Raw genomic sequence first — 120,000 nt, 5'->3', positions numbered from 1 at the left:
CAACAGTAACAACAGTGTAATGAGTAAAAACATGTGAAGTGAAAAAAGAAAAAAAGTCAGGCAGCTCACCTCTTCTCCTTCATCCTGCGTTCCCCAGTTATCCCTCTGGCTGAGGCGTAGGGCCGAGTACACGCGGGCCCCACAGGTGGAGTTGTAGAGGGAAGCAAAGCGGCGCCCACCGGGCAGGACGTGGCAGCGCTGGACCAGCCCGTGATGATGGCCCCCCTCCGCAGCAGCAGCAGACGCTCCGTCCTCCTCGCCCAGTAGTCCCTGGGGAGGCGTCTCCTGGTAGAAGCAGCCACCGCAGAGGGAAAAGTCGGTGTCTGTGTCCTGCGTCCCTGTCACCGCCTGGCTCCGCGCTACTGGGGGTGACAGCAGGCCTGACAGCAGCAGCACCAGCCCTGCCAGCAGTGACGCAGCAACACCGACCCTAGCAGCAGGCATGGCTCTGTCGTCTCCCTCTCTCTCTCTCTCTCCCACACTTCTCTCACACGATCCCTCTCTCCTTTTCTCTCACTCACTCACTCTCTCAGTGCAGCCACTGCAAGCCTCCGTGGGGGGGGGGCTGCTTAAACTACTGCAGAGCGTGGTGTGTGTTTTTTCCCTATCCTCTCCTCTCCCCTCCCAGCACACTGGCAAGAGACAGCTCAGCAAGTCAGAGTGAGTGAATGTTTTCTCTCTCGTTTGCTCCCTTCACCTCTCGACTCTCCCCCTCTCTCTCAGGCGCTCCCCCTTCTGTCAGCGTGCTCTGTGCGCGTTCATTCTCTCTCTCTCTCTCCCTATTGCTTCCTCTCTACCTCTCTCTCTATCGCTTTCTGCTTCTGGCGTATGCAGAATGTGTCTGCACTCTTCCCCTGCTGGTTTTCCCTCTCCTCTTCTTTGACAACCCCCACCTTCCCTTCCCTTGCCTTTGCTTTCTCCACCCACCCATCGTGCTCAGCCGCACAGAGCGCACACACACACACACTCAGATCAGCCCTTCCCTTGCTGTTGTGCGCACAAATGACCAGCTCACACCCTCCCTCTCTCTTCATCCTCATCTCTCTCTAAGAACACACAATCACTCACACACACACTCTCTCTCTCTCACACACACACACACACACCCTTTGCCAATTACCTGTAAGGCCACATTCCCCACAAATACACCGCCAGGGATGGATGACAGACAAGCACAATTACTCTCGTCGGCACACCCTCGCACTGACTACGCCAGCTAATATTTCACAGCTTATCATTATATGCCTTATACTGCGCCACTCTATTATTTGAACTGCTGTGTGCTATTGCAGTTATGTTATGTGGCGTGCTGTTTCCTAGTTACTATATGCCCACATTCTGTAGCGAGGTTGTGGGCAGTTCTCTGCAGTATTGGTGCAAAAAGAACACAGCAGGGCTATGGGACAAAAGGGAAACATATGGGAGGTCTGATAAGAGCAAGAGCAAGAGCATGAGCCATGAGCATTTTTAGTTTGGTGGGAAAAAAAGACACAGGCAGATGTATAATAGCAAAACAATTATTTATTTCCTAATATAAAAAAATGAGCAACAAAAAAAATGAACGATACAAACAATGCACACAAAAAAATGACAAATATCCTCTTAGCCACTCCTTTGTCCCCACCTGAAAGCAAAAGAAAAACAAAACACACAGACACATACACAAAGAATTGAATGAATGAGAGGCTTGAGAGGGTGGAGCACAGTAAACTAAATGCTGCGGGTGTCAGGCTAGTCTTCATAGCTACAGTACACATTGCCTGCTGCTGCCCTTCATGTAACCTCTCTGAACAACCCGTCACAAACAGCTGACACATAGAGTAGAGTAGGCGTCAATGCAGAAACGGGTCCGATTTTACATTAGTGCCCACAACCTTTAGCATGTGCTTATGAGGCAGCCTCTACTGAAATGGTACAAATGCAAAAAATACAGTACAGACACACACATAAGCACACATGACATGCCCACACATACACACACACACACACACACAACTCAAGTGGGGTGTGTCGGTGCTTGTGATTCAACTGACTCTCCCTTCTACTTCATCAAGTTCAGGCAGTTCCAAAAATGCACTGGTGTAGGATTAGGGCAAAGCTCCTGGGCAAAACTGACTCTGTTTTCTGATTTCCAATCTTGCATAACCAGAGACTGCTGGGAAGTCAGGATCTGCTGAAAAGATCCACGTCGTGGCATAATTACGGCGAAATCGGCACAATCTTCAGGGACATAAAAGGCAACATTTTGCGAGGTTGAAGAGGACTTGCTGGTATTTGACCTTAAAGTCCAAAAACACAAACAAATAAATTACGGCCCTTAAGTGGTCCTGTAGCGGCACATTCCACCACACCCACCGCCCAAGCCCCGAGCCATAGCCACAGCCACCCGCAGCCATTAACCCATTTTAGCCTAAGCCCTTTTTGGAAAAAGATGCCCTCTCCCTTTTAAAACCTTAATATCTCAGTCTCCAAAGCACATAAAAAACATCAAATAAGTTGCATTTAAAAGCCAGAACCATCATGTTGCACTAGAATGTGTTAATACAGCTCTAACAAAACCACATTTTTAATAAAACAGCTCAAATCTCAAGAACCTTAATGCAGCGTACATGTCACTCCAGGACACAATGGGTTTAGTGTTTACAGTGCCAGGGTTGTGTACGAACACAGTATTACACCGCGTTCCACATTATTACGCAAATGACATTTTTTGCCGTTTTCCCAAATAATCAATAGAAATGACAGTCGTCATATTTTTCAAGTCATCAGCCATTAGAGTACAATTTTAAACGTTTTTGAATGAACCTTCCAATGACATCGGTATTTTTTAAAATAATAAAAAACTTAAAATGCCCAAAATGCTCTGTTCCAATTAATTACGCAAAACAGTTTTGTAGTGTTGTAATCCAAATTTCTTTCTTTTTTTCCCATTTACATCAAAACAGTTGGCATTTGGTACCTTCAATACATTTCAATGTTCAAAACTTTGCTATAAGCTGTAACTGGAATGCTGCATTTAATATTGAAGTGATGGAATTGCATGGTAGTTATGGAAGCCCAGATATCCTTGCTGCTTTGATCTCAGCTGTTTTTGTTTGTTTGGTCGGGTGACCCACACTTCACTCTTCAATATACCCGTAGATTTCCATGCCACGTTTAGGTGCTTTGGAGATGATGACATTCTAACTCACCAGACATAACATCCCATTCATTTTCAATGGGGTTTTATGTCTGGTGAGTTAAAATGTCGATACCACCAAAGCACCTAAACGTGGCATGGAAATCTATGGGTATATTGAAGAGTGAAGTGTGGGTCACCAGACCAAACAAACAAAAACAGTTGAGAGCAAAGCATCAAGGATATCTGGGCTTCCATAACTCCCATGCAATGCCCTGCCATTGACTTCAATGTTAAAGGCAGCATTCCAGTTACTAAGACAAAGAGGTTATCATCAAGTATTGAACATTGAAATGTAATTTAGAAGGTACAAAAATCCAACTGTGTTGATGTAAATGGGAAACAAAGAAAGAAATTTGGATTACAACACTACAAAACTACTTTGCGTAATAATGTGGAACAGAGCATTTTAAGTTTTTTATTACTTAAAAAATACCGTTATCATTGGAAGGTTCATTCAAAAACATTTTAATTGTACTCTAATGGCGGATGACTTGAAAATTATGACGACTGTCATTTGCATTGATTATTTGGGGAAACAGCGAAAAATGTCAGTTGCATAATAATGTGGAACGTGGTGTATTCACCATTCCACACATCAAACACTGCGAGTGCTTTCCAATATGCAGACTCCCGTCCTCTGCCTGTGCTTGTGGCCTCGCGTTTTGCTGATGCCCCGCCTCCGTGGAGAAAACAATTAACTTTCCCCGCTGTCAGCCTAGCCACAACAACTTTTGGAGGACTATTACTCATTCATTATACCGACTGCAAATGAGAAAATTATATTAGAATTGCTAGATAATGACATACGCTTCTGTCGTCAATGACGTCATCATGAGTCCTCAAGCATGCAAGGGAGCAAGGGAGGACGGGAGTCCATATTAGAAAGCACCCTGTGAACTACCGTATGAAGAGACATTTAATGTTGTGCATTGTGCTTTCTCACAATACTTTTACGGCCACATTACTCCATTTCTGGAAATGTGCTAATTTCCCACCTCCTCTCGAGTTCAATAATTGAGTTGTACCAAACATCTTCTGTTAGAGTAAGATAACCCAAACTCTGCCCACCCAATGCAAAGTAGCGTGCTCAACTTCAGTCTCCTAAGGGGGCGTTGTCCCCTTCTTCTTTTTGTCTTTCTGTGGCATTTGGTGACGGCTTGCATGAGATGTGCGCTACCACCATCTACACTGCCAAGGGAACTCCATTCATTCTCAACTGTAAGTCTCCAAAGGTCTCCTAACCGAAGGTCTCCTAAAGGGGCGTTCACCTGACATCACATGGATCTAGGAAATGCACAGGCTTGAAGTATCTTACTCTAATAGAAGATGTTTGGTTGTACCCTTCTCTTGTTCTTCCAGTCATTCTCTGAGTCCAGTGATATTACTCAAAGCTTGTTCAAAGCTAGCATGTGGCACTGAACCGAATGGGTCCAGCTAGCAGCTAACTGGACCCATTCGGTTCAGTGCTACATGCTAGCCTGTAGGTCGCCTAGCCCTAAATTATGCATTGCCAGAGTCTGACTGGAACACGAGAAAAGTAAAACTCAATTATTCAACTCGAGGGGTGATGCAATATGAGCACATTTCCACAAATGGTGCAATGTCACTTTAAGAGCTGATGGCGTAGGAACTCAAGCACGGAATGAATGAAAACAAGGAGAACTCCACTTTTTTGAACATTAAGGCCATTTTCTGAGTGGTCTGCAATGTTTTATAGTCCCCCTTACCGTTTATTTCATGTTTGCTGCAGTCTCTGTTATTTGGCTAATTTGGATTTTATCTCAACCAGCTTTAGAATGGCCGTCTATAGGCACCTGCAACTCTGTTCTTAAAATCACCTTAAACATTTGTTTTCAAAAGTCTACAGCTCACAAAGTGGTTAGGGGTGTTCACTAGCAGCCCCTAACAAGTTTCAAGGCGAAATATGGTTTCTGTCATTTTTGATTTGCCATTTTGTGAAAGAAAGTGAAAGTGAAAATGAAACTTAAAGGGACACTGTGTGAGATTTTTAGTTCTTTATTTCCAGAATTCATGCTGCCCATTCACTAATGTTACCTTTTTCATGAATATTTACCACCACCATCAAATTCTAAGTATTCATTATGACTGGAAAAATTGCACTTTTCATACATGAAAAGGGGATCTTCTCCATGGTCCGCCACTTTGAATTTCCAAAAATAGCCATTTTTAGCTGCAAAAATGACTCTACTTGGACCATACTAGAAAATATTTGTTTATTACTAAGTAAACTTTCATGTAAATATCAAATTTGGCAATAGGTAGCCCAGTTTCAATGAGCAGCATAGTTGCAGTACCTTTTTTGACCGGATGCCATATTTCGCTACAAAAAATGTTAAGGAACACCAGTGAATACTGCTGAACACTTGGTGAGTTGCATATTCTTGTAAACAAATGTTAAAGGTGATTTTAAGAACAGAGTTGCAGGTGCCCATAGACGGCCATTCTAAAGCTGGTTGAGATCAAATTCAAATAAGCCAAATAACAGAGACTGCAGCAAACATTAAATAAACGGTGAGGGGATTCTAAAACATTGCAGACCACTCAGAAAATGGCCTTAATGTTATAAAAAAGTGGAGTTCTCCTTTAAGTCAAATGGATGTTGGTGCTGCACCACCACTACACACTGAGCCCGTTTATATGCACATCAATAAACCGTTTATGATCCGATTTTTGGAGTAACTGGTTTACAAGTGCTCATATAAACGGAATAAACAATTAATAATAATTAGTTTATTGCAGTTATCAGTATATGAGAAATCAGATTCACACAGGTAGGTTTTTGGCTAATAAACTGATTTCTCAAGACAGCTATCCAGCATAATCTGGTTATTATCAGGTTATTGACATTCTGGAATGATAAGTAGCCAATCACTAGCCTTGAATTTCAGTTTCGTGTCATACACTTGTGTGGAACACATGCAACCGACAGACTGCATGTAAACGACAATAAACAGTTTACTCCAATAACCTGTTTATTCCGATAACCCAATTATTGTGGTAATGTAAACAGCCTCAATGACAAAGTGACAGGTTGTGCATAAAGACTGGGCATGAAGCAAGAAGTTCTTGTTTTAATTGTTGATGGTTTTTCCAAATCTTCTTTCTGTGTGAGCTGCCTCTGTAACAGCCTGTGGTTTGCTCTCAATTGTGTGTGTGTGTGTGTGTGTGTGTGTGTGTGTGTGTGTGTGTGTGTGTGTGTGTGTGTGTGTGTGTGTGTGTGTGTGTGTGTGTGTGTGTGTGTGTGTGTGTGTGTTGTATGAATTGCATTTTCTGTTTATACTGTATGTCAGCTGGAACATTGCCATTTCCCTCTAGTCTTGAATGATTCAATTACGGAACAAAAAAACAAAAACAAAACAAAAGCCCATTATGAAGGATTCACATCATTCAAGTGTAAAGAAATCCCACCCACTGTCCATTCCACCATCAAACTTTATTACAACATTGTATTAAAGTTTAAAGGAAAAAGGAGAAAGAGTCTGGTGCCACACGGATGTCTATTTTTGCTATTTATTTTATCAGTGCACTGCAATCAGTGGCACCACATTCTTTTTCCTTTCTACTTATGATTTAGTCCTGCTCTGGTTGCACCGGATTGTTAAGCTAGAAGCACCGAGTGCGTATTTCCTTTGTTTTACAAGTTGTATTAAAATTTGTTGGTGGAATGGACAGTGGGGTCAGATGACCGAAAGGTATTTAAGTTTGTTGGTGGAATGGACAGTGGGAGGGATTTCTTAACACTTGAATGACAACACCACTGGGATAATAAGCTACACACCTGTCCAACTACAGAAGTGTGCAAAAGTGTCATTATTTTGAAGGACTGAATGGAAAATAAAGGTCCGCAACACTGTTTGATGCTCCCAAAAAAATGTAATAGCACAAAGTTTGCACTATTAACATTTTTTGGGAGCATCAAACAGAATTGCGGACCTTTATTTTCCTTTCAGTTGCCTTATTTTTGGTCCAGCACCTGTGCCACTGATGTGCGCGCATTCTCTGACTTTTTTGATTTTGAAGGACTCACATCACTCGTTGGGTATGTCAATGACCAGCTCCGCCTCGTCTCCCTCCCCTCTCTCCTCCTCCCCGCGGTCGCTCTCCGCGTCCGAGTCCCCCTCCTCCTCCGCCGTGTCTCCACTCAGCATCTGCCGCGGGACCCAACTGAACGGGGCGCCGGTCGACGGGGCCGCCGCCGTGCCTGATGGGTAATTAGAGCCCAGTGACGGAACCACCTGGAAGCCGTAAATGCAGCCGTGAGGGTAGTAGGTGTAAAGAAACAAACAGAAAAAGAACATTAATATAACGCGCTCTCTATAACTCAGGGTTCGTACACCTTTTTCATGAACAAATTCAAGCACCTTCAAGCACCAAATTTTCAGTTTTCCAGCACCCTTAAATAGGTCGCGGGAAGGGCGTGTGGGGGTCCTCCCCCAGAATTTTGTGTTTTTAAGTTGCAATCTCCTGCATTCTAATCAATTTTAGGTTGTCGAATGGCAAATCCCATCGGACATCTCACTCCCTCAGATTTTTGATGTACCTGAACAATTTATTTCTATTATTTGGCTTACTGAATTTGACTTTTGACACAAATTTCAAGCATTTTCAAGCACTTCACCAAACATTCAAGCATTTTCACAACCTTGACAACACTTAATTGAAATTCAAGCATTTTCAAGGAATTCTAGCACCAGTGGGAACCCTGATAACTGCTAAGTTATGATAATGCATATTTCATAGAGCCACTCTCGAATGCAGCTTGGCGCTTTATGAAATATGAAACACAGGACACCATTCATTTATGGAGGCTGTTACACAGCTCTGACCGGAAGCTATGTATTATAAATCATCTCCATTTTTTTCAACACCCCCCTCTCATCCTCCTCCCATCTCTTCTCTCATTCTCTCGCTCTCATTCGCTCTCTCTCTCTCACCTTCCCTGATGGGTCTTTCTTGTGTTTGGGCGTCTTTGTTTTTCTCTCTTTCTTGATGCGCTCAGCAGAGGGAGACAGATACTCCGGTGGGAAGGGGAGCTACCCACCACGCGTGCACACACAAACACACACACACACACACACACACGCACGCACACACACACACACACGCACACGCACACGCACACGCACACGCACACGCACACGCACACACACACACACACACACACGCACACACACACACACACGCACACACACACACACACACACACACACACACACACACACACACACACACACGCGCGCGCGCGCACAAATTCATACACACAACATACCTACCACACACAGGCACACATACACACACACACACCCAACATATGGACATAAACACATCACCATGCAAAAAAAACGACAATGCAAACAAAAACATACATGAGTTCCACAAACACAAAAATAAAGACAACACAATTCAGCAATCACACATCAAGTAACACCACACATGTAAAACACACACAAAATAGGATTACATAATTTAAAACCTCAAGAGGTTATAAATATGTCATAGACACAAACACAAAACAAAGACAGACAACAGAAAAGAAGAAAAAAGAAGTATGGTTAAAATGTGAAACCATAGAAACAAAAATAAACGCGTATGCATGAGGGTGTGTGGGTGGAGTATACAGCCAGGAGAATGCAAGGTCAAATGGCTAAACTGATATACCGTTATGATAGCGGTGGCTGGCTGCAGTAAGAGCCATTACAGCTAGAGGGCAGTAGTAAGCTATGTAGACTCACGCTGCTGAGGTACTGGCTGGAGGTGGAGGACGGGAGGCTGCTGGAGCCTGAACGAGAGAGCAGGGAGAGGTGGGAGGACGTGGAGGACGCAACACCGCCGGCAACAACAGGACTACTCCTCCTCCTGGGATGAGACAGCGAGCGAGGGAGGGAGACAGAGAGGAAGAGGAGGAGAAAGAAGAAGAGGAGGGGGTGAAACACAGAGGGGTGGAGGGGTATAGAGACAAAAAATAGAAAGAGAGGGAGGGAGGAGGAGAGAGAGTGCAGTGGAGATATAAAACAGAGGAAAGAAAGACAGAGAGGGGGGGGCAGAGAGGAATAGGAGGAGAGAGCGAGAGAGGAAGAGGAGGGAGAGGAAGAGGAGAGGATGAAACATGGGGGGGATTTAGGGACAAAAAAAGAAAGAGTGAGGGAGGAGGAGAGAGCGTGCAGAGGGGTGATAATACAGAGGAAAGAAAGACAGAGAGAGGAAAAGAAAGAGAGGGGGGGGGGCATTAAGCGACGGGAGCAATAAAACAGGATTCATAAAGTACTCACTCAACTGGAAGGTGAATATGCATTACTGTGCCATTCGAGGGACTTAGTTGCAGTTTTAAGCGTCTTACTTAAAGGTGATGTGCCCCACCACTTCCTCTGCATTGATAATGGGTGGTTGACGTCAGTCATGTATACAAAAGGATTAAAATGGCCATAATGCATTGAATTTCCTGTGGTGTGACTTCATGTTCCTGCGGTGTGACATGCATATGCAATGTGTTGATGCAGGACACATTTTCCCAAAAATTGCAAAAATAAGGCGAAATTCCACGGAATTTCCAAAAAATTTTCTGGAATTAGAAAAACTTTTTTTTTTTTTTAAAGTGTTACGCCCTTAAACGTCAACCACCCTAATACACCAGCAGAGAAGCAGAGAGGCGGAGGAGCAGTGACTCATACTCACTTCTTCACCCCCTCCCTTTCCCGCTCCCTCTCCCGAAGACCCTCTCCCTCGCTGTTCTCTGAGGATGCCGTAGCGTCAGAGTCTGAGAAAAAAAAGAGGCAAAAAAGCACTGGTTTTTATTGTCGTCATTAAATTATATCCAGACGCGTTGTGTTGACAGTGATCCAGTAGATGTTTATATTAGTATTACAGACAAAATATAATATCAAGTCAACAAATTTCACTTTGGTGGTGAATAAATGCTATGTCTACTATGTGGGCTATAATCGAGTCAGGCCAATAAATTCAACTCGTCCCAGAGGTGTATTGTGGCTTTCATAACAAAGTCTTGTCGGAATATTCATCACATACCATAAACATTTCAAAGCCTCAGTCACAAACGCTTACTCCCACAAAACCAGATGCAACTTTTTACCTAGAAATCTGATTTCAAAAGAAATCAAGGTCCCATAGCACATAAATATTGCCAGAGGAATTAAGCATGTGGCTCGTTCCAAGTCAATTAACACACCCTCCACAGGTGACCTTCTTTGATTTTCCTGATTTCTCACGGCATCCGACCTTCAACGGTTTTGGTGAAGAGGCCATTTGAAGGCCTGTATCTGTCTTCAAATTAAAGCTGGGGGTCAAATGTGCTTGTAAATTATGTTTACAATTCCTGGGCTCGATAAATGTCCCGTGGGCATGGTACCCAAACTTTGGAGACCATTAGGATGCTAAAACTTGGTATTCTTTCAGTTGGCATCAAAAGATACCTGTCCGTGCAATATTAGGCAAATTGACAAGGGTCACCTGGGGAGATTCCTATGAGCAAGCCTATGCTATAGGGTTATCAATCTTGATGTCAAGGACATGAAACCAGATAGTTTTTTTATATATAAAAAAAAAGATTGGCAAAATACATCTGGACAGAATTAATGAAATTGAATTGAAATTTAATACACACGGTGTCAAGACTGGCTTTGTCAGCCATATAGCCCTCTTTTTTTCACCAGCATCAAACATTACCTGCCCCTGGCCTAATTCCCATCCAGGTCACTGAACCAACGTACATAACCTGCACTGAGTAGACACCACAGTCCCGTACTCCAGACTTGTGCACCCTCCCTGCCTCGGGCACAGCACAGGAGTCTGGTGAGCTAGAAGGAGGTTAATAGCCATGGCTGCTGTCTGGCTGCAAGTCTCCAAGTGTTTAAAGGTGCACTGTGTAGTCTGTAGAATGTGGCCAGAATGGGTAATTATGTTGCTCATTGAAACTGTGCTGCCTATTACCAAATTTGATCTTTTCATGAATATTTACTAAATAATAAACCAATATTTAGTAGTATAAGCAAAGTACAGTACGTTTTGCAGCTAAAAATGTCTACGGTATTTCTGGAAATTCAAAATGGCGGACCATGGAGAAGATCCCCCTTTTCATGTATGAAAAGTGTAATTTTCCCTGTCATAATGAATACTTGGAATTTGATGGTGGTGATAAATATTCATGAAAAAGGTAACATTAGTGAATGGGGAACATGAATTCTGGAAATAAACTACATGGCGGCTATTGTCTGGCTACAAGTCTCCAAAGGTGTAGGGCAGTTAGGCTTAGCTTACTTGCTGCGCAACACTGAAGTCTTTAGTCAGCATTTAAAAAGAGAATTTTGAACTGGCATATCTTCGACACATAGACAATATGCAGATATTCTGCAAAATTTTAAGACCAGCGGGAAAACCAATGCAAAATAATCAGGGTAGACTGTTGAAAGTAGATGTTTTGTGCAAAATGGTGCCCTAAATTGAAGTTTATTTAAGTCAGTGGCCATTTTTTCAGTGAAACCATTCAGCACACGGGTGTGACATATCCATACCCATGCCATAAAAGAAAGAGCTTAGACACTTCTACACTGGGAACAATTAAAGGTCCCTCCAAAATGTCCAAATTTGTCCAAATCAGCAATGCCAGATGACTCAGGAATGGACACGGGAATGTGCATCAAAATGCTCTCTGTGCAGTTGAAGAAGCAAATTCACTACCAGACGATAGGAATGGGATATCGGTATCAGTGTATCGGTATCGGGTTCAGATATCAACATAATTCAGAGATCGGATCAGATCGGAATTTTCCCAAAGTATCGGAATTTTCCCAAAGTATCGGAATTTTCCCAGTACTGACAATGAGCCATATCTAATGTTAATTTGAAGTAATAACACTTGCAAATTAGTTTTCAGGATGGGTTACTTTTTTACTTGTTACTTTTTTCTTATTAATTGGTTTCCTGTCCTTTTCCGACCAAATAGTCATCACGGGCCTACCTCAAGTTGAAATCCATGCATATATGTGGTTTTGGTATTGGATCGGAGTAGTATCGGTATCGGAAGATATCCAAATTTAGATATTGGGATCGAATCGGAAGTGAAAAAATCGGTGCATCCCTACCAGACGATAGGCTGTTTTCACAGTTAATTTTCGGCAGACGTGAAGTGATACAAAATTGACCTCATCCACATCTGCAATGATGTCAGTCATGGGTGAGCGGTTAGGGCGTCAGACTTGCATCCCAGAGGTTGCCGGTTCGACTCCCGACCCGCCAGGTTGGTGGGGGGAGTAATCAACCAGTGCTCTCCCCCATCCTCCTCCATGACTGAGGTACCCTGAGCATGGTACCATCCCACCGCACTGCTCCCCATGGGGCACCACTGAGGGCTGCCCCCTTGCACGGGTGAAGCATAAATGCAATTTCGTTGTGTGCAGTGTGCAGTGTTCACTTGTGTGCTGTGGAGTGCTGTGTCACAATGACAATGGGAGTTGGAGTTTCCCAATGGGCTTTCACTTTTCACTTTCACAATGTGTGTCCAGTAGGCTACCGGATCAGCACTTCAGCACGTAAGGCTCGTCCACTTGTGGGATCGTGTCGGCCTAGAAATTGCCAGGCAATGAATTTGTTGGCAATTCTCGCAGCGGTTGAAGTTCTGTTTGTGTGCTGGCATTATGGACACACTAGATATTGATCAGACTTTCTTCACGCAGACAGACTACACCATATCTGAACCATCACTTGCTCAGATGTCAATGTCTATTACATGACAAAGAAAGAATAAAACCACGAGGCACCACTGAATACATTTACATCTAAATTAATTCAAAGCTAAATTTTAAGTTACTTACCTGAAGAGTCATCATCCACTCGTTCATACTGCAATAGTCTGTCCAGAAGAAAACTAAAGGGCAGAATATAATATTCAAATAACCAACTAATTGCTGAAAAAAATGTTTTACAAGGTACTTGTTTATAATTGATCTGATGGCTATTTAAATCAAGTGTCTTAAGTCACCTTTTATCACGGGATACTTTTAGTAGCTTCCTCTGTGCTTTTCTCAATTCTTCCTGAAAGCATTCTTGTTCCTGCATAACAAACATCTACGTGGTTAGTGTTTGTGCATCAAAGTTCAGAGAGAAGCTGCTCCAACAGAACAGAAGGCAGGGGTACATGAAGATGCTTTCATAGGCCTACTTACATAAACCAAGAATTTCAATTTTCGCTTCAGGTTTTTGTATTTCCTCTTGTAGTCCACATCACTATCAGACTGGCCGTTCATATCTGAAAATATGACAGCAAAATAATCAATGCTGTTGATCTCTGCTCTCACAGATAATGACCGGTAAGTAGACTACAGCAACATTGTTTATCAACTGGAACCTTGCAGCAGAACATGGTACCCGAGTATAACTTTCAGCACACTTCCTCACTTCTTTATACTTTGCATTTCATACTTTGACATCAGACCCGAAATATTTTGTTTGAAAGGAATAATCAGCCTAACGCGAAGTTACATAGTAGGTCTAATTCTAATTGCAAAACAAAGCAATGATGTAAAGCGTCATCTCCCCTACACCATGCTAGGATAACCATTAGCCACAATGACTTAAATCATTCTTACCTGGCTGAGTTAGCCAGTTCAGACAGAAATGAAGTGTGTGGTTGGACCTAAGTTAAGCAGAAGCCTAAATGCACGCACAAAAAAACCCTTAGACGAGTTTATTATCTTAATGACAACAACTTATTTCACCGTTGATAGTTCATTCATAGACGATTTCTGTTTACTTCCGTTTTAATACCCGGAAGTTGTACAACAGGCAAGTTGTCAAAATAAAAGACTCTCAACCTACTCAGCAAAAGCCGTACACTTTAGCCTGATTTCCATGGGACGTTGTGAAAACCACGCAAACTCTTCATAGGAAATGCTGCATAAAGACTAGTATAATTTTCAATGGCATAGAAGACATATAATTGTAAAATCCTGTATTGTATAATTATTATTGAGTACATGTTATAGCATGATATTGTAGTCTTTCATGTGATCTATGTGGAACTGTCTATTTATTTTATTTCGAATGACTAAATTGCCATTACATTTTGGTATTTGTACCTAATGATATTGCCTAGCTGATGAAAGATTATCGGTTGGGTTTCAGGTTTGTCAAGAGTACAGTCTCAGCAGCACCATCAGAGAGGAGCGTCATCATGAGAGCACCATGAATTATACAAAGGGAACATTCACACATGAGCAATACATGTGAGTCGGCCTTTTTACACATTCTCTCTCTCTCTCTCTCTCTCTCTCTCTCTCTCTCTCTCTCTCTCTCTCTCTCTCTCTCTCTCTCTGACACAACAAATATTCAAAGTATACTGCCCTTCATGCAGACAGACAGAGCACTCTGTGTGAAAAATAAGACTCCCTCTGTTCTTCTAGACCTCTATTTGGGGAATGCTATCAATGCATACGCACACGGTTATGCACAATAGGTGTGAGCAAGCGCCAGAATTTTTGTGCAGGGAGATCATTTTCTGTGAAATATAACCTCCCCTTTGTTTCTCCCCCCCTGCCATGCACCTTCTTTCTTTCCACTGACGGACCAAAATAGAAAGCTCTCATCTCCCCCCCATAAATTGCCCATGCTCTTCTTTCAGACAGGCACGAGCCCTGCAGTCCCTCCTCCTATTATGTCAGTCAGTCACCCTCAAACCACTATGCCATTCTCTTGTTTTAACGTCCGCATGTTTGGCCCAAGGTTTTGTAGGCACTAACAATGACAAGCTGTATCGGCGGCGTTTACATCTCATCTTGCCTTATGACACAACCCCACCTGCTTGACGGTTGAGCAATCGTCTGTCTTCACTCTTGCCTGTCATTTTTATTGTCACATCCAGCCATAAGTCTTTTTTGAAGACCCCACGTGCTCTTCTTCTCCTCTCAGGAGCTCACAGCTGGTCTTTATTTTCTGACTTTGTTTGCTAAATACAAACTGGAATGAATCGCTTCAGGAATCACTTCAAACTCACCCCCAACAACAACAACAACCACAAGTTTGAAAACAACTTTGATAAATCTGTTCTCAATGAACACAAGGTAAGTAAAGACTGGCTGATAAAAGAGAAGGGCATAGAGACAGGTGGTGTGTTACTATTAAGAACTTTATTAGTAGACACATGGGCAATGCACAGAGACTCTGGCCAGAGAGCCAGCGAGTTGATTCAGAGGCTAACCATGGAACTGTAAAGTTTCTTTCCAATTATAATTCTGTATTGTAGAGGGCACATACAGGCGTGTGAATATTCTTGTGTTCTTGTGACTTTTAGGATAAGCTTATTGAAGCCATTAGGAAGATAAAGCGTGGAGCAAACCAATGTCATGACGAGGAAAGGGAGACTTATGGTGAATCCATCGATGTGGAGGTACAGTATTAGAGGTTATGCAATGATTTCAAGTGCAACGATTATATTGTTGGATGTTTTAATTGTATGTTTTTCTATCAACATGAAGTAAACAAATGTGAAAGGTGCAAACCAATAACACCACAGCACTGCTCACTGCATTTGCTCTGTGTGTGTGTGTGCTTTGATGTGTTTTCCCCTTATCTTTCTATTAATCCCTTGACTAGTATAAGTTTGACGAGATGGAGAGGGAGATCCGAGCAGAGTTCCGGAACCTCCATCGCTTCCTGGACGAGGAGGAAGAGAATGACCTCGAGCGACTCCGGAAAGAGAAAGAAAAACGAATCAATTTGTTAAAAGAAAGGGAGAGGAAAATCGCCATGCAAGGGAGGAATCTGGAGAAAGTGGTTGAATCTCTGAACTATAAACTGACGGAAGAGGACAGTCCTAGACTGCTGAGGGTGAGTTGGTAGGTGGGGAGTGGAGGAGAGGGTAGCAACAGAGGGGGCGTCTCCCACCGTGATTGGAGAACCATCAGGAATATACTAGATGCAACTTGTCAACAAATCGGCAGTTGATTGATATATTATATTGCCTGCACCACCATGCACCAGTGATAAACCTTTAAGCAGGTGTTTATAAGTGTCAAAGGTGAGGTGATCTGTTTGTTTATATTAATTTGATAAATCCACATTATGAGTTGCACAGAAACAAATTCATGAATGTGTGAGTGATGTTTCATGCCATTATTGGCTATATTTGAACAACATACATTGACCATATTACTTATTTGCATATCTTACTTTTTTTCACTGTTTATCTTTTTAGGACATCAGAGAACTCCTAAAGAGGCAAGTAACTGATTGCCAATGTTTTAATTTTCATTATTTTCTCATTCTCCCCTCTATCATGTTCAACTCCTTCAATTGTTCTTTTTCTCACTGACTGCCGATCAGTATGTCTCAGCTTTCCTTAAGTTTGTTTTTAAATGACCTGACCTGCTAGCATTAAATGCGTAGTAGAAATACTTTATTGATACACGAAGGAGGTTAAGCACAATCCAACAAATCTAAATGATTCGTTATTCTTCCAACATGCATTATTACCCATATATGTGCACATGCTGTACATACATATGTACATATACCCAGTGCCTATAAAAGTACATTCAAATACCATGTTTTTTAATGAAAAAAATACAGATACATAACTTCACATTTTTTTACATATTAAATGTACCCTGTACACAGTTGTATGAATCAGAAGTACTCTGCACATATAATAATCATATGATATTACATGGTTTCAACTTAGTAATATCACATGCTACTTTTGTTGTAATTACATCTGTAAGAGTACTTGCACTTCTACTTTATACAACTCTGCCTGTACAATTCATAAATGAACTCAAAGCTTTAAAGGGGGAAAAAAGTTAAATTAACATGATTGCATAAGTATGCATACATTGTTGCAGCACCTTTTTCCTTTTATTACAGCACTCAGACTTTTTGGGTAGGAGTTTATCAGCGTACAGTACATCTTGATGTGGCAGCATTAGGCCACTCTTCTTTGCAAAACCACTCCATATCTGACAGATTGCAAGGGCATATATTGTGCACAGTCTTCTTCAGATCACCCCAGTTTGATGGGATTCAGAACTGGACTCTGTCTGGGCCATTCCAAAACCTCAGTCTTATTCTCGTGAAATCATTCTTTTGTTGATTTAGGCATGTGAGATGTTGGTAATTGTCATTGTGAAAGGTCTTATGGCAAATATTGCCACATCAACATGTGAAACGCTGATAGACTCTTACTCAAAAAGACTGAGTGCTGTAATAATAGCCAAAGGGGCTGCAGCAAAGTATTAGTTAAATGAGTATTAGTTTAAGGGTGTGCATATTTATGCAACCACGTTACCAACCAAGTTTTTCAGATTCTATTTTTTCCCTGTAGCCCCTTAATGCAAGCCGTACCTCCAGTGGCCCGCTGTAATAGTCATTGAAATGTAACTACCATAGCACTACAATACTATGACACAACACAGGCTTTTTAGTAATGCACCACAACTTGGTCATTACCATACTGGTAACAACAAATGTATAAAGCCGTGTCTTAAGGGGTTAAAGCTTTGCGTATGTTTTTCAATTGCATTGTACAGGTTACAGTTTATAGTAACGGTGGAAAATGTGAAGTGATTTGTCTATTTGTCATTTTTTACGTCACAAAAGCCTGCCATTTGAACAGGGGTGTGCAGACTTTTTGCCACTGTACATAGGCTACATATACGTACAAAGTACATATATAGCCTACGAACATACATGCATGTTATGGTTAAATAAATATATCACATATCTGCATCACCAACAGAGATTCCTCACCAATCCTGATCCAGCTCCACTGCTGTTTACCTGCAGGTGTGATGTCAATTACATTTCCCCTCCCCCAGTGGACAGTGAGGTGTACTCGGGACAGTTCGTGGGGCCTATTCAGTACAGGATCTGGAAACACATGAAGGCCTGTCTATACCCAAGTAAGTCTCTCCATGCACCTAGAGTCAGAGCTCTCAGTCTGTGTCAGGGCTGGACTGGTCTGGGACTGAAAAATGGATGACCCATGCATTTTTGGCACAGACCGGCCCCTAACAAACAGGGGCCACTTTCATACTATATCTTGACTGGCTGAATCCACTGTCTGTGTTGACGATGGACTAATGGGCCTCCCCCTCTAAACTGTGGGCCATTCCCCAGGAAAACAACAGCAACAGCAGTAGCATGGGCTGCTGAGGACTGTCGGCCCACTGGGAAAATATCCTCTGTATGCCAGATTACTAGTCCAGCCCTGGTCTCTGTTACTGTCGGCCCACTGGGAAAATATCCTCTGTATGCCAGATTACTAGTCCAGCCCTGGTCTGTGTTTCATAATGCAAAAGCCCTGCCATGTATTTGAGCCAAGCATTTTCTGAACCAGATGACCATTAATCAAGCACACAAATCATCAGTTTGATGTAATGATAATCTGTGGTAAGTGCAAATGCAGGCAGAAACATGGCAGGGTTGTTATTTCCTAAAACTGGGAGTGACAGCGCTTACGTTTACATGAGACATTTACCGGTAATTCGGAATTAATTCCATCCGCTTTGAAAATGTCATGTAAACACCTCTTAATTCAGAATGAAAGGAAAGTAAACTCGAAAGTAAACTCGACGGAAGTATTTAATTCTGAATTATTAATTCGGAATTAAAAACATTGTGTAAACGTAATGAATGACACCTAAGTAAACATTATTCAAACATGTGCTATATTTTCAGCACTGTCAGACTCTGCAGTATCTGCACATTTGTGTAGTGAGTCCTGTATTTTCACGTGCTCATGTCCTCCTCCACAATAACAGACATCTCAGTGCTGACATTTGACCCGGAGACTGCCCACCCGCTCCTGGACCTCTCGTCCAGCTGCAGCTCGGTGGTGTTCGACGAGGACAAACCCATGCCATCCAAGGAGGAGCTGGAGAGGAACCCTCGCTGCTTTAACTACTACTACTGCATCTTCGGCCGGGAGGGCTTCACCACGGGCCGCCACTACTGGGAGGTGGGCGTGGCCACAAAAACAGCCTGGCGGGTGGGCGTGGCGCGCGAGGACATCCCTCGCGGCGAAATGAAGTCCAGCACCTGTGCCGAAGGCTTCTGGACGCTGGCGCTCAAGAACGGCTCCGTCGTGGCCTCCACCTACCCGAAGCCCACCGCCTTACGGATCTCTTTCCCTCCTGTGCGCATCGGCGTCTTCCTGGACTGTGAGAGGGAGGAGGTGACCTTCTACAATGCCGTTACCATGGCGCCGCTCTTCTCCTTCATCATGGATGATGTGGAGTGGCCCCTCCTGCCCTTCTACAACCCCTGTGACACGGACGAGGGGAGGAACGTCGCACCAATCACCATGTTCTCGCCTTCCTTGTGACGCAGTTGAACAACAGTACTTTTGAAATCTTGGTAACACTTTACAATAACGTCCCATTCACAGCTTTATAAACATTTAACAAAGCATTTACAAATGTTTGTAAATGAGTAATAACCAAACTATGACAGCACAGTGGAGTGGGACTAAACTTCTGCTGTGTGAGTTTGATGTGGTTTCATGCCTTCTGGTCTTTGGAGGAGAAATTTCCAGGACCGCTGCGACTGCGCTGTGTCTGCTGTGTTAGCATAGTATTTCTTGCCCATTTATAAACATTTGTAAACATTTTGTTGATAATTAGTTAAGTGTTTATAAAGCTGTGAATAGGACGTTATTGTAAAGTGTTACTGAAATCTTAGATTTAGAGGTATATAGACAGATCTTTTTGTTGTTTGTTTGTTCCTTATCTGTTGTTTGTAGCCTACTGATGTGGACTATGTACCAACTTCCAAATGCATCGTTTTGTGAGTACAGACCATATTTGTACTACTGTAGAAGTTTGGTGTCATGGCATGTGATTTTAGTGTGGTAAGTTTGAAGATGCTGCCAAGTTACATTTGCGCTTGTACTAAGCTATTCGGAATAACTCTGTAACTCGGCTAATGTTCACCCAAGGTAGAAAACACTTCAGGTGGACTACTGGATGGATGTCACAGTTCAAATGGCATTACGGTGAATCTACTCCGAACCATCACTTTAATGTTAAAGGAAGAGGAATCATTGTGCTTTTATACATTAGGCCTTCCATTACTATGTATATATCCACTGGTACAGTATCCTCTGCATGTGGGAATGATAGAGACTCTTTATGTTTTTATTTTAATGTTTTCCATATATTTAGTATTGTGAAATATGTATTATTAATATACATTTATTTCAAATGTCCGATCTACATGCTGAGTGTTGTGACATGTCAGTTTCCTCAGAGGGGATAAAATAAAGTCTTATCTTATTATATCTAAAGTCCTATTTCCATTTCTGTTCTAAAATAGGATAAAAAAGAACAAGGACAAAGGAGAAAGGCAATGTTGCACAACATTACTCATTTGTTTTGTCTGACATATAGACTAAAATTATCCCAAATTATTTTCCATCACCTGTGCACTACACTAAAGGGCCCACAAATGAATTCATGTACTCCAAAAGAAGCATAAAAAAAAATCTTATATCACTATATCCTAAAGCACACCATACTCTATGGAACCACGGTTACTGGACACAATAACAAAAAGAACAGAGAAAATGAAAATCAATAACGGTGCAGGAGGGCTGGTGATTGAGAGGGGTGCTCGCTCTGGCAACACTATGAGGTTACCTCCAGCTATAAATACTACCTGACTGCATAGCTACACACACTGGAATGGCAATGAGAACTATGCAGAGGAAGAGACGAGAAGGGGGGGGGGGTGGATCGGTGGGTGGTTATAAAGCACGAATACAATCCAGCTTAGACAAAAGGAAAACATGTACGTACTACAGGAAAAGATAGCAAATTTAAGATTAGATGGTGAAAAAAGACCTGCATGGATGGAGGAGGGTGTGAGAAAAGAGTGGAACACAGAGAACCCTTCAAGAGGCAGTCGGAGTGACAAAGTGTGTGTGACACAAAGAGAGCAAATAAAGTAGAGTGACATTGACTGACACTGATGGGGGGAGACAGACAGGGCAAGACAGAGTTAGAGAGTGATCGCCAGAAATGGGGGAGAGAGCCATAGAGAGATAAACAAAATGGGTCCTGTACCTCAGCCAAGAAAAAGCCCAGTCTAATTCCTTGAGGGTTGGAGATGGAGTGTGTTTTGTTGTGTGCACCTGAAAGGGTTTCATTCTCGCTCTCTCTCTCTCTCTCTCTCTCTGAAGGATTTCAGTGTGTGTGTATGTATGAGGATGTATGTGTGTGTGTCTCTGTATGAGGATGTGTGTGTGTGTGTGTGTGTGTGTGTGTGTGTGTGTGTGTGTGTGTGTGTGTGTGTGTGTGCGTGTGCGTGTGTGTCCCTGTGTGTGTCCTTGTGTGTGTACATGCAATATGCCACTTCTATGGATACTACAAACAAACAGTGATCGGAATGTTCAGATTTATGTTCTGTGGGGTCGGGGCCACGAGGGAAAAGCGTTGCTGTGTCACAGACTCGTGTAATGGCTCCGCAGAGAATGGCGTCTTTAGCTACTCAAGTTCATTAATCAATAGGTTAAATCGCTGAGGGGGGCGATGGTATCAGCTCTGACTGACATGTCTGCTGATAAAGCGCTCTTTCCCTCTCGTCCCAACACGTCACTCAGACATCAAGAACCTCATTACAAATTAATGACACAGAGACACAAACAAGAGTCTGGGAGTTTGTTTGTTTTCAAAATTACGTTGCGTACTTTTTATTATTATTTATTGTTATTATTTTTAGACATGACATAAAGAAAGCCGTCTTTTCTTTATAAAACGTCTAAGTGTTTGTTGCATTGTGCAAAAAGGAGAGTACAGAGATCAGCAAAACTGTAAAACGTCACAGAAGTTGAGAATGCGAAGGAGGGTTGGGGGTGGGGGGGTGGGGGGCAATGATGCACAGAAGGAATGGGAGCTTTGGGAGTGGGGGGGTGGGGGGTGGCGGTTAGTGGGAGGCTTTTGGGAATGTTCATAGGGAGTACAAAACAAATGTCAGGATACAACCTTATATGCAGAATCAAACTAAGCCCAGCCTGATGTAAAAACAAGAAGGGCCCAAAGCTTCCGACAAGTCTGCCATTCCAGCCACTGTCTGTGGCCCTGTAATGTACTGCCTCTTTTCCACTGCTGGTTTTCTGGTAGGCCTATAGCTCGATACAGCGCGACTTGGCCACCAACAAGTCCGACAGGCGGACAAAGATGCGTGGACTGCCGCCTTGTGGACACAGGAGGGCATAACGATTTCAAGAATGCGTTTCAGGCGGACAGACCGACGGACGGACGGACATACCCTCTTAAAGAAATGCTAGGACGCATCTCAAAAGTGGCGGCCGAGTCGCGCTGTGTCGAGCTGTAGGCCTACCAGAAAACCGGCAGTGGAAAAGAGGCATAGGTGGCCATTTAGCATCTGGAATGGCCTGTTTTCAAATAAATGAAATTTCATAAATTCATCCTGCAAATGCAATGAATCTGGACGAATAGGAGTGTCTTTCTAATCACTTGGTAACCATCTCATTATTAGGCTTTGTATTACAGACAGAGAGCACCCATTGCAGGAGGAGCAGTATGGGCAGGCAGACAGCCTTGTCTTCAACCCTCAAAGACCTACAGTACAGTAGAGTGATTATGACAGTCAGACGCATCCTGTTTGGCACATCCTCAAGCATTCAAACATGTTGTCTCCTCCCAGACACACACCAACTGTTTGTAATTACACTCCTGAATGATGTCCTTTACTGAGCCGATCTCCAGAGTTGTATAAAGTAGTAGAAGTACCCTTACAGATGTAATTACTACTCTATGGTATGATACAACATGGTTTCAACACTGTAATCTCATACTACCAGTGTTGTAATCACATTTGCCAAAGTAGTTTTACTTCTACTTCATACTACTCTGCCGCTCTCGACGTGGACATCTCTCTGAGCTGGCCTGAACGTTTGTGACGTGTCAAAAAGCGATCTCTCTTAACGCTGCCACACAGAAGCAAGCAACAATTTCAGCCTAACAGCTCCCAAACATGTCAGTGACAGCTATGCTCTATACAGTATATCTATGCATAAAACATCCATATGCATTTACAGAAGAAGGCTGCTGTAATGTATTAATCTTATAGGCAAAGTAGAGACAGCGTACATCCTCCGAGCACCTAGTATAATTAAACGGCAGCAATTGCTTTAACTTTTTTGGGTCATTCATGATGTAAACCATATTCTTTAACAGTTAACCGCCAACGCACAGTATGTTTATCTTCATGGGAAAAAAGTCCCTAGTCTCATGTTATAGGGTGAAAAAACGGGGGATGTCATGATTTTGCTGTGGGTTATTTTGATGGTACACTGGACTCCCTACCTCCTAGATCATGATAGGAGATGAAAAGTTGATAGAAGAAGATAACACACATTTGCCTACATCTGACAGCAGAGTTTCACTGTAAACACACACTGGTACATACAAGCACATACACACACAGTGTCCAAACACAAACAAATACAAGCATACAGTGAATGCACACAGTCAAACCAACAGGCACATACAGTACACTGACATACGGTACACATAAGCCATACAGTGAAGACTTTTTTAGTCCCCAGTACTACACAAACCAATCAGACTGCACACGGCTCTACTGTACGTACGTGAAGGGCACAAATATTGAGACTGTGACGGCAGAACTGTAAGTTGTCGGGGCAGCAATGTTGTGCTCGTGCGGTGCGGTGTACTAGACTGTCTTTTTTGGAGGCGTTTCTGCGGTGTGACCAAAGAATGACTAGTAGGAACCAAAAGGACTTTCAATAGGTACAGTATACAATCTGCTATTGTGGACACGCTTACACAAATAAATACAAGCATCATCTACAAGCTCATGAATAGCTGTTTGTGAGGGGAGGAATATGTTACATTACTGTCACTTCCACCAGGTTTCTACACCATTACGAATCATTACAGAAATAATAATAATAATAATAATAATAACAGGGTCGTGTCAACATTTTGGGGAACTTTTCCGTCCATAAAAAAAAAACGTCGAAGACTACGACCATTTCATACAGCAAACACAACCATCGTTTGAGTGATGGAACCACATTAGCTTTACACATGCAATATATACAATAGAGAGGCATACCTCTGTGGTGTGTGTGTGTGTGTGTGTGTGTGTGTGTGTGTGTGTGTGTGTGTGTGTGTGTGTGTGTGTGTGTGTGTGTGTGTGTGTGTTTAAAGGAGAGAAAGAGAGGGATTGTGCACTGTGGATTGTGTGTGTGTGTGTGTGCACGTGCAAGTGGGGTATGCAAAATGTGTGTTTCGTATGTGAGCCTTTACAATCGATGCATTTATACTGCTTACATCAGAACCAATAACAATAAGAGTTTTTCTATTGGCCTCTCTCTTCCTTATGTTGCACTACATTATGTGTTGGGGATTGATCTATGCCTACATTAGTTTATTTCCATAGATGCAAAGTTTACTATTCCCTTATATAATCTGTCTACATAACATGTCATGTACACACCAGCGGATAATGAAAAACCTGCAATAGGCACTATAAACAATGTGAGATTTGCACTTTTTTGAATTTACATAATATCTGCTTTTTTCAGGTGCTATATGGCTTTGGGTTTGTATAGCATTTAATTTTGGACTTTCATATTAAAACTGTCAACTTGGAAAACAAGTATAAAGTAGGCAGTAGACAAATTCACAGAATATATATATCCGTAGAATTACTTTTTGGGCTCTCTGGGTGATTTTATTTGATTGAGTTTTTTTTTTAATTCTGTGCTTTTCTGGAAAAAAAACCTAAATAACATTCTTTATACTTCTCACACAGACCACTGATTATACTCATTTTTCATCTGTGTGAAACGTGACTTATGCCTCTTTTCCACTGCCGGTTTTCTGGTAGGCCTACAGCTCGACACAGAGCGACTAGGCCGCCACTTTTTGCTTCACTGAGCTGTGTCTTGCCTATTCAAAAAGGAAAAAGTGACGGCCAAGTTGTGCTGTGTCGAGCTGTAGGCCTACCAGAAAACCAGCAGTGGAAAAGAGCCTTTAGAGACTTAAGTCTTCTAGTAAACAACGGCATGTAAACCCCCTCCAATTCCATAGCTGTTGTATGAGATAGGAATCAAATATTCATTGTCTGCCCTCCAAGCCGAATTCATCAGCATCAGAGCCAGGTCATCTAGCAGTGCACTTACTCACAGGACTTTACACGTAGAAGATTTGATAAACAAATAATTACATTAATACTATGCTTACAGTTACATTTTCACCATTTGTAAACTCTTTAGAATAGAATTTCCTTTCAGGCTATAGGCAACAATATACAATAGGCTAGGGCAGCAAGGACTCCAAATGACTATGTGGTTGCAGCAGGCATCAATTTCAGTCATCCAGCAAAACATTCTAGAACATTCTTTTGTGATCTCAATCTGATCAAAGTGACTGTGGCTATGAAAGACTATTTATTCCCTATTTGTGTCGTACTTGGAGCTACAGGAGGCCACATACAAAGTCCTATAATTAGAGCATGAGGCTTTTAAAAGTTGAACACCTGGACCGTTTCATCTGCAAACTGACTCTCTCCACACACAGCATTTTCAGAACTGACAAGAGAAGGAAAAAAGACTTTCACTTAAGGTTCTAGTATGACACTGCTGGTCTGCACTCTTGAGAACACTGTTGGCCTCCATGCATGCTAGGCTATATACTGTATGGACGGCGGCCAGAGGTTTGGCTACAAAAATCTGATCTGGATGGTTGCTGGTGGGAAATACAGAACACAGTTAAGGGAATGCGGAGCAGGAAACCAAAAGGCCATGTGGAGAGTAAATGTCAAAGTTGAAAGGAAGGTTGACGCCCTCTCATCTTTGGGTGCTTCATTTCAGATGCATCTGAGAGGGTTTTGCTTTCCGCGTGGAAACGGCCGGCCACCGGGGTCTCAGATTGACGAGGAATGTTCCAGTTGTAAGTTCAGTCTGTTGGCAGTCCAGCCAGAGAAGATGATAAGACACAGAGTGGTCCTGACACGGGGGGTTTTGCGGTCATGCAGGTGCTATAAACTCGAACAGCCATGCTCGCCCCTGTTTCTGAAGTCCACTTGTGGTTTTTGGGTATATGGTTGTTGTTGCAGGTGTCCCGGACTTAACTGAGATGATATGGCATTTCTGTTCACACAGGCAGTGAGTAACTACCTCGGATGGTGATGAGTGGAAAGCCAAAAAACATGTTTTTTCTCGTCCCACAGATTAACAATAAGCTCTGCACTAAATTACTCTGCATCAGTGATGTCCTGTGCCCCACCTCCAATAAGCAGTGCTGCATCTTTTATTATGTTCATGCATAAAAGCGGTTCCCCAGTGAATGGTTTTTCTTTTTCTTTTCTTTTTCTTTTTTTTTTTTTTACATTTGCTTGATTTGGCAGGAAACAGTTCAAGATCTGCCAGCAACGAAAAGAAGGATGATCACAACGGTGTCAGTCTTTGAGTAACTTGATGCATACGGTACAGTGAGTACTGGGAGATGAAGTAATACGTTCCCTCTTAGTGAGTAATAGGTGAGGTATGAGCTACATTGGTTATGCACAAAAGTGTTTTGCGTGTGTTGAAAATTCCCTTCCCCAGGAGCTGTGATGGCATTATAGTCGAGTACAGTAGAGTGTTTGGATTGTCTAAAGTCAAAAAATGGAGGAAAAAAATTCAGAACAGGATAGCCTTCCTTAGGGGGTATGGGTACTGCAGAGACCCGATTTTTGCTCAGGTGGTGGTCTCCTCTGCTGCTGAGGGCGCGGTGTCATTGGTCACTGGTGGTTCGGCACCTCCGTCTGAGCTCGTGTCTGCAGGAGGAGGGGGTGCTTTCACCAGACTTATCCCTGGGCTCCCAGGGCTCTTTGGTGGGGCGATTTTGGGAGATTCCAGTCCTGGAGCTGGGGACTCGCTGTCTGGCTCGGTTGTGCCATTGGTGGTGGGTTTGGAGTCGGCAGCAGCTGGTGACACCGCCGGCTTTGGATCAGGAGTGGGGCTTGAGGCTGGCTTAGGCTCCGGTGTAGGAGCTTTGGTCTCCAGGGTCGGGCTCACGGCAGGCTTGGGAGACCCGGGAGTTGGTGTAAGTAGAACCTTTGGTTCGGGGCTTGCAGGTGGTTTCGGCTCAGGTGTCACCGGCTTCTGATCAGGAGAGGGTGATGGAGGAGCCTTCAATTCAGGTACGGGAGATGGTGGAGCTGGCTTCTCGTCAACAGCCTTCGGCGTAGTTGGACTTGGACTTGACTTGGCCTCAGGGACTGGGGATTTAGGGAGAGTTGGAGAAACAGCAGGTTTAGGCTCTGGGGGTGGTGTCAAGGTGACCTTGGGTTCGGGAGGAGGAGTGGACACTGGCTTGGCCTCGGGAACCGGAGACTTAGGAGCTGGTGATTTCGGTTCTGGTGTTGGAGCCAATTTAGGAGATTCAGGAGTTGGGCTTGCAGCTGGTTTGGAAATGGGAGTTGGGCTTGTAGGTGGTTTTAGCTCAGGAGTTGGGCTTGAAGGCGGTTTTAGTTCCGGAGTTGGGCTTGCAGGCGGTTTTAGTTCCGGAGTTGGGCTTGCAGCTGGTTTTTGTTCAGGAGTTGGGCTTGCAGCTGGTTTTTGTTCAGGAGTTGGGCTTGCAGGCGGTTTGGAAATAGGAGTTGGGCTCGCAGGTGGTTTGGACACAGGAGTTGGGCTTGCGGCCGGTTTAGGCTCAGGGGGTGGGGAGGCTTTGGGCTCCGGAGTTGGGGGAGCAGCTGGTTTGGATTTGGGGGGAGGAGGAGAAGCTTTAGGTTCAGGCGTCGGTGGGGGAGCTGGTTTGGGCTCGGGCGTCAGGGTTGGGGCAGCCTTCGGTTCGGGTGCAGCTGATGTGCTCAGGAAATCACTGTCATGCTGCAGCGCCACAGAGGGGGCTTCCGTGTCACTGTCCAGAGGCAGGGCAGTGGTGTTGAAGCCAACGCCCGAGTCGCTGGTCTCCAGGTTCTTGTCAAAGCCAGTGACCTCCTTTGAGGACACCTCCAGGCCCTTTTAGCGAGAATGAATAACAAGAACATTGGTGATTGTTAATTGGGCACGAATGGCAATGCAGTTGTACAGTGTAAGATTAAACCCTACAGTGAATCCTAATGTGAGTGAGGGATTATAGTAGAGTAGTAGAGTAGAGTATCATTTATTAATCCGGAGGGAAATTAAGGTTAGCATAGTTAGGATAATTAAGGTTAGGGTAATTCTGTGATAAAGTTTTTGCAGGTTAGAATAGGAATGATCTTTTGTTTCCTTTCTTTATTACTTCTAGTTTCCACGGTTCACAAATAGACTAAATAGGAACTATAGCAACTAGGACATCCCTCTAAACCCTCCCCTGTGCTCTGTGATAGATAAACCCACCTTAATGCTAACCTCTGTGCTCTGGGACTTCTCCGTGTTGTCCTCCTTCAGAGACGTAACATTCGTATCCTCAGCTTGTTTGCAGGCCTCTTTCACTACCTAGCAGACCAAAACATTCACAAATCAAGTAAGATTCAAATAACACCAAAGTGATTACTCTGTGGGACCAGGAACAACCTTACGTAAGTCATGTGAGTGAGCCATTTTTTCCTGTTTAAAGGTGCCAAAAATGAGCTGCATGTGACCGAGGAGTACAATGCCCTACAAAGGCAAAGTGTAACTACGCCAACATTGAAACATAGAAAAAATACCTTCAAAGCCTTAGGTTGGATATTGTAGTTACTGAAAATTTGACACAGCACATTTGGACCATAAGGCTTTGTCAGAAGATAAAGGAGGTGTAATGAATATCATTTTCAGTTTAAACTGGGGACAAAGGACAGGAATCATTCTAGTACGGTAATTTGTCTTGAGCACATGCAAACACTGTAAACAGTTACAACAACAAATGTGCATACCTGTCGAAAGACATCCCCCTCCTCTTGCCCTGCATTCTTTGCAATCTTCTCAATGGCCCGGGCCTTCTCCGCCCTTTTGCGGATCTTCAGTAGACAGGCAAGCAGACACACAAGGAGCAAAAGTACCACCAAGGCTATCAGGCCAATTATGGCGATGTAGAGTGTTGGCAGTTTAAAGTCTGAAAGAAAGAGAGAAAGAAAGAGGGCAATAAATATTTTTTTCCAAACTTTTTTCATTAAGCTAAATAATATCAAATAATGTTTTACATAGATGTACATTTTTCTTTTTTTGGAAGAACTATCAACCCCCACACATACAAACAAAAACAAACAAACTAAATAGACATAGCTAAAGACAAATATAGCATATAAACCATGCTCAGTATGTCCCCTTTAAGCGTTGGGGTAAGTATCAGACATGTTGAAATACTTAAGAAATGGTCCCCAAAAATTCATAAACATTCCACTTCTAAATCTGATTTTTTCTAGTTTGAGAAAAAGTGGTAGAAGGCACTTAATCAACGGGTTGTTTACAAATGGAGTTTAGATTCCCAGAATAAATTTGATGTTCATCAGCTTGTCAGTGTAGTCGCAACATGGTCCTTATAATCACATGACTTCGATTGAAATAAACATGACAAATTCCCTCCACATTTTGTAATGACACACAAAAATTACACACACTGGTGCTTCGTAACTTTTGCAATATATACTCACTAAACACCATTTTACCTTCCACTTTTAGGTGGGTGTTAGCGATGGGGGAGCCATCAAGGTCTGTAACCAGGAACACGCCAGCATCAGTGGCCTTCACGTTCTCCAAGACGCAGAGGTTGCCATCCACAGAGAGACGGTCCTGCATGTCCAGCTCCTCCGGGATCGTCAGATCGCCCTTTGACATGATCACGAAGGACTTCTTGCTGTCGCTGGCAGGCGTGTACTTGATGCGCACCAAGGAGCTGTTCAGGACGAGGTTGAACTTCAAAGTCCCTCCAGCAGGCACTTCTGGAAAGTTCTGATGCACTGAAGGGGGTGACAAAGGGGAAGCAGTGCAGTTTTGATTTCCAATGTTCTAGACTGAATTCTGTTTTTCAAAAAGGCACAAAATGTAATATATGTTCTACGTATTTCTTCTCTTCTATGTCTGCATGGGAAAGTAAAAAACGTAATTTCAATTCTTTGTATGACCAACACATGTAAAGAAATTGACAATAAAGCCTACTTGACTTGACTTGACACTGAAACGCATTTGTGCAATAAAAAAATCACAATTTATGCAAGGTATCGCCTCCTTTTTGAAAAACTGAGTTGAACATTTGGGCCAGCACCCTCATAGTCTAAGTATTTACGAGTGACGCCTTCTCCAAGCTGGACACAAGACTGAATTTTAAAATCAAAGAGTTCATCTAATAACCCCTACATGCACAGCCTCTGTTATAAGCTTGTTGTACCACAATCACTGGTGTGCACAGGCATTTTGGGGGAAAAGTGATGGGAGACATGTTTAACTTATGGCTGCCTTACTGAGCTACATACAGTAGGATTTATACCGATCCATTGTTCACACGCTTTTAATCGTCAAGCCTTTCTAGATGATCATGTCAACACAGATCACAATACAGTACATTGTGGAAAAAAACTTAAAAAAACCCCTCTCAAAATGGGCATTTTTTGTCCAGTAGGGCAAAGGGCCAGATGCTTTAGCACCACCTCGTCCCTATCACGCCTATGACCACAAATGTTATTTGGTTATATAAGACTTGTGGTAGTGTCAGAACAATGCTGTTATGATGTAGTCAAGCTTTTCCAGCAAATAGAGAGTCAGATCCAAAGTGATCACATCCCGAATCTTGAAATCATTCAAGCTCCTCGTTTAAAAGGGCTCTATGTAGGATTAAAAGTTTAATTAATCACTGTCTTGAGTCAGCCGATGCTTATTTGAGTCATTAGTAAGACTCTTGCGACTACTTTCACGGTCCTCTGTCAGAGAACCCTAAATGTAACTTTAGACAGAGTGGTCAGCTATGGGTGTTGTGGGAAACACCTAGTTCTCATACGAAAAATCGCTTTACATACTGTATTCAGATTTGTATCTGAACTTCTGGCATTCTGTGATGAAAAACATTCTCACAGTGAGTTTATTTAAACAGCATTTTTACATGACGGTGTAGATTGAGACAGACATTCCACAGGTCATCCTACATTTAGCCAGGCCGTGCCCTCCTAGTGACGCAACGCCTTCAGAGTTGCTTCTAGTCAAGCCAAGAGCAATACAAGATTGTTTCTGAGCTCCCGAAAAATCGGGAACTCCTCCACCTTTGTTGAGAAGCATATAACCATTAAAAAAACAAGGGAAGCAGGTCGACCACGCCGTTTGGGAAATATGAATTGTTATGTTCTTAGTCAGACCAAGTCTCGAAGAGATTTGAAAGTTGATGATAATAAGGCTATCCCACATTGTGCCCCCTTAAAGGTTTCCATAATTGTTAAATCTATTACGATTATCTGCAGCAGCAGTTCGACCCTTTTTGGGGATCCTAGGTCAAATGCAGACAGGGGGCCTTCTCAGTGGTGTAGTCTACTTTTTTGAAGTGGGCATACTGTATATTTGAGCATTTTTGTGGTGGGTGTACTGTGCTTTTCAAAATACTGAATCAATCAATTTTAGCTGGGTATGCTGAAATCCCTGACATTTTCAGGTGGGTATACTACGTATACCTGCGTTCTACGTACACTACACCACTGGGACGCATAGTATTATTTTGCTGGTACTGTATGTACTATGATACGGGGGCCCCATACAGAGGGCCCCATTTGGGGGGCCCATACAAAGGGCAGATTTGGTGGGGTCCTAGGCTAGCCAATTGAGTAGTCTGCCTATCAGTAAAACTGGCTCAGATTATCTGGACCCTACGAACTTCACAGAGGAAAGAGGTTGTGTTCTCCAACCTTACCTTTAACGTTCAGGCACACCTTCTTCTGAACTTTCTTATTTTCATCCAAAATGGTGTAGGAGCCCTCATCCGCTCCCGTTACACCGGTGAGTTTAACTCTGGTCTCCGAGACGGACAGGCGGCTTTCATAACCTTCCTGAAACTCGTCGCCAAGGAGCGTCAGAGCTGGCCGGGACGTCTGGTTTGCCTCAACAGCGATGGGCCGGAACTCGACCGAGATGGGAAGGGGCACTCCGGTGAGCAGAATGTGGAAGTTCTCGCCATACATGACGCTGTGCTCATTGGAGCAGTCTGAGAGAGAGCAATGGGATGGCAAGATCAGGAGCCAGGGGTGACCAGGGCCGTAACCAGACATTTTCAAATACAGAGGTCAAATACTGCGTGCTGTACTGCATACTGAACATTTAGAATGCTTTAAACACTTCAGTCAAACTCTAAGTTTGTTTTCATTAATCACTGCCTTGTGGATACATGGGGGTGGTGTATGCAGACTGAATTTATCATTGTTGATCATTGTATATCGATTTTCATCATAGATTCATTTTAAATTACTGAAAAACATACAGAGGACATGACCTCTGTGTCCTCAATGGTAGTTACGGCCATGGCGGTAACGATAACAGAGATACAGATCAACAGAGACAGCAACACAAAGATAAGGAAAAATACTAGGTGGGGAAGGGAAGGCAGAAATAAGTAGCGTCATGGTATCTTTGAAATAGTATTTGGACTTGAGAATTCCACAATTACATCCATTACAGTACATTACATTTTCCATGGCAATGGATTGTAAACCTTACCAAAAATACCTAACCCATGTAATGAGAGATGGCTGTGTTCTTTAGATGAGTCTACTTAAAGGGTGGTCAATGGGGATACAACAGGGTACAGTACATGCCCTACAGGGCTAGTCTACATGTCGAACATATCGAATGTAACGCTAGTTACGACGAACATATTGGACAAAAAATGAGATAGGGCAACCTGGGAGCAAACATTAAGAATTCTGATCTGCCATATTGTACAATGTCACAGCGTAAGCATTTTATTTTAATATGCTAACAAAATAAGAAAACTTCTTCAACCCTGTCTGAACACACTGACACTATTCCCTACATGCACAAGGGTGATAATGGATTTCATGCGGAGTGACTGGCAGGTCATGGAGAAGGAAGTGCATGAGTGCATTAATGCAGTGAACGATTGAATCTTCTTTTAATTATTCCACTTCATTAGGATTTATTGTGGGAAAAAAAGCCAGTGTTCACAGCTAATAGCTTTACTTGATTAAATTGGATTTTAATGTATGTCTTTAATAAGCAACACAACAGCTGTCTCTGTAGAATAATTAAAACAGGTCGTAAGCTGCCCATGTGATGAGACATTCATGAGGATTGAGGACTGACTTCACAAATATGTGAGGATTATAGTTTAATAAAATTTCAATTAAATGAATATTAATAAACTTGTTTTCGTGTTCAACTGTCTAGGAAGATCTAATTCTCTCAAACCCTGCTACTGCAAGACAGCTAATCAGGGCTTCGTTTCTCAATTGGGAAGTAGCTAATTTCTAAGCAACATTGCAGAGTAGATACTAAAAAAGTTGCTAACTCTTGTGTTTCGAACGTTAGCACACAAAGTAACTACTGCTTGGAGTAATGTGCACTCTGAAGTAGTGGTGACTTTGAAAGTGAGGCGCCTCCTATCCGTATCTCGACAGTGAAGTTGAAGTACAGCTGGAGTAGATCCATTTTGCCATTTTTACCCGCACACAGCCATCCTAAGCAGCCCAATTGGGCGGGAAACAGCCCAATCTGGCAATACTGATTCACCTCAGCCACCCCAAGTAACACACAGCGCTAGTCTACTTCAGAGTGTGACTCCACCCATTAGCTAAACTTGTAGTACATATTTGACCACAAATGTGTAAATATATTTTAATCCTGTGGTGCAAAAGCACTGAAAATCAATCGACATGCACACAAAGTCATGATACAGCTGCGAGAGTGTTCAGAACACAAAGTCACATCATGTCATTTGTTCGTGAAAAAAATGTGTCATATCCTTGGAATCTGATGAATTCCACACAAATAATATACTTTTAGCTGTATACCGATTGATTTCATTTCGAGGTGTAATTTGTGAAATATTTGGATTAGAAAGTATTGGTTACTCCTGGAAATTCACTGGTTTAAGTGTCAAGTACTCAAAACAATTTGATGCGAATTTCATTTCATAGCCTAGTGGTATTTACGCTTGCCTGTCAATGAGAAGACGCGAGCCACGCGGATTCGAATCCACTATGCAGCATGTTGACAAGAACTTGTGAAATCATGTTTTGTGCCCTACAGTTTCCCATGAGTTGGTAATGCACAAAATAAATTATCTATTTCTGCCAGATATTTCCATAATTTTGGCACTGCAACCATGTGCATTCGAACCTGCCTGGCTCCTGTTTTCCCATTGAGATGCAAGCGTGAATACCACTAGGCTACGTAATGAATTTCATGCCAAACTTTTTTAGCAAGTTGACACTTCAACAGGTGAATTTCCGGGAGGAAGCAGTACTTTATCATCCAAATATTTTACAAATTACACCTCGGAATGAAACGAAATCCAATCGGCATGCAGATAAAACTGCATTATTGGTGCGGACGGTGTCAGATTCTAATGCCACGGCCGTGTTTTTTCACAAAGAAATTACAATGTGTAATGTGACATGTCTCAGCAAAAACAGAGGGCTGTGTCATCCAATCAGAAGGGCTATTCCTCGTTTTCTCTTGTCGCTTCCATGCTCACGCACTGTAGAGAGGAGAAAGTAAGTAGCCGTGTGGACTCAGGAAAGTAGCCATACTTCTCTGGGCTTCGAGAAACACACGTATTTCGGCTTGAAGTAAGTAGAAACTTGCAAAGTAAATCGGCCAAACTATTGTATTGTATGCCCCCTACTGTATGTGCCCTGGATGAGCCGTCTGAATCTCATTGTTCGCATTTGAAAGCAACTTTCTGGTTCCTTAACACTCAGACATGCGGCGTGAAGATGCCAGCCGGTTCAACATTAGATACAGGAATGGGCAGCAGCACGGTTGTCTGTCTGTCTGAACACGACATGAGTGAATAGGACTGTCGGTTCCATGTTTGTTGTTTTGTGTTCACATCACTATCTACTGGGAGGTTCTAATAGGCTACTCTCAGACTAGGGCTGCCCAATTATGAGAAAAATCAATACCCTGTATCACGATTATTGCAGTCAATATTGATATCACAATATTTTAGACAATATTTCCAATTAATTTTGCTTAACAATTCACAATCTTCCCTCCCTTCAGCAGTTGGAGTGGAGGGCCATAGAGAAACACACAGTGGTGCTCTGCATAACTGTTGGGTAGCAAGTCTGCTTTGTGCTCAAAATATTGTTTCAAATCGATATAATGAAATTTGATATTGTTTGACTGTAATATTGATATCACGATATTAATACGATATATTGCACAACCCTATCTCAGAGCCTGTTAAGTAAAATAATGAGTCAGGGTTGAAGGTGCTTGCTTACCCCTCACTATGAGTGAATAGGACTTGCTGATGGTGCTGTTGTCCTCTGGGTCCTCGGAGGTGACGGTGTACAGCCCCTCGTCGCTCTCGCCCACGTTCTCCAGGACCAGGTGGCTCTGCTGCTGGTTCAGCCTGGCCCTGGGGCCCTGAGCCTCCCCGGCCTTCATCAGGACAACCTCCCCACCACCTGCGCTGGCCGTGCGCTCAAACACCACTTTGGCAGCGCCCGCCGGGAGCTGGATGTGGAAGTCCTCCCCGAAAAACATGACCGTCTCCACTTTGGTTGAGAACAGCAAAGAGATGGAGGTGAGGGTGGGAGAGAGAGAGAGAGAGAGAGAGAGAGAGAGAGAGAGAGAGAGAGAGAAAATGGTGAACATGACATTCCACGAAAACATTGTTGTCTAATGCAGAAATGGTAACTGGAGGTAACACTCTGTACACAAAAGATAGGAAAGAGTGTATCTGCAAGACTTACCAGGTGGTAATGGTGCAGAGAAACCTGAAAGGGAAAACACAGAATCAGCACAATGCAATGTAACGAACCCATTGACCCATTCATCAGCTTCCTTTTCCTGCTGTTTAATATGGATCTGATTCAAATCATTATATTATTGATACCAACAGTTTTAATATGCATATCCACACACCATGTTCGTCAATAATAACACATTATTACACAGAAAAAGTGTTTATGAGTGTTCATGCTCAAACTGCAGCGCCTGCATCAGTGGCGGAACAATTGCACATAGGGCCCCAGGGCAAGACACTTATAGGGCCCTCTATATGGCCTGCCATGGTCACAATATGGCCTCCACTACCAACACAGGAGGGCCCTGGGCCCAGGGGCAAATGCCCTCCTTGCCCTCCCTTTATCTCCGCCCCTGCCTGCATTACAGTAGCCTACTGGTACATGTCGTGGTGAAACCTTGTTCCTGTATCACAGTAGCCTACTGGTACATGTACTGTAGTGGTGAAACCTTTGGTTTAGCAGGACTCATTAAATATTCAGAGGGCTGACATATTGGAGCAGTAGGCAAGTTTTGGCTGATAGTCACACCCTGGCGACTCCAGACTGTGCTCAAGGGTCCCCCATGTCTGTCTCTCTTGCACAGGGCCGGATTAATGCACAGGCTAGATATGGCTGCAGCCTAGGGGCCTCCACCTACCAGGGGTCTCTTGAACGGCCAAAAGTGGAAAATTGTGGAATTGTGACAGGATGTAATATTGAAAAAAATCATGTGTCGTGTTGAGTACAGTTGGTAGACAAGTTATCCTTAGTTCCTAGTTCATAATTATGACACTGTCTGTGTAAATTTGTCGCGAAATCTGCCTTCCGGGGGGGACCACAGCATCCTGTAGCCTAGGGGCCCCAACCAGGCCATCTTAATCCGGCTCTGCTTGCAAGCCTCCTGGGGCTTCGGCCACTCCCTCTCAGCCTTTTCGGATCACTACACCTTCCCGAGAAGACTCCATATGAAGAACAAAACCCTCCCTATTTCCACTGATGTGAAATATAGTACAAAAATAAATAAAGCAATAGGGAATGGGCTGCGTCTGAGATTTGTATTTATGGATGGTCTAAATTGCATTTGGAATTAGAGTGTATTGTTTATGTGGTATTGTGTTACTCGTACAATGTTCCGCTTCTCTTCTTTTCCCATCTCATTTCTAATAGAAATGTGATAAACTACAAAATATTAAATGACATGTCATTTTTATCATTTTATGGTATCTGTATTTTTTTGTAGTACACATTTTGGCCAGTGACACCGAGGTAAAATAGCACCACAAAATGTAATGCCGTAAGTCACTGGCAACGGTTATGTTGACAGTGCATTTTGTATAGTGTAGGCGAAGCACTACAGTGGAAATAGATGTCAGCAGGCTGCTGCATGGCCCAGTAGCTGCAGGGCAGGGATGGAAAAAAATCATTTATAGATAACTCTTTTTTTTTCTCAATTTTGTCATGTCTGATACAATGTTTAGGGTCCCAACGGGTGTCTACATCAGTTTGACAGGGTCTAATTCAAGTCTCACCTTCAAGGACTAGTGTACTCAACACCAGTATTCTGAAAATAGACCCCATCTCCGCAGACCTGAAAAGAAGCAGACAGAATAAGAGAATGAGAGGGGCTCTCGTGATCATACCCCCCCCACCCCCCTCTTTTGTCTGATAAACACCGGGGTGGCTTACATCAGATTTCATTTATACACAATGAACTGCCACAGCAGGGCTGGTGGTGGTGACATCATCCTCCCATCGCTGCAGACCCCCTATCCCCTCCCCTTCCCCTCCCCTCTGTACCTCAGATTCATCTTTTTTATTTCTACCAAAGGATAGGCAGGGAGGATGGGCAGCGGAGAGGAGAGGAGAGGAGAGGAGAGTGAAGAGGAGGGAAGAGAAGAGGGGAGGGAGAGGAGAGGAGAGGAGAGGAGGAGAGGAGAGGAGAGGAGAGAGGGGGGGGGAGAGGAAAGGAGAGTGAAGAGAAGGGAAGAGCGCAGAGGAGAGAGGAGATGAGAGGAGAGGAGAGGAAAGTGAAGAGAGTGAAGAGAAGGGAGTAGAAGAGCAGAGAGGAGAGGAGAAGAGGAGGGAAGAGAAGAGGGGAGGGAGAGGAGAGGAGAGGAGAGGAGAGAGCAGAGGAGAGGAGAGAGGGGGGGGAGAGGAAAGGAGAGTGAAGAGAAGGGAAGAGCGCAGAGGAGAGAGGAGATGAGAGGAGAGGAGAGGAAAGTGAAGAGAGTGAAGAGAAGGGAGTAGAAGAGCAGAGAGGAGAGGAGAGGAGAGGAGAGGAGAGGAGAGGAGAGGAGAGGAGAGGAGAGGAGAGGAGAGGAGAGGAGAGGAGAGAGCAGAGGAGAGAAGAGAGGAGAGGAGAGGAGAGTGAAGAGGAGGGAAGAGAAGAGCAGAGGAGAGGAGAGGAGAGGAGAGGAGAGGAGAGGAGAGGAGAGGAGTGGGGAGGGAGAGGAGAGGAGAGGTGACGTGAGGAGAGGAGAGGAGAGGGGAGGGGAGGGGAAGGGAGGAGAGAGGAGAGGTGAGGTGAGGTGAGAAGAAGGAGGAGTGAGGAGAGAAGAGAAATATTGTGGTGTGGTGTGATGCGGGGTAGGGTTCCGTCTAGATGAAGGAGAGAGAGAGAGAACAAAAGGAGTGAAGGGTAGGAGAGGCAACAGGGTGAAAGGCGGTAGGCAGTGCATCGTCTGGCTCTACCAGGACAACCCAGACAGCTTCCTGGAAACATGTTACTTTCTCCCATTTAAAAACACCCACGTCCCCTGGAGATCAGGAATATAGGTCGAGTGCAATAATAACTGGGTGCTGCTGTGTCTGTTCTACCAAAAATCCAGATCCCAACAGCCCTACTTTCATTATTCAGATATTATTTCATCATTTCTAAATGATAAATAGATTTTATGTCTGTCTTTAACATAGACATCGTACGGAGGTTAAAATGATGTAATCTGGAGACTGGTGCTGGAGGGCACGGTGCTTTTCTTCAATGCCCTTAAAGTCTTTTACTTAGTATGTTATTTCTAGCCGAGTGGAAACAGCGCAGTGCACCCGGTCACCCCATCCCTCACACACACACAAACACACGCACGCGCAGTCGCAGTCGCGCACACACACACACATACGCATAAAGAGCTACCAGACATCATCAGTTCCAGTGGCGTGCACAGACATTTTGGAGGTCAGGTGCTGAAGGGGTGTTGTTGGGGGCATGGAGCTAGGCTATCAAGGCAATATATTATATTGGGGCATTATTGTAACATGCTTTTGATCGTGAAACATTTGTAGATTATCATGTCATTATGAATGACAGTACAGTGTGACAAAATTTCAGAAAATAACTTTCAAAAAGGGCATTTTTGTCCAGTAGGGAAAAGTGGCAAAACATTGTCCCTATCTGTGCATGCCTATGATAAGCTCAGTACAAAACATATTGCCACCACATCCATAACTCACACTCATATTCTACAGTAGAAACATAACTCACTCAAACCCATTTGCCACACTCCATATACTTTGAGCAGTACCAGAATGATCCTTATGTCAATATTGCTCAAATTAATATGACCCTCACACACATATGCATTAAGAGCTGTTACCACCAGACGTTATCAGTTCAGTATAACACATATTGCCATCATATACATTTACTACCACATTCTCTACAGTAGAAACATATAACTCACTCAAACCCATTTGCCACACTCCATATACTTTCAGCAGTACCATTATGATCCTTATGTCAATATTGTTCAAATTAATATGACCCTCAGACACATTATTATGTGTCAATAATAAACATTATTGATTTTTAAATTAATGGCACTTTTGAGAGAAGGAACAAACATACACTGCAGGGCACCAGTTAATCTGATTTGAATGACATAAGCAGGTAAGCATTTATCTACACAAATCAGATAAGTGTAATGGACTGACAGGTATCAGGGGAGCTATCTGTAAACCAGAGTAGCATCCCTAATGAAGTATGAGGGAGGCCACTGGAAAAAATGGGCCTAAACGTCAAAAAGGTTAAGAATCCCTGGCCTAGACTTGACTAAAATGGAGGATAAACTGGGGGTGCTGTGGAGCAGCGCGCTAAGCCCCCCACACTTGGGCTTGCATGCCCATGAGGACCCTGGTTCGAGTCCGGACGGGGTCATTTCCCAACCCTACCCCATCTCTCTCCACACTCTCTGTCTGTCGCACCTTCACTGTCCTATCCGAAATAATGGCCCAAAAAGCCCATTAAAAAATATCTAAAATGGAGGATAAACTGAAAAAAAGACACCGGAGCAGCACAGATGAGATTCTTTTCTTTTTTGTAATAATCAAGTGCACAACATATTAGGGACTAACATTTCGATGGAGTCCAGAGTCCAATTCGGATGAAGATGGTTTACCCATCGAAAAGTTAGTCCCTAATATGTTGTACCCAGGCTCAGCTACACACGATCTGAAGTCTATGAAAATCAGGCAAAATATGCTGTGCACTTGATTATAAAAAGAAAAGAATCTCATCTGTGCTGCTCATGAGAGCATTTTGGCAGATTACATCGAGATAGATATTCATAATGCTGGCATCATATGAAAGTCACTAAAGGTTTCTGGCAACCCAAGGTTTCAGAATGGTAATTATTTGTGTTGGCTTCAAATATGGGTTATGTACAACATTTTTTCCCCATAGCAATACCCAAGTGTGCTGTTTCCTCAACTGCTACACACAGAAAACATCTGTGAAACAGCTTAACTACAACCAGAATTACCCTCCATAGTCAGAGCAACATTATACAGTAAGTTCATAAAACACTTGTGCAAGGTTGCCTGGCTCTTTCCCGGCCTGTGTAGTTGAACGCTATAGCCTGGTCCTGAACATCCCATAATACCACCATTTCATTTCGTATTCATGGTCTGGAGGTTGTTTGATCTGACACGATTGCAGGAAGCGGGAAGTTAGCACTCAGTTCTGATTTGAAATGATTGGACAGCTCTCACCCAACCACAGACACTCAACAACAACATAACCAGGGGCCTCATGTACAAAGAAGTGCGTGGATTTCCTACCAAGAAAGTGCGGGCGCGAAAATCTTGAAAGTTACTTACGGACAAAAAAATCCGGATGTATCAATAAGTGCGTAACCAGGTTTTGCCGTGAAATCTTGCGCACATGCACGAGCACACGCGGGCCCAAGTCTCCGCCTTGTCTCCTCCCTTAAATATTCTATATGAATATTCTAATTAGTATGAACAGACCCATTCATGTGCATTCATTGGTTGAAAGAATTGGAAAGGGAACGCGGGAAGGGGAACGCGGGAAATACATTTCATGATGCAAGGTGAAGGCGCAGTTTCGGAGGTAGCCAATTTAAAAGGAAAAAGGCTGCGCGCAATAGCCAAACAAAATTACTTTGGCGTGTATAAAATCAGGCATTGGTAATAGCCTACTTAATGTGAGGACTGCAGAAAAAAACTGTCATGTTATACTGCAGTACTACAATGCATGTTTCCCAACAATTGATATTTACAAGGCATTACATCAAAACACAATGCGATGAGGCAGTCGCCAAGGCTTCCGAGAAATAAACATTTAGGCTATATCGGGTATAAATATGAAAGATGACACATGTACACATAGGCTACGCCACATGTATGAATAACTTGCAGCCTACTCAGTTAGCCTATAAAATCACCTGTTAATTGATGGACTAATTTTACAGCAGACTTATTAAAAGAGAAAGACAAGCACTGCGGCGAGGACGTTCTCAACAAATGCGAGAAGACACATTGTAGATCCAGAAAATATTCAATGTTTAATAGCTGCCAAATAGCCTACTTGAAATAATACTGCTGATGGGCATCCAATTTCGTTGTAGCCTAATTCCAGGATAGTTTCATGAGTCCACTTCATTTTAACCAGCTGCCTCAACAATAGGTTCGCGCCTCAAAATTAAAATCCACGTTTAACTGGCTGCATCTCTGCAATATTTCCGACCGCGTACAACACATGTACTTGCCCTGCATGCCTCTGTGTGCCGCCAAAAAGACGCAATGCACCACTTACGGCAACTTCCATGCTTACGGAAACTTCCACAGCAGCCCTGAAATTCGCGTGGAGATCCGCAGTTTTCTAGCCTGGTTCACACCTGACGGTGTGTGTGAAGCTTTGGCGCCCCCTGGCGGAGCAGAGCTACACACACTACCGTCTGGTACAGAGCCATAGAGCACGCTCCGTCTCCAACCAGAAAATAGGCTGAGCATTTATTGCTTCTGCACGGCCTCCTCACCAACAAATTCCTTCAAAAACCTTCCTGTTAATCTTTAAAGAGTCAATATAGTCTCTAATCTGTCTTGTGACTCCTCAATGTGAGTTACCGTTTATATTTAAGAAATAAATGCTCCGTCTATTTTCTGGTTGGAGACGGAGCGTGCTCTATGGCTGTGTACCAGACGGTAGTGTGTGTAGCTCTGCTCCGCCAGGGGGGCGCCAAAGCTACACACACACCGTCTGGTGTGAACCAGGCTAGCAGTTTTCCACGCCTAGTCTGTTTTAGTACATCTGACCGTGACCGTGGAAAACAACTTAAGTAGCTTTTTTGTCCGTAAGTGATCTTCGTACATGAGGCCCCTGGTCATAACGTCATCGTCATAAGCGCCCTCCCCCTTTCCCCCCTCCAGCAACCTGTCTCTTCGCTTATTGGCTGTTTTCTGGGGATGGTTGGTCGGCAAAATCCTATCGCTCAACATCACTCTGCAGTAAACAGTTGCCAGACGTAGTATGGAACCAAGTCTCTTGGCGGAAGTACAATGGCGCGCGAGGCTAGTTCCACGCAGCCTCTAGAGCTCCACTACTAGGTCTGGGAGAGCACGCGTTGGCTCCGCCTTCAGAAGGCATGGCTTTATCCGTCATTCCATCAATGAAGACCTAAGCAGGAGTACTTAGGCCGAATCCCATTTCTAATTTCTACCCCTACCCCTACGCCTCGCCCTTGCCCCTTGTCCCTTCAAACAGACCAGTAAGGGGTAGGGCTTGAAATGCAACCCCTATGAATTGAGACACCCCTTCAACAATCACGGAATGACAATAGGCTCGTTCGTGACGAAGCCGTAAGATTTTTGCTAGGCAGTGGGCATGCGCACTTTTCCAGTTTGATGCATTCTGGGTAGAATTTTCTGACCACAATGCATCAAACTGGCAAAGTGCGCATGCCGACTGCCTAGCAAAAATCTTACTGCGTCGTCACGAACGAGCCTAAAATCGGCATTTGATTTCCTGCATCGTCTGCATGAGCATGCAGACAGCAATGCATTGCCATTCTGGATGAAAATATTGCATGATGGTTAGAAATCTTGTCCGACTTCCCAAATTTCAGTCATATTGTGACGAAGTGACATGTCACATGGTGCCAAACAATCGTGGGATCAATGTGACTGCAGACGGACCTTTCAACACCTCCACGGTGACGCACCCCTGAACTGGTTGGCCAAAAGTTCACTCAAGTGTGTGTAGGCGCGTTGTCCCACACCCCTAATAAAAGGTGCTATCGATTTGGGCATATTTCCGCAAGAACTTTTCATCAGAATGGGGATGGTATTATTTAAATTTGACCGCTAATTTGCACGAGACGATGAGGTCGCACCAGGTTGATCTACAAGCACACCACGTGTGAGGTGGGGGGTACAGGTGGGGAGGAGGAGCTGAAGTGGGCTGCAGTGCAAACTTTTTAGGGGTGTGGGACAACACGGCCCACACACACACGAGTGAACTTTTGGCCAACCAGTTTAGGGGTACATCCCCGCAGAGGCGGTATGCAGACGAGCATCAACAGGGATGAACAACTGCGGGAGTTGCAAGGTCAGTCTGCAGTCGCATTGATCCCGCGATAGTTTAACTCCATGTGACATGACATCTCGCCGTCGCAACATGATTGAAACTTTGTAAGTTGAACTAGATTTCTAACCATCATGCAACATTTTCATCCAGAATGCATTGCTGTCTGCATGCGGGCAATGCAGACATTGCAGCAAACCGAATGGGCCTACTGTTTGCACTGCACCCCACTTCAGCTACCAACCTGTCCTCCCATACCTACGTAGATCTGGTGGGAGCCCACCGTCTTGTGCAAATTTGTGGTCAACTTTAAATGCACTAGCTGCATTCGATTTCTTCGATTTCGGACATAGGCCTAGCGGATTTGAAGGGATTTGTGCACAAATCAAGCCACTCATGCTCACCACAAAACCTTGCCATGACACAATGTTCAAAATATGTCCTGTGGTGTATTTTGTCTATTTTATATTAAAGCATGATCCTTTTAGGCCATAGAATTGAACCTAATTATGGTACTTTTGTTCCTCAGTACACACTAGTGTGTCATCACAATCTCAAGGGCAACAATGTTTTCGGTCTTGACTTGGTTTCGCCCTGTCTTGATCTTGGTCTCAACTCGGTCATGGTCTTGACAGGTCTGTCTGGGTCTTGCTCTTGATACCCCCAGTCAGAGGCACATCTTATCACCAGGCTGGGCAGGCAGCCACGTGGGGACTCCAAGCCCCTATACAGTCTCAGGGGTGGGGAAGCTTTTTCATTCGACGGGCCACTTCAAATTTTATTAAGTCCTCCAGGATTTCCCCCTGCACTTTAGGCCTATATTGAAAGTGACCACCTTTAAAAGAAACCCCACCTCCGCCACGTCCCTTGAAAATATAACTTAATTGTATTGCAAATGTGATTTCTAACATTTCTTTACGAAACATGTCATTTTTCTTTTAGTCCAGCGGATGGGACACACAAAAGGGCGTTATCGTGCACTTTTGAGTAAAAGCATGAAAATCAGTACACATATCCGTCTTGATATGCTGATTAATGTTAGCGTTGGAGGCGTCGCGAAAAATGCATCGTTTTCAAGATGGCCGCCAAATTCAATATGGCCGACCCATATTAATGAATCTACCTGATATTTGGTAGTAAAAGCATGAAAATCGGTACACATATCCTTCTTGATATGCTGATTAATATTAGCATTGGAGATGTAGCGAAAAATGCATTGTTTTCAAGATGGCCGCCAAATCCAGTATGGCCGACCCATATTAATGAATCTATCTGACACTTGGTATTAAAAGCATGAAAATTGGTACATATATCATTCTTGATATGCTGATTAATATTAGCATGGAGGCGTGTGAAAATTTTGCATTTTCAAGATGGCCGCCAAATCCAATATGGCCTACCCATATTAATGAATCTTCATGACACTTGGTATTAAAAGCATGAAAATCGGTACACATATCATTCTTGATATGCTGATAAATATTACCATTGGAGGCATTACTAAAAATGCTGTATTTTCAAGATGGCCGCCACATCCATTATGGCAAACCCATATTAATGAAGCTACCTGACAGTTTGTAGTAAAGGCATGGAAATTTGTGCACAGTTACTTTTTTATATTTTGACTGATAAATCAAGGATTGATAAATCCTTCAGGCACTTTTAGTAAAACCATGGAAACTGGTGCACATTTACTTCTTGATGTGCTCATTAATATTAGAAATTGAGGCATTGTGGGAAAAAACACATTTTCAAAATGGCCAACTAAGATAGTGTTTATAAGAAAATACATATTTTTCTAAAAAAATATTTTGACATTGCATATAATTAACACTCACAAAATACCATTGAAAATGATTAAACATTATTGGCATGTTATCAAAGGAAGTGATACATATGTTATGGTTTTGCCCAAACTGTGTCTGCACCACCACAATAGATTATTTTCTGCAATGTGATAACTTTAGAATAGGTGCAAGAGTTTGCACCACCTCTTGTGTTCTACCACTAGGTACATGAATTGAAGTGTTAAAGCCTTACACTTTGAGGATTGTTGACTTTGTTTGCATTATAGGTTTTGTACAGATGGACAGATATGTATGAAATGTTCTCTGCTAATACTCTTCAATCGGTACACTGATTGCATTCTTGAGGCCTCAAATAGGTTATACGGCAGTAGCGTTATGTACAAATCCAAGACTTTTGAGGGGCTTGTGGGATGTACAGCACCTCTAGCGCTTAGTGATAACTGCATAGGCCTTGTACAAATTCCAAAAGGGCCAGGATTTCAAGATTGCTAGACAGAAAGTTAACTTGATTTGTTAATTCATGGACATTTTTATGATTGCTTACTTCAAAGAAACTAATTGTTGATGACTACTTCTAGCTGCACAAGGTTTTCAAACAAACTGCAATCCTGCACCCAATGCAAGTTGTATGGTAAGCTTATATCTTGCCTGGTTAACACAAGTTGATCTCACAAGTGATATAATCTGGTGGTTATGCAATTTCTCATAGTAAAGTTGTGATTTACGATTGCCCATGGCAGTTTATATGTGGTATTTGGCATGTGTGTAGCCCATATCCAATCATGTCAGTTGTATCTATTCAAACAAACTGCAGCCATCGCCTTTACACCCCTACTCTTTCTCCTGATTGCACCCCAAGATCTGGTACCCTCACTGAGGGATGGAATCCATGCTACATTTCAGATCAGAATAATTGTGTAAAGTAGTAGGATTTCACAGGTTATATACCATGGCCAACATCAATCAAACTGCCAATAATGCCTAATTAAAAGATTGACATAAACTTTGAATAAATGGTGAATGGCACAGTTGGAACATGATGGCCATCAAAAAGTCAACTCAGGGTATGTAAAATATAACTTGAGTGAAAAGTTTACATGTACAGTATTAGGATTCATTTCTAGACCAAGATAATGATGTGAAGATTTGGCGTGTGTGTGTCTGTCTGTGTCTGTGTCTGTGTCTCGCGTGACAACCAGTGCCGTACGGCAGTCTGCACACTGTGCACAACTGGTGTGTGAATGTGTATGTATGCGTGTGTCTTTTTTCAAAGCGCTTTGAGTAAACTTCATAGTTGTGATACTGTGCTACATAAATACATATTGCAATGTATTGTATTGTAATATGGGTCAGTCATATTTGATTTTTGTTCATGGCCCCTAATATGAATAAGCATCTAATGTAAAGAAGTAACTATGTGTACCAATTGTCATGCTTTTACCACAAATTACCAGGTAATTAATATGGGCTGGCCATATTTGATTTGGCGGCCATCTTGAAAACAATGTTTTTTTTCCTGCGACGCCTCCAATGCTATTATTAATCAGCATATCAAGGACATGTGTACCGATTTTCATGCTTTTACCACCAAGTGTCAGGTAGATTCATTAATATGGGTTGGTCATATTGGCTTTGGCGGCCATCTTGAAAACGACTTTTTTGTGACTCCTCCAATGCTAATGTTAATCAGCATATCAAGAAGGATATGTGGACCGATTTTCATGCTTTTACTACCAAGTCTCAGGTAGATTCATTAACATGGGTTGGTCTTATTGGATTTGGCGGCCATCTTGAAAACAATTAATTTTGCGCAACGCCTCCAACGCTAAACTTAATCAGCATATCAAGAAGGATATGTGTACCGATTTTCATGCCTTTACTACCAAGTGTTAGGTAGATAGGTAGATTCATAAATATGAATTGGCCATATTGGATTTGGCGGCCATATTGAAAATTAATAAATTTTTCATGACGCCTGCAATGCTAATGTTAATCAACATATCAAGAAGGTTATGTGTACCGATTTCCATGCTTTTACTACAAAGTGTCAGGTAGATTCATTAATATGGGTCGGCCATATTGGATTTGGCGGCCATCTTGAAAACGATGCATTTTTCGCGACGCCTCCAACGCTAACATTAATCAGCATATCAAGAAGGATATGTGTACCGATTTTCATGCTTTTACTCAAAAGTGCACGATCAAATCACCCATCCGCTGGACTATTTGTCATTACAGTAGCCTCTTGCTGCAGATGGGGTCACCGGTGGGCCTATTCACTATTTGCTGAAAATACTCAACTACATCGTCCCTCAGACAGAGGTTCCCCAGTCGTGCCCTATATCGTGAATAACAGCTCACGCAATTTTGTGTCAGCATTTTCGCTTGGGGCCCCACCTGACCCTAGCATCACCTCTGCCTCCGGTCTTAGTAATGTCTTGGTCTCAGGCTAAAAGCGGCCTCTCTTGACTACATCACTAGTCTGACAAAATGGAGTCACGGCTCCCCTTCCTTCACCCCCCTCTCTCCGACATTCGAGAGCCCCGCATCCAGAGGATCGATCTGGGCCCTGGCTGCACGGGCTGCTGGCTAATCCAGACATGAAGCGGGAGTCTTGTGGCCTTTACAGCAGGCCTGCACTGCTCAGGGCAGCCAGGGGAGCGCCGTTCTGCTCATCATGCTGAATAAAAGGGAACGATTATCCCGGCATAAGCGCCACAACACCACATTCTCATCGGCCTCTTCCTCGTCACTCCACCTCCCACACATGGAGTCACACAGCACACACATACTAATGAGGACATAGATAGAGAGAGAGATGGAGAGAGAGAGAGAGATGGAGAGAGAGAGAGAGAGAGAGAGAGAGAGAGAGAGAGAGAGAGAGAGAGATGGAGAGAGAGAGAGAGAGAGAGGGAGAGAGAGAGAGAGAGAGAGATGGAGGGAGGGAGGGAGAAGTAGAAATGAGAAGCCAAAATATTCTGCATGCTATCCACTGAAGACATAAAGCCATCACACAACATCGCTGTGGCGTGCCAAACCTGTACACAGACATAATAAATAAAGCAACCCCCACAGTCTCAAACACATTGAGTATCAATGAAATCTAAGTAGGTTTTTGTTCCTCACTGCAGATTTGCTAAATGTAAGTGACTGGCGTGTAATTACCATGAATGTGGGCCACTAATGTGCCAATATGCATCCAGATAAACACAATCGACATAAGAGCATGACCATAAGGGTGCCAAAACACAGACGCATGTGTGCAGACACAGTGACAGACTGGCAGCCGCATGTATGCATGTGCACGCACTCACGCACGGATGAACGGACGGATGGACACACGGACACACACACACACATGCACACGCAAACTCGCACACACAGGGCCGCTGACAGCTTTGGCCGGGCCTGGGACAAAAACATATGAAGGGGCCCCAAACCTAATACATACAATGTAATGAGAAGCCAATTCTGCCCCCCCTCTCTCCCTGGGCCCGGGACTAGTGACCCCTTTGTCCCCTCTTGTCGGCTTCCCTGCACTCACAGACACAGGCCTACATGGGTTCTGCTCGCATCACTGGACCCACATGTGCTGTAGCACAAATTCACGCCCCTCTGCTTTTTTGGGCTGATAATGAAGGGCTTCCATGGTCAGATTTGCCATCTGTTCTCTCTCATCCGTTCCACTTGTCTCTCTCATCCAGACCCTGCCTTAGTCCCTCACTCTCACCTATTTGCCACTACAATACATTATAACGCCTCCTTTCTTCAAATTCAGAATTCTCTCTCTTTTCCACTGCTCCATCAGGACTACGTAGAGACAGGATATGATGCCATGGTACAAGGACTGTGTAACCAACGAGTCCTTAGATACTCTTGTGATATAACATGGATGGTACCTCAGCGAAAGCAGTCTGACAGCACGGCAAGACTTGCATGCATCATGAACCCACAGCTCCACCCAAGAGACACAACTTGCATTAAATATGAAGCAGAATCCCTTTTAAAGACCTCAGCCCTGGCCACTGGCCAAAACATTCAAGTCAGGATGGAGAAGTCCTATAGACTACTGCAACTCCACTGTACTGTATGAGTGTGTTTTTTTATTGTAGGCCTATGTTTTATGTCATTCTGCTGTGCAGACAAATAGCCTTTTTAAGGACATTAAAGCTTTCAACTCCAGGTTCCACTTTGGTGCTACCCATAGGCTACAACCTGTTATCATTTTATGGAATGCGGGATGAGTGCCTTCACTCTCTGCACTGTTACTGGTAGAAATTGGGGGACCTGGCTTCTGTCACATTTAAAGGGAGAGAAAACTCAAGTAACTCAATCAGAAGCAACACAGCATGATGGCTGTTCATGCCACTGCATATCCATTTGATTCCAAGGAAATGACCGCAGATGTCTACACAGTACACAAACGCGCGCGCGCGTAAATTGCCACCCTTTGCCCTCCGACTAAATTACAGGGGAACGACAAAATTGTTGTGTGATTGCATTATTTAAACCGTCACCCTAAAATAGCCCGGTGCATTAGATTCCAGGGTGCAGTCACTCAGTGTGGCGTTTGCAAATTGGTTGGTTAAATACTAGCCTGAAAAGCCGGGAAATGTCAGCCGTGGATAGAGCTCTCCAGGCACGCGCTATAGGCTTGGATTCTGATGGAGGTCGAGAAGGTGTTTGATTTCCTAACATGTATGTGAGCGTCTAACGTCATGAAGGGTCGCATAAGTGAAAAAAATGACACTTGGTAGGCTAACATCTATACCCCGCCCCGAACATATTTGTGTCACCCCCACAAATTCCTCTGATCCAGCAGCACGAAGCAGTTAGCTTATACATTACTAGATTTGTTGCATTTCTCAGAATATTGAAGAACAGTAGAAATGTTAAAAGAAAAAATATATCTCGACATACTTCAATGCTCGGTTTCCCCCCACAACATTGATAAACTGACATTCTTTTCTTTTACCAAAAATATTGCTGAATAAAGTAGATGTAATATCAGCATTATAATCAATGTAAGATTGTAACATTTCTGTGCGCTGAGTGAGCACTATTTAATAGCATATGCATAATTCAATGCGCGCCCTAGCCGGTGCAGGTGCAGCCATATGCGGTGTAAAAACGCAGCCTGCTCTAAATAGGCATGCGGCGTTTTCACACATCTTGCGACGCCGAAAGATAGGCTAGGCTTCTTTTTAATTTCAGCTACCACAATATTTTGTAATGTCCAGACACTCAAAAGCCGGAAAAATTACCCCAGAAGGCAAACAACTGCAGAATTTAACCCTTCATCCACCGGCACTACAAGGGCGCGCGGAGGATGCAGCGGACTACACCGGTAAAAAAAAAATCCATGCACCAAAAGCATCACCTTATAAATTACCTTGATTGATGCACGTCTCCGTGGTGATATCGATGTCTGCTGATTCCAAATTTGAAGAGGGAATGGTCCAGACGATTTATCTCAGTAGTCCCCTTCCACTTCCCTCTCAACCTCGCCCCCCAAGAAAGTGCTTAACCACTGAGGTTGAACATTTGGAAGAGACTCAGAATACGTCGGCTCCACGCTGCTCTCGGAGACGCTCGAGTGAGGTCGGTAAAGACCGGATATTGGTTTTATTGTCTGCGCTTAGCCCACCTTTATGCACAGTATATATTTCCAAGGTTGATGCTTCACATCTAACACCTTTACTAATCCACTGTCTGAAAACTATATGCACACCCCACCTGCATTTCTACGTAGAAGACTATAAAATAGGATGCCTGAACATTATTTTGTTCAATTAGTACCACAAACGTCTCTAAACGACTCTAACGACCATAACTCTCCATTCATATTACATTACACTTAGCTGACGCTTTTGTATCCAAAGCAACTTACAGTTATTTAGCTACAGGATATTAGTTACACAGTCCCTGGAGCAATGTTGGGTTAGGTACCTTGCTCAAGGGCACTTTTGCCATGGATGAAGGTGCTGGTAAGGGTGGGATTTGAACCTGCAACCTTCTGATCTAACGGTCGGCTCTCTAACCGCTGAGCTATGGCTGCACCCATTCAATAAAGACCATAGGCCTACACTAATCAAATAGGTTTTCATTTGATGGTCCATACCAGACACAGCACACACACCGATATTATCAGTGGCCCTGAAGAGCCAGACTGGCTTGGACTGGCAAGAGGTAGGGAATCGATTGTTCATAGTGTTATAATGAATACCTGACCACTTTAAAAGTCTCCAAACAGACCCATTTAATGGCCGTGCCAGCCATTCAGACTTGCAGGCAGCCAAGCAAGCAAGCAGACCCATGTTACAGAAAAATGTGGGTTACCAACAGCCTCCACTACCCAGGGGCCTATTGGCAATCGGCAACGGCGATCTTCAATTGAATTATTAATTAATTCAGTTATCAGTTTATAATACAGCACATTGGAGAGACAAATTAGCTTTGAACTCAATGAACAGGAAAGTGCCCCCCCAAGCAGATATTTGGAGCTAGATAGATAAACATGGCCTGCTGCAGATGCCAGCCTTAGATAGTGCAGCGCTGCAGGGGGGGTTACGTCTGTCACATCTGATAAGTCCTACTGGAGGATAATTAACTCTGAAGAACCACATTTAGAACTCCTGATGAAAGCCAAGCAGTTGATTAACAAATCCGACAGGCGGACAAAGATGCGTCCGTCTATGCACTCTGCCGTCTTGTGGACACAGGAGGGAATGACAATTTAAGGAATGCGTTTCAGACAGACAGACCGACAGACAGACGGACGGATGGACAAATCCTCTTATAGAGAAGCTAGGACGCATCTAAAAACTGACATCCCACCTATTCCCACTTGGTTAGTGCAATATGTAGTAGGCACATGACCACACACACAGACAAATCTGCAAAATATAATATTTATTTATTTAGATCATGGCTACTTGTTGTAGACTGAAATAAGAATGAACATACAGTACGTATACCTATAATTACAGAAGCAAGTGAATCATAATGTGCTTAAATTAGTACCTGTGGACGGTAGAAATGCTTTCACAGTTTGAAGTCCATGACCAACAGGCAATCATACAATCATAATAAGAAAAGGAAGAATATGGAGTCAGAAGGTGTTGGGCACCTTCAGATGTCCTGACTCTCATGTCTTCAGTACATGAAGCCCCGTCTCTGAGAGCAGCACCTGTCCTGTCTGAGTGTGAGTCGGGCCGGTGTTACGTCCTCTTTCTGCCCCCATGCCGTGAAATATGGGCAAGGCGTGCCATGTGCCCCATCCCCAACTGTGGGACTCCAGCGTTACCACGTTATGTTCCTGCCCCAGGGGAGGGGGAAAGAGGGCTTAAATATGGCGTAGGGGGTCGTGGGCTCATGCCCCACCGCCATCTGTATGTGACCATGGTTACGTCCTCTTCCTGCCCCTGCCTCCTGCGGCCTGCGGCATGGGCAGAGCGTGGGCAGCCACGTCGGCCCGCTGCTGGAGGATGCCCGTCAGGAGGAACTCGGACGAGACGACGGGCACCGAGGCTGCCAGGGCAGCGGAGCAGAGCGAGGCGTCCTCCGCACACGACACCACCACCGTCTGGGGCTGGGATGACAGACACAGAAGAAAGAGACAGTCGTTACGTTTTACATTACGTTTTTAATTCAGAATTAATAATTCCGAATTAAATAGTTCTGTCGAGTTTACTTTGATCTTTCATTTAATTCTGAATTGTGAATTCAGAATTCAAGGAAATTAATTCTGAAATAAATGTGTCATGTAAACAAGGCCAGTGAGGCAGTGAAAAAGTAAGCAAGGAAGAGAATGAGGGAGAAAGAGAAAGACACAAGATAGAGAGAGAGAGAGAGAGAGAGAGATAGGAAAAGGGAGAGAGAGAGAGAGAGAGCGATGGAAAACAAACAGAGCTGTGGCAGTTTTATGTGACATAACAGCAGCAATGACAGCCCGACTGAGAGGAATTGCAGGAAAGATGGCCAAGAGAGGCGACACCAGCATTTACTGCCACCTATCCGAGATGCTAGACTATCAATCCAGACCCAGACACATGGATTATAAATATTCCCACTATCCCTTTATGATTCCCCCTCAGGGCTACAAACACTGTGTCTGTCCACCATAGGAAACTGTATTTGGAAAAGGAGTTCGTAGCACCACTTCCTGGAAATGTATGCATGACGTGTAAAAATCAATAACGGTGATGCATTGCACATATGTTCCCCTAATGACTACGCGGTCATAGAACACCAACGAGGCTATAGGGCCCAACAATCTGACTTGAGTGCGAGTGCCCATAAGCTTTGTCCGAGCAATTAGCCACAGGGTTGACTGGGTTCAACCAGAGATGACTGATAAAAAAAGAGATGGTTCATAAAGAATATCTTCTGTGATCAATATGCTGTACGGTTCTAGCTTCCATCATATGGCTACCAGGGGACTAGCAGGGCTTCAGCATGGAGTTCAATACAAAAGTCACTGGCCCAGCCATGGGCAACCTGGGTTCGATTCCCTGCCCAGGTCTCTCTGTGCCACTCTTCACTGTTCTGTCTAAATTAAGTCAAAAATCTCCCCCAAAATATTTTAGAAATAAAAAAAAATAAAAAAAGGCAAGTCTCGCCCACTTAGGAGACTGGACTTGATCCCACGTTGTTACATTGGTGACACACAGTATGCTTTATCTTGGGTTATCATATTGAAAATCTTTGGTTCAACTATTGCTCATGTGAATTCTTTTACCAACCCAAGTAGATGAGGAAATGGTCTCCAAAGAGATGAGCCCATATAAATTGAGCGAGGGAAAGAGAAACATTGATAGGAGTAAAGAGAGAAACTGTGGCCCAATCTCAATGTTAAGTGGTGATTGGATACTCCGCAGAGTTCACCTAAGAGTTTCCAATCACTGGGCGTTTCACGTCCTGACAAGGCTAGAACACTGGGCATTGAGAAAGGGCCAGTGTCTGATTCCTTTTTTTTGCTTCAGTAGCTGTTGGATGTTGGTATTGGAGAGAGCTTTACCTTGTTGACAGATGGCATTTTGGGAAGGTAGCGACCTCCACAGCTGGTGATGATGTCCTTCATTTGAGTGGGTTCAGGCTTCACCGACCGAGTCACGTGCACCTCATAACCCTGAGAGAGAGGGCACCAAAGTCACAAAGTCAGACTTTTCTACTTTTCAGACAAATAATGTTAAAAGGTGCACTGTGTAATATTTTAAGTAGTTTATTTCCAGAATTCATGCTGCCCATTCACAAATGCTACCCTTTTCATGAATACTTACCACCACCATCACATTTTAAGCATTGATTATGACTGGCGAAATTCAAATTTTCATAAATGAAAAGGGGGATCTTCTCCATGGTAAGCCATTTTGAATTTCCAGAAATAGGCATTTTTAGCTGAAATACTTACTTTACTTTGGTCACATACATTAGTAAATATTAGTTAATTAATTACTAGTAAATATTCATGAAAAGATCAAAATTGGCAGTAGACAGCACAGTATCACTGAACAGCATAGTTGCCTTACCTACTCTGGCCACCATCTTACACAGTACACCTTTTAAGTTCAAGATTCACTGCAGATAGATACAGTGCTGCTTGTATGTTGTAAGTAAATGTATGTGAACCCTCCAGACATGACCACTGGTTTTGTATAAAACATTAAAAGAACCTTAATAAACAGACATCCAAATTCTAATTTCTAAAGCACACCTTACAAATACTGGATACACACATACGCACGGTAAAGAGAGATATTTTCCATTATTTAGTTGAACAAAGGTTAGCATCTTGTGGCTCCTCCTCTTGCACCCATTACTTCATCGAAACGTCTTCTCTAACCTCTAACCAGTGTCTTGCATCTGCTTAAGCCGGGCTCAAACTACTAAACTATCGGCAGCTCAAACACTGTTTGATATTTTGCGACTGGAAATAGAATGTCGGGCATTGTCTCTGTATTTTGCGTTCAGGGATAAGATTGACAGTTGCGATTCTCTTTTAGTGTGCGGTGCACCCCGACGTCAAAATCTGACACAAAATCGGAAGTCGTGTAGTTTGAGCCCGGATTTATTAGTCCGGCGGATTAGACACACAAAAGGGCCTAATCGTGCACTTTTGAGTAAAAGCATGAAAATTGGTACACATATCCTTCTCCATATGCTGATTAATATTAGCGTTGGAGGCGTCACGAAAAATGAAGAATTTTCAAGATGGCCGCCAAATCCAATATGGCCAACCCAAATTAATGAAACTACCTGACACGTTGTTGTAAAAGCATGAAAATTGGTACATATATCCTTCTTGATATGCTGATTAATATTGGCATTGGAGGCGTTGCGAAAAATTATGAATTTTCAAGATGGCCGCCATATCCTATGTGGCCAACCCATATTAATGAAACTACCTGATACTTTGTAGTAAAGGCCTGAAAATTGGTACACATGTCCTTCTTAATATGCTGATCAATGTTATCGTTGGAGGCGCCGTGAAAAATGCTGTATTTTCAAGATGGCCGCCACATCCAATATGGCCAACCCATATTAATGAAGCTACCTGATACTTTGTTGTAAAAACATGAAAATGGGTGCCCAGTTACTTCTTTATATTCTGATTAATAAAAGAAATGGAGGCATTGCAAGAAAGTTTAATTTTCAAAATGGCCGCCAAATCAAATCTGGCCAACCCATATTAATGAAACCATTGATGAATTTAACACCCACTTTGTAGTAAAAGCATGAAAAATGGTACACATTTACCTCTTGATATGCTGATTAATATTTGAAATGGAGGCATAGCAAATAAAACCAGAATTTTCAAGATGGCCGCCAAATCAAATATAGCCAACCCATATTAATTAATCCTCCAGGCACATTGTGGGATATACAGTACCTCTAGAAGTTAGTGACGACTGCATAGGCCTTGTGTTTAATATGCCTCTCATGACTACAAATTCAAAGGGATCAAGATTTCAAGGTTGCTAGGAAGTTCAATTGATTTGTCAATTCATGGGGTTAAGACATAGTTAAAAAAGAAACCAATAATTAATTACTACTTCTAGCTGTACTTCAAGGTTTTCTAACGAACTGCAATCCTGTCCCATGCGTTTTGTATGGGTATGTCTTGCCTGGTTAACACTAGTTGATCTCACAAGTGAGATACTCTGAAGGTTACATATGCAATTTCTCATAGGAAAGGTGTGGTTTAAAATTGCCCATGGACGTTAATTGGGTGTTACGAATGTTTCATTTGGCATATGCATAGCCCAAAGCCAATCGTGTCAGTTGTATCTTTTCAAACAAACTGCAGTCGTCGCCTTTCCACCCTTCCCTGCTCTCTGAATGGAGACCAAGATCTGGTACTTTGCTGAGGGATGGAATCCATGCTATCTTTCAGATCAGAACGATTGTGCAAAGCAGCATGGGATTCCCCAGGTTGTGGTATATCCTATGGCCAACATCAATCAAACTGCCAACAATGCCTAATTTAAAGATACAAATAAACTTTGAATAAATGGTGAATGGCACAGTTGGTGCAAAGTCAACTCGGGGTATGTAAATTTGAAATTTTACTTGGACAGTATTAGGATTCATTTTTTGGCTATAATAATGGTGTGCAAGATTTGACTTATGGTGAACCCACATTTCTGTATTTGTAATTCAAGGTATGCAAACTATGCATCATATGCAAGGTGAAGTTGATAAGATTTGATTTAACCCCCATGTTGAGGGGGGACAAGATTTTGTTTTGTTACATACAGTACTTGAGTGAAGGTTGTGCACATTTATTTCAATGATAAATGGCTCAAATCCTTTGAAAATGTGACTAAAATATTTATTGACTCATCAAAGACTACAAATATGTTTCTACTACAAGTACAGAGAAATTTATACTGAGATAAATATAGGATATTTTATGCCCATTTATACATCTATGGGTTGGCCATATTTGATGTGGGGCCATCTTGAAAATTCTTTTTATTTTTTCATGATGTTAATACAATAAAAAGATACATGTGTTTTCATGCTTTCACTGCAAATTGTGCCCTGGTTTCACTAATGTACTGTAACACAATATGTAACACTACATATATATATAGGCCTATATAACATTAGTAGGCTAGGGTTTGATGTTTCGAAATTAGGCTATGTTAGGATCACTTCCAGAGTCATCTTTTTAGGACTATTACTTGTGTGTGTGTGTCTGTGTGCGTGCACGCACTTCTCACGTGAACCCTTCTACATTATTATACATATCAATAAGTATATGTGTGATGATTGCATGCTCCTGCCACAAAGTGCATGGTGGTTACACTAATATGGGTCAAACATGTTTGATTTGTCTTGAAAATTCTGATATTTTTTTCATACCTCTATTCCTAATATTAATCTGCACATAAAGATGTAACTGTGTAGGCTATCAATTATCATGCTTTTACCACAAAGTGCCCGGTAGTTAATGTGGGTTGGCCATTTTGAAAATTCTGTGTTTTACACATCTAATATTAATCAGCTGAAAAAGAAGGAAATGTGTAACCATTTTCATGCTTTTACTACGTGCATAATGGATTCACTCATCTGCTAGACAATTCCTGTTATATGGGTCGGCCATATTTCATTTGGTGGCCATTTTGAACATTTCAATTTTGGTTTTACGCAACAATTCCATTTCTAACATTAATAGGTACATCATAGAGTATGTATTTACCAAATTTCAGGCATTTATGACGCAGTGCATGATGGTTTCTCACTAATATGGGTTGGCCATATTGGATTTGGCGGCCATCTTGAAAATACAGCATTTTTCGCGACGCCTCCAACAATAACATTGATCAGCATTTTAAGAAGGACATGTGTACCAATTTTCAGGCCTTTACTACAAAGTGTCAGGTAGTTTCGTTAATATGGGCCATCTTGGATTTGGCGGCCATCTTGAAAATTCATAATTTTTCGCTACGCCTCCAATGCTAATATTAATCAGCATATCAAGAAGGATATATGTACCAATTTTCATGCTTTTACAACAATGTGTAAAGTAGTTTCATTAATTTGGGTTGGCCATATTGGATTTGGCGGCCATCTTGAAAATTCATAATTTTTCGCTACGCCTCCAATGCTAATATTAATCAGCATATCAAGAAGGATATATGTACCAATTTTCATGCTTTTACGACAACGTGTCAAGTAGTTTTATTAATTTGGGTTGGCCATATTGGATTTGGCGGCCATCTTGAAAATTCTTCATTTTTCGCGACGCCTCCAACGCTTATATTAATAAGCATAGGAAGAGGTATATGTGTACCAATTTTCATGCTTTTACTCAAAAGTGCATGATCAATTCACCAATCCGCTGGACTATATGGGCATTTTTGCCCTTTCCTCCTTGCAGAACTCAGCCAGAGGAGAGAGGTTGGAGGGATATATGGCATATACTGTGCCATCTCCGAGAGAGAGCAACGAAGAGAAAGATAGAGGTGTATGGTACCTGCAGTAGAGAGAAAGAGAGGTGTAGAGAGAGAGGGGGGGGTTGGTACCTGCAGTAGTGGCTGGCTGCTGGCCATGGTAATGGAGTCCTTGAGTGAGAAGTTGAACTTCCTCTCCTGCTCCGCATCCTTCACCAGGAACTCCTCAGGGGGCAGGAAGCTGCCAGCCCTGCCACTCTGCAACACCACAACATAACAGCACAAGGGTTATACCCACAGCTCTAAACACCTAAGCACAGAGCCTATGTTATAACCTTACTGTCCCATAACTTGTAATGGCTCTGTCTTAATTTGTTACTTGAGGCTCTCGGTGCTGTCATAGCAATGTTGTTATGATGTAGTTGAGTATTGTCAGCAAATAGTGAATAGGCCCGCCGGCGACCCCATCTGCAGTAAGAGGCTACTTCACTTTTTTCGTTACCAGTCAAAATGGGTAGTAGATGTTGATCTTACTAACCAAAACACAGCACTAAAGGGTCAAAGGAGCTAGTAAGTTGGCTTTTTCTACCAGCCAAACTTAAAATTAACCAGTGTTTGACCGGTTGGCTGGTGTTAATTTAGAGCCCTGGTTATACCACTGACTCATTTCCAATTCGTCTCTATGGGAGACTTAAAACAACATATCTCCTTTAGAATTCTTGCTGAGTCTACTCTATTTCGTGCAAAGGGTAGTTGCCCGTCCCTTTCAAACAATCAAAAAAATAAATTGTCAGACTGACCCTTTATTTCAGAGAATTGTTTAAACGATCAATGAGCATTGTTAGTTGGTTTGATTGACAGTCAAGCGCAACCGTTTGTCCTATCAGTGCTTATTCTCAGCCTTGCCAAGATACAAATCCATAAATTTAGGGCAGAAGAATCCTCGCAGATCAATTGTGGATGCGTCAAAACCCTTGAATGAAATACAATAGAAGACAGCTATCCATATAGGATCTACTATATGTAGGTCAGTGGGTTATACAGATTGCAAATGACAGGCACAGGGGAATGGTCAAAGAACTTGGCTCAGTAGAACAGTAAACCAGATTAAGTTGTGGTAAATCAACTGATAGAAGAACCCTGAGCTCTCATGATCTGAACTAAATGGCACCTGTGGGCTATTTGCTACTAGCCTTACCACTTCCTATAGATTAATTTAGCCAGGTTTATCACTATAATATGTTATTGGAATACACCCTAGGTATGGCCGTTGAAACCAGTGCTTGCAGTTTTGTAGTTGAAGAGCGCAACACTGGTTCTTAACTATTTCACCACTTTATTTTTGGCTTGCTGACTTTTCAGCCCTCATCAGAGTTTAAACCAATGCAAAAAGTACAGGCTGCGCCAGAAATGTATACATGCTTGAAACCATTGTAAAGTAGGTGGTTAGCAAAATTCACAGTTTCGAAGTGTAATAGAATTTACAGACATCATTTTAGTTTTTGGAAGTTACACCTAAGCTACTGTAATTCCAAAACCTGAAACAGCTTACTTGTACATATCGAGTCATATCATGTGTTTTTTTTTCTGTACACAAGTTAACCCATTGATGCCTAAGGCACCTGCAAAAAAAGGTGATGAATGCCTGAGCCCTTTTTAAGAACAGCTGCCCTCAGCCTATAAAAACCTAAATATCTCAGCTACTGGAGCACATACAAATATACACTAAGTTGCATTTAAACGCTAAGACCCTCATCTTTCAATAGAATGTGTTCTTTCATCTCAAACAAACAGAGATTTTTAATTAAGTTGTCTCTGCCTCAATGTTGTGTAATGCAGCTCCAGGCGTCAGGGCCAATGTTGCGCAATGCAACATCAGGCATCAATGGGTTAAGCAAAAGTGTTGTGGGTGATCTATGCATGTGACCAACGTACCTTTTTCAGCCAGTCGAGCGTGACGATGGGCACCCCTCTGGCCACGGCACACATGAACTTGACGGTGCGCCGCACGGCATCGGTGACCAGGTGCGTCATGTCATTCACACCTTTGGCCATGCTGCCCCCTAATCGACTCACGGTGGTCTCCCCTCCGTCATTGCTCACGCCGGTGAACAGTACCTAGGAATGAGGCAGGTCATACCACAGCCATGTGTTACTGTTAGACATTGAAAAGCACCTAGAGCAGCACAACAGCAGCTCAGGTTCTATACTGTGACAGACAGCAGTCATATCATATTGCCGTTGGTCAGACAGAAGCCATACATATATATCACATTACTGTTGGTAATATCATATCAGACTGATGATTCCACCCAAACAAAATGTAACAGTTAATGTTCAGCAAAAAAAAACCTCAGAAAATGTCTTTACTTGTGTGAAACGTGGTATGAGTACATCATGTACGGAAATGTCAGTTTATATGTTATATAGTGTGTGTGTAGTTTGTGTGTGTAGTGTGTGTAGTGTGTAGAGGCTTAATCCCATTTCACCCCTTAGCCCTAGGCCTTTCCCCTTCCCCTCCGTTTTGCGCGTTCACGTGTAGGGGTAGTGGCGTCCCAATTTACGTTAAGACAGAGGGGTAGGGGCGAGGGGAAGGGCTTTTCTACCCCTTGAAACAGAGATTTTCCAGAGGCAGACTTCAAACGGAGGGGTACGACAGATTTCCCGAATGCATTGCGAATGCCTTTAAAATAAGACGGCATCCAAAAAAGCACACAAATATAAGTATATAAGTATTTCTCGCTGTGATACAACACGATGTCCTTTTTTAAATTGTTACCCCATTAATTACAAGCAATATCGTTGGTTTAACCGTAGAGGGTCTGGTTTTGAATGCTATGACTGTCACTCCGTGATTGTTGCCTGATTCCTCCATTCGTAGGGGTTGTGTTTCAAGCCGTTTGAAGGGATGAAGGGGCAATGCGAAGGCGTAGAGGTAGGGGTAGGATAGGGGATAGGGGTAGGGGAATTTGGTCAGTGTGTGTAGAGTGTGTACACGTGCACCTGCTCACCTTGTAAACCTGGCGTGGGGAGCTCACGGAGCGTCGTGCGGACTTGGCTGGTGTGGGGGACTCTGTGGAGCCTGCACCAGCTCGCTTCCTGGAAGTCTTCTCAGAGGCCTCGTCAGCCTGGCACAGCACCAGAGGGGGGGAGGGGGGAGCGGGAGAGAGAGAGTGCCACAGGACACCAGGATACAGGATGACAACAGAGGTCATTCACACAGAAGCATTAAAGGTCATTCAGACTTTTAAGCCAATGGTGCAGGTTGGAGATCACGTTGCATTAATGTGTTATAAAATAGTGAAGAAAGTACTGCATATCTCCAGGGAAATGAAGTAAGATAAGGGATAAGGTAGAAAAACGGAACAAAGTGTAGCGTAAAGGCAAGACGGAAAGACAAGAAATAAGAAAACCGAACGTTTCCCTCGATAGCACATTTAATGTAGCACCTTCAGAGAGCGGTAGACTGAATAAAAATGCAGTAGGCTGAATGGAATAAAAATGCAGGCCAGGCGCTTAGTGTAGGTCGCTAGAGAGACACAGTGACTGGGAGGCTTGGAGATCTCCCCTCACAGCCATCACTGACAGCTTATTACAGTGGAGGAGCTGAGTCAGGACACCACAGCCCTGACTGGGAGAGGAGAAGAGGAGAAGAAGAGGAGGAGGAAGAGGAGGTGGAGGAGGAGGGGGAAGTAGAGGAAAAGGGGGAGGAGGAGAAGAGGGAGAAGGATAGGAAAAGGGGAAGGAGGAGGAGGAGGAGAAGAGGGAGGAGGATAGAACACAGCCCTCACTGGGAGAGGAAAAGGAGGATGAGGAGAAGGAGGAGGAAGAAAGGGAGGAAGATGGCAAGAAACGAAGGAGGAGTAGGAGGAGAAGAGAGAAGAGAAGAAAGGAACAAGAGAAGGACAGAGGAGGAGGGAAGAAGAAGATGGAGAAGTAGTGGTAGGAGGAAAGAGAGGAAGAGATGAAGAAGATTAGGATAAGGATACGGAAGTGGGGGTGGAGAGAGAGGATAGAAGTGTAAGAGGAAGTAAAGGACGAAGAGGGTTGAGGAAAAGACAGGCGGACGAGAGGAAGTGGGAGAGAAAACAAGTGTGAGCTGAGAGGAGACACTGGGATGGGTTGGCTGGGATATGGGCAAAGCAAGGAGGGGAGAGGGCAAAACAAAGAGACAGCGCAAGTGTTGAATGTATCTCCACGGGGCAGGAAAGACAGGGAGAGAGGAGAGAAATGCGCTTGAGTGTTGAATGTATGAATATGGGATAGGAGGGCATGGGGTGTAGAGAAGGGAGAGGAACAGACAATTTTACCTCCGTCTCACTGCTCTGTTCCACAGCACTAGAGGGCGATGCTGCTGCTGCTGATGCTGCTGCTGCTGCTGCTGCTGCTGCTGCAGAGGCCTCCATACTCTCCTCCTCCTCCATCTCTTTTTTCTCTTCTTTCTTTTTCTGTGCTGCAGATGGCCGGCCTCTTCCCCTCTTCTGTGCCGGGACAGGGGCTGCCTTCTCCTCTTTGTCCTCAGGAGGCTGTTCACCCGCATCGTCCGCGTTGGCCTTGCTTGGCCCCTTTGTCGCCTTGGCCTTTCCACGAGGCACCTTGAAGCGAACCTCCTCCTCCTCCTCCTCCTCGGCTTCGTCGGCTTCTTCAGGCTCTTCGTTGCGACTCCTCTTGCGACTCCCCGTGCCCTGGCTGGCTGCAGTGGAAACGTCAGCAGTCTTGACTTGATCTGTGCTTGATCCGCTTGCCTGCTCCCCCTCCTTCTCCTCTTCCAAATCACTCTGGCTGGATGGCCCGGCCATCGCACCTCCTCTACGACCCCGTCCTCTACCTCTCCCCACCCCGGCCTCTGCTTTCGGAGAGTCAGACTCTGTATTCAAGACAAGTTATATTCATATTTTTGATTAGATTCAACTTTATCATCATTATGCATGTATAAATACAGAGTAATGAATAATTAATTGCAGCTCAGTGTGTAATCAGAAGCGTAAATGTCAAAAGTGCAAGAGTGCAGTACATGTTAACATTTAATTATTATATGGTGTGACGTCATCGGTCGAATGCTCCATTCATTTCAACGGGGCTCCCCAACGTTCGCACGTCTGTTATTTTTCGATAACGGACGGGTTGGTCTATAACAGACCGCTGTCAATGGCAACAAGACTTTTCACTGCTAAAGCGACTTTTCAACAAGACTCTAATCAGCTGCTGTGATAGACGACACCTGTTGTCCTGGCTACCTAGCTGTTGCCTAGCGGTGTTCCACAACGGCACTGTTTTGTTTTGCGCAGCAACAGTCTTTTGACATTAAAAACTATAATAGACTTAACATTAAATAGGCCTAAAGAAATGTCCCCGCCATGTGTGAATCATTTAAGTATATCCATATAATAAGCGGGTTAACTTTCGGCGAGTCGGTCGCTTTGTGGAATAGCAGCACTTCAGAGAGAACAAGACCCCTCCGCTCCGCGTCGGGGTCTAAAGATTCTCTCTGTCGTGCTGCTATTCCACGGTAGCGACCTTCTCGCCGAACGTTAACCCTTACTTATTATAGCTACGCAATTATAGCTGCAGAAAATTAAGGTGGGCAATAGCTACAGAATGTGCAGCTTATGGGCAAGGAAGCTACGCTTACCGTCAACTGCTGCAGGTTGGCTTTCTTCTCCATCTCCAGTAGCTTGCGACTCTGGTTTAGAAGACGCCCCTCTGGCCCCTCTTCTGCCTCTGGCTGCGGCTGGCTCCTCAGCAGGCAAGTCCTCTGTCTTTTCTTCTGAGGGGCCGCTTTGGGCTGTTTCATCCCCGGCACCGGCTCTATTGCCTCTGCGTCCTCGTCCAGGCGTCTTGGCAGCTGAAGGCTGCTCCACCGTAGGTTCTGAAGATTCTGAAGGTTCTTCAACTTGGGGTTCTGAAAGTTCTTCGGTTTGAGCTTCAGAGGGTTTGCTCACCTGCGGTTCTGGTGTCGGTAATGAATCCCGTCCTGGTTCGTTCCCCTTAACACTCTTCCTGCCTCTTCCTCGTCCTCTCCCTCTTCCTCTCCCTCGTCCCCTGCCTTGGCTCCCTTCAGCAATAGGTTCGGACACGTCAGATGTCACAGAGTTGCTGGAACTCGATGGTCTTCGCGACCTTCTTCCACTGCCGCCACTTGCCACATCCTCCAGAGCTGGTGCCTGTGTCTCAGCAGGGGGAGCTCTGGGAGGCCTTCCCCGGGTGGCGCGCCTGGAGCTGCTGTGTGGCTCTGGTGCCCCCTGCCTGCTAGTGCTGGCACCGCTGCGCACGCTGGACGTGGATCTCTCCGAGCTGACAGAGTTGGAGGAGTTAGAGCGAGAGCGGGTCCTCATGGCGGGGCCGGCGTCTTTGTTGTCGGCGTTGTCACCGGCCGGCTGCGCTGACTCCTCCGGGCAACTAGGGGATGCTGGCGCTGCGTGTCTGGCTGTGGCACGCCTGCCTCGCGTGGAGGGCCGGCCTCGACGTTTAGCTTCACTCTGTTGTTGCTGCTCCGTTTCAGAGGGCTCCTCACTTGGCTTTTCTTTTGCGGACTTCGCACTGGTTCGTTTACGGCCTTCCTCCGCAGTTCTCTCCTCCTGCTGCAGTCTTTGCCTCTCCTCCTCCTCTTTTCTCTCCTTCTCGAGCCTCTCTTTCTCCAACTGTGCTTTCTGCTCAGCCACTCTTCTATCATCCTCTTCTTTTTGTCTTCTCTCCCTTTCAATTCTTTCCTTTTCTTCTTTTTCAAGCTTCTCCTTTATCAACCGTTCTCTCTCCTCCGCCTCTCTTTTTTCTTTCTCCTTCTGTTCTCTTCTCTCCCTCTCTTTCCTTTCTTTTTCGAGCCTCTTCTTCTCCAGACATTCTCTTTCCTCTGCCTCTTTTCTCTCCCTCTCTTCCCTTTCTATTCTTTCATTTTCAAGTCTTTCCTTTTCCAGCCGCTCTCTTTCCTCAGCCTCTCTTCTCTCCTTCTCTTCCTTCGCTCTTCTCTCCTGTTCTTGTCTTTCCTTTTCAAGCCTCTCCTTTTCCAGCCGTTCTCTTTCCTCAGCCTCTCTTTTCTCCTTTTCTTCTTTTTCTCTCTGCTCCCTCTTCATTCTTTCTCTTTCCTCTTTCTCTCTTCTTTCTTGTTCAAGTCTTTCTCTCTCCATCCTATCTTTCTGATCTTGCTCCTTTCTCTCTCTCTCTTCCTTTTCTTTCTGCTCCCTCTCTATTCTTTTTCTCTCCTCAAGAATTTCTTTCTCCAACCGTTCTTTCTCTTCTTGTTCTTTTTGTATTCTCTCCTCTTCTTCTCTTTTCTCCCTTTCTTCTTGTTCTTTTCGGATTCTCTCCTCTTCTTCTTTCTTCTCCCTTTCTTCTTGCTCTTTCTGTTCCTTTTCTAGCCTTTCTCTGTTCTGTTTCTCTTTCTCCTTCTGTGATTCATCCTTTTGTTCTTGCATGGCATTCCTTCTTCCTCTACCCCTCCTGGCAACAGGTGCCTCTTGCGCTGGCTGCTCTTCATCAGCATCCTCCTCTTCCTCTTCCACCATCTTTCCTCTCCTCCCTCCTCTCCTAGCTGCCGGAGTGATGGTCTTGGTCTGCTTCTTCTCTTCTTCCTGACTCTCTTCCTCCTGCACTACTTTACCTCTAGTCCTGCTGCCTCTCCCCACAACAGGCTGTTTGCCTGCTCCACGTGTCTTAGCTCTGGATGTGGACGGCATGGGCTGTGTATAGTCGTCGTCATCCTCCTCCTCCTCATTGAGGCCAGACATAGGCTGTGTCTCAGCAGCTGACAGACAGGTGCTGGAGGCCACTTCAGCCACCTGACGGTCATCTTCTCCCGGCTGTTTCCCCTTCCCCCTGCGTGGTCTGCCTCTCCTCTTGGGCTCCCCCTCGTCACCCCCCTCATCATCATCATCATCATCATCGTCCTGAAAGGCGGACATGGGCAGAGTTTCAGCTGCGGAGAGGACGGAGGACGAGCTGCGGGGGACGTCGGTGGGCTCCGCCCCGCTGCCCACCTTGCCTGCTTTGCCCCTGCGTGCCCTTTTAGACACAGCAGGCAGGGGGCGCTCTTCCTCCTCCTCCTCCTCGTCATCACTGGCAAGGGTCATGGGCAGGGTCTGGGCAGTGGAGAGCTGCTGAGAAGTGCTGTCATCCACCTGCCTCCCTTTCCTCCTGCTCGGCCTCCCCCTCCTCTTGGGCAGCGCGGGCTTGACTGCATCATCATCATCATCTTCGTCCTCATGTTCGCTCGTGGCCATTGGCTGGGTCTCAGCAGCGGCGAGAGGTTGGCGAGCAGGAGACTTGGGGACTGTAGTCGGAGGGGCAACAGTGCCACCTGCAGGGCTGTTGGTGGGCCTGCTGTTGCCAGATTTGAATAGATCTTCGTCGTCGTTGTCCGAGTCACTTTGGAGCAGTACATCCTGGGCCTTGGTGGGCATAGCTGCGGGGATTTGCAGGGACGGGGACTCTGTGTCATCCTCCTCCACGTCTGTGTCACTGTCCATGTGGAACGCTGCAGAAGTAGTATGAGGACCAGCCGTTGTTGCGGCAGACATTATTCCTTCGCTGTCTTCGCCTCCCAGCTTCTGGCTTCTGTGTAGGATGACCGTGTCGGCGGTGGAGATGTGTGAATAAACGTTGTCCTCCTCCATCAGCTGAGTGGGCTGATCGTCGTCCGGTTCCGTCACCTCCTGCTTCTTCTCCTCACTCCTGGCCGTGGGTGTCGTCTCCGCACTGCCGTGAAAGAAGAAGGCCTGGGTTTCAGCCATGCCTATGTCTACATGGGTGTTGTCGTCACCTCTCTCCTCCGCTGCTGGGGCGTAGGCCTGCGTTGCCTGCAGAGCTGCGTAGTCCTGGGTCGGGGCCAGGTCGCTGTCGCACTCCTCGTCCGAGTCCCGGAGCTCGGGCATGGTGTAGGCCTGGGTGCTCTCCGTAGCCAGCTGCAGCATTCGGCTGTTGTCTATGGACATACTGAGCTGCAGCCTTGGAGTAGGGAGGAAAATGATCGATTAATTCATTAATTAGTTAGTTGACTGACCTCATGGATCGACTTACGATGAATTGATAAGCTGGGTTTCCCCCGACCAAATTTCAATGCCCCCCCCCCCCCCGAAAACCGCCTATTAAATATAATTTGATTTAAAAAGTGAGATAAAATGATACATTTTAAGTAATTTATATTTACATTCCTTTAACCCAAAGGTGATTGAAATGTTGTCATTATTCACACCCCTCTTCACACACATTCTTTACTTGCTCCTTTCACCTGCTTCTCTCGCCAGTCAAGTTGACGATTAATTGCAATTAATATTTTTTAATCGATTAACACATTAATCGATAAAAGTTGATTAATTTATTAACTATTGACAGCCCTACCTGGGAGACGCCGCTGCCTCGCCGGCTATGCTGTATGCCTGGGTCTCCTCCAAGGCCATGTCCAGGGTGGACATCCCAGCAGCACCATCGGGATCCATGGCGAACGACTGGGTCTCAGGGACAAAGTCTACGTCTGGGCCCTCGTCGGAGGTCACAACGGGGTTGAGGGGAGGAGGACGTTTGGGGACTGAGAGTAAAAGGGGAAGGCAAGGGGTTAGAGAATCAGACGGATGCCACTTCAGTAATATTTTTTTTTCTTTAGTACAAATTAGGGCTGCACAATTAATTGAAACAGCATTACACGCAGTATATACTGTAGGTTAAGAATATATAGTTACACAAGAAATATCTATGGGCAAACACTTACAGGCAAAATGATGATCTGGACTGGCAAAAAGTTGAGTCTCCATTTCTTCTATTCGCATCTCTGCTTTACAAAAAAAAAAACATAACAGCAATTGCCTTACTATTACAATGTTAAACATTATCTTCTTAAGTTTCACATTTTCTTACACAATATTCTACCAGAATAATATACTAGACTTAAATGTAATGTTTCAATAGGCTTGTTTATGTTGTCTTGATAACTAGAGACCCCTTGTTAATATGGAGCAACAAGCAGGCCTCACTGTGGCTATTCACTCTATGGAATGGCCCTTCATTGGCCTCGTGATGTGCATGACTGTGAAGGGCACATAGCAACCCAGGAGAGGACACATAGCAACCCAGGAGAGGGCACATAGCAACCCAGGAGAGGGCACATAGCCACCCAGGAGAGGGCACATAGCCACCCAGGAGAGGGCACATAGCAACCCAGGAGAGGGCACATAGCAACCCAGGAGAGGGCACATAGCAACCCAGGAGAGGGCACATAGCAACCCAGGAGAGGGCACATAGCAACCCAGGAGAGGACACATAGCCACCCAGGAGAGGGCACATAGCAACCCAGGAGAGGACACATAGCCACCCAGGAGAGGGCACATAGCAACCCAGGAGAGGGCACATAGCAACCCAGGAGAGGGCACATAGCAAACCAGGAGAGGACACATAGCCACCCAGCAGTCGGGCAGTTTGCCTCAACCCCAAGCTCAGCAACAATGTGAAGATCCAATTCCTAAAGCATTTGTATCATACTTTCTGTCATGCTTTGTGTAGCTTACAGTTTTATCTTCTATCAAATTTATCAAAAGAATGCAACTCTTTGTAAAACAACTTCACAGACTTAATACATTATATTACTGAATGTGTAGACTCTACCACAAACATGTATTGCTTCTTCTGCCTTTGCATCTGACATGAGTGGTTTCACTGATGGCTCGACCTATCGGCATGACGATGGTGGTAAAAGTAATGAACTGGTTCTGACAATATACAAACGCCTTTTAGGCCTGGAATTAGCATCTCCACTCTACTCTGAGGCCAAGGCCTAATATCTAAGGCCTAGAAAAGAAGGTTTTGGATCCTTTTGCCGCCCAACCCTGTCATTTTTTGTGCAACATTTAAAAAAAAAAAAACCAAAAAAAAACATGATCTAACCTGACAACAAACGCACCAACCTTTTTTTCCCTTCGGCCTTATCATCTAATCATGCATGGGTTGCTGTTACCAATACATATTGTACATATGGACTCGTGTGTCTCATCACCAGGGCTTGACATTAACTTTTTCACCCGCCAGCCACTGTGGCTAGTAGTTTCCCCAAGTCACTAACCATTCAGGTATTCCACTAGCCACACATTTTAAATTGTTTTTGTTTTCTTTATCATGATAATGTACGTCTTACCTCAGAAGATGTGATGCTAAAGTAAAGCAAGATAAGTGTAAAGCTTTCTATATGGAAGTATAGAAACTTTAGAGTTACTGAGCTTTTTCTTGAACTTAAATACAAGCAATTGATACACAAGGGGTAAACAACAGAATATAGGCTACTATGATGTGCATGCCATACCAAGGAATAAGCTGGCAGCCAAATTGGCTAGTGACACTGAAAGTATTACTAGCCACAGCCAAGTTTTACCAGCATTTGGCCGGTTGACAGGTGCCAGTGTCAAGCCCTGCTCATCACACCTGCATCATTGGGAGTTGAGCACTGGATTGTAGCTGCAGCGGAGGACTTCCCCAGAGCCTTCAGAGGAGGACTGCCATCAACTTTAGCCTGCTCTTCCTCCACGTCCGTATCGCTGTCCATGTTGAAGCCATCAGAGGTCAGGGCCGGGGCCGGGGCCGGGGCCGCCACATCAACATCTGGCTTCCCAGCGGCTGTCTTGCTGGCTGCTCCAAGGATCAAGGATAATTTATTCATCGCATACAGAACAGTAACATGTAATGAACATGTAATGAGACAGCAACATGTAATGAAATGAATTGTCCTGTGCAAAATAGGTGTTTATATAAAGACGGGCAGTGTCAATGATTTAATACACAGATTAAATAGCAAAGAGGATGCGTGTGTGTGTGTGTGTGTGTGCGTGTGCGCACAGACCTTCTATGTTTGTCAGGACCAAATATCCTCAGAACAACGTTAGGAAAACTAGACAATATGGACCTATGAAGACATTATGATGGTCCTCATAACTTTACACAGTGTTGAATTAGGGATTGTTTTGGTCTGGGCACAGTTAAGCATCCTTTAGACATTCAGGGATGAATGGGAATTAATGGAAGGTCCTCACAAGCATACAAAAAACGAAGTGCATGCATGTCTGCATGTGTGTGCGTGCATGTGTGTACACAGTATGTCTGTGCTCAGTTTTGAGTTTAACAACCTGCTCCAGCTGGTCTCTCTGGCCCCCCCTGGGCCATCTCAGAAGCTGGCTGGAGTCCAGACCCTCCAGAGCCTCCAGACTGTCTGGGGTTCACATTCGTCTCCCCCTTCTCCTCCTTCTCCTCCTCCTCCACATCTGTGTCGCTGTCCAGCTGGATGTCAAAGTTGGTCACGGGAAGGGACGGCTGGAATGTGTGATCGTCTGCACGCGCAGCCTCTGCTGGGTCGGTGCAGACCTTGGTTGGGGTGCCATCTTGGTTGGTCAAAGGTGTGGTGTTGGTGGTGGTGGTGGTGGTGGTGGAGGACCCAGCAGCTCCAGCATCTCCAGGTAGTATAATAACCTCTGTTTGGTCACCGTCCTCCTCATCCTCCATATCCGTGTCACTGTCCATGTTGAAGTCTGGAGCATGTGCTGGCTTGGATTCAGCAGTGTCCCTGCTTGGGTCCTGGTGTGCGGTGGCAGAAGGGGGATCCTCCCCCGGTGCGGCCTTGGAAACTTCACGCTCATCCTCCACATCTGTGTCACTGTCTGAGTGCAGCTCTAACTGCGCAGCAGCAGCAGGAGGTGCCGGCCTCTCGCTCACAGCGTTGACGGAGGCCTTTGTGGAATTGGCATCCGACGTGTCATGCTCATCCTCGTCCTCAATGTCAGTGTCACTGTCCAGGTGGAAATCTGGACGTGTAGTGGACACAGGTCCAACAGCTTCTGCTGCTGCTGCTGTTGCCGTTGTCGAGTTTGCATGGGCCTGTTCATTGGCAGCTCCTGACGAGCTCTTGTTCTGCCCATGCTCCTTCTTCTTCATCTTCCTCTTCTCCTCCTCCTCCTCATCTCTCTCCGTATCAGTGTCACTGTCGATGTTGAACTCCAGGGGCTCTGGCCTGGGCTTGTCGGCCGCCGCTGCTGCCTCAGTGCTCCTGTCAGTCCAGATGGCTTCTCCTGAGCTCACGGTCTCGTTTGCTCTCCCCCTCTCGTTGGTGGAGGGGCTGCAAAAAGCCGACAGCAAAAAACTCAAGTTACATAATGTGTTTGTTGTTACAAAGATATAACCCTACCCAGCGGTTGAACAACACTGCTGATCTGAGGACAAGCAGGATGCTAAACTGAATATTGTCTTAAGATTGTGTTAAAACCACTTGCAAATCATTCTGTTATAAATTGTTATGAGGGTGTTTTTTTTCTTGTGCAGGATGACTGTTATTTAAAGGGACACTGTGCAGGAAATGGTCAAAAAATGTACTGCAACTATGCTGCTCATTGAAAATGTGTTGTCTAAGGCCAAAATTGATCTTTTCATGAAAGTTTACTAAGTAAGACTTAATAAATGAATATTTGATAGTATGGCCCAAGTACAGTCATTTTTGCAGCTAAAAATGTCTATTTCTAGAAATTCAAAATGGTGGACCATGGAGAAGATCCCCCTTTTCATGTATGAAAAATGTATTTTTTCCAGTCATAATGAATACTTAGAATTTGATGGTGTTGATAAGTATTCATGAAAAAGGTAACATTATTGAATGGGTAGTATGAATTCTGGAAATAAACAACTAAAAATCTCACACAGTGTCCCTTTAAAGGTGCACTGTGTAATATTTTTAGTAGTTCATTTCCAGAATTTATGGTGCCCATTCACAAATGTTACCCTTTTTTACATATCATATCACCACCATCAAATTTTAAGTATTCAATATGACTGGGAAAAGTGCACTTTTGAATGTCCAGAAATACACATTTTAGCTGCAAAACTTAGTGTACTTTGGTCATACTAGTAAATACTAGTTTATTACTTGGTAAATATTAATGAAAATTTCAAATTTGGCAATTGGCAGCACACTTTCAATGAGAAGCATAGTTTCGATACCTACACTGGCCAGAATCTTACACAGTGCACCTTTAAATCCCTTTCTTGAAAAATAATTTTTAAAAACAGCAATACCTCTCTGGTATGAAAAGAGCGCCTGATGGACTCTGGAATGTTGAGCACACAGGCTGTGGAATGATTGGAGACTCCGAATCTGATGTTAGTGATACTATACAGGAGAAACAGAATGGGATTACTCTTTGAGGTCTTACGTGTATATTATACAGTCAGAGCTGGCCCTGACAACACAGCCTTGTGTGGACATGCTCTGTGGTGACAGTGGTGACAGTGTGGTGACGTGCATTCTCAGGTTGGAAAATCAAAAACTCCTGACAGCAGGAAAAAATCACATGCTCAATATGATCCTTATCGTATCTTCTCTTGGTTTTGTGCCACATAGTTCAATTACATGTCTGTAACATTTTAAACCCTAAATTAAAAAATACAGCAAATTACATAGCACATACATATACCTGGTAAATTATAATACACAACATACCAAAAAGACATCGAATAAAACAAATGCATATATGTGTACAGCATCCTTACCTAAATGCTTGGCTGGCTTTGGCCTAAATGCTTCTCTCTCTCCGTCAGACTCCGAGTCGGACTCTGGGACCAGCGGAGCTGGAGACTGTTTCCTCAGGCCCACCACCGGGGCCTGGGCTGACCCCTCTTGACTGCTTCTCTGTTGGGCATCGCCCGGCACACTGCTGGGTGTCAGGAAGCCCCCTTCCCTATTCCCAGTCCTGTCTGCAACAGTAGCCATCTCTGTCGCCACATTGGCCCTGCCGTTCTCAGCACGAGGTGGGCTGGCCTCCTCATTGTCCCTCTGCCTGACACCATAGTCTGGTGTCCCCACTCGGCCCCCTCCATTCTGTCCCTCAGCAGCTCTGACAAGGGCGTACTGGCAAGGCACATCAGCCAGAATCACTTTGTCGCCCTCGCTCAGCGCGTAACGCACGTGGGGCTGCAGCTTCAGACGGCCCTTCCGGCAGCCGTTCATGCTGCCCATGTCCCAGATGAGCGCGTCTGCAGCCAGACCGCCGAACATGGTGATTGAAATGGTGGCGTGGCGCTTTGACATGGACGGAGCGTTCAAAGGCACCGTGCAGAAGGAGGAATCACGGCCCAAGACATTCTCTCCTGGGTACAGAGGCAGCTCTGAAATAAGAAACGGGTGGAGTGACAAAAGAAGAAATTAGGGAGGCTAGTCATGAACCTGAATGCATATGGGTCATTTCATGTGAAATCAAGCACTTTGGGACCCGGCCGACAAAGATTTCAATCATACTTGCTGTGCCTGTTTAGTAGCAAGATAGCACCCCAGAACTGCATTTGTGCGAATCTGACACCAATATTAAGGCAGGAACAGACTAGGGAAGGTTTACATATGAGGGTAGGAGACTATACATTCAGAATTGATTATATCAGTCAGTGTAAGTCTGTGGTGTTATTTGAAAGCTCTTTTCTGGCTCTACAAATTAGACAAACAGCATGGAATACAACAACCCTAAGAATATGAATTATGATACATTGAAAAATTAACAATTGAGTATCAAAAAAACGTATGTTTTAAAATGGCCAGTTCCTTGTCTAAACGTAGCCTGCAATGTCATGAACAACACCTGAAATGCTGGTATTTGGTTCTTTATTCATTTCAGAGATAATGGGACTGAAAAATATGGCATCATGCAGATCACCTAGTAGTAATATGGTAATACCATAGTAATATCACATGGCAGCATGTCTATCGGAATATGTGAAGGATGGAGATGGTCCATGAAGATGCAGGAAGTTCAGTTTCACCTCTCCAGTGCTCCACTAGTTGACATCATATACAGCTACAACATACCCTTTGATGCTTGAACATTAAAAAATAATTTACTGAGCTTATTCTTTCAACCCTGCCTTCTCTGAATGCTGAAAATGGTCTAGCTTCCACTGTGTCCATTGACAATGGGCAGAAGCTGAGTAGTTTTTGAGTACCTGGAATTGGGACCGACGAGGGTGTAGGGCCCACCGAGAAAATGCCTGTTAAGCCAGATGGCCAGTCCAGTCCTGTCCCTGACACTACTCTATTACTACTTCATTACAACTCATTTCAACCTTTATGTCCCATTATCTCTCAAATGAATAAAGAACCAAACACCCCATTTTCAGGTGTTGTTTATGACCTTACAGGCTATGTTTAGACAAGAAACCGGCCATTTAAAAATACACATTTTTTATATTCAATTTCTAATTTTTCAATGTATCATAATTCATATTCTGAAGGTTGTTGTATTCCATGCTGTTTGTGGAACATGTAGAGCCAGAAAAGAGCTTTCAAACAACACTTCAGGCATCTTTTTGTGACTTACACTGACTGATATAATCAAAGCTGAATGTATAGTGTCCTACCCTCATATGTAGACCTTTGCTAGTCTGTTTCTCCCTTAATATTGTATTGGTGTCAGATTCACACAAATGCAGTTCTGGGGTGCTACCTTGCTACTAAACAGGCACAGGAAGTATGATTGAAATCTGTGTCGGTCGGGTCCCAAAGTGTCTGATTTCACGTGAAATGACCCATATTTGTTATCCGTCCAGTCTTAAAGGCCAACTTCCGATAAAACTCAGTTTTACTCACTCCTTTCGAAGATCGGACGGTCACCCCAAGTTAAACTCACTTGCAAGGCTCTCATAGCGGTGCGTCAACTCTCCTGGCTGTGTTTCCCGGTGTTTCCCAATTTACATAAATAATGCAGAGAAACGAGCGAATCACGAAAGCCTTTCTGTGTTTCGTCACGTCGAAAGAAGGCGTTGCCCACAAAGGTTTATATCGACCCATTTATCTAAAAACATGTTGAGTAATTTTTTTCTGCTTGTTTTCAAAACAAGCAACGTCTGGTGGCCCGAAACATAGCTTAGCTTAGCTATCAGCTGGTTGCTACTCTCAGGTACACACACAGCACAAAGCCTCATACATAAAGCCTGCTCACTCCGGTTGCTCCGTGCCTACAGCTCGCCTAGGGGTCGCTGTCGAAAGAGCACAGCCCTGAATGGAGCCTGCACGCCTCCGTTGGCGCCCCTATAGTGCAGTACCACCCAGGGAAGTGGCGACTCTGTTTCCCATTACATTCCCTCCAGGAGCTGGAGGACTGAGCCAATCAGAGACGCGTTTCTTTGAGAGCAGGAGGAGTGAGCCAATCAGAGACGCATTTCCACGAGAAACACGGAACACTCTCTCGTTTCTCCACAAGCCACCTTGCCAGCTTGCAAAAACGTCTTGAAACAAAGCAACCAGAACGTTTTTTAAAACAGGACCAACGCGTAACACATTCAATAACAATTGGGAACACGGCAATATTAATGAAATTACGTTGAGAGGCGATCTTTAAAATGTATCAAATAAAATGCATACAGCCTTCAATAGAGTTCATTACAATGTCTCACAGCTTACAGAGCTTTACAGCCAAAAATGACAGACTGACCAGGTTTGCGATGGCTCATACACCACTCACCCGTCTCTGGGATGTGTCCATTTTTTAAAACGATCAGTTTAGCAACTGGTTCTGCTTCATCTTCTTCACTGTCATTATCGTCTTCATCATCATCATAGCTGAAGTCCTGAATCGCTTGTGTTGCATCCATTATTCTTCTGTTTTGAAATGAACAGAGTAATGTTGTTGTACATTATCTTATATGCAAACCAGCTAGGCCTACGGTTTTAAATCTGAAGTACAACCCCTTTGTCATAATTCAATATCCATATCCAACTGTGTTGTAGTGCCATGCATGAAAGTTAATGCAGTACTTGAAGAGAATGGTTTGTTTTGAGTTGGGGAAATGCGAATGTGGTGCTTTGAACATGAAAACACGACAATGCTGCAAAAACTGCAATTTGTTTTCACACGGGTGGGTTGTCTGTCAGCCATGCAGGATCAACTGTAAAAAGCATAATCTATTACTTCAATCACTTTTCATACTAGTTTTACATTTACAATGGGATCTGCTGGTCCTCACCGAAATCAAAACATCAATTCATCCTACAAATATGAGCAATGAATGGAAATCACATCGCTTTTTACTTATGGCAGCATTTGCTGGAGAGTGGACATAATATTTGTTGTTATTAAATGTGTCGCAGTTACAATGACTAGCTAAAATGCAAAGGTTATCAGAAGGTGGCTGCTCCTTCTTGGCATGTCGTGGCATACCGCAGAAGATGACATAGAGCCAACTGTGTGTAAATAACCAAATTATTACAGTAGTAAGTGCATAATAAAACACTACATTTACCAAATTACAACACTGGTGGTTAGTTGTTTATATCGTGCAAATGTCAACAAAAAACATTACCTCTCCTCTCGTTGCGAAGATACAAGAGAGAAAAAGAAATCCCGGAAGTTGGTTGGTGGGTTCCGGTGTATGTCCCGCCCACCATGAAACTATTGGCTTAAACACACGTCAGTAATAGACTTACGATTAATTATTGGTTGGTAGAAGTGTCATTTTGGGCCAGTTATCCATTTATTGGCTACAATGGTTACAATTGTTCGACCTGAAACTTTTCCCCGCGCTGGTGCTTCAAAACAAGGGGCGTAATCCTTGAATTGCCTCCTTGTTGGCTAGTGATGAAAATCTTCTGCAAGACAGGCGCTGGAGTAGTCTTGTAGTCTCTTTGATAAATTAAAACTAGCATATTTGAATGAATAATAACTTATTTAAAAAATATTAAATAATGATATATAATAACTAATGAAAAGTTATGACAATTTGTAATTTTTCATTATTTATTACTTTAGACCTAATAGCCTAGGCTACATTAGACCTAGGCTATATATTAAAATGCAGTCCACCAAAGTGTTAAATTCAAATACTTTGTTTAAATTATAAATAGACCATCTGTTAGATTGCAGTCTCTATCTCTCAGGCTGAGGTCTAAATAAATCACTACAGCAGATTTCAGAACAAAGTTCAATTTTATTTTTTTTATTTCTCCCCTAGGCTCAGTATTTTTCAATATGAAATAAAAAACATTAGAATGAGATGAGAAACATTTTGGTAAACACACATACACTCAAAGCTGTTTGGGACGAGCAGAACAAGAGCAGAGACCTCATTTCAATGCTTGCACTGGCCTCAGCACACTAGTCAATTTGTAGCCTTGTAGCCTTCCAGTTCTTAGACATTCAAAGGATACTGTCCCCTTTCACATTTAGTCTCAGTCAAATGAGATTTCCATTGTGCTCCCCCTGAAGACGTTGGTTGGCGTCCAGGTGAGGCCTTCTTGTTCCATCATTCCATTCCAGTGGCCAACTCCCATGCCGTGTAATTCTACCTCCAGTAATAGCGGTGATTAATCATTGCTGTTATCCTCTCTGTATTGTGGGCACCAGCTTCTCCATTATGCCCTACCAACTTGAAAACTAGCTCTGCTTTTGTAGTGCAAAACAAAGTAAGGGAAAAAACAGACTATTCTAAACTTAAAAAACTGCTGAGTGGGTTAGCACTAATATAGTTGATCTAATTCCACTTTTTAGTGCTTTAATTTGCCTAAAGGGCAGCCAACGTAGCTGTGGAGATGGAAAGAGTGCATTTGAGGTAAGAGTGCCTTTCTATCGCTGCCAACATTACTCTTAAACCAAACACTGACCTTAAGATTCTGGCCAGTTGTAATGACTTTTGGTCCGGTATAATACTGGTGGTACCCTCAACATTTCTTCTTATCTGTCCAGCTTTTAACAGAAAGAAGTTAAAAAGTGACAATGAAGGAATAACAAAAAAAAGTAAACAAAAAAATTCACACACTGATTTTCTAAGTGGTTTAAGGATCATTTCACTTCAACATTTATTCTAGGTTGATATGGTCGTTTCGGTCTCTTTTCCTACAGTACTTACGATCACTTGATTCAACGTCTGACTGCTTCTTCACAGGTGTAGCTACAATACAATCCCCGCCCACACCCACCCCAACACATCTAATCCTTATGACTAAACCTCTTCACATTGCTTAGGCATCCTGCTCAGCGTCTTCCTCAAACTCTCCCTCCTCCTCAGCTGTGGCATCCTGGTACTGCTGGTACTCGGACACCAGGTCGTTCATGTTGCTCTCTGCCTCGGTGAACTCCATCTCGTCCATGCCCTCGCCGGTGTACCAGTGCAAGAAGGCTTTGCGGCGGAACATGGCGGTGAACTGCTCGGAGATGCGCTTGAACAGCTCCTGGATGGCGGTGCTGTTGCCGATGAAGGTGACGGCCATCTTGAGGCCTCTGGGTGGGATGTCGCAGACGGCCGTCTTGACGTTGTTGGGAATCCATTCCACGAAGTAGCTGCTGTTCTTGTTCTGGACGTTGAGCATCTGCTCGTCCACCTCCTTCATGGACATTCTGCCGCGGAAGACAGCTGCCACTGTGAGGTAGCGCCCGTGGCGCGGGTCACATGCCGCCATCATGTTCTTGGCATCAAACACCTGCTGGGTGAGCTCAGGCACTGTGAGGGCACGGTATTGCTGGCTGCCACGGCTGGTCAGTGGGGCGAAGCCGGGCATGAAAAAGTGCAAACGGGGGAAGGGCACCATGTTGACTGCCAGTTTGCGGAGGTCAGCGTTCAGCTGGCCAGGGAACCGCAAGCAGGTTGTAACACCGCTCATGGTGGCAGACACGAGGTGGTTGAGGTCGCCGTATGTGGGCGTGGTGAGCTTGAGTGTGCGGAAGCAGATGTCGTACAGCGCCTCGTTGTCAATGCAGTAGGTCTCGTCTGTGTTCTCCACTAGCTGGTGAACCGACAAGGTGGCGTTGTAGGGCTCCACCACAGTGTCGGAGACTTTGGGGGACGGCACGACGCTGAAGGTGTTCATGATGCGGTCGGGGTACTCTTCGCGGATCTTGCTGATGAGCAAGGTGCCCATGCCCGAGCCGGTGCCGCCGCCCAGGGAGTGAGTGAGCTGGAAGCCCTGGAGGCAGTCGCAGCTCTCAGACTCCTTCCTCACCACGTCCAGCACTGAGTCCACCAGCTCGGCACCTTCTGTGTAGTGACCTTTGGCCCAGTTGTTACCTGCCCCACTCTGACCTATGAGAGGAGAGCACACATTTGATCAGATCCACTTGCTTGATATTGCTTGCTAATGTATAGTTGTTGTTATGGCAAAATATTATATTGTTACAGTTCAGTGTCATTTCATTTTGTACTGTAAATGTAATTGTAGTTCTTCAACTTCAAACACTTTGACTTTAGTTGGTCATTAAGCAAAAAGACTGAGGAAAAAAAACATCTCACTGTTACATTTCTAACATCTTACCAAAAACAAAGTTGTCGGGCCTGAAGATCTGTCCGAAGGGTCCAGAGCGCACAGAATCCATGGTGCCAGGCTCCAGGTCAACCAGGATGGCCCTGGGAACATATTTACCTCCTCCACGAGAGACAGACCAAAACAAATAAAAGAAGCACAAACACCAGCTCAATAACAGAAAAGTTAATGAATTCTAACGCAGCTAAATACATCCCTGATATAGCCATCTTCTTATCAGTCCAAAAATGGGCACAAAACAGTTGAAATTCAACATATAATTCTGCCTGTATCTGAATTATATTCTATGAAAGTCCCTGCATTAGTAGCAATGAGACGTTCCAGGCATGTTAAGTGGTACATATTCATTAGTAGAATATTTGCACAGGTGCATTATATAGATGCAAAGACAGTTGAAGTTTGATACCTGTGGCCTCATTGTAGTACACGCTAATCCTGTCCAGCTGCAGGTCACTGTCTCCATGGTAGGTGCCAGTGGGGTCAATCCCATGTTCATCACTGATCACCTCCCAGAACTGTGAGGTAGGTATAACAACATCATTGCAGTGTAATTACATGTTAACAACAAGATACAGTTGTATACTTGAACAATATTAAGAATCATCTAGATGACAAGTCATAGTCCTACTTGGCATTAGAGTCACTCAGACATTTAGAGATGTGTTGCTTTTGCATTTTATTGTTCAACCCCTCAGCACAAGGCCATCATCTGAATGATACATGAAACAAATGACGCTCTCTGGAGTGCCAGGCTGAAGAGGAAGGCATTCCTTTGTGTCTGTCACAATTAAAAAAACGTCTACTTTTATTTTATGATGTATAATTGATTTATGTAATTTATATTTTTCTGCACATATGGAGTTACCAACTCTCATTTCACTGCACGCTAGCTTAAGCTAGGGTTGTATGTGACAAATAAATTACTCTTACTCTTACTCTTACATTGGTCCATCAGCCTGCTTCCCTCTGAGAATTCTACATTGCAGTATTTGACTAAATTGACATGTCTGCACACAAACTCAGGCTCTGCTGTATATGTGCTGCACATCAGAAGTGTGTGGTGTCTCTCTGGATTTCATGGACGACCCTATAAATGCAGTATTAAAGGGCAGATTTGGGGTAATCTGGATAAGCTTCTGGAGGTTCAGAGTAAAGTGAGACTGGTGTAAAGCCTGGGCTTAATCTTCAAACATTTTACAAGAGCAAACAAAAAAATATGTGCATACATTCTGCATGGGCAGTAGGCAGGCATGACCAGTAAAAAATCACTTGATAAAGTGACCTAGGTCACAACAGTAGGCTATGAGTGCCTGTCATACAAAGGATATGTTGGAAGATATCCTTCATGGGGGGTTGAAAAGAATCGTTTTGAAAGAATGGGGACAATTACAATGAACACACCCAGATCTTCCTGCATTCTCTCTGCATCGGTTGAGCATGTCATTCAAATTAAAAGGGATTTTAGAAATGGCACCCTGAGGATCCCTTATGACTATGGAGAGGGCATCTCCCTGAAAGATGTGCAATAGGCTGCATTGGGCTATCATTGAAAATCCCTATGCAAATATGATAGCTTATAATATTTCAGAAACTCTATCTGATAATATTGGAAAGGCTAATGACTGAGAAATTTTCAATATAAATCTCCAGAGTTTCTACTACCCTGTAGCCTACTCAGGAGGAACAGAAAACGCTTAGAACATTTCTATGCCTTCTTTGCTCCGAGACCGAGTCTCAGCTGTTCAGTCTGCCCCATCCCCACCCCATTAATTGTGTTTGAGAGACATTGATTAGACAGCTGGCCACAGCCAGAGATCTCAAACTGCATTAAAATCACCGTCTGCCAAGGGGCTGTTCTAGAGGCTAATGGTGGGGTTTCTGTCTGGTTCTGGGGAAGAGCAAGTCATTTGTTCGCATGCCCCAGATATCTCGGAGTGGGCGTTTTCCCATACCGGCGACTTGCGGAGACAGAATTCTTGTTCATGTACTGGCTCTACTGTGTAGGCTACTTTTCTGGGTTACAAGACGGGTGGCTTCCATGTGACTTAACATTATGGAGTAAAAAGACAACGTTGAGACATTACTTGATCTCGCCTTATGACTGGTTTCGGGGACAAATATAAGACAGATAAAAGCTATAGGTCGGTGGACCTAACCTCCAGCTCAGCGGTAGGCTATATTGTCAAAAATAATTGTTGTGCATCTTCAAGAACACAATGTTCCGGTGTTCCCCTCTTTAGAACTGGTACAAGTCAAAACGAGACCAATCAACCAAATGCTGGGGTTCTGTTATCATTCTTGGTCAATTACTGCTGCCCCACCCAAGAGGCAGCTTCTTGGTCAGTAGCACAGTCTCCAAACCTCAACATTTCCTGATTTATTGTTATCTATCGCTTCATCAACCCCAAATCAGAATGGTCTCTCAGCAAATATTATCGAATATTTAAATGGGGTAGGCCTACAGAAACCGTTCACGCGTCTAGCCATGCGCTCAGATTTTCCCTTTTGTCTGCTTTTGCACCACCTATGGGGCATTACCTGGTAGACTACCCCGTTCTGATTCTGACAGCTGTCCAGCGGAGCTTGAGATGTAGGCCAATATAATATTTTGCAAGTAGACAATAGAGAGAACAATAATTCGGGCTAAAACAGGCGAAAGAACTGAGCGACGTGTCCCACCCATAAGGGCACATTTACGCAGATCATCGTGTGGTAACGTTATTCGAGGCTTCCTTTAGTGCTATATTAAAGTGCTCAATAGTTACGAGGGTATACAGTTGTCTAATTCAACCTGCAACCCTATTGTACATTTCACACAAAGCCCAAACCATAAGCTCAAAAAGCGAGCACGGCGTGCGTAAAATTCTCCAGCAATGCGCTTTCTGGAAAAATCGACTACATGTTGCAGCCACTTGAACATTAATAAGTAAAATGTAGTGAAACTGTTCAAGTCTTTCACTAAGACAAGCTCAATGGATGTAGCCCAACAGGGAAAGGTTCAGCCTAACTTGATATTTAGCCTTTACAATGATTCACATCGAAATACCCTACCACCCATTCAATTCAATAGCGTGAGCTATTACATTACATTATTTTGCTGCTGTTTCAATGAAAATCAATACAAATGTCTGTGACTTTCCAACTCTGCCATCTATAGACCTAGAGTTTATCCAATAAATTAATTCGATCCATTCCCTTCTTACCTTGGCACCAATTTGGTTACCACATTGTCCAGCCTGGATGTGCACGATTTCTCTCATTGTTAGAAAATTATGTTGAACTTTTACAAAGTATTGGCGAGTAGCTCTTCAGCTGAGCAGCACTGTCTCCGTCAGCACGAGTAGCTACGGCTGGACAAAGGATTTATAAGTCTGGACTGGCTCCAGAACGAGGCTGACGGTGGGTAGTAAGTGGGCGTGCCGGGTCTATCCCTCTACTCCAGCTGTTGAGGCCTGCAAGCCTGCTAGCCTGCACTTGGCGAGTTGAAAATGGCAATAACTAAGCAATGTTTGGTTAGAAGGGAATGGCTTGCATTATCTAGCATCAATAAACTAAATCAGTTTGGTCTAATTCAAAGGCATTTGAAATTAAAACACTAGAAAAACAAATGAAACACAAGACAAATATGGCAAATAGCAATAGCAGACTTTTTCAAATGAAGGTTTTGGGCAGCATTAAACCTACTCTCTTACTGGTACTGCGCACCAGCTGTAAATTTCATACTGGTGCTAGGCACCTGTGCGCACATGTCTACTTTCACCCCTGGAGAGGGCTAAAATATCAACAGGCCTTACATAAGAACACAGTGTGTAGTACAGCACAGCCCTGGCTTTTGTATTCCACTATTAGACTGGACCTGCACTATCCCACAAGAACACACACACACACACACACACACACACACACACACACACACACACACACACACACACACACACACACACACACACACACACACACACACACACACACACACACACACACACACACTGTACCATGGGACTGCACCTTACCTGCACTACCTCAGTCCTGGAACATAAGAACAATACAACATGCTGCTTACAATACTGCTACCCCATCTACTAATTTATATAACTATTGTTATTATACTGTTAATATTGTTACTGTCACTGTTATATTCTATTATTGTAATGTATACATTCTATATTTATCTTATCTTCTGTTTACATGTTCAGTGTTAAATGTTAAATGTTAAATGCTAACTGTTCATTTGTACTTTATTTATTATTGACCACTTATTGTTACCAGTCCATCACTGTTACCTGTCTTGTCTTGCACTTTATGTCAGTCTGTAAAATGTCAGTCCTGTAAGTCTATGTCCTGGCATGGTATAGAGAGAAAGTAATTTCATTTCCCTCGTATGACTTGTGAAAGTGACAATAAAAGCTGACTTGACTTGACTTGATAAGAGCAGGGGTGGGGAACCTATGTCTCTGCCTTTTGCGTCCCTTGAAGCCGTTCTATCCGCCCCCCCTGCATCATTTTAATATTCAGCTTCACATGAAATATGACATAGCCTATTTTGTAAAGGAATCTTAGACATCCCATTTGCAATACAATTAAGCTATATTCAGGGGACCAAGAGAAGATGGGGTGTTGTAAAGGTGGCTGCCTTCAATATAGGCCTAAAGTGCAGGGGGAAATCCTGGTTTGTGTTCATAGTACGGCCCTTGGAGGACTTTAACGGCCCTTGAAGCAATTTGAAGTGGCCCTTCGAATTAAAAAGGTTCCCTACCCCTGCATTAGAGCAATACAATTATATGCTCTGCAATGTGCAATATGATGATCAGGGCCTCTGACAGCTTTGGCTTAGACAAAGTAATCTGAAAGGGCTCTCCACCCAGTAGGCCTACATTATATGTAAATGAGGACCCAATTGGCCCCCCATCTCCCTTGGCCCGTGACAACTGACCCCTTTGTCACCCCTTGTCGGCTTCCCTGATGATTTTAGACATCACAGACATGCAGCAGAGCACAGTTCAGTAACATGAGTGCAGCTACGACCACCAGGGGGCAGGACATCACTATGGATCACAGACTTCTATTATAACTAGACTGCGGATGTTCGATGTGTTGTGAAGCAACGGCTGGGGGCGGGACATGGGACGATTTTGGGGCGGAAGAAGGAAGTAGAGCGCCTTTTTCCATTGATCTCTATGGTGGACTTGAAGCCATGTAGTTCCTAGGCAATTCTTGCCGAGTCGGCCCTGTTTCGTTAAAACGGAAGTCTCCCCTCCCTCCCAAACGACCCAGATATTTTTTTCGGGCTGACCCTTAATTTAAGAAAGCTATTAAAATTATTTAAATGACCAATGAGCATTATTATTAGGGTTGATTGACAGTTGCGATTCTTTAGAATTCTTATTTGATTGACAGCTGTTCGCAATGAATAGTTGCTAGGGTCTCGTCTCCAAGGAACCCCTCTGATCTCCCGCTTTTGGTAACACTTGTCAGCTGTCATCATCATCATTAGCGGCTGTCTTTCGTCAACGTCAGGAGCAAGGATCCTCTTCAGACAATTTGTCTTCGTGATAATTTTGTATTTGTTTTCTAGTCATGCCTGCTTCTTGTTGTGCAGTTGGATGTACTAATCGGCTGTCTGCCGGGAGCTCTGTGAAGCTTTTTTGGTAAGTAAAGTTAAACTTTTGACGTGGTTGTTTGACAAGGATATTGATGTCTGAGGTAGTTTGGCATCAGTAGCCACATCCATTGTCACGATATGACAGACAATTGTTTCAGATACAGTTTTGTGACTTTTAAATCGAAGGTGATAGTCGTTTGATACGGCAGAGGTTTGATAATGTTAAGCATATCCCTGACGTTACAGTAATGCTAGCTTTTCATGTAGCCTAGCTAGTTCCCCAGTACATGTCAAAGTGTTTTGACAGCTGCCCGTTTGGAAACATCTTAAATGTTATTGGGATGTCATCGACTGTAAAATGTCATCGTGAGCACTCGGTGTTATTTTACTGCGTTATGTCGCTGTATATGTCGCGTTGCTGTTGCAGTGGAAGTCGCTCATTCAGTGAAATACATTTCCTCAGCGACACCCTTACATTTATCTGCTTCTCTTTCTTTATGAATTACCAGAATTTGTTACGCCTTTTGAAATATGTGGCCATCATTGCTTGTTGTTTTTAACGTCACATGTTGCCTTTCAACGGCTACACTTTGGTTGTCAGCCACCTATCCATATTTTACCTCAGAGCGTGACTTGCGATGACCATTGCAAATGACACGCTGTGATTTTTACCTGAGTTCAGCCGCGGCGTATAGATCTAAGCTTAATTAATGTAATATTCTCTTTGTCTTGGTGTATGATATATTTTTTTATGGAGCATGTGCGGTACGTTACCAGTTTTGATTTCCAATTATGTTCAAAAACGTAATGTATGCCACTGTGGATCAAATTAGTGGACTGCGTAGGAAAATTAATTTACCTCAGCAACGCGAGCCTCCTAGCTCTGTGTCCGCAGCTTAGTTTTTTTTTGTAGCTACATATTTACTTCCCTTCTCGGTGAATATTCCAGAGGTGTTGTGATGTCATGTTTTACCAGTAGATGTCCCCAGTTACATGTTTCACATGGTTCGCAACAATAATCAGCCAATTACATGGGCCTTAACTACAAAGCAGGGTCAGGATAAGTTAAGGTTAAGTTAAGAGTTAAATCATGTAATACAAGCCTCCTGGTTTAACGTTAACTTTGTCTGAACCAGCTTTGTAGTACAGGTCCCATATGGCATTTACATAACAATAGTTATTGTTATTCTGTATCTGGCAATATATAATTGTATTTCTATGGGAATTGTGATCTTCCTCATGTGTATGTATAGTATACACACACACTCAGAAATTTATTAATATGCCTGTCAACCCAGTTTTCCAGGCGAACAGGATGCGGAGAGGAGGAGGCAGTGGATTGTTAACATCCGACGACAGGACTGGAAGCCCAGCTCATCCTCTCGTCTGTGCAGCGTGCATTTTGAGGAAGATGCCTTCACCATTGAGGGAGAGCGGTGCCGTCTAAAGACCACGGCGGTACCTACTCTGTTCTCCTTTCCTGTGCACCTTCAAAAGAAACCTGCCAGGGTGAGAACATCGAAGGTAAGTGCTGCTGCTGTGGCTGATGTTACCGAGGTAAGTGTTCCTGTTTCTTTACCTTCTGTCACAGCAGCTGTAGTAGAAATGGCTGAGGTACATGGTGGACAGGGTAGACAAATCGTAGAAGAGCATAGCTACAGTTGTAATCCTCCACGTACATTAAAGCGTAAAAATGATACACTACTAGCAATTGTGGAGAAATACCAGAAGAGGATGAAATTGGAGAAGCAGACAACCAGGCGGCTTAAGAAAAGAATCACCTCTCTTAAAGAGTTGACTGCAGAGCTCAAACAAGAGCAGTTGATTTCAGATAATGGCGCCGCCCTCCTCGAACAAGTCAATGGGATACCCAAAGACATTCTGCATATGATGATGAGGGGTAGAAGACCTGCCAAATATTCAGAGGAATTGAGGCAGTTTGCCACTACATTGCATTTCTATTCCCCTAAAGCATATGAGTACGTCAGGCAGAAATTTAAGAACTTTCTGCCTCATAGGGATACCATTCGTGTGTGGTACAGCAGTGTGTCAGCTGATCCAGGTTTCACAGTTGCCTCTTTTACTGCTTTGAAGGGACATGTGGAAACCAGCAAAGCAGAAGGGAGAGCCACTGTGTGTGCTTTGACCCTGGATGAGATGTACATTCATAGAATGACTGAGTTAGCAGGGGGCCAAGTCCAAGGTTATGTGGACCTCGGAGGTGGCGAGCATAAAAGCACCGTTGCAAGGGAGGCCTTAGTTGTTATGGTCATTGCCCTCAATGAGACTTGGAAAATTCCCATAGCATACTTTCTCATTGATTCTATGAATGCTGACGACAAGGCAAATATTGTGCGAGAAAGCTTAAGCAGGCTTCATGAAATTGGCATTAAGGTGGTTTCCATCACCTTCGATGGTTTGAGGTCAAACATCACAATGGCTGGCAAACTTGGTGCTAATTTTACCATCAAAGGCATGAAGCCTTACTTTCAGCATCCAGAAGACCCAAGTCAGCGGGTCCACGTACTTCTGGATGCCTGTCATTTGATTAAGATTCTCCGCAATCTTTTTGGTGATCTGCTTGTGCTGTACACGGAGGATGGGCAGAAGATTGAGTGGAGATACATTGAGGCGCTGAATACCATCCAAGAAGAAGAGGGCCTAAGGCTTGGAAATAAACTGAAAATGGCCCATATCCAGTGGAGGAAACAGAAAATGAAGGTCAAACTGGCAGTACAGCTGTTTAGTAGCAGTGTTGCTGCTGCCATAGAGTACTGCGACAAGGAGCTGAAATTGGAGGACTTCGCAGGCAGTGAAGCAACTGTGCGTTTCTTGCGCATTGTGGATTCTGCTTTCGATGTCCTAAACAGCCGGAATCCACTTGGGAAAGGCTTCAAAGCTCCACTGAAGCCAAGCACAAAAGACCGTGCAGAGGGCATCTTGCAGCAGGCAGAGGACTTTCTCTGTGGTTTGAAAGTGTTACGACGTGGGGAGTTGGTGCCAATTCATAAGTCCGACAGAAAGACATCCATCCAGGGCTTTATTGCCACCGGCAGAAGTGTGCTCAACGTTTACCATGATTTGGTAGAAGGCAGCAATCCATCCTGCAGGTACCTTCTGACGTACAGGCTTAGCCAGGACCACTTGGAGCTCTTTTTTGGATCTGTAAGAGCTAGAGGGGGATACAACAACAATCCCAATGTTAGGCAGTTCAAAGCGGCCTATAAGCGGTTGCTTGTACGTCACCAAGTGAAATCAGGTAATGGTAACTGCCTCCTCAGAGACAACACTGATGTGTTGGATGCTACCCCACTGACAGCGAATCTCGTAAGAAGAACTGAAGACCAGGAGTATGTGGAAGTGGATTTGTCGGAAGCCGCGACTGCCTCCCTCCCAGACGTGGACCCCTTGTCTGAGTTCAAGGAGGCAGCAGTCACCTACATCGCTGGCTTCATAGTCAAGAGGCTGCATGAGAAAATATCTTGCCATGCATGTTCGGGTGCATTAAATACAGCTGAAGATGACATCTCACATCCACTGATAGCACGCAAGAGTCGGGGAGGTCTGCAGCAACCATCCAGGGGCGTTGTTGTCATCTGTTCAACCACAGAGCAGATTATTCAGAGGATGATCAGAATGAATGGTGGCCAGATTCCCAGTGGCTGTGGAATCACAAAAAATGTTGTTGCCCAAGTTTTAGCTGAAATAGGGGGCAAAACAATTTTTCCGCGGTTAGACAGTCACATGTTAGATGAATCTGTTGAGTTTAACCATGTTCACATTCTGATTAAGGCGGCATCCTCATTGTATTGCAAGGTTAGGTTTAACCACTTTGCGAGGAGAGAGACTGAGAAGGCCCAGAAAGGCCAGCTTGTGCGTAAGCAATTCACTAAGCTTATTCATTTCTATGGACAATAGTGAAAGGGTTGTGTCTACTGTGTTGTGTTGTACATATGTTTGTGTTGTACATATGTCTGTGTTGTACATATGTCTGTGTTTCCATGTCTGCTCTTGATTTTGTACTCGAACTACACAACCTTCCAATCCTCATCCTAGTAAATGAAACTAATGTTGCTCTCTGTTCTGTTTAAGTTTCAGGCAGTTACACTAACTCAAAGCAAGAGGTGAGCTTTTTTTATTTTAATAACTACTGATGAATTACTAGTTTAAAAACATACCGGTATTGTCTATTCTAGCTTATTTGCTACATAACGCTGCATAACTTCTGCATAAAGTTTCACAATACTTTACATGCTAGTCAAACCAAAGAGCACCTGCGCACAACTGCATTGAATGCCGAAGCCCTCTGACCTGTGTCTTTGTATTATTTTAACGTTTTGGATTAGAAATCAATTGTGAGCGAGATGGACCAGACCAGAAGACCAGCTGTGTGGATCGTAGGGGACAGCTACATCCGGCGCGCGTCTGAGAGGGCAAGGGTAAGTATCGGGAAGAACTTAGACCTGCCGGTCGATATAACATGGTTTGGAGTTGGAGGCCTGCGATGGGGGTCCTTTGTGTCTAGGTTGGACTCCCTGTTGCGCTCCAGACCTGCCCCAGATGTGTTAGTCGTGCATGTTGGAGGTAATGATCTAGGAAAGGTAAAAGGGACTAGATTGGCTAGCACGATGAAATGGAATTTAGGTCAGGTGCATGAGAACTACCCCAACCTTAAGTTAGTGTTCTCTTGCATTACAGAAAGGCGCGTGTGGAGGTGTGGGCGTCCCTACCAGCTTAATCATCAGCGTGCCTTTCTGAATAATGTCATGTCCGCATTTATGGGGTCGTTAGGGGGAGTGGCAATTCGGCACCCCGAAATTAAGTACAATTGGGAGGGGATGTTTTTAGCTGACGGGGTCCACCTGACGGACATAGGACATGACATATTCAACAGAAACCTCCGGGGGGGCATCAAAAGTGTATGTGATGTGTAGATGAGAAATAATGATTCTGCCTTTTTCTCGACTGTGGTGGGAGTGTGGGAAGGGGCTTTTAATTTTCGTCCCCTTACTGCACTCCCACTGCAGCCTTCCACAGGTCTGCCTACACCACTTTCCTGTGGCAAGTTAAGTATTACCCCTCATGTTGTGTTTGATTTTTTTTCTCAAATGGTACCTAGTGTTCTCATGTATACAAGTATATGCTATTGTAAAGCAAAAATCCTCACATACTCGGTGTAGCACCAAAAAATGTAATGGTACATGCATTTATGGATTATTACTTTGTTTTGTTTTTTTAATGGACAACACCAAGGGAGAGGGCCAGCCTGCTGCCATAGACGAGACCAAGGGAGAGGGCCAGCCTGCTGCCATAGGACACAGCGAGGGGGACCGAGCCAGCCTGATGCCGTAGACGAGACCAAGGGAGAGGGCCAGCCTGATGCCATAGACGAGACCAAGGGGGACCGAGCCAGCCTGATGCCATAGACGACAGCGAGGGGGACCGAGCCAGCCTGCGGCGATCTATATTACGGTACTTAATATTTTACATTTTATGACACTTAACTGGCAACTGTAATGGTGCATGCATTTATGGATTATTACTTTGTTTTGTTTTTTTAATGGACAACACCACGGGACAGAGCCAGCCTGCTGCCATAGACGAGACCAAGGGAGAGGGCCAGCCTGGTGCCATAGGACACAGCGAGGGGGACCGAGCCAGCCTGATGCCATAGACGAGACCAAGGGAGAGGGCCAGCCTGATGCCATAGACGAGACCAAGGGAGAGGGCCAGCCTGATGCCATAGACGACAGCGAGAGGGACCGAGCCAGCCTGATGCCATAGACGAGACCAAGGGAGAGGGTCAGCCTGATGCCATAGACGAGGGGGACCGAGCCAGCCTGCGGCGATCTATGTTACGGTACTTAATGTTTTACATTTTATGACACTTAACTGGCATTTTATCCAAAGTGACTCTGTAAAGCAACTATCCTCATAGAGCCAACAAAACACATCAGTAAGATGGCTTTAAAGATACACCTACACCTGTAATAGTATGCTTGCACTATCTACATGTTGCCTTAATTTCATTGTTTTTTGTATTTATATTTTTTGTATGAAATGTACTGTTATTTCATGTACTGTACCATTGTTGTTACAGCTGAATATGTACACAGCACTCCAGTGGACACGCCATCCAGGAACTGGGCCAACATTGATGCTGCCATAGGCGACACCTGCAGTCAATGACTATCTTCACAACATCACAATTATGAAACTCCAAATAAATAATGAAATGTAACAGCACACAACTTTCTGGTTCTTAAATGTTTTGCAATATTGGTTCACACATTAATAACATAAACTGTGGGGGGAGAAAAGCCAGAAAAAAATGTTAAGATTTGAAGTAATGCATTTGTTTGGAAGCTTGGGGAGGAATGTTGCTTTAGAAAGAGAAGGGTTTTTAAAAATGTATATGTATGTATTCTGAATCTTGTCGAAAACGGGGGGGTGGGGGGAACAACAACGATGGTCATGGCTGCTTGTCTGCAAAAAGCTTAGGGGGGTCACTGGACACTGGTTTAGATTATGTGATTGAAGTAATGCATTTCTTAGAAACTTGGGGAACAATGTTCACTTCATGATATTGCAAATTAAAAAAGCACAACATAAGAGTGAGAATTTCATTTTAATCTTAACGTGAAGCACATACAACACCTAGATGTTTTATTGTCATAGGCCAGCTATGTTTTTAATACCAGTAACTGAAAGGTGATAAATTGGGTTTGTTTACCATACCGTCTACCTCTAGGTGTGATCTAAGAAAGAAGCTTTTCATTCTGAATCTTGCCAAAAACTGGGGTGGGGGGGAGGAGATCAACAAAAATTATCATGATGACTGCTTGACACGGCAATCTTCGTCTTCTATCTTCTGGTGACAGCTTGACGTCGAGGAGCCTTTCTTCAGCGTCCATTGTTTCTGTCAAACGGAAAAGTTTCCTTCGTTGTTTTGCACGTCATTTGATGCCCCAAAACATTGAAAGTTATTTACAAATGTCCGTAGATGATAAACTAGGTGTGACAATGTCAAACGACACGCCGACATAAAGCACACCTTTTATTTTCTGTGTGCAGTTCTGTTTGTAACATCCAGCTTTAATTGCGGTTACATTTACAACGTGGTGAAGTAAGCTAGATCTGATGCCATTTGGCTGGCTCACGCACTGGGCTCACGTTAAAATGCTAAGCTAAAATTATTGTGGTATAACAAGCTCTTCAAGGTTTCAATATCATTTCATAAAAGTATAATTTCATTATAGCATGATACATTTGCCATACTTACCGATCACCAGTCCCATTTAAACTGGTGTTGGTGTTTTTATGACAATCAAGGGTTTCTGTGTCGACCAGTTCCACAGCTGAAAACGGGTTCAATATTTCTGCTGGGGACGCCATGTCATATTCGGGTGGGAGGGGCGGGACATGTCTTGAAGTGTCTGTTTGTGGATTGGCCGGCGATGTCGACCTATCAGCAATGTAGCTCAACGTTGTCAAGGTGATTATTATATTTCCGCATTTTTGGGGCGGAAGTAAATCAGCCTCGGTTGCTTCAAAACCGTTGAATGGAGTTCTATCGAACATCCGCAGTCCAGTTATACTATACACGTCAGTGCTATGGATGTCAATGACCTTCTCAATTTTCTACTGTTGGCATGCAAATCGTCATGTGACGTCTTGAGACTGATCGTGTAGCCTATCTTCATAACATATATTCTTAATCTTATCCCTCACAACTTAAAAAATGTTTGTTTCTTGTCGGTGAAGTTTGTGTTCAGACTGCGCGCAGTATGCTCATGCTATCTTGAGGATGTGTGTGTGAGATCGGCTACAAAGTGACTGACTGTAGAACTCCGTTGCGCTAAAATGGGCGGGGTCGGGTGGGTGCTTGATTGAACCAAACAGAGCCACATACTTCCCATTCCAGGAAAACACTCGGTGTGAGTTTGGGCTTGGAGTCTGGATATCCTTGTGTTGTTGTCCTGTAGGAGTGCTACCAAAGGGACTGGACACATTTATACCTAAGTAATATCAGGTGTTTTTGGTAAGTAATGAGAATCCGACACTGTTTACCAAGATTGAGATTCGATGTAGAGTAGACGACTAGGTCGCGGTTGCTAGCTACTCTAATGTTAACGCTACCTCCTTCTCAGTGAAAACTTGGGTCGATAGTCTATATTCCTTGAAAGCTAACTACTGGCATTAGTCAAGGCTATGTTGTAATAATGCCACGACGACCTTATCTTGGGATGTTTTGGCATAATGCCATTCTAGTGTACTGGCAAGTGGAAATATCTTTTAGTTTTTCTGTGACTATACCACTGTAACCGAATGTAAAGCTAGTTGCCAAGCTAGCTTGAAGGTGAGGAGAGGTAGCATAGAACATTGGTTAGCATACCGTTGTTACCAGTTAGTGACTTCCACCAGAGATGTCTTGACACACACAGAGTACAATTACTTTACATACTGCATATGGCACTCTCAGTGTGCTGCCAGAAAGCTTCTATGCGTTAGTTTAACGCGTTATATACAGGCATATAATAAAACATTTAATTGTTATTTGAATACGAGGAAGTTTAGATTTGCGGTACGTCCATACTTTGCATGTCACTGTTTTGGTGTGAAGACTGCTAAATGAAGCATCACAAATGCTAGTTGTTAAACTTTGACTCCCAAGCCAATGAATTGGTAGATGGCTAATCTGTGAATTTACCTTTTTGCAGAGAGCAATACCGTTATAATATCAAGATGTTCTACACCTGTGGTCCCAACGAGGCAATGGTGGTCTCAGGTAAATGTACTTTATGAAATGATTCTTGTTTCTGTACCCATGCGCATTCACTGCTGGTCATACAGTAAGCCGTTTTGCTCAATCTTGGAATTCCACCCATTTCTGTTGACATTACTGGGGGGAAATGTGATAGAGCTTCCTGAAACAATGGTGTGGTGAGTAGATTGAAATACCCTACTCGTGTTGTGATGGTGGACTTGCCCAATAGTTCAGTAGTGAGTTCAGTATGATGCTTCTACATAGTTGTTTCCAATGATTTGTAGCAGAGAGGAACTAATTATGTACATCATCAACAACAACATGTATTTATATAGCATAACATCAGAACCACATAGTTGACTCAATGTGTTATATACACACATTCATTCACACACAACACCTCTGCAGACAGCCAAGAAGGTGCCAATTGTCCGGAGTTCATGTGAACACACACACAGACGCACAAGGTTAACATGCATTGTAATGCATGCATTTATTGATGGGATGAGCTCCAGGATGGATTTAGATTCAACACGAAATTACTGAATGGCGTGACCAACTCTTATTTTGTTGACATTATGAGTTAACCTTTCATTTTTCTAGTTCTCAAAATTATTCATAACACAACACTAATGGGTATGGCAGTGTAATTGAATCTCTCTCTTTTTTATTTGTGCTAGGATGTGGCCGCTCACCTCCTCTGATGATTGCTGGTGGGAGAGTGTTTGTCTTCCCTTGCATTCAGCAGATTCAAAGGTATTTGCATACCGTTACTTGCCTCTAACTTTTAGTCCCACTGTATGTTGTTGCCTCACCACAGCAGAGAAATGGTCCTAATTTGGTAAATATGCATAATAACGGTAAAAAATAAAAATCCCCATGTACACCAATTAGTACCACCACCCATGGTTTGCAACAAAGCTAAAAGCGGATGCCTGATAACATTCACAGTGTAATTTAATCTGCAGCCTGAGAATCCAGTACATTGCAGTAGCATTCCGAGTTTGTGGGTTGGAGCAGCCATCTCCTGACTAATGTGCTTTTATTTCCCTGAGTGCTTTTGGCCAGTCTGTGGGTCTCCGTAGTAACGTTGTCAGCATTATTCACCCCACTCCGTCCGTGTGCGCCCCCCCCCCCCCCCCCCCATCTGTCTCTCTCAGGATTACTCTGAATACCCTCACACTGAATGTGAAGAGTGACAAGGTCTACACTCGCTATGGAGTCCCCATCTCAGTGACTGGAATCGCACAGGTATGTATGGCACACCTGTGCTTTGTTTGAATCCACATTGCTACTCGGAGCTCAATTTATCAGGGGGCTATACTACAAAGCTGGTTCAGGACAAGTTAAGGTTAAGTTAAGAGGTAAATCATCTAATACAACAGCTTTTCTTAAGAAATGAGGACTCCAGGCTCTTCTATTAGATGATTTACCTCTTAACGTAACCTTAACTTATCCTGAACCCGCTTTGTAGTATAGGCCCCAGGTGTGTTGAAGTTGCTTAGCACTTTTCTGACACACACACGCATACATACACATGAATTGCTTCCACTGAGTCTACCGTTGCCTGTGTGACAGGTGAAGATCCAGGGTGGCAATAAAGTCATGTTGGCCGCGGCATGCCAGATGTTCCTGGGCAAGTCGGAGAGCCAGATTGCTCAGATCGCCCTGGAAACACTGGAGGGCCACCAGAGGGCCATCATCGCCCATCTGACTGTGGAGGTATGAGGCTTAGAGCATCCAAAGCCCTTGGTCGCGTGGGCACAGGAACATTTATATGTCTTGAGATCAGGAAGGATGGTAATTTGTAGGGGTGTAAATCACAGCCTCCATGACGATACGATACAGTATCGATTTCTTAAATTGGGGATTCGATTTTTTGATACATAAGAATTCCCCACGATATGATTTGATTTTTTTCCAAATTACTTTTCTACTTTCAACCATATCAACTTGCGCTGGTCAGTATGGGCGGAATTCTCCCGTCTCCACTTAAGTCTGTTTTACGCACGCACTTTTTACGCGGTCATATCTTGCGCGTATTCTCCCCTCTGGAACGTCGCCACACCCCTCGCGCTTAACTCAGAAAAACAGCGCGTAGCCCAACATAGGCGTGATATATGCTAAATGGGGGGATGAGTCTCCGCCAAGTTCATCAGTTGTGGCTACAAAGAAACTATGGAGCATGGATTTTCAGATCAACCATGTGAAAACCTTGGCAGTCCATTGAGATCCAACACTGAACTTTAACTTTGAATTTAAAACCACGTGCCAAAGTCCTCGTGCAAAAGCATCTCAACATCTAACCTCAGCTCATTTTCACAATCACAAGGCGAGTAGTGGAGGTGAGATATTGAGATGGAAACGCAATGTGTACCTTTGGCGGGAACTCAGCTGAGCGTTTTGGTGCGCAACAGGTTGATAGAAATAATAAAAATTATTAAACGTTTTGTTAAAAATTGAGTTTGCCGTGTTGCCTGGACAATTCCGGAAATCAAAAAGTGATTTAAAATGCTATATCATTCCCACAGTTAAACAAACACATAGTATTTGCTGACTTTAAAAGTGTTTCTCCGCTTATCTGTACAGCAACGTGACATTAAAATAATTGGAAATATGTGGATCTCAGCTGTCCGTCAGCATATTACACTTAGGCTACATGCATGCTGAAGAATGAACAAGGAAATCGATCGTCATGAAAAAACGGAGAGTTTATATTCTGTCGCAGACATGGGAATTAATTGGACATGGGCATGCAATGCCAAGCCAGGACTTAAACGCGCAGCTGATGGGGTGTAATAGAGACCCGAAGCGAAATGCCAAAGACATGCTCTGATATGTAGGCCTACCTTTTTACGTTTAGCTGTAATGACATTCAGGAAATATTTTCTGCCTTACAAAAAAAGATAGGACAACCTGTAGCCTACCTCAGTATGTGGTGGTTTTGTATGTCGGGCATCAGTTCAGAAAGTTTAATAGGTTACATGCACATATGCACGAGTTCCAATAAATCACAAAAGTAGTGTTGCAATAAAAACCCTTTACTTAACGTCGTGGCTACAACATAGTAAAAATGGTGAAGGTTGTTTTTGAATAGGCATACTTTGGGTGGCTGTTAGGACGACTGGAACAGCGGTCTTTAGTCTGACGTGCCTTGTCAATTTAGCCTACTTGTGCATGGTGCAACGAGGTGTTTTTGGTTTTGGTTACCGTCCGTGGAGACAACATGATGATCCTCATACTGATTAATTAATTACCTGCTTTTGTTTGTAAGTTCACCGATATGAGAACATGCTCTGGGCAGCTGGTCATATTTTGTCACAATTAATGTAGGACGTTTATGTGGAACTGTGAATGAATTTCGATTTGGACTCACGTCGCTGACGGTAAGGAACATCAACAAAGCATACCGTGTAACATGCTCAAAATGCGAGCCAAGCGAGCATCAAATGCAATATTACATTTTACCTCATAGTGGCGCTTGACCTTACTACAGCCCTTTGATGCGCGTAAAGGCAAACGCGCTTAAGTGCACGGGAGAATACGCTTAGGATTCATTTACATGCGAAACTCCCTGATTTTGGCCTGGCCCCACCCAAAGTGCGCAACTCATGAAATCACGCGTAAGCCCCGCTTACTCACTGACTTGATTAAGCTCGGAGGCGCTGTTGCGCGCTTTTTTTCACTTAAGCGGGTGGGAGAATTCCGCCCTATATTAGCAAATTTGGATCAGTGTTGATGTGATTTGGCTATCGGTTTACATGTTGCGTTTCTGTCCAAGCCGTCTGGTGTCCTTTAACTAATTTACTAAGCCTAGCTAGTCTAAGCCCTAAGTCCTTTAACCAATTTACTACGCTGCATTCAGGCTCTTTAGATTTGAGTTTTTTATTAAAAAGGTGGGTATGTTAGAGCTGCATGAATACATCCTAATGCACGATGAGGGTCCTAGCTTTTAAACGCATCTCATTTCATGTTTTTCTGTGCTTCAGAGACTGACATAGTTAGGCTTTTATAGGCACCTTTTCCCAAAAAGGCCATAGGCATTCAGTAGGCTTTTTTTTTGCAGGTGCCTTAAGGCTTACATGGTTTATTACATGTTTAATTCAATGTGTTTTTATAAAAGCAGTTCAAAAATATCTGACTGAATCTGTTTGGCTTTCATAACAGGAGATCTATCAGGACCGTAAGAAGTTCTCTGAGCAGGTGTTCAAGGTCGCCTCTTCTGACCTGGTGAACATGGGCATTGGAGTGGTCAGCTACACGCTTAAAGATGTGCACGACGACCAGGTAGGAGACCTGTGTGCTCACCTCCTGAAGGCTGCCAGTATCAGAAACACAGATGACTCTTAACTCTTAAAGAGACACTGTGTGAGATTTTTAGTTGTTTATTTCCAGAATTCATGCTGCCCATTCACTAATGTTACCTTTGTCATGAATACTTACCACCACCATCAAATTCTAAGTATTCATTATGACTAGAAAAAAAGTTAAAGGATACTTGCTGTACACTGCCATTTTGGCTGCATTCGCAATGTATTGCCTTTCTCGTTTGGAAATGAAATTTAATTACCCATTAGAGAGGTGTTCAACATCTTTCTACAGAGATTTTTTTTTGTTTCTCTTTCAATGCGTGTGAAAACGTTATTCCCATGGCATGTAACGGGACCCTTCCGTCTTCTCAGGAATACCTGAACTCCCTGGGCAAAGCCCGTACAGCTCAGGTGCAGAAAGATGCCCGCATCGGTCAAGCCCAGTACAAGAGGGACGCAGTCATCAAGGCAAGTGGATTCTCTTCACTTCATCCCTCTATGAATGAATGAATGAATGATTTATTTCTCTTCACACCATCATTTAGACTTTCAGTTACATGTCATGAAAAAGGTATATTTATGTGGAGAGAGAGGGTCCCCATGAAAAGTTAAATGCAAGCTTATAAACTGGGGCCTACATTTGTGCATTAGGTACAATAGGTATTGTGGCAAATATAAGTGAAGAAAAAAAGAGATAGTCAGGCATACAAATGTGCAAAACGATTATAGCAACCTGCATTCATTCTTCATTCAGCATCCTCTATCCTAACTGTACGGACAGACCGCAGGTGTTGAAGGCGTGGAAAGCGGCGGAAGTAGTTGACTTTGTATGGGAGAGCAAGTGGCAGAATCGTCAAAAGCTGCAAAAGTGGTTCTAGTGCCGAGAGTGTCAAAAGCGTTTAAAGAGAAGTTGAACTTCAGCGAAAAATATGTAATTTTTCTTAATGCGAGTTTTGGTTGGTTGCTTTCTCTCATCGAACGCTTCAGTTTGAATCGTTTGCCACGTTCATCGCCCCCTGATCTATGCTTTCCTGGCTTGCCTTTTAGCTCTTTCAACGCCTGTTGTCTGTCACTGTCATGTTGTTACCAAGATGGTAATGTCCAATACCTAATCTGTAATTTAAGACTCTCACACTGATGGCATCATGGCAATGTTATGATGATGTAGTTGAGTGTTTTCAGAAAACAGTGAGTCACAGTGAATCACCAGACCAGTGCATCAAAAGACTACTGTCTGACTGCTTTCTGCTGACCAGAATGTCAACACTGTGTGTGTGTGTGTGAGCGCGTGTGTGCGCGCGTGTGTGCGCGCGTGTGTGTGCGGGCGTGTGTGTGCGTGCGTGTGTGTGCGCGTGAGCAGGAGGCCCATGCTATGCAGCAGAAGGTGTCTGCTCAGTACAAGAATGAGATCGAGATGGCCAAGGCTCAGAGAGACTTCGAGCTGAAGAAAGCTGCCTATGACCAGGAGGTCAACACCAAGAAGGCAGAGTCGGAGATGGCCTATCAGCTTCAGGTACGGTCTGGGTTAAGAGGAGTTAGCAAGTTAATCCTGTTTTACCCTTGAAGCCTTGTAGTCTTGCAAGCTTTTGAAGCATGCGGCCTGTTAAATGAAACATTTCTAAAACATGTTATTTGTCTAAGGTGAAGGAAACGCATGTTGCTGTCAAACACAGTGGGTGCTTTTCAATATCCGGGCTCCCGTCCTCTGCCTGTGCCTGTGGCCTTGCGTTTGCTGACGCCCCGCCTCCGTGGACAAAACAATAGTTTCCCCGCTGTCAGCCTAGCCACAGCAACTTTTGGGGGACTATTCTTCATTCGTCATACCAATTGCAAATGAGAAAATGACACCAGAATTGCACTTTTTGAAGATATTGAATAAACATCTGTTGTCAGTGACGTCATCGTGAGGCCACAAGCATGCAAGGGAGGACGGGAGTCCGCATGTTGGAAAGCACCCAGCAACTGTTGCTTTATTGACATGCCTGTTTGTATAGTAGTATTGCCAAAGCTTTACATTACTCATCATACTCGTCATTACTTAATTACTCTCTGATGTTGCCGACCTGACAACCTCAGGTGGCCAAGACCAAGCAGGCCATCGAGGAGGAGAAGATGCAGGTGCAGGTGGTGGAGCGCTCTCAGCAGATCCTGCTGCAGGAGCAGGAGATCTCCAGGAGGGAGAAGGAGCTGGAGGCCAAGATCAAGAAGCCCGCCGAGGCCGAGCGCTACCGCCTGGAGAGGCTGGCCGAGGCCACCCGGTGAGCACAGCCTGGGGATGGATGGATAGATAGACATATTACATGACGTGACATTACATTACATGTAATTACACCAAGGCTCTAAATAAACGCTTTTCATCACCAGCCAAAATGCCAGGACTTGCCACTCTTGGCCAGGACTCCCTGGAAGAAGAGCCATTGTGGCTCAATGGGACGTTAACTGTTTTAACAAGGATTAAATAAATATTAGAAAACTAGTCAAACGCACTCACTACTGGGTCAAAGTGGCGAGTAAGTTGGTCTTTTCCACTAGCCAAACTGTCATCTTACCAGCATTTGGCCGGTTGGCTGGTGTTAATTTAGTTGCCTGATTATCATAGGCTTGCAATCGCGATTCGAAGTTGTTGCGTCACTAGGAGGGCGCAGCCTGGCTATTAATTTAGAGGCCTGCATGACACCTAGCTGACACTGTTTTTGCATGTGGGGTTAGGTGCTTTGCACTAGGGCAGTGGTTCTTAACCTGGGGTGCGGGCACCCCCTGGGGGTGCGCCAGAGATTTCAGGGGGTGCACGGAATTTAGTTTGTGTTGAGGTTGTGACCAAAACTCAGCTTGTGAACATTATAATTACTCCAAATCAAAACCAAACTAATGCATGTTTTGGTCCCCATGTAAAGACATTATGATATTGTTTAGTGTCTTAAGCAAGAATCATTGCAATTAATCACTTAAAATCATTTTTAGTACCTATACAAGTGTAGAAGTTTGGGGTGGGGGTACGCGGCTTGTCTTTGGCACAGGTAAGGGGGTGCATTAAGAAAAAAAGGTTAAGAACCACTGCACTAGGGCACTTCCGCCATGGATGGAGGTGTAGGGAGAGGTAAGGGTGGTATATAAACCAGTAACCCTCTGATCTTAAGGGGGGCACAACAACATTGTGGCGGGTAGCAGATGACACCTGAACCTGGTAGACGTTTCAAAACAATGGCCATTTTACAGCATGGTTGAACATCCAGCTTACAGAGACCCACATAGACCAGCCTAGAGACCCCCACCTCTACTGTATACTCCCCTCCCCCCTCCAGTCCCAGACAGACATCCCAAACAGCCGCCCCTCTCACTAACAAGAGGGGTATTTTTAGCCAGAGTTTGATCCCCCCCCTTACTCCCACTGGCCAAGTTAGGCTGGTCTTCATGATTGGCCCACTTGTCTTTTGGTTTTAATTAGAAGGTGGGAAGACTGATTGAGCCATGCAGGCTATCGCCTTACTAAGACCTCCCCCATGTTTATACTCGCTCTCTAGTGCCTACTACATAAGGTTGACTCAGGGTTGCATCATGTGTGCTCACCTCAAAACCCCTAACTAAAGCTGGACAGGCACAGACACTTAACACACTATGGATGGGCTGGCTGTAATTAAACTCACTTTCTATTTAGGTCTGCCTGCTCACACCTTTTCCCTGATTTTTTTCTTTATTTCTGTCTGTCTCTCTTACATTCTGTCTGTCTGTCTGTCTCTCTCTCTCTCTCTCTCTCTCCCTCTCCCTCTCCCTCTCTCTCTCTCTGTCTCTCTCTCCCCCCCCCTCCAGGCTGCAGCTGATCATGGAGGCTGAGGCTGAGGCAGAGTCCATCAGGGTGAGAACACAACCCTTCCTTCCTTCTGCTGCTCTTCCACTCCTCTGCTCTGTTCAGTGTTGCCAGATTGGGCGGTGTCCCACCCAATTGGGCTGCTTAGGATGGCCGTCTGCGGGTAAAAAAAAAGGGTTTTGTAGTAAAAAACGGCTATAGAAATCAATAGAATTGGACGGGATTCAGTGCTTCCAGGCGGGTTTTGAGCATTTTTTGGCCTCATCTGGCAACCCGGGCTCTATTTTTAGGGTTGCCAATTCCGCCGCTTATATACAGCGCCCTTGGGCTTCTTTTTTTGAGCGGTCGCAGGTTGCATTTTTTGGGATTGTTCTTTTCAGGGGTTGGGCTTGATGTTTGCATCTGCTCTGCCTGTGATTCGAATGTGTTTGGATGTCTGTGACTTAATTTGGCTTTAGGCTAACTTGTAAGGATGAGTGAGAAAAAAACTGAGTTGTCATTGAGAAACATTAAGTCCTACTCTCTCTGTCTGCCTCTGTCACTTACATGGATTTTAGCTACCACACAGACGCTCGCAAAAATAGTAAGGTCTTCTCTGACAAGGCATGCGACTGACGACCCACCCCATGCTTTTGTTAAGTCAGGCTTGTCATCATGGGTAAGCGGTTAGGGCGTCAGCCTTGCAGCCCAAAGGTTGCCTTTTCGACTCCCAACCTGCCAGGTTGATGGGGGGAGTAATTAACCAGTGCTCTCCCCCATCCTGCTCCATGACTGAGGTATCCTGAGCATGGTACCGTCCCACTGCACTTCTCCCTTTCGGGCGCCATTGAGGGCTGCCCCCTTGCACTGTTGAGGCATTAATTTATGCATTGCATTTATGCAATTTTGCGTGTGTGCACTGTGCACTTGTGTGCTGTGGAGTGCTGTGTCACAATGACAATGGGAGTTGGACTTTCCCAGTTGGACTTTCACTTCACTTGTTTTCAGGACGCCAGTCACTTATTTCTCTGCCCAACATCTGGCAGCATTGTCTGTTTTGTCATGTGCAGCGTTGGCTTGACTCCATTCTGCGTTGCGTGTTTGAGTTCATTTCCTCTGCTTCGCGCTCCTCCAGTGCCTCACTCCAGCTGCTGGAAGACACACTGGTTTGATTTAGAGCTGGAAACTGAGACAAGAGAGGCGGGGCAAAGGTCACAAAGCCTTGCCCTCATAGATGACACAATAGCCATCCTCACTCACGAGCTCATCATCTATTAACTGGCAGCTCTGTGACTCACTCACGTACACCCCCCCACCCTCTCTCTCTATGTCTCTCTCGCACTCTCGCTCTCTCCTCGCACGCTTTCTCTCACTGTCACTCTCGCTCTAACTCTCAAACTCTCTCTCTCTTTCATTGTTCACCCAACAACTTTCTCATGTGTTTTTTTTTCAGTGTTGCCCTAGTAGTGGGTGGGTATGAAAGAGCTTTCATGTTCATAAAAAACACCTTTTGGAAATCTTTTTTTTGCTTGTGCTGACTAGAAAATAGACCTGCCTGTCTCACCGCAACTGGTGCCTTTGTAGAGCATTCATACCTCACTACAATGTGTCATGTACTATCTGTGCCATATACTGTATGTATGCCTTTAGCTCCCCCAGTATGGGGAGTGTGCTTGGCATGGGAAGGATGTGGGGGAAACGCTGCAACAGCAGAGCAAATCTTGAGTGTAGGCCTGCGTGTGAACACCAAGGACGAGATTGGCATCGTGCCACCAAAGAGAGAGGCAGAGCCTTCCGCCTAGGGAGGTGCCATTTGGGCTGGCCATGGGCTTACTGTATGTAGGGGGGTTTGTCTCGGCACGCTTTTGTTTACTCTTCCATTCTGCAAGCTGGCGGGGTGTCTCTATTGCATAGCAAGGGCGCGGCCATGCTGGAAGGTTTACATTAGCGACTAAGGGGGAGGAAGGCAATCTAGCTTAGCGCCAGTAAACAGCTAGCAAACTGTACCAAACTTCCTGTGGTCATCCGTAGTATTGCTCTCTCCAGTCCCACTACATGAGATACCAAAGCTGACAAACCAGTATTGTGGCCGTGGGCTGTAGGCTGCGTTTCTTTGTTGACATCAGCACCAATGGGGAAATGAAGAGCACACAGTTATTTTCGAAATGCCAGTCAAAGTCCAATTTTCCCAGCCATTGTTTCTCCTCATGTCTATCTTTCATATTTGTTACCACTTCACACAGAAACATTCAACATTCAAATAACATTAAAACATTCAAATAACATCAAAATAAGATACAACATAATGCTATTTATTGGCGATTCCCCTGTTTTCGCCCCCAAATGAATAGGTGCCTCAGTAGGTGGCTATGTGATTATTGGTTATTACATGAGACATACCCAGAGGTACAACCAAGAGAATAGGCCCTACCAGTAGGAAGCACCAAGTTCTGTCTTTTGCCACTGTTTAGTTTCAAACCACTACAGTTTCGGGTGTTAACAATGACAAAGACAGGAATTAGAAACATTGATGCTCAAAGGATCTTGTTGTTTTGACAAGCATCTGTTTTTGCAGTGGTACCACAAAAAGAAGTAGTGTAGCCCAGTACCAGAGATTCTTTAAGTACTGTATCTTTAAGCACACGTTAAACTAAATGAATATCCTGTGCAATTGTAGCCTGTAATCACACTCCTATGGATTTTGACTTGGCAAAGAAAGTGACCTATGGACGTGTTTCTACCACTGCTTTTTGTGGGAGCTCATGGTTTGGCTTTGCTGTAGTTTGGTATGTAAATCCTGTTTACACAAAAACCCAAAGTCTTAGCCTACTTCATACACAAACACTTCAGATGGATAAGATGTTTTGGAAAATGGGAGGAGAGAACGCACAGCTGTGTCTGTGTTAGTGAGAGAACAACTGAATTCAGACTTTGGCCTCTGTTAGTATCGTCATTGACTTCTGCACAGTGTCTTTTTTTTTCTTTTTTTCTTTCTTCGCTTTGTCAATTTTGTTTTCCATCTCTGCCTCTGTTCTTTGTGTAACCTGATCCCGACAACCCAGTTCCAGAAAGCGAAGCCTTGCTGCCACTAGGGCTGTAATTATACACTCAAGTCACAATTCGGTTCGTATGACGATTTTTGGCCTACGGTTCGATACACCCCACGATTTTTTTTAAAAACACTTTTTTTTGCTTTTTCGTATTTGCCAACACTATTTAATAATAGGTAGAATAAGTTACAAGAGGCTACTAATGGTTCTTAAAAAGATTTTAAAATAATAATGATGATGATTTGAAGCTCACATATCATGTGGTTGTTTTTGGACTGAAGGGTAATAGAACTTTGAAAGGGCGTATCACAATACTGCCTTCTTGCACTGTGATACAGTATTGTGACTGTGTATTGTGATTTCACTATTCGACACAATATCGTTACAGTCCTACAGTAACTTGAAAGACATTTTATCCATCCAACCCCCTTTTTGATCCTGCTGATGAGCATAATAAAGTAATCAAAGCGGATAAGTTAAGCCATCTGTGTGTTTCGGTGTATGTAACCGCGTGGAATAAGTCTTCCTTTTTCCGGGAGCCAGAGGAAGAGCCCCACCTCTGTAAGCTGATTCAGCTCTGCATCGGCCTGCCTTCGTTCTCGTCCTTACAGCCCTACCTCTCTCTCTCCCTCTCTCCCTCTCCCTTCTCCTCACACTCATTCCTCTCCCTTCCCTTCCCTTCTCCTCTGTCTGCCTTGCCCTGCCCTGTCCTGTCCTGTCTTCTCTTCCGCTCTGCAGATAAAGGGAGAGGCGGAAGCGTTTGCCGTGGAGGCCAAGGGCCGTGCTGAGGCCGAGCAGATGGCCAAGAAGGCCGAGGCCTTCCAGCAGTACCAGGAGGGAGCCATGGTGGACATGCTGCTGGAGAAGATACCCCTGGTCAGGACCACGCTCCCTCCCACGCTTTTTAAATCCTCTATTTTCAAAATAATTACCATATAAATAAATTACATGGCTGTCCTCAGGCTTTGCAGTGAGTTACAAAATCCAACAAAACCTTAAGTTTCCCTATCCCTCCATCCCTCCCTCTCAATGTACAGTAGGACCATGTATATAGGATAATGTCTCTTTAGTACCACACAGGCCTATTGATCATTCATATTTACACAGTCAGACATATTTTAACACAGATGTAGTGATGATTGATTTATTATTGATACAAATATTTTCGTCTTGTAAAATTGCGAGATTTATGAAACAAAACTAGGTGTTGTGGAGGGGTCCTACTCCAGACTGTGGGAGAAACTCATCTAAATACTTTTTTTGACTAGCCGAGTTTTGTCTGGACTGGAGAAGAGACGAGATGTTTCAGTTGTGAAATTTCGAAGACTTGGCAGTAAATTACGTTTCTTTTGCACTTTGCACTCCCGCCCCGCAGATGGCAGAGGAGATCACCAAGCCCCTGTCGAAGACCCAGAAGCTGACCATGGTGTCCAGTGGAGGCTCTGAGGTGGGCGCGGCCAAGCTGACGGCAGAGGTGCTGGACATCATGACCAGGCTGCCAGAGACCGTGGAGAGACTCACTGGAGTCAGCATCTCACAGGTGAGCTGAAACTGCAGGCTAGGATGCACTGGTCCTGACAATTCTAGACTCTATCAGGTAAACGGAAAAAAGGAGGCCAGACTCCTCTGTCGTCGAACAGTTAAAATCTGAAGACTGCGTATGTTTTTCAAGGTTTTATGTTTATTTATGTTTTATTTTATTATTATTTTTACCTTATGTTTTATCTTAATGTTTTAAATGTTTTTTTTTACTCTAATTCATTTCCCTGTTTTCCTTTCATTTACATTTGTTAACTTTGTGAAGCACATTGAGTTGCACCTGTGTATGAAATGCGCTATATAAATAAACTTGCCTTGCCTTGCCTTGCCTAGGTTCCGGGCCTATCTACCCAGCGTAGCCTATCTGCCCGTGCCCGGCGTAGCCCGTCCTGAAAGCTGTGTTACTGGTCGAATAGACCAGCCGCGACGCGATTGAAGCGTCAGAGAATCGCTTCGGTGCAGCAAGAGCGATACGAGCGATTTGAAGCGACTAGAGTATGTCAGTTGAAAGCAGAACGCAAGCATTCCAACATTCCCTATTGGCTGCGGTTACTGACCTCTATACAGTCATTGGCTCTGGTGGCTTGTCGCCGAGCAGCATCATAGCTCATTTGCGTATTATTGCCGAGCCTTCAACTACAAACTGTCGCACTAGTTGCGCAAATCGCTTTTGTCTCTTCTGTCGCCATCGATTCAATACAAAGTCAATTACTTCTGTCGCTCGCCTCGCTCGCCTCGCTCTTGTCGCGGTTGGTGTATTCGTTCGGTTAGTCTCTTACCTTGATGTCTTAACTTGAGCAAGCGGTAATACTTTTAGAAGAGGCCCGTGGCGTTGTTGTGATGCAAGGATAAACCTGCAAGTGTCTTTTATCAGGAGGTTTACATGACACCTCAGGACGTCAGTCAGGGACTGTCAGGAAACCTGAAACTAGCTTCTAAGCTAGAGTCTGGTGCAGGTCATTTTCTTTCATTTGTAATTATTAATGTGCTTTGCTCATGGTCCCTGACTGAAAATAAATCAAATAAACTAAACATTGTTTGTTCAATCTGACTGCAATATTCTCTCAGGATGAGAGAGTGTTTGAGTGTATGTGTCTTTGTTGAAATGCACCAAAGCACAATGACGAGATGTGCAGTAGCAGTACATTTCAGCAGGGTGAGGAGTGAGCTGCTTCTCTGCTCTTGTGGAATTGATCAGTTCTGTCTTTTGGCACAATGACAAAAACCAATAGACCCTCCCATTAGGGAATAGCTCCGTGACATCATTTATCTCTTCTTTTTTTCTAATAAGAAATGTTCTCTCTCTCTGTCTCTGTCTCTGTCTCTCTCTGTCTCTCGTCGCTATTTTCTCTGTTTCTCAGGTTACTGGAAAGAGGGGCTAGAGCCATGACTGAAGAAGGGCGTGCTAACTAATCAGCTGAGATGATCTTTCTCCTAGTGTTTATATGTGTGCATTTCTGCCTATCATTTGGCTGTAGATAGAGAGCCTAAATGCTTCATTTAACTCTGATAACATTATGAAAGCAAATGTATGGGACCATCGGTCTTTTTATTTCTTATTGGGCCATTGTCAATGTAGTGAAGTCTGGAGAGGAGAGAAATACAATAGAAGGAATAACGAAGAAACATCTCATTGTGCTGCCTGAAGAGAAACGTATTTTACTTGTATACCTACAAATATATGTATTATTATATACATTTACCTTATTCATTGCATAACAATTCAGAATGTTGTCATCTCATGCATGTGTAAAGTGTGATAATCAACTTCACTGTTGTTGTCATAGTAATCAGATCTTCCATGGTAATCTCCACTCCTGTACCTCAGACAGACTCTCACAGATTTTAAACCCTTGCTACTTTATATTTACACGCGTACAGTACATATTCAAAATTGTTATGCAAGACAAACTGACCAAACCTTCCGTTTTGATTTTATTTCCAAGTGCCTGTGTATGATGACACTTCAGCGCAGGTTTTCTCTACCAAAGTACTGAGAACATTGTAGTGAATGTTCTCATGATGGGATTTAAATGCATCAGATGCGCAATACAAAGCATATGAAAGGTTTCTTGGGGAATCTCGTAATCTGTGACAAGTGTTGTGTGGGTTGTGCCTTTGTCTGTGAGCAGCGAGCAATGTCGCGTCATATTGTGACGACATGTACATCATTTCTCAAAGAAGAGTTGGCCTGTGGGGAGAATGTGTATAATGGTGTGAAATGACTGCTATGGGTTTTGTTTTTTTTGGCAAAGCAAGTGTATGTTGGTTAAGTTGTGTGATGAGCTGGAGAAGGAGAGGTCTTGGTGATGATTGCTGTTCAAAAAGATAGAACAGGATGTGAGGAAAAGAACACTTTCCTCCTATAGCCCACTTCCTTTGAAATCTAGGTCAAACTTTGCCTTTTTCAAACAGCAGTGTCAAGTGGTTTGTGAAGAAAGTGCTCTGAACTTCAAACTTGAATGCATGGATTCCTACTGTAAGTCCTACGTTTGTGGTTTATTAGTGTTATTGTCAAAGCTGTTTTTTGAAAAAACGAATGCCTTTTGAAACCTAATGCAATTGCTGTTTACATGATTTCTCACCAAGTGCCACAAACTCAACATCACCCTGTTGATGCTCCTGAGATCATAACCCAAACACAATGTGCTCTGTTTTTTGTGCAAATTCTGCTTTTGAATGGCACTGTGATTTTTTTTTTTTTTTACTGTTTCAGTATAATTCTGGCTTAGCATTCATAGTCCCATTTTGAACTCCATGTTTTCCTTGGTTTTATTTCAGTGCTTAATTTCTTCTGGTGTTCTGTCTTCTGTTTATTCATAGTTAATTTTGTACATTGCCTGCCAAAATACTTGGTTGCCTATCTTCATACAAAATGGTGATTTTTTTGTTTTGTTTTGTTTTGTTGTTGATGCAAAATGTTACACTTATTATCTTTATGTCCTAACAAATATTCAATAAATATGTGGAGCGAGCTCCACCTCTGCTCTGACAGACTCTGACTGTGTGAAGACCATGATTGCTGACAGCCAGGGGGGCAAAGGGGTCTCTTGTCCCGCCCCCAGGGAGAGAGGGGGCCCAGAATTGGATCCTCAGTACATTGTATGTATTGGGGTTGGGGCCCAGGGAGAGAGGGGGCCCAGAATTGGATCCTCAGTACATTGTATGTATTGGGGTTGGGCCCAGGGAGAGAGGGGGCCCAGAATTGGATCCTCAGTACATTGTATGTATTGGGGTTGGGCCCAGGGAGAGAGGGGGCCCAGAATTGGATGGATCCTCATTACATTGTATGTTTTGGGTTTGGGGCCCCTTCATGTGTCTTTGTCCCGGGCCCAGCCAAAGCTGTCAGCGGCCCTGGCAGTTGGCGTGATTAGAATCTCTGGAGTCCACTCGCCGCCTGGCCAGCTGAAATGGCATGCCATCCCATCATCTACTGGAAAGACAAACATGCCTCTTCCTCCCTGAGGGGCGTCTCCAATTGTTCTCATTAGTGTATTACTATACTAAGGATTGGGAATATCACACTGCAGGAACACATGATCTAAAGCATTCTGAGTGAAAGGGAAATTTCTGCTTGTAATCATTCCACTTGTGAGCTGGACTCACTCCCCAATTGTCCAAAACAAATACCTACATACTTGAACAAGTTTTTGGCGGTGTTCTTGTATTGGGCATCTTTGACGTACAACTCAGTTTTTCACTCACAGTAAAAAGTATTACGTCATTAGTTTTGATCTAAAAAGTTTACCTTTATTGAAACATCTACAAAAATAGACAATGCAATGAAATTACAATGGCATCAGTAGGCAGCAAGGCAGCATTCTACACAGAAACGAAGACCCCAGAAACAGAGAACAAAGATTTCCATATATTAGTGAACAAGAATCTGTCCCAGTGAATATTTACACACTTTTTTTTCAATGTCTCGGAGATGTAAATAACTGACATAAATGAAAACCATAACAAAGTGTTGTAAGTACATATTTATAAAAAAAAGAACTTGATTACAGTGTATCAAAAGCCATTCTTTCCAACATACATGATAAAAGCCATTCACTCACATTCGCTCTTCACATTCACATCATATACTATGTAAATGTTTCACTATCCATCAAACAATCGTTGGCTCGGGTGAATCAAATCCACCACCAGTCGTATGCATAGTACGGACTGTATGCATGAGGGGAATAACACTTGTTAGTGAAGTAAGTTTTAAACAAAGTAACATTGGCAACGTTTGAAATGCATCAAATTCTCAATCGTATTGATTGATGATCTCTCAGAATTAAGGTATACTCACATATGTGTTAATATATCAGTATAACAAATCTGGGGTGCATTTCTGGAAAGCGTAATTGTTAGCAGTTAGCAACTCCGGTAGTTGCCAATGGGAAATTGCATTGCCACCAACAAAGGAGCTAACATAGTTAGCAACTACGCTTTCCAGAAATGCACCCCAGTTGTGTGGCACTGATTTAGGAGAGCATGGAACCATCAAGGCATTTAAAGTGCAGCTGTTTAACAGTTTATATATTACTAAAGGGCGTCGCCTGCCTGCATACAATCAGACACTCGGCTCCCTGTTTGCCTCAGTTGCTTTGCTGCTCCTCTCATATCTGTGTCCATGTCGGGTCTTCTTTTGAGGTCAGCTGGTGCTGACACACGCACACACACATTATATCCAAAATACAATTACCGGTACAACTCTGGTGTTGAGTGTATAACTGCTGGTATCTTTTTAAACCGTGTTGACCTTTCAATCCCATTCAGAGTAGACGGACCCCGGGTCAGTCCACTATGTCCCAAACCTTCACCATCGGGTCTCGTATTGCTGGCCTCATCACTGACCTCAGCCAAGAGACTAAGTTGGCGCCAGTGAGGACAAGCTGAGATGAGAAATGGATGGTAAGGCAATGTCTGAGATGAATGGCAAGTCTGATACAGTCGGTACAGAAGTCAGATGTCTGGCTTTAAAAGACAGACCTCAGGCACAAATCTGGGAGGACAGCAGGGCTTAAACTGGAATATGGCTGGAATACTAAAGCGAGGAAGTGGGAGGGATTATTGTGGACACTGGGAATGGCAGGAGAATCTCCCCAGGATGACAACAATCTGACACTGATTAGAGAAAAGCCTTAAAAGTCAGAGCTGAGATGAAAACACCGCAACAATTGTCAACCAGAAAGGGGGCAAGAGTTCCCCTATAACTCCCCAGAAACCAAGCAGCAGAAAGCTTGAAATTAATCTCATCAAAACCAGTGCACCGTTGCATTGCAGACCATTTTGCCTACAGTTAGTAATGCATTAATGAAAATATCAAGAAAATGATGCTACGTGTACAGTATATTTAGAGTTATTAGAGTTTTGTTTATGTTAACTTGCAACTTCTCTTAAGTATGGTGGTTACAATTCTGTGTTTATTGCTTAGTAGCCTATCACATCCATTTCCCCATAGTTTGTGATAAAACAGTCCAGACCGTATATACGTAGATTGTCAACTGATAAATGAACTGACTTGCTGATAAATGTGCTGGTGATAAGTAATCATGACAGATTCATATACGTACCAACGGCGTTAAGTCCCACATGTTACTACAGTATGCTGGCCTACATCTAGCACCTAGCGATATCACCCACCACCTGTCAGTAAGGTTACATTCGTAAGTATTAAGGGATGTCTTGTAGGTGAAAAGGGGGAGAGGCTGTAAAGGAAACCGATCCAGCGGTGTCTCACAGACCCCCCAAGAGGAGAAAACCCCCCCACAATTTTACAACAGACTCCAGCCGCCTGTCCTCCTGAGGCTCACAGGCCAGAGAGGGGAGGGGAGGGGAGGGCAAGGGTGCCAGTACTATTCCCCCAACATAGAGGACAGGAGAGGGGAAGGGTGCAACTATTGTTCCTTTTCTACCCTCCTCCATCACCTGTTTCACTGTCAAGACGTCTGGTGATGTTATGGGGGAACAGAGTGGAGTCGTCGATGTACCGGTAGGGTCCCTTCCCCTACTCCTGTGTGTGTGTGTCGGTGTTATAGCAGGAGTCAAACAAAGGCTTTCTCTCTCTCTCTCTCTCTCTCTCTCTTCTTCTCTTTTCTTTGCTTCTCTTTCTCTCTGTGCGTGGGTGTGTCTACACCATGTTCATGGCGTCCTCCGTGAGGAAGGAGTGGATGTGGGCGAAGGAGGGCCTCAGCTTGCAGTCTCTGTTCCAGCAGCTCAGCATCAGCTCGTACAGGCCCTGGGGACACACGGCCGGGCGACACAGGTACACCTGGGGGACACAGGGAAATAATACACACATACACATACACACACCAATATTACATCACTGGGGAGTGGGGACACACGGCCAGCACAGGTACACCTGGGGGACAAGGTAAATACGTAATACACATACCGTAATCCAAAAAGTCAGAGAATGCGTGTACATCAGAAGCACAGGTAAGGCAAATGAAAGGAAAATAAAGGTCCGCCGCACTGTTTGATGCTCCCAAAAAAGTTGGAGTCCGAAACATTGTGCTATTACATTTTTAGGAGCATCAAACAGTGTTGCGGACCTATATTTTCCTTTCAAATATTACATTACTGGGAGTACCTGGCCAGTATGCACAGCTACTACACCTGTAGTGATGTGCAAGGCATACACAACACTGCAGTACCTCATGGCTACAGAGGTAAGGGATGTTGTAATTGATGTAACTGCGTAACACTAAGGCGTAATTAAGGTGTAAATAAGGTGTAATACTTGTAGATGTCAGGATACTACAGATTTAAATGTTTGAGAGAGAGAGAGACAGAGATATTGTTTTCTGTGTGCATGTGTAGATTCAAGATTCTAGATTCTTTTTATTGGTCCCGAAGGAAATTTGTCTTGGACATACATAGCTGCCACATAACCCACAACACTGATACACATGACAGCAAAAAAAACCCCACACACTCACACATAAACATGGCATTACAAGGATGAGGAGAAGTGTAGCCTACCTGTCTGCCGTGGTCCCTGAAGAACTCTCCAGCGTTGTCGATGACCTGCTCGTCAGTCAGGTTGCAGTAGGGCTGCTCCTGACACATGTTCAGCATCTCCCAGAGCGTCACTCCAAACGCCCACACGTCACTGGCCGTGGTGAACTTGCCCTGCAACACACAGTAGGCAGCCGTGGCCAAGTGGTTAGGCAGTTGGTCTATCGAACTTCTGGTTGTGGGTTCGAATCCCACCTGACCTCTCCCTACACCCCCATCCATGGCTGAAGTGCCCTTGAGCAAGGTACCTAACCATACATTGCTCGAGAGACTGTAACCAAAACCCTGAAAAATAATAACTGTAAATCGCTTTGGATAAAAAAATTGTAAGCTAAGTGTAATGTGTAATAATAATGTACCACACGCAAACAAACACACACTTGGTCAACACGAGAGAGACGCATGAGAATTTGGTCAATACATGAGAAAATGAGTTCACGTGTTGCTCAGACACACTGTACTCAACGTAGTTATTCCCCATTGTGAAATGTCTTTTGCAGTCAGTGCAGTGCAGGGCGGCTAGTGGTAGTCATGGGTAAGCAGGTAGGGCGTCAGATTTATAGCCCAAAGGTTGCCGGTTCGACTCCCGACCCGCCAGGTTGGTGAGGGGAGTAATTAACCAGTGCTCTCCCCCATTCTCCTCAATGACTGAGGTACCCTGAGCACGGTACCGTCCTGTCGCACTGCTCCCTTTCGGGCGCCATTGGTGGCTGCCCCCTTGCATGGATGAGGCATAAATGCAATTTCGTTGTGTGCAGTGTACAGTGTGCACTTGTGTGCTGTGGAGTGCTGTATCACAATGACAATGGGAGTTGAAGTTTCCCAGTTGGGCTTTCACTTCACTTGTGGTTCAAAAGTGATACTGCACTTTAGCTCCCCCCAGTGTCAGCAGGCTAACACATGAATCAAAATAAAGTGAATATGGGGGCTTCAAAAGAATTAAAATGAGAAACGTATTTTGAATAAAATGTTTTCATAATATTTTGTGACATATCAGGAGGTTACTTTTTCAAGCATACTTTACTTGTTTCATTTGACTAAGTTTGTGTTTCAGTCCCAGACACACACACACACATGCACACACACATGCGCTTGCACCTCCCGTAGGTGTTGGTTCTGAATCTCTCTCACCACGAAGATGCACAGATATGTTTATGAGCCTCATACATACTATGCACCTATGATCTACATCAGGGATGGGCAACTTTCATGATGAGGGGGGCCACATTTTTTCAGCGCCACTATCAGAGGGCCACATGACCACGAACCTGACTGCAACTCACAGAGTTCGAGGTGCAGTTGGTTGCTCACTGACTGCAGATATCATTTGGAGGGAATAGGAGTGTTCTCTATCGTCTAACAGTGTAATTTCAACTGATTTAGTCAGCAGTAGTTTGAAAAATCTGGTCATTATTTCTTTCATTCTTTAATTATGTTTTATCTAAGGGCCACACTGAGTGAGGAGGCGGGCCGCATGTGGCCCCCGGGCCTCCAGTTGCCCATCCCTGATCTACATCAGTGGTTCTTAACCTTTTTTCTTAAAGCACCCCCTTATTTGTGCCAAAGACAAGCCGCGCACTCCCAAACCAACCTTCTACACGTGGATACGCACTGACAAAGGATTGAAGTGATTCATTACAATGATTCTTGATTGAGACACTAATCAATATCGTAATGCATTTACATGGGGACCAAAACATGTATTCATTTGGTTTTGATATGGGCTAATTATAATGTTTGCAAGCCGAGTTTTGGTCACAACCTCAGCACAAACAAAATTTTGTGCACTCCCTGAAATGTCTGGCGCACCCCAGGTTAAGAACCACTGATCTACATGGCCCAGCTGTCTCTGTCTCACCATGAGTATGCACTCCCAGGCCATCCAGCGTATGGGCAGCACGGCGCGCCCCTGGATGCGGTAGTAGTCTCCGGCGTAGAGGTTGCGACTCATGCCGAAGTCAGCGATCTTGATCTGGCGCTCGCCGCTGCGGTCGTCCTGTTCGCCGCGCTCGCCCCCCACCAGGCAGTTCCGCGTGGCCAAGTCCCGGTGCACAAAATTCAGGGAAGACAGGAACTTCATGCCGGAGGCTATCTGACTGGCCATGGAAATCAGAGCTGGGTAGCTAATAAGACACAGAAGCAGAGAGGAGTGGGGAGTTAAACCATAGATTTTCAATCTGACAACCAAGATAAAAGATATATATATCTACACAAATATTTCTAGGTATCAGCAATGCAACAAAGTGAAATCAATTCCTGTCATCTAAATGAGAGAGACATTTTTCCCATTACATTACACTTAGCTGATGCTTTTTATCCAAGGCGACTTACAGCTATTATTTTTCAGGGTATTGGTTACAGTCCCTGGAGCAATGTGGGGTTAGGTGTCTTGCTCAGGACTTCAGCCATGGATGGAGTTTTTTTTTCAATTTTATTTTTTAGGGAGAGGTCATGTGGGATTTGAACTTACAACCCCCAGATTGAAAGACCAACTCCCTAACCACTAGGCCACGGCTGCCCAAACCTGCCCATCAAACTTTCATTCTGAACCATCACTAGTCTTCCAGAGGAGCAGCTTTCAGGCATGCAACCTAGTCATACTGATCTCAGAAGAAGCTTTTTATGATCCGTTTCCTCCTGATCATTCTTCTCTGGTTAAACTGTGACTGAAATAGTTTCCAGGAAACCACACCTGCTCTACCTGACTGGGTCAGTGTTGTGTTGAACTCACGCCTGATGAAGATCCGGAGCACTTTTGGAGCAATGGTGCAGTGTGCAGATGAAGCTTTTTCCACTGAGCAGCACTGATAACCCATTACAGCTCTCAAGTTTAGATTCATTCAAGTTTAGATGTTTTAATTCTTTCAAAAGTAAATTCAATTTGTGTAAAATATTCATGACACGATTATAACAAAGTCATACAATTTCATAGAACAAACAGCCATGTCAGAGATAAAGTCACACATGCACACACATACGCACGCAGTACTTAATTTTCTACTTTGATCTTCAGACATATCACTGTTAGGGGTGGTGTAAATTCACTGAAAGAAAGAGTTACAAAGGGTCCACAGAGAGTTCATCAAACACTGATGTGATTGTCTACTCAGCCAGTAATCTAATTATTACATTAAACTTTGCAATGTGTTGTCTGCCTGTGGGTGTGTGTTGATTACGTCTGGCTCAGTACCTAATGGCTAGCATGTGACACTGTGTGTGTGGGAAAGAGGTGTGCGCAGTTGAGTTTATGAAATAAATGATAGAAGTCCGCAACACTGTTAATGCTCCCAGGGAGCATTAACAGTGTTGCGGACTTCTATCATTTATTTCAGTTACTCTATTTTGTCCAGCACCTGTACCACTGATGTGCGCGCATTCTCCACCTTCCTCGCAGTTGAGTTTATGTCTTAATAGAGTCAATTTGAGCTTAAGCCTTAAGTGAATATGTGCGAGTGTGCTTTGTGTGCTTTGTGTGTTTGTTGTATGTTGTTGCGCTGAGTGTGCTTTTACATCCACGTACGACCCCCATCCTAATACCTAATGGTGGACGTGTTGTGCTGTGTGTGTGTGCATTAACATCCACGTAAGACCCCCATCCTAAAAGTGAATATAAAGCAAAGTCTTTGCTACAGATTATTATTTCTACAGTTAACATCCACCTGCGACCCACATCCTAATACCTGATGGTGAGCGTGTTGTGCTGTGTGTGTGTTAACGTCCACATACAACCCCCATCTTAAAAGTGAATATGAAGCCTAATAATATATAATTGATACATAAAGTCTTTGCTACAGATTAACATCTACGTACGACCCTGATCCTAATACCTAATGGTGAGCGTGTTGTGTTGTATGTGCGTTAACGTCCACGTACGACCCCATCCTAAAAGTGAATATAAAGTCTTATAATATATAATTTTTAATATAAATATCTTTAATATCTTTGCTACAGATTATTATTTCCTATAACTGATGGTGGGCGTGTTGTGCTGTATGTGTGTGTTAACATCCACCTACAACCCCCATCTTAATACCTGATGGTGGGCGTGCTGTGTTGTGTGTGTGTTAACATCCACGTACGACCCCCATCCTCATACCTGATAGTGGGCGTGTTGTGCTGTGTGTGTGTTAACATCCACGTACGACCCCCATCTTAATACCTGATGGTGGGCGTGCTGTGTTGTGTGTGTGTGTTATCATCCACGTACGACACCCATCCTAAAAGTGACTATAAAGCCTTATAATATATAATTTATAATATAAAGTCTTTGCTACAGATTATTATTTCCTATACCTGATGGTGGGTGTGTTGTGCCGTGTGTGCGTTAACATCCACGTGTTGGTCTGTATGTGTGTGTTATCACCCAGTGAGCAGACGCAACGTCTTCTGATTGGCTTAGCAGGTGTCCTTTATTCCCCGGTAGCAGGACACCTATGATGTCATGCGGGCGTGCGGGCGTTCAAGTTGCTTCTTCTCTAACTTTCTGGAGAAGTGCCGTTACTAGTTCTATCGCATCTTGTTGTCTAGTCAAGACCGCGTTGTTAGTTCTATCGCATCTGGTTGTCTAGTCAAGACCCCGTTACTAATTCTATCGCATCTGGTTGTCAAGTCAAAACCCAGTCGTCAATTCTATCGCATTGGGTTGTCAAGTCACCAACATTCTGCGCGCGTCCTTACATGCCTCCGATAGAGGCGCGTCTCACTAGATTAGAAAGTGGTGCCCATGGCAACGTACCAAGCGCAGTGGTGAATCTACCTTCTCACGAAGCCATAGATCAACATATTAATAAATTAGTACTTAAATGCTGGTAACCGGGTGATAAGCGGAATAGCGGCCTTCGAGGTGTCCCGATATCAAGGGAAAATGGACTTGGCGAAGCGAACAGCCCTTCGGCTGCGCCGTCGGGCTGTTTAGAACGCTCCGCCTCGTCCATTATTTCCCTTGATATCGGGACACCTCGTCGTCCGCTATTCCATACTTAACGTCCATGTAGACCCCCTTCCTAATACCTGACGGTGGGCGTGTTGTGCTGTATGTGTGTGTGTTATCACCCCATCCTAATACCTGACGGTGGGCGTGTTGTGCTGTATGTGTGTGTTATCACCCCATCCTAATACCTGATGGTGGGCGTGTTGTGCTGTATGTGTGTGTTATCACCCCATCCTAATACCTGATGGTGGGCGTGTTGTGCTGTATGTGTGTGTTATCACCCCATCCTATTCCTAATACCTGATGGTGGGCGTGTTGTGCGAGGGCCCCGTCTTGTCCAGCAGCATGCGGTGCGAGAGGTGCTGGTTGAGGTCGCCGCACTCCATGTACTCGGTGACCATGCAGAGCGGGTCGCTGCTCACGCACACCCCCAGCAGCCGGATGATGTTGGGGTCCTTCAGCCGGGACAGGATCTTCACCTCTTTCAGGAAGTCGTTCCTGGACAGAAAACAATGCAACCGAGATTACGCAGGAACAGGAAAGAAAAAGAAAACGGACAATGGGATTACCACAGGAAAACGCAGGATGTGATAAAACTCCGGAATACAGCTCAACAGTGGGCTATAA

The 120,000-nt window shown here is 44.0% G+C and overlaps 8 protein-coding genes and 1 long non-coding RNA gene across 14 annotated transcripts in view; 3 read left to right on the top strand and 6 right to left on the bottom strand.

Annotated features, from left to right (window-relative positions):
- LOC134448360 (uncharacterized) overlaps positions 1–854 on the bottom strand; it is a 4,666-nt gene extending 3,812 nt beyond the window's left edge. The window contains exon 1 of the mRNA XM_063198039.1: positions 70–854. Within this exon, the coding sequence (XP_063054109.1) occupies positions 70–444 (375 nt within the window). The 5' untranslated portion in view covers positions 445–854. The remainder of the gene's footprint in view (positions 1–69) is intronic.
- Positions 855–1,501: 647 nt separating this feature from the next.
- ino80e (INO80 complex subunit E) lies at positions 1,502–14,022 on the bottom strand. Its single transcript, XM_063198038.1, has 9 exons — positions 13,801–14,022; positions 13,378–13,460; positions 13,194–13,264; positions 13,027–13,079; positions 9,875–9,956; positions 8,935–9,058; positions 8,137–8,235; positions 7,230–7,437; positions 1,502–1,624 (listed from the first exon to the last, which is right to left on the bottom strand). Exons 2-8 carry the CDS (start codon positions 13,456–13,458, stop codon positions 7,231–7,233), a joined length of 717 nt encoding a protein of 238 aa, XP_063054108.1. The 5' UTR covers positions 13,459–13,460; positions 13,801–14,022; the 3' UTR covers positions 1,502–1,624; position 7,230.
- A 331-nt stretch (positions 14,023–14,353) lies between these two features.
- si:ch73-54f23.4 (zinc-binding protein A33) lies at positions 14,354–20,451 on the top strand. 2 transcript variants are annotated; one of them, XM_063198037.1, is made up of 6 exons: positions 14,354–14,436; positions 15,501–15,596; positions 15,803–16,036; positions 16,404–16,426; positions 17,990–18,105; positions 18,967–20,451. In XM_063198037.1, the coding sequence occupies exons 3-6, from the start codon at positions 15,818–15,820 to the stop codon at positions 19,527–19,529; spliced, it is 921 nt and encodes a 306-aa protein (XP_063054107.1). In that variant the 5' UTR covers positions 14,354–14,436; positions 15,501–15,596; positions 15,803–15,817; the 3' UTR covers positions 19,530–20,451. The 2 variants fall into 2 exon arrangements, with proteins under 2 accessions (XP_063054107.1, XP_063054106.1); XM_063198036.1 differs by lacking the exon at positions 14,354–14,436 and adding an exon at positions 14,924–15,270.
- Positions 20,452–26,936: 6,485 nt separating this feature from the next.
- si:dkeyp-77h1.4 (cell surface glycoprotein 1) lies at positions 26,937–51,183 on the bottom strand. The gene is made up of 9 exons (XM_063199829.1): positions 51,117–51,183; positions 37,630–37,688; positions 36,068–36,091; positions 35,594–35,869; positions 32,041–32,331; positions 29,819–30,109; positions 29,087–29,265; positions 28,569–28,667; positions 26,937–28,205 (listed from the first exon to the last, which is right to left on the bottom strand). The coding sequence occupies exons 2-9, from the start codon at positions 37,676–37,678 to the stop codon at positions 26,937–26,939; spliced, it is 2,478 nt and encodes an 825-aa protein (XP_063055899.1). The 5' UTR covers positions 37,679–37,688; positions 51,117–51,183.
- Positions 51,184–52,621: 1,438 nt separating this feature from the next.
- On the bottom strand, positions 52,622–77,466 carry mdc1 (mediator of DNA damage checkpoint 1). Of its 2 annotated transcripts, none has more exons than XM_063198860.1 (15): positions 77,425–77,466; positions 76,587–76,723; positions 73,630–74,244; positions 73,156–73,249; positions 71,223–72,205; positions 70,525–70,728; positions 68,825–68,887; positions 68,458–68,644; positions 64,757–68,064; positions 63,435–63,991; positions 62,136–62,252; positions 61,060–61,242; positions 59,257–59,382; positions 54,744–54,854; positions 52,622–53,315 (listed from the first exon to the last, which is right to left on the bottom strand). In XM_063198860.1, exons 2-15 carry the CDS (start codon positions 76,714–76,716, stop codon positions 53,130–53,132), a joined length of 6,864 nt encoding a protein of 2,287 aa, XP_063054930.1. In that variant the 5' UTR covers positions 76,717–76,723; positions 77,425–77,466; the 3' UTR covers positions 52,622–53,129. The 2 variants fall into 2 exon arrangements, with proteins under 2 accessions (XP_063054930.1, XP_063054931.1); XM_063198861.1 differs by having other exon boundaries at positions 68,825–68,884.
- A 1,590-nt stretch (positions 77,467–79,056) lies between these two features.
- tubb5 (tubulin, beta 5) lies at positions 79,057–83,691 on the bottom strand. The gene is made up of 4 exons (XM_063198862.1): positions 83,578–83,691; positions 80,781–80,889; positions 80,366–80,476; positions 79,057–80,136 (listed from the first exon to the last, which is right to left on the bottom strand). The coding sequence occupies exons 1-4, from the start codon at positions 83,632–83,634 to the stop codon at positions 79,079–79,081; spliced, it is 1,335 nt and encodes a 444-aa protein (XP_063054932.1). The 5' UTR covers positions 83,635–83,691; the 3' UTR covers positions 79,057–79,078.
- A 6,301-nt stretch (positions 83,692–89,992) lies between these two features.
- LOC134449084 (uncharacterized) lies at positions 89,993–92,227 on the top strand. Its single transcript, XR_010034905.1, has 4 exons — positions 89,993–90,100; positions 90,323–91,448; positions 91,558–91,836; positions 92,077–92,227. It is a non-coding gene; the product is annotated as an uncharacterized LOC134449084 (long non-coding RNA).
- A 1,636-nt stretch (positions 92,228–93,863) lies between these two features.
- flot1b (flotillin 1b) lies at positions 93,864–110,423 on the top strand. Its single transcript, XM_063198859.1, has 13 exons — positions 93,864–94,017; positions 94,697–94,764; positions 95,424–95,499; positions 95,904–95,994; positions 96,322–96,465; positions 98,911–99,030; positions 99,426–99,521; positions 100,414–100,566; positions 101,130–101,311; positions 102,861–102,906; positions 106,626–106,763; positions 107,263–107,427; positions 108,788–110,423. Exons 2-13 carry the CDS (start codon positions 94,722–94,724, stop codon positions 108,806–108,808), a joined length of 1,275 nt encoding a protein of 424 aa, XP_063054929.1. The 5' UTR covers positions 93,864–94,017; positions 94,697–94,721; the 3' UTR covers positions 108,809–110,423.
- A 2,822-nt stretch (positions 110,424–113,245) lies between these two features.
- The window catches only part of ddr1 (discoidin domain receptor tyrosine kinase 1), a 72,580-nt gene continuing 65,825 nt past the window's right edge, over positions 113,246–120,000 (bottom strand). For all 4 annotated transcript variants that reach the window (XM_063198854.1, XM_063198855.1, XM_063198858.1 and 1 more), the window contains 4 exons: positions 119,674–119,871; positions 116,302–116,566; positions 114,408–114,557; positions 113,246–113,691 (listed from right to left, as the gene is read on the bottom strand). In XM_063198854.1, coding sequence (XP_063054924.1) covers positions 113,551–113,691; positions 114,408–114,557; positions 116,302–116,566; positions 119,674–119,871 — 754 coding nt within the window. In that variant the 3' untranslated portion in view covers positions 113,246–113,550. The remainder of the gene's footprint in view (positions 113,692–114,407; positions 114,558–116,301; positions 116,567–119,673; positions 119,872–120,000) is intronic.

Source organism: Engraulis encrasicolus, chromosome 5 (assembly GCF_034702125.1).
Source record: "Engraulis encrasicolus isolate BLACKSEA-1 chromosome 5, IST_EnEncr_1.0, whole genome shotgun sequence".
In the NCBI taxonomy this organism is placed as follows: domain Eukaryota; kingdom Metazoa; phylum Chordata; class Actinopteri; order Clupeiformes; family Engraulidae; genus Engraulis; species Engraulis encrasicolus.
The sequence above is the reverse complement of the archived record's forward strand: the minus strand, read 5'-3'. Positions and strand labels throughout refer to the sequence as shown.

Coding starts and splice junctions, on each gene's coding strand:
- si:dkeyp-77h1.4 (XM_063199829.1), bottom strand. CDS start 37,678: ATGGGGTCTATTTTCAGAATACTGGTGTTGAGTACACTAGTCCTTGAA. Junction 32,332..35,593: donor CTATTCACTCATAGTGAGGG/GTAAGCAAGCAC, acceptor GCTCTCTCTCAG/ACTGCTCCAATGAGCACAGC. Junction 28,668..29,086: donor AGGGGGATGTCTTTCGACAG/GTATGCACATTT, acceptor TTGGTCTGCTAG/GTAGTGAAAGAGGCCTGCAA.
- tubb5 (XM_063198862.1), bottom strand. CDS start 83,634: ATGAGAGAAATCGTGCACATCCAGGCTGGACAATGTGGTAACCAAATT. Junction 80,477..80,780: donor GTACTACAATGAGGCCACAG/GTATCAAACTTC, acceptor TCTCTCGTGGAG/GAGGTAAATATGTTCCCAGG. Junction 80,137..80,365: donor GCCCGACAACTTTGTTTTTG/GTAAGATGTTAG, acceptor CTCCTCTCATAG/GTCAGAGTGGGGCAGGTAAC.
- si:ch73-54f23.4 (XM_063198036.1), top strand. CDS start 15,172: ATGAATCGCTTCAGGAATCACTTCAAACTCACCCCCAACAACAACAAC. Junction 15,271..15,500: donor CTGTTCTCAATGAACACAAG/GTAAGTAAAGAC, acceptor TGTGACTTTTAG/GATAAGCTTATTGAAGCCAT. Junction 18,106..18,966: donor GAAGGCCTGTCTATACCCAA/GTAAGTCTCTCC, acceptor CCACAATAACAG/ACATCTCAGTGCTGACATTT.
- mdc1 (XM_063198860.1), bottom strand. CDS start 76,716: ATGGATGCAACACAAGCGATTCAGGACTTCAGCTATGATGATGATGAA. Junction 72,206..73,155: donor GCTCTTTTCATACCAGAGAG/GTATTGCTGTTT, acceptor GGCTTTTTGCAG/CCCCTCCACCAACGAGAGGG. Junction 59,383..61,059: donor CGCTCGACTGGCTGAAAAAG/GTACGTTGGTCA, acceptor GTGGTGTTGCAG/AGTGGCAGGGCTGGCAGCTT.
- ino80e (XM_063198038.1), bottom strand. CDS start 13,458: ATGAACGGCCAGTCTGATAGTGATGTGGACTACAAGAGGAAATACAAA. Junction 9,957..13,026: donor AGTGGATGATGACTCTTCAG/GTAAGTAACTTA, acceptor TTTTTTTCTCAG/ACTCTGACGCTACGGCATCC. Junction 7,438..8,136: donor AGAAAGACCCATCAGGGAAG/GTGAGAGAGAGA, acceptor TACGGCTTCCAG/GTGGTTCCGTCACTGGGCTC.
- flot1b (XM_063198859.1), top strand. CDS start 94,722: ATGTTCTACACCTGTGGTCCCAACGAGGCAATGGTGGTCTCAG. Junction 100,567..101,129: donor AGATGGCCTATCAGCTTCAG/GTACGGTCTGGG, acceptor TGACAACCTCAG/GTGGCCAAGACCAAGCAGGC. Junction 102,907..106,625: donor CTGAGGCAGAGTCCATCAGG/GTGAGAACACAA, acceptor TCCGCTCTGCAG/ATAAAGGGAGAGGCGGAAGC.